The following is a 144,179-nucleotide window of genomic DNA, read 5'->3' on the forward strand; positions in this document are numbered from 1 at the left end:
ATCTAGGAAGTGCAGATTGTGCCATATATAAGGAGCGGCTACCAGGGGCCTAACTAGGATTCATTGGGACCCATAGCAAAAACTGTATGGGGCCCCCCAACATACTCACCTGGCCCAGATGCAGAGTTCCTGCTGGTGGGGATGACTCTGAGATACCTGCGGAGTGCTAGGTTTCAGGCCACTTTGTGACTGTGTGTCAATAGTGTCTCATATAGTAGTCAGCCCTCCCAATAGTGCCCCATATAGTCGCCAGCCCTCCCAATAGTGCCTCATATAGTAGTCAGCCCTCCCATAATAGTGCCTCATATAGTAGTCAGCCCTTCCAATAGTGCCCCATATAGTAGTCAGCCCTCCCAATAGTGCCTCATATAGTAGTCAGCCCTTCCAATAGTACCCCATATAGTAGTCAGCCCTTCTAATAGTGCCCCATATAGTAGTCAGCCCTCCCAATAGTGCCCCATATAGTAGTCAGCCCTCCCAATAGTGTCTCATATAGTAGTCAGCCCTCCCAATAGTGCCCCATATAGTAGTCAGCCCTCCCAATAGTGCCCCATATAGTCGCTAGCCCTCCCAATAGTGCCTCATATAGTAGTCAGCCCTCCCAATAGTGCCCCATATAGTAGTCAGGCCTCCCAATAGTGCCTCATATAGTAGTCAGGCCTCCCAATAGTGCCTCATATAGTAGTCAGGCCTCCCAATAGTGCCCCATATAGTGGCCAGCCCTCCCAATAGTGCCCCATATAGTAGTCAGGCCTCCCAATAGTGCCCCATATAGTCGCCAGCCCTCCCAATAGTGCCTCATATAGTAGTCAGCCCTCCCATAATAGTGCCTCATATAGTAGTCAGCCCTTCCAATAGTGCCCCATATAGTAGTCAGGCCTCCCAATAGTGCCCCATATAGTAGTCAGGCCTCCCAATAGTGCCCCATATAGTGGTCAGCCCTCCCAATAGTGCCTCATATAGTAGTCAGGCCTCCCAATAGTGCCTCATATAGTAGTCAGCCCTTCCAATAGTGCCCCATATAGTAGTCAGCCCTCCCAATAGTGCCCCATATAGTAGTCAGGCCTCCCAATAGTGCCCCATATAGTAGTCAGGCCTCCCAATAGTGCCCCATATAGTGGTCAGGCCTCCCAATAGTGCCCCATATAGTAGCCCCCTCCCAATAGTGCCCCATATAGTAGTCAGGCCTCCCAATAGTGCCTCATATAGTAGTCAGGCCTCCCAATAGTGCCCCATATAGTAGTCAGGCCTCCCAATAGTGCCTCATATAGTAGTCAGCCCTCCCAATAGTGCCTCATATAGTAGTCAGGCCTCCCAATAGTGCCCCATATAGTAGTCAGGCCTCCCAATAGTGCCTCATATAGTAGTCAGGCCTCCCAATAGTGCCCCATATAGTAGTCAGCCCTCCCAATAGTGCCTCATATAGTAGTCAGGCCTCCCAATAGTGCCCCATATAGTAGTCAGGCCTCCCAATAGTGCCTCATATAGTAGTCAGCCCTCCCAATAGTGCCTCATATAGTAGTCAGCCCTTCCAATAGTGCCCCATATAGTAGTCAGCCCTCCCAATAGTGCCCCTATAGTTTTTTTATCATCACAAATACACTTTAATTGAGCTAATGTACAATGTTCAGTACACAATTTTGACCAGTTGGTGTCAGTCACACCCATTATAATACTAGAAGTGCAAAGTACTGTATCTCACCTCCAGAAGGGAGCGCGCTCTCTGCTGCCACCTACTGGATATATAAGTTATGCATTTATCTGTGTAAGCAATCTAATGATGTATGGGGATTAAAATGATCAATCATCTCCCAAAAAATATGGAATACAAAGCCTTTGAAACATCCCATCTATGGAGTGACGCACCGCGACTACCTTCTAGTCTGATATATTATTATGACTAAAAATGTCATTCACATATGCGCCTTTTCCTATCTCTCCCGTGCATTCCTCTCTGACGTATGATGTGTTCCTTTCTGTCATAATGTAAGCCGCGCTGGTAGAGAATTACCGAATGGAGCCTACAATGGCACAAATACCGCTTACGGGCAACTGTGCCCACATCTAAGATGGCTGACACGGGCCGGGCGCTGGATGACGTCATGCCCGTTTTGCGAATTGTCAGCGTACTGGGCATGCGCGGGCGGCCATGTTGGTTCCTATGTGCAGTGACTGAGCGCTCTTGCCGGGTCCCTTGTGTTGTGATTCCCGGAAAACCCAGGCCGAGCGGTGAGTGCGGGGGAGCGGGGGAGCGGGGGGCTCAGCTACCCGAGGATAGAGAGAGGACGGAGGGGGAGAGGGGACCATGACAGTGCGGAATCCTCCATGCCTGACTCCCCGTGTCCACTACTACTGCGCCACTGCCCCGGGCTGTCTCCTGCCCCCGAGGATAAGCATTGCCCCCCATTCCCACAGGTGTCTGCTGCCACCCGAGACCCCTACATGTCCGCCAGCATCCCCGAGGTGCTTGGTAGCTCCATCCTCCCGAGGTATCTGGCAGTTTTCTATAGAGATGATTAGTAGCCATATACATGAATAGTAGCCCCATCTACCTGAGATGCCTGCTGAGCCACACCCCTTTGCCCATCTATAATATCTGGCAGCCTTCCCTGAGGTGTCCGGCGGCGCCCTCCCCTTACCCCTCGGAGGTGTCCGGCGGCGCCCTCCCCTTACCCCTCGGAGGTGTCCGGCGGCGCCCTCCCCTTACCCCTCGGAGGTGTCCGGCGGCGCCCTCCCCTTACCCCTCGTAGGTGTCCGGCACCGCCCTCCCCTTACCCCACGGAGGTGTCCGGCGGCGCCCTCCCCTTACCCCTCGTAGGTGTCCGGCACCGCCCTCCCCTTACCCCTCGGAGGTGTCCGGCGGCGCCCTCCCCTTACCCCTCGGAGGTGTCCGGCGGCGCCCTCCCCTTACCCCTCGGAGGTGTCCGGCGGCGCCCTCCCCTTACCCCTCGGAGGTGTCCGGCGGCGCCCTCCCCTTACCCCTCGGAGGTGTCCGGCGGCGCCCTCCCCTTACCCCTCGGAGGTGTCCGGCGGCGCCCTCCCCTTACCCCTCGGAGGTGTCCGGCGGCGCCCTCCCCTTACCCCTCGGAGGTGTCCGGCGGCGCCCTCCCCTTACCCCTCGGAGGTGTCCGGCGGCGCCCTCCCCTTACCCCTCGGAGGTGTCCGGCGGCCCCCTTTGAATGCTGGCACCCCATGCAGTGGACTGTGGTCGCCCCTGTTCACACTGTATGCTGTGATCTGACATAACTTTTTCCTGTCGCAGTGGGAGAAGCCTTCGCTGATCATCGTGACTGTACAGAGCGAGCTGCACAATGGTGAGATGTCAGGGATATAATGTGGGTGGGGGAGGGAGGACGTGTCATGGCGGACACCCTCTCGCTGTGTAATGCTCAGGCTCCTCTCTCTCCCGCCTCAATCTCTATTTTCTTGTCTTCCAGTCTCGGAGATATGACTCGAGGACGACCATCTTCTCCCCGGAGGGTGAGTCAGAATTCCCCGTCTTGCGTCTCTTTCACTTTCACTTTGCAGCCGTTCTCTGATCTCATTGTAGTCTCCTCTTCCTGATCTCTTCTGTATAGAATACTGTATGTATATACTGACAGTGTCCCTCACAGATATAGTAAATAAAGTAGCGCAAAATGCGCCAAATTTACACAGATTCCTAAACTTTGTGCCTGATTACTGGGATTGCCCTGTATAATATCAGGTCCCGTCTCAGTCAGTGACTTACTTTCTTGTGCAGGTCGTCTCTATCAGGTGGAGTATGCCATGGAAGCCATCGGACACGCTGGCACTTGCTTAGGAATTTTGGCCAATGATGGCGTCCTGCTGGCGGCCGAGCGACGGAACATCCACAAACTCCTGGACGAGGTTTTCTTTTCAGAGAAAATTTACAAATTGAACGAGTACGTTTTAAAGAGACTCAGATTCCAAGATGGTGGGTGACACCGTGGAGGCACTAACCCCCCTCCCCCTTTCTGTATTTCAGTGACATGGCGTGCAGCGTGGCCGGGATCACCTCTGATGCCAACGTCCTTACCAACGAACTCCGACTCATCGCACAGAGGTGAGAGAAATGGAAAAACACTCATCATTTATCCCCTGTCTCTTTGGATCAGGGATAAATAATATAAGACGGAACTGCTGGGAGGGTATTCCCACAGTGGGATGCTGATGTACCTATACACTATACACACAGACCTCATTGATTTCAGTCAAGCTGACCACATTCAGGCCATTGAAATCAATAAGACCAATGCATGTCTGTGCACGGATCATTATGCTGACTATGAACGATCGATTACAAGTCCTTCCCATCCATGTGCTGGGTGGTGATTGGATGGCAGATATATTCAGCCAATTGGCAGGAAGTTCTGACACAGAGTTTGACTTCTCCTGACCGCCATAGTGAGGAGTGATACTGGGAGGACTTTGGGGGGCTGAATGTTTCGGGTGGAGATTCATTTTACTGTTTTCACCCTGTGTCCAGGTATCTACTGCAGTACCAGGAGCCCATCCCATGTGAGCAGTTGGTGACTGCACTGTGCGACATCAAGCAGGCATACACACAGTTCGGAGGTGAGACATTGTGTTTTTGGGTGAACAGGTTGCAGCACCCTCTATTGAAGTCTATAGGAGTTACAGAATAGACTTTAGTAGAGAGAAGCCACCTTTTTATTTAGTATCTGTCTATGGGTGCAGAGTGCGTGAATAGAACCCTGTGTCACCCAATAGGAGTCCACTTTTGACATTGGTGGTGTTACTTCTACTCCAATGTATTCATGCATTATAGGACATGCATTAAAGGAGAAGTCCGTTGAAAATTTTTATTAAAGTATTGTATTGCCCCCCAAAAGTTATACAAATCCCCAATATACACTTATTACGGAAAATGCTTATAAAGTGCTTTTTTCCCTACACTTACTACTGCATCAAGGCTTCACTTCCTGGATAACATGGTGATGTCACTTCCTGGATAACATGGTGATGTCACTTTCTGGATAACATGGTGATGTCACTTTCTGGATAACATGGTGATGTCACGACCCGACTCCCAGAGCTGTGCGGGCTGTGGCTGCTGGAGAGCATGATGGCTGGGGGATGCTTAGTGTCCCTTCAGTGCCCTGTGTCCCTCAGTGTCCCCCTGCCATCATCCTCTCCAGTAGCCACAGCCCGCACAGCTCTGGGAGTCGGGTGGAAGTGACCACCATGTTATCCAGGAAGTGACATCACCATGTTCAGGAAGTGACCACCATGTTATCCAGAAATTGAAGCCTTGATGCAGTAGTAAGTGCAGGGAAAAAAACACTTTATGTGCATTTCCCATAAGAATTGTATATTGGTGATATGTATAACTTTTGGGGGGCAATACAATACTTTAATAAAAACTTTTGCCGGACTTCTCCTTTACTATTATTGGGCAGCTTGTATTCCTTTATTATACACTCAGCAGCTTTCAGGCCCTGTGATGTGGACATTGATGCATGTAGGAATTTAGATCTCTTCAAGTGTGGCCAGAGTTAGGACAGGAAGTGTTATCATGAGGGTACAAGAGGCCACAATTACCACATGGAGGTTATTACTGATTGGCAGAATCTGCTATAAACAGGAGAATGAGCAGAACTAGTCGGGCTGCGCGATGTTGAAGGTTTAGCGTCTCCGCCGTCTCGGCTCTGACTCTGTACTGTCCTGAATAGATTTTGATGAGTTTGCTTTTGTCCCTCAGGGAAACGGCCGTTTGGCGTCTCCCTCCTGTACATCGGCTGGGATAAGCATTACGGTTTTCAGCTGTATCAGAGCGACCCAAGCGGGAACTACGGGGGATGGAAAGCCACTTGTATTGGCAACAACAGCGCGGTAAGAGAAATTGCTGCTTTTATCATAGACTTCATGGTGGTCACGTCACCGTCTGGTTTAATTTCTGTGTCACTTAGGGCTAAAGCACACATCCGCAGAAACCACTCGTTCACAGACTGTGTCCTTTGGCGTTGACCTTGGAGCTCCCAGCATCATGATTAATTATGATGTCAGTAGCTCCGATACTGTTTGACAGTTCGCGCTGGTGTACTGACCAACAGTATCAGAGCTCCCGACATCATAATGAATCATGATGCTGAGAGCTCCAAGGTTCACGTCACAGAACACTGTCTGTGCACGGAGTGGTTTCTGTGGACGTGTGCTTTAGCCCTTAAGCTTCACTTTAAGGATTTTTTTGTTTGCTGTCAGTGAATGGAAATTTTCTTGGTTTTATCCAGAGTCTAAAAACCTGTCTGTTTGATGGGAGTTCTCTGACATACTACACATGATCAGGACTGAGTTGATCCTAGTCACTGACAGCAAGCAGTGGCCTAGTGTGGAATTGAAAAAGAAAGTATATCAGTGACTGAATGTTGTTGGTGACATGATGCTGATCTCCCCGCAGGCTGCAGTCTCCATGCTGAAACAAGACTACAAGGAAGGAGACATGACACTGAAGTCAGCTCTAGCACTTGCTGTGAAAGTCCTCAACAAAACGATGGATGTCAGTAAACTGTCCGCAGAGAAAGGTGAGAGCCGGGCTGCAAGTCTCTGCAGGATCATCATTGTTCATGTCCTCCTTAAAGGGAATGTAACGGCAGCTTAGGCTGTCCAAACCTGCTTATAGATTCTAATGGGACAGGAGACAGGAAAGCTTTATGCACATTTATTATGTCTCTTTCATTCGGTGTATTGGGGGCACTCCTTAAGTCCACTGGTTCCTGAAGATGGATGCCTGACCTGCTGTTAGATTCCCTTTAATATCACAATCCAGGAATGGCTTTTTACACAAGTGTCAAACTCTTGGTCCTCCAACTGTTGCAAAACTACAAATCCTATCCTATGCCCAGACAGCTAAAGCCTTGTACGACAGGAATTGTAGTTTTGCAACAGATGAAGGACCATGAGCTTGACACCCCTGATGTAGAATGATCATGTCATGGGATCAGTCAACAGCAGTCTACTGTCTAAATAGTTACACTTTAATTTATCATCAGAATTTACACAGTCGCTCCTCATATCAACCAAATGCTGGTAATGTTTGGGTGCTGACTCTCTTCATGGAAATTAATGAAAGTGTCGGAACAATTGATCGTTGTTCCTGTAGGAAGTGGCTGACCATGTGCTATCATTTCATTAAGTGGTAAAGGTGGAACAACCCTGAAGTGAAGACAGAACAGTCTACATCCTTTTAAGACCTGGCAGTGACTGCCATGCCTTCTTACCCCTTCCCCAGACCTTCCCTTTAAAGGCATATCCAGGAATAGGAAAAGCAGTTACTTTCTTGCAAAAACAGCGCCACATCTGTCCTTAAGGTTGTGTGTGGTATTACAATTCAGCTTCATTCACTTCAATGAAACGAAGCTGCCAAACTGGGGACGAGTGGCGAGGTTTCTGGAAAGTGGCCATGTTTTTTTTAACTCCAGATAACCCCTTTTAACTATTTGATATCTTTTTTTTCCAGTTGAAATCGCCACGTTAACCCGTGAGAACGGGAAGACGAAGATCCGGGTACTGAAACAGAAAGAGGTGGAGGAGCTGATTAAACTGCACGAGGAGGAAGAAGCAAAGATTGAGCGAGAGAAGAAAGAGAAAGAACAGAAAGAGAAGGACAAGTGATTGCGGAGGTGCCGGGTGGGCGATACTCACACCTCACCTCTTCTCCTCTGCGGATTTAGCGGCCTGTTCACTCAATTTCTCATTACTCTCAGATTTTCTGTTTTTCTTGAAATAAAACTGAAGCTAACTTTTGGTAAAAACTTTTCTACCATATTTATTCATAGATGATCTAAGTTACACTAATTTAGGTCTGTCTGACAGTCTGGTTTCTACGGCCACACTGCCTGGCAACCAGACTTTGTATGGAGTGCTAAGATTTTATATATAGGTAGAGAACGGCATTTATAAATCGATAGCGCCTGAACTGTCCATTGTCCTTTACCTTAGGTATTGATTTACATTCCTTATTGAACTGGCACAGCCCGTGTTATATGGAATACAGTACAGATTTCGATTGATATAAACATAGCACAGGTAGTACATGTCTCTTGCAATGCTTTGTGCCAATTTTATTCACAGTTCATCCCATAATTCTTTTAATATAATGCCCTTTTAGTGCTGCTCTTTCCAGCAGGGTCTGGTGTCCCATGAATCATTCAGCCTTCTTAGTCTTGTGTTGTAGGATCTGTCTTCGCAGTATCATGAGATCTAGAAAAAGGTTACGTCCTAAGATCTCAGAGGCGCTTATGACTGCTGCATGTAGAGCCCCGGCAAATCCACATACAACAAGATCTTGACCTAAGAAGGGTGAAAAAGAAAGATGGTCTAATTCAAAGAATTGTCATTGGGGACGTTAATGGTTATTTACCTCCCACAACAGATTTTTTTTAATTTTTTTTTTTTACTTTATTTAAAAACTTTAATCATTACCAAAACTACCCAAATGTTTTTGTTTTTTTAAATACCATTAGGCTGGGTCCACACCTGTGTTTGTCATCTTTACGAACGGATTCATCTATATTAAATTAACGGATAAGCGCAAACTGATTGAAAAATTATCTGTTTTCTCTTGATGGTCCGTTTGAATTTTAGCATAAAAACAGACTTTTCTACACCCGTTTGCATATCAGTTTATTTTTCCTTCGTGGTTACTCACTTCCGTGCATGCTCAGTGGAAAAAACTGATGATGACGGATAAGTTGCAAAGACATGAACGGAAATACTTTCTGTTTAGACTCCTCATCGTTGACTATAATGTAAAAAAAAACCGGACATGCACTTTTCGTCCACGTTCTGTTTATTTGGACGGAAAAAACAATAAAAACCCATTGAAATTACTCGGGTGTTTGACAGGTTCCATTTGTCTGTTATCGAAACAGAATTGTGGTGGAGGGTAAAATGCTTGCGTGAACCTAGCCTTAAAGTGGTATTTATATCTGAGTACTTATGCCCTATCCACAGTATGCACAGGATAGGGCATAACTAAGAGATTGCAGAGGTCAGACCACTGGGGCCCCTGCAATCTCCAAAGGGGAACCCCCAAAATCACCCACTGAATGGATCTGCAGCTCCTTCTTTCGATATGGTTACTCCGTAGATTATGAATAGAGCTTCCTGTTCTCGAGACTGAGGGGGGAAGTCTCAGCAGTCAGACCCCTGCGATCTCCTAGGGCCCTATTACACAGGACGATTATCATGTGAAAAAAACGTTATCGTTCAAATTTAAAGTGACTCTGTACCCACAATCTGACCCCCCACAAATTGCTTGTACCTTCGGATAGCTGCTTTTAATCCAAGATCTGTCCTGGGGTCCGTTCGGCAGGTGATGCAGTTATTGTCCTAAAAAACAACTTTTAAACTGGCAGCCCCATGCTCTACGGCCAGGGCTTAGATTGTCTATGCATTAGGCTGGCACAACCTCTCTGTCCCTCCTCCCCACCCTCCTCATCATTAGGAATGCTCCTGGCAGATTGTCTCCTATTCATCAGCTGTGTGAATACTGAACATGGGCTGGATCGTTAAGGCACCTGTGCAATGTTCAGACAGGAGAAAATGTTCCAGTGGCAATAATGATAAAGAGGGATGGGAGGAGGGGTGGTGCAAAGTTAGGGCACAGATACTCTCGTTGGGCACGGGGCTGCAAGTTTAAAAGTTGTTTTTTAGGACAATAACTGCATCACCTTCCGAACAGACCCCAGGACAGATCTTGGATTAAAAGCAGCTATCCGAAGGTACGAGTGGTTTGGGGGGGGGGGGGGGGGTGTCAGATTGTGGGTACAGAGTCGCTTTAAGTGATAATCTTTTCGTGTGTATGCAGGCAACGATCAAATGACCAACGGAAAGTCGTTCATGTGTCGTTGATCGCATCTTTTGTTTCTAATCTTATGCTGAACAAGTAAAGTAATCGACAGTATACTCAGATGAAAGAAGGTTTCAGATTACCTTCGCTTTATCTCACCTGTCAAGTAAAGGCCCTTGATAGGAGTTTCAGGTCTGATGGAGATTGCAGTTTCTGGGCTCAGCCTGGCAATATCATGCTCTGCTCCATAGAACTCTCCACGTGTGGCACCAATGTAATGTTCATTTGTGAGAGGGGATCCACTGATATAGCAGTCGATCTGCAGAAGAATTGGACGAAAGCTTCATTCATCTGTCTGTTTTATAGGGAACAACAGTGACTAAACTCATGCCCAGCAGAGATTCTGGTCAACCCAGAATTTCATGATGATAGTTCCCAAAAACTATAGAAGCTGTATCTGTATGGTTAAAACCTAGTGCCAATACTATATCCTCAGACACTAAACCACAGTCTTTCTACCTTACCTGCTGCCATCCTATGTGGTTGACACCCTATGGTGCGCCCAAAAAGAAAGTTAGAATGTTATAACGTTTGGGTTTCAAATTTGCCGACATGAAGGACAAAGACCTTTCTTGATAGGGAAAAAAATTAACATTATAATTTTTGCTTATTAAGACCCATTGGCATCACAACGATATGGGTATTATTGCCCCTGCGAGCCCCTGGGACGAAGGAATATTTAATGAATATTAAGTAACTTTTAATAATTTTCAAATTAGGTCCCTCCTCCCCACAATCATTAATCAATAACAAGAATAACACAAGGGTAGGGAGACTTGTGATGCCAATGGGTCTTAGGGAAAACAAATTAACATTATAATTTTTGATTCCCTTGCGTTCCATTGGCATCACAACGATAGGGGAACTAGCAGGTATCATCCCCTAAGGGCGGGACATCCAGAACAGCTGCATTAAGCACAGATCTGGCAAAGGCTGTTCTGGTAGAGAAGTTAGCATCCAATCTGTAATGCTTCACAAATGTAGGGGCAGAAGACCAAGAAGCAGCTTGACAGATGTTTTCTAAAGAAACCAATGATCTTTCTGCCCAACTAGCGACAGCCCTGGTAGAGTGGGCTCTGGTAAAAGATGGTGGTGATTTACCAGCCGTGGAGTAGCATAACTCAATAGCTTCACAAATCCATCTTGAAATGGACGGTTTAGAGGCCTTTTTCCCCGAAAACAAAATCAGAAGGCTTTCTTCCTTTCTTAAAGGACCCATTCTGTCCAAGTAGATCTTTAAGGTTCTAGGTACGTCCAATAGGGAAAGATCTATCTCATGTTGGGATGGATCTGAAGGTGAAAATACCGGAAGGACGATAGGCTCATTGATATTGCTAAATGAGGCCACCTTAGGGATAAATCCCGGCAAAAATCTAAGGGTGACCTGATCTTCTGCGAACATAATATATGGAGAAGAGCTTGAAGTTCTCCTACACGTTTTGCAGACGTCACCGCCAGAAGAAGAGTACACTTCAAGGTAAGAAATTTCAAGTCCACTAACTTCAGTGGTTCAAATGGGGGAAGACATAACTGCTGCAAAACAAATGACAGATCCCAGGAATCAATATGTCTGGTCAATTTTGGTCTCAGTCTTGTGATTGCTTTAATGAAACTGTTTACTTCAGAGATTTGAAGAAGTCTACTCGATAGGGCCGCAACCTGAACCTTGATAAATCCTGGTGTTAAACCCTTGTCAAATCCTTCCTGGAAGAATTCCAAAAGCTGAGGAGTAGAAGGTTTAGTTGTATTCACACCCTTAGACTCACACCAAGAGTGGAAAATTCACCATATACGAGCATAAGATAGATTGGTTGAGTGACTACGAGCATGAGATAAAGTTTGAAGGACCTTCTCAGAAAATTCTTCTGGTCCTAATAAGGACCCCTCAACCTCCAAGCCGTGAGGTTGAGACTGGGAAGGTCCTGGCAAAGATGATGACCCTGGGATATCAAGTCTGGCAGGAGTGGAAGCTTCCAGAATTCGCCTCTGCTCATCATCATGAGCAGGGCAAACCACGATCTTTTCGGCCAAAACGGTGTGATCATGACGACTGACGCTTGATCTTGCCTGATCTTCATCAGAACCCTGGGAATCATAGAGATCGGCAGAAAGATGTAGGCCAACTGGAACTTCCACTGGATTGTCATTGCATCCACCACCGTCGGTTTGTCCGCCGAGTAGAGGGAACAAAAATTTCTCAGTTTGGCATTGTTTCTCGTTGCCATAAGATCTATCTGAGGATGTCCCCACCTTTGGGTTAACTGGACAAACACTTTCCTTGAAAGCGACCATTCCCCTGGAATCGTAAGACCTCGGCTCAGACGGTCTGCTAACGTGTTGTGGATGCCTCTTATGTGAATAGCGGTCAGTCTCGTTTATCTGGGTTCTGCCCAATTGAAGATATGTTCTACTTCCCTGAGAAGTAGGGGAGATTTGCTACCTCCCTGCTTGTTGATATACGCAACACAAGCAATGTTGTCCGTTCAGATTCTGACAGCCATCTGTAGTAATTTCTGAGAAAAATGAAGAAGGGCTAGATAGATGGCTCTTAGTTCCCGTACGTTCGATGGAAGAGCTGCTTCCTGGCTGTTCCAAGTGCCTGCTACAGTTATCTCTTCCATATGTGCTCCCCAACCTGAGCCTGACGCATCCGTGGTGATAGTTATCCATTGTGGTTCCATTATGTCGGCCCCATGTCTGACCTGTCTCCACCAGGTTAGAGATTGACGGGTTCTTGTGGACAGCACATGGAGAGTCTCTAGATCTTCTATCTCTCGATTCCTAACTGTCAGAACTTCCCTCTGAAGGTATCGCATGTGCCACAATGCCCACGGGACTGTGTCTGCGGCCGATGAGAGAAGACCTAGATATTTCATCAGAGTCCGAATCGAAACTTGGCGCGGAGGAATCGAAGAAAAAAAGACTGATGATTGTGGGGAGGAGGGACTATTTATACTTCCTGTGGGAGGGGCCTAATTTGAAAATGATTAAAAGTTACTTATTATTCATTAAATATTCCTTTGTCGCAGGGGCGATAATACCCCTATCGTTGTGATGCCATTGGGACGCAAGGGAAGCATCATTCAGTGTAGAGGTCCCAGCATGTGTATGCATTGTACAGACAAACTATTGAGTTCAGTAAGCACCAAGTATGGTTTTACGTTCCCCATGGTGGCACTCACCTAGCCTAAACCTGAAATCAGTCAGCTGCAAGGTAATGCATTGCTAGGTCTCCTAAGCTTATGTAACGCCTGGACTAGTGGATCCACTGGACCGTCACCAGCGATGGCACTAACCTCCCCAGGGAGCGGAGTCTAAGGGGCCGCTGGTTTTCACCAGAGCCCGCCGCAAGGCGGGATGGACTTGCTGCGGCAGGCGACCCCCAGGTCGCTACCCCTGGCTTGGTTGCTGGTGACGGCAGGCGAGGCGTGGCAGGAGCAGTAGGCAGGAGATGGTGCTGCAGAGGCCAGTGGACGTAACCGCAGGTGACAGGCTATACACAGGAGCAATGGTGATGCAGGGGAACAGGAACCAGGAACAAGGACTAGGGACAAGGTGGCGGATAGGAATCAGGAACAGGGACTAGGAACCAGGTAACGGACGGGAATCAGGAACAACAGGGAGCTGGGCCAAACGCTATGGGAAGCATGTAGAGGCTCCAACACCTGTAGTGGGGCAGGGCTGGAATAAATAGGGAGTGATTGGTGCAACTGGCCAATTAGGTGCGGACTGGCCCTTTAAATCCGAGACAGCCGGCGCGCGCGCGCCCTAGGAGGCGGGGACGCGCGCGCCGGCCGGCACAGACGGAGGCAGGAGCGGGGCCAGGTAAGGCGCCCCCCGGGGCCGAACATGTAGCAGCGCCGGGTCCCTGCACCGGGTCCCTGCAGCTGCATGAGATGGAGGGAGGTCGCGGCGGCGGCCCGGAGCACGGGACGCCGCCGCGGCCGTGACAGTACCCCCCCCCTTTGGCCTCCCCCTCTTTCTAACCTGCAGGAACCTCTTGATGAGATCTAGGTCCAGGATGTTAGCCTCGGGTTCCCAGGACCTCTCCTCAGGACCAAATCCTTTCCAGTCCACCAGGAAGAACCTTCTCCCTCTGACAGTCTTCATGGCCAGAATGTCCTTAACAACGTAGACGTCTCAGAGACGGCTTGAGGAGCAGAGAACGAAGACCTATCGGAGAACCGGTTCAGGACCACTGGTTTTAAGAGGGAAACATGGAAGGAGTTCGGAATCTGCATAGTGGGGGGTAGGCGGAGTTTGTAGGTGACAGGGTTGATGCGTCTTAGCACCGAGAAAGGACCGAGGAATCGAGGGCCCAACTTGTAGCTGGGGATCTTGAGTCGGACATATTTGGCCGAGAGCCAGACTTTGTCACCTGGGAGAAAATTCGTGGCAGGTCTCCTCTTCTTATCAGCCTGGTCCTTCATGCGTTCAGAGGCTTTGAGTAAGGACTGTCGAGTTTGTTCCCAGATCGATTGCAGGTCAGATAACAACTCCTCCACGGCTGGGACTTCAGAGGATGGAGAGAGAGGCAGAGGAGGACGAGGATGATGCCCGTAGACCACATAGAAAGGGGACTTGCCTGTGGAAGTTGAGTCCAAATGGTTATATGAGAATTCTGCCCATGGGAGTAGATCGGACCAGTTGTCTTGGCGGCTGGAAACAAAATGGCGTAGGTAGTTACCCAGAATCTGATTGACTCTCTCCACTTGCCCGTTAGTTTGAGGATGATAGGCCGATGAGAAGTCCAGCTTCACTTGGAGTTGCGAGCATAGGGCACGCCAAAATTTAGAGACAAATTGAGAGCCTCGGTCGGACACAATGTGAAGAGGAAGTCCATGCAGGCGAAAGATGTGTCGGAAGAACAACTGAGCCAGACGAGGAGCAGAGGGCAGACCAGGAAGGGCCACGAAGTGAGCCATTTTAGAAAAGCGGTCCGTCACCACCCAAATAACTGTATTGCCCGCAGATGGAGGTAGGTCTGTGATGAAATCCATCCCAATGTGGTGCCAGGGATGATCCGGGACTGGCAAGGGCAATAGTAGGCCGGCAGGTCTTAGACGGGGAGATTTATTCCTGGCACAGACTGCACAGGAAGCCACAAAATCCTTGACATCCTGGAGGAGATTGGGCCACCAGTAGTGACGGGAGATCAATTGCCCGGTCTTTTGGGCTCCTGGATGCCCGGCTACCAAAGAGGAATGCCCCCACTTCAAGATGCGTTTACGGAGTGCGGGGCGCACATAAGTCTTCCCGGGAGGCAGTCTCTGCAGAGCAGAAGTGGCAACTGGTACTAGGCGGTCGGGAGGTATTATGTGACGAGGAGATTCCTCTTGCCCCATGACATCGGATGCTCGGGATAATGCATCGGCCTTTAGATTCTTCTCGGCTGGACGGAAGTGGATGGTATAGTTGAACCGAGAGAAGACGAGGGACCACCGAGCCTGCCTGGGATTGAGGCGTTGAGCCGATTGGAGGTAGAGGAGGTTCTTGTGGTCCGTGTAGATGTTAACAGGGTGTTTAGCCCCCTCTAATAGATGACGCCACTCCTCCAGTGCCAACTTAATGGCCAGGAGTTCACGGTCCCCAATGGTATAGTTCCTCTCGGCAGGGGAGAAAGTCTTAGAGAAGAACCCACAGGTTCTGGTCTTGCCTGATGTGTCCCTTTGCGAGAGAACGGCTCCTGCGCCCACAGAAGAAGCATCGACCTCGAGAGAAAACGGCCTGGAGACGTCCGGGCGGACCAGAGCAGGAGCAGAGGCAAAGGCAGACTTGAGGCTATTGAAGGCTTGTTCGGCCTCTGGAGGCCAACGTCTGGGGTCCGCCTTCTTTTTAGTGAGAGCCACTATGGGTGCGACCAGGGTAGAGAAGTGAGGGATGAATTGCCGATAATAGTTGGCGAAGCCAAGGAAACGTTGGATGGCTCTAATTCCCACAGGGCGTGGCCATTGAAGGACAGCTGCGAGCTTGGCTGGATCCATTTGTAGACCCTGGTCGGAAACGATATAGCCAAGAAATGGAAGACTGCGCTGATGAAAAACACACTTCTCTAGCTTGGCGTATAGATGGTTGGCCCGTAGTCTTCGTAGGACCTGACGCACTTGTGCCACATGAGTCTGCTGGTCCGGGGAGAAGACCAAAATATCGTCCAAATAGACAATGACGCAGACATAGAGGAGGTCTCGGAAGATATCGTTCACGAATTCCTGGAAGACCGCTGGGGCATTGCATAGGCCGAATGGCATGACCAGATATTCGTAGTGCCCATCTCTGGTGTTGAAAGCGGTCTTCCATTCGTCTCCTTTACGAATACGGACCAAGTTATACGCTCCCCTGAGATCCAGCTTGGAGAAGATCTTAGCTCCACGAAGACGGTCGAATAGTTCAGGAATAAGCGGAAGAGGATAGCGGTTCTTAACGGTCACCTTATTCAAGCCCCGATAGTCTATACATGGGCGGAGGGAACCGTCCTTCTTCTGAACAAAGAAAAATCCAGCGCCAGCTGGGGACGTGGATTTACGGATGAAGCCCTTTTGTAAGTTCTCCTGGATGTAGGAGGACATGGCTTCAGTCTCGGGCACAGAGAGAGGGTATACTCGACCACGTGGAGGAGAAGCCCCTGGAAGAAGGTCTATAGGGCAATCATAGGCTCGATGAGGTGGTAGTGAGTCCGCCTCCTTGGCCGAGAAAACATCGACAAAGTCTTGGTAGTCCTCTGGTAGCCCGGATAGAGGCTTGACATTAGCAGGTGACCTTGTAGAGCACTTGGATTGAGGAGATCTCAGACACCGGTTATGACAGTCCTGGCCCCAGCTGAGAACCTCCCCAGTTCTCCAGTCCAGCCTAGGGGTATGGAATTGCAGCCAAGGAAGACCCAGCAGGAGGTTGGAAGAGGAATGGCGCAAGACATAGAAGGAGATCCTCTCCTGATGTAAGGCTCCCACCTGGAGGACTAGGGGTGCCGTCTGGCTGTACACCGCTTCGGTAAGAACCTCCCCCGTAACCGAAGAGATAGACCGGGGTTGGGCTAGCTGGATCACGGGTAGCCGCCATCTTTGGACCAACGAAGCAGAGATGAAACTGCCAGCAGAGCCAGAGTCGATGAGGGCAGTAGTCTGGAAAACTTGCCCAGAGGGTGTCTGGATGGAGACGGGCATAGTCAACCTTGGAGAGGTGGCATTCACACCTAGGGAGGCCTCTCCCACCGGACCTAGGTGCGAGCGTTTCCCGGACGCTGAGGGCGTTGGGGACATCTCTGCCGATAGTGATCCGCGCCACCGCAATAGAGGCAGAGATTCTGGTCCAGTCGACGGTTCCTCTCATCAGTCGTCAGGCGAACACGTTCCACCTGCATAGGAACCTCTGGAAGCGACTGGGACATAGGAGCAACGGGATTCTGGAACACCGGTGCCAGCCGAGGATGGCGACGGGGAAGACTCAGACGCCATCCTTGCCGGACCTCCTCCTCTCTCTCGGAAAACCTGGTGTAGACTCTGGTAGCCAGTAGAATAAGTTCGTTCAAGGAGGTAGGCAGATCCCGGGCAGCGAGCACATCCTTCACTTGGCTGGACAGGCCCTTCTTAAAGGTGGCAATCAGAGCGGCCTCATTCCAGTCTAGTTCCGCAGCCAGGGTGCGGAACTGGATGGCGTAATCACCAACGGAGGAAGTACCTTGGGATAGATTAAGAAGAGCAGTCTCAGCCGAAGACGCACGGGCAAGTTCCTCAAAGACAGAGCGGAACTCGTCCAGGAAGATTCGAAAATTGGCAGCAACCGGATCATTACGGTCCCATAGTGGCGTGGCCCAGGCCAGAGCTCTTCCCTCCAATAGGCTGATAATGAAAGCCACTTTAGAGCGCTCGGTGGCAAACTGACTGCTTAAAAGTTCGATATACATAGTGCATTGGGTCAGGAATCCTCTGCACAACTTGGGGTCACCTCCATATTTACTTGGGAGAGCCAGTCGTAGTTTTGAAGAGGCTGCCGGAGGTGATGACTGCTGAGCTGTGGTATGCTGCTGAACGGCTGCAGTCAGTTGTTGAATCAGCTGTGACTGTTGCTGAATCTGTTGAGCCTGTAGGGCGACCACTCGGGCTACCTCGCGGATATCAGGCACCTCGCCGGGATCCATGGTTGGAGCCTACTGTAACGCCTGGAGTAGTGGATCCACTGGACCGTCACCAGCGATGGCACTAACCTCCCCAGGGAGCGGAGCCTAAGGGGCCGCTGGTTTTCACCAGAGCCCGCCGCAAGGCGGGATGGACTTGCTGCGGCAGGCGACCCCCAGGTCGCTACCCCTGGCTTGGTTGCTGGTGACGGCAGGCGAGGCGTGGCAGGAGCAGTAGGCAGGAGATGGTGCTGCAGAGGCCAGTGGACGTAACCGCAGGTGACAGGCTATACACAGGAGCAATGGTGATGCAGGGGAACAGGAACCAGGAACAAGGACTAGGGACAAGGTGGCGGATAGTGTCACGGCCGCGGCGGCGTCCCGTGCTCCGGGCCGCCGCCGCGACCTCCCTCCATCTCATGCAGCTGCCGGGGTCCCTGTGCAGGGACCCGGCGCTGCTACACGTTCGGCCCCGGGGGGCGCCTCACCTCTCCACGCTCCTGTCTCTCGCTGTGCCGGCCGGCGCGCGTCCCCACCTCCTAGGGCGCGCGCGCGCCGGCTGTCTCAGATTTAAAGGGGCAGTGCGCTCCTAATTGGTAGTTGCACCCAATCACTCCCCTATAAATCCCAGCATGCCCTGTCCCCTGTGTTGGAGCCTCTACATGCTTCCCATAGCGTTTGGCCCAGCTCCCTGTTGTTCCTGATTCCTGTCCGCTACCTGGTCCCCAGTCCTTGTTCCTGATTCCTGCCCGCTACCTGGTCCCTAGTCCTTGTCCCTGGTTCCTGCTTCCCCGTTACTCTATTGCTCCTGTCTTCAGCCTGTCTCCTGCGGTCACGACTACAGACCTCTGCCACTATCATCTCCTGCCTACTGCTCCTGCCACGCCTCGCCTGCCATCACCAGCAACCAAGCCAGGGGTAGCGACCTGGGGGTCGCCTGCCGCAGCAAGTCCATCCCGCCTTGCGGCGGGCTCTGGTGAAAACCAGCGGCCCCTTAGACTCCGCTCCCTGGTGAGGTTAGTGCCATCGCTGGTGACGGTCCAGTGGATCCACTACTCCAGGCGTTACAGTAGGCTCCAACCATGGATCCCGGCGAGGTGCCTGATATCCGTGAGGTAGCCCGAGTGGTCGCCCTACAGGCTCAACAGATCCAGCAACAGTCACAGCTGATCCAACAACTGACTGCAGCCGTACAGCAGCATACCACAGCTCAGCAGTCATCACCCCCGGCAACCTCTTCAAAACTACGACTGGCTCTCCCAAGTAAATATGGAGGTGACCCCAAGTTGTGCAGAGGATTCCTGACCCAGTGCACTATGTATATCGAACTTTTAAGCAGTCAGTTTGCCACCGAGCGCTCTAAAGTGGCTTTCATTATCAGCCTATTGGAAGGTCGAGCTCTGGCCTGGGCCACACCACTATGGGACCGTAATGATCCGGTTGCTGCCAATTTCCGAATCTTCTTGGACGAGTTCCGCTCTGTCTTTGAGGAACCTGCCCGTGCGTCTTCAGCTGAGACTGCTCTTCTCAATCTATCCCAAGGTACTTCCTCCGTTGGTGACTACGCCATCCAGTTCCGCACCCTGGCTGCGGAGCTAGACTGGAATGAGGCCGCTCTGATTGCCACCTTTAAAAAGGGCCTGTCCAGTCAAGTGAAGGATGTGCTCGCTGCCCGGGACCTGCCTACCTCCCTGAACGAACTTATCCTACTGGCTACCAGAGTCTACACCAGGTTCGCCGAGAGAGAGGAGGAGGTCCGGCAGGGACAGCGTCTGACTCTGCCCCGTCGCCATCCCCGGCTGGCACCGGTGTTCCAGAATCCCGTGGCTCCCATGTCCCAGTCGCCTCCAGAGGTTCCTATGCAGGTGGAACGTGCTCGCCTGACGACTGATGAGAGGAACCGTCGACTGGCCCAAAATCTCTGCCTCTATTGTGGTGGCGCGGATCACTATCGGCAGAGATGTCCCCAACGCCCTCAGCGTCCGGGAAACGCTCGCACCTAGGTCCGGTGGGAGAGGCCTCCCTAGGTGTGAATGCCACCTCTCCAAGGTTGACTATGCCCGTCTCCATCCAGACACCCTCAGGGCAAGTTTTTCAGTCTACTGCCCTCATCGACTCTGGCTCTGCTGGCAGTTTCATCTCTGCTTCGTTGGTCCAAAGATGGCGGCTACCCGTTATCCAGCTTGCCCAACCCCGGTCTATCTCTTCGGTTACGGGGGAGATTCTTTCCGAAGCTGTGTACAGCCAGACGGCACCCCTAGTCCTCCAGGTGGGCGCCTTACATCAGGAGAAGATCTCCTTCTATGTCTTGCGCCATTCCTCTTCCAACCTCCTGCTGGGTCTTCCTTGGCTGCAATTCCATACCCCTAAGCTGGACTGGAGAACTGGGGAGGTTCTCAGCTGGGGTCAGGACTGTCATAACCGGTGTCTGAGATCTCCTCAACCCAAGTGCTCTACAAGGTCACCTGCTTATGTCAAGCCTCTATCCGGGCTACCGGAGGACTACCAAGACTTTGTCGATGTTTTCTCGGCCAAGGAGGCGGACTCACTACCACCCCATCGGGCCTATGATTGCCCTATAGACCTCCTTCCAGGGGCTTCTCCTCCACGTGGTCGCGTATACCCTCTCTCTGTGCCCGAGACTGAAGCCATGTCCTCCTACATCCAGGAGAACTTACAAAAGGGCTTCATCCGTAAATCCACGTCTCCAGCTGGCGCCGGATTTTTCTTTGTTCAGAAGAAGGACGGTTCCCTCCGCCCATGCATAGACTATCGGGGCTTAAATAAGGTGACTGTTAAGAACCGCTATCCCCTTCCGCTTATTCCGGAACTATTCGACCGTCTTCGTGGAGCTAAGATCTTCTCCAAGCTGGATCTCAGGGGAGCGTATAACTTGGTCCGAATTCGTAAAGGAGATGAATGGAAGACCGCTTTCAACACCAGGGATGGGCACTACGAATATCTGGTCATGCCATTCGGCCTATGCAATGCCCCAGCGGTCTTCCAGGAATTCGTGAACGATATCTTCCGAGACCTCCTCTATGTCTGCGTCATTGTCTATTTGGGTGACATTTTGGTCTTCTCCCCGGACCAGCAGACTCATGTGGCACAAGTGCGTCAGGTTCTACGAAGACTACGGGCCAATCATCTATACGCCAAGCTTGAGAAGTGTGTTTTCCATCAGCGCAGTCTTCCATTTCTTGGCTATATCGTCTCCGATCAGGGCCTACAAATGGATCCAGCCAAGCTCGCAGCTGTCCTTCAATGGCCACGCCCTGTGGGACTTAGAGTTATCCAACGTTTCCTGGGCTTCGCCAACTATTACCGGCAATTCATCCCTCACTTCTCTACCCTGGTCGCACCCATTGTGGCTCTCACTAAAAAGAAGGCGGACCCCAGACGTTGGCCTCCAGAGGCCGAACAAGCCTTCAATAGCCTCAAGTCTGCCTTTGCCTCTGCTCCTGCTCTAGTCCGCCCGGATGTCTCCAGGCCGTTTTCTCTCGAGGTCGATGCTTCTTCTGTGGGCGCAGGAGCCATTCTCTCGCAAAGGGACACATCAGGCAAGACCAGAACCTGCGGGTTCTTTTCCAAGACTTTCTCTCCTGCCGAGAGGAACTATACCATTGGGGACCGCGAACTCCTGGCCATTAAGTTGGCACTGGAGGAGTGGCGTCATCTACTAGAGGGGGCTAAACACCCTGTTAACATTTACACGGACCACAAGAACCTCCTCTACCTCCAATCGGCTCAACGCCTCAATCCCAGGCAGGCTCGGTGGTCCCTCTTCTTTTCTCGGTTCAACTATACCATCCACTTTCGTCCAGCCGAGAAGAACCTAAAGGCCGATGCATTATCCCGAGCATCCGATGTCATGGGGCAAGAGGAATCTCCTCGTCACATAATACCTCCCGACCGCCTAGTACCAGTTGCCACTTCTGCTCTGCAGAGACTGCCTCCCGGGAAGACTTATGTGCGCCCCGCACTCCGTAAACGCATCTTGAGGTGGGGGCATTCCTCCTTGGTAGCCGGGCATCCAGGAACCCAAAAGACCGGGCAATTGATCTCCCGTCACTACTGGTGGCCCAATCTCCTCCAGGATGTCAAGGATTTTGTGGCTTCCTGTGCAGTTTGTGCCAGGAATAAGTCTCCCCGTCAAAGACCTGCCGGCCTACTTTTGCCCTTGCCAGTCCCGGACCATCCCTGGCACCACATTGGGATGGATTTTATCACAGACCTACCTCCATCTGCGGGCAATACAGTCATTTGGGTGGTGACGGACCGCTTCTCCAAAATGGCTCACTTCGTGGCCCTTCCTGGTCTGCCCTCTGCTCCTCGTCTGGCTCAGTTGTTCTTCCGACACATCTTCCGCCTGCATGGACTTCCTCTTCACATTGTGTCCGACCGAGGCTCTCAATTTGTCTCTAAGTTTTGGCGTGCCCTCTGCTCGCAACTCCAAGTGAAGCTGGACTTCTCATCGGCCTATCATCCTCAGACTAACGGGCAAGTGGAGAGAGTCAATCAGATTCTGGGTAACTACCTACGCCATTTTGTTTCCAGCCGCCAAGACAACTGGGCCGATCTACTCCCATGGGCAGAATTCTCATATAACCATCTGGACTCGACTTCCACAGGCAAGTCTCCTTTCTATGTGGTCTACGGGCATCATCCTCGTCCTCCTCTGCCTCTCTCTCCATCCTCCGAAGTCCCAGCCGTGGAGGAGTTGTTATCTGACCTGCAATCGATCTGGGAACAAACTCGACAGTCATTACTCAAAGCCTCTAAACGCATGAAGGATCAGGCTGATAAGAGGAGGAGACCTGCCACAAATTTTCTCCCAGGTGACAAAGTCTGGCTCTCGGCCAAATATGTCCGACTCAAGATTCCCAGCTACAAGTTGGGTCCTCGATTCCTCGGTCCTTTCTCGGTGCTAAGACGCATCAACCCTGTCACCTACAAGCTCCGCCTACCCCCCACTATGCGGATTCCGAACTCCTTCCATGTTTCCCTCTTAAAACCAGTGGTTCTGAACCGGTTCTCAGATAAGTCTTCGTTCTCTGCTCCTCAAGCCGTCTCTGACGACGTCTACGCTGTTAAAGACATTCTGGCCATGAAGACTGTCAGAGGGAGAAGGTTCTTCCTGGTGGATTGGAAAGGATTTGGTCCTGAGGAGAGGTCCTGGGAACCCGAGGCTAACATCCTGGACCAAGATCTCATCAAGAGGTTCCTGCAGGTTAGAAAGAGGGGGAGGCCAAAGGGGGGGGTACTGTCACGGCCGCGGCGGCGTCCCGTGCTCCGGGCCGCCGCCGCGACCTCCCTCCATCTCATGCAGCTGCCGGGGTCCCTGTGCAGGGACCCGGCGCTGCTACACGTTCGGCCCCGGGGGGCGCCTCACCTCTCCACGCTCCTGTCTCTCGCTGTGCCGGCCGGCGCGCGCGTCCCCGCCTCCTAGGGCGCGCGCGCGCCGGCTGTCTCAGATTTAAAGGGGCAGTGCGCTCCTAATTGGTAGTTGCACCCAATCACTCCCCTATAAATCCCAGCATGCCCTGTCCCCTGTGTTGGAGCCTCTACATGCTTCCCATAGCGTTTGGCCCAGCTCCCTGTTGTTCCTGATTCCTGTCCGCTACCTGGTCCCCAGTCCTTGTTCCTGATTCCTGCCCGCTACCTGGTCCCTAGTCCTTGTCCCTGGTTCCTGCTTCCCCGTTACTCTATTGCTCCTGTCTTCAGCCTGTCTCCTGCGGTCACGACTACAGACCTCTGCCACTATCATCTCCTGCCTACTGCTCCTGCCACGCCTCGCCTGCCATCACCAGCAACCAAGCCAGGGGTAGCGACCTGGGGGTCGCCTGCCGCAGCAAGTCCATCCCGCCTTGCGGCGGGCTCTGGTGAAAACCAGCGGCCCCTTAGACTCCGCTCCCTGGTGAGGTTAGTGCCATCGCTGGTGACGGTCCAGTGGATCCACTACTCCAGGCGTTACAGATAGGAATCAGGAACAGGGACTAGGAACCAGGTAACGGACGGGAATCAGGAACAACAGGGAGCTGGGCCAAACGCTATGGGAAGCATGTAGAGGCTCCAACACCTGTAGTGGGGCAGGGCTGGAATAAATAGGGAGTGATTGGTGCAACTGGCCAATTAGGTGCGGACTGGCCCTTTAAATCTGAGACAGCCGGCGCGCGCGCGCCCTAGGAGGCGGGGACGCGCGCGCCGGCCGGCACAGACGGAGGCAGGAGCGGGGCCAGGTAAGGCGCCCCCCGGGGCCGAACATGTAGCTGCGCCGGGTCCCTGCACCGGGACCCCGGCAGCTGCATGAGATGGAGGGAGGTCGCGGCGGCGGCCCGGAGCACGGGACGCCGCCGCGGCCGTGACAGCTTACTCCTTTGAAAAGCATGTTTGATTCTTGCCTTGTACTTTTTTTGGTCCAAAACACTTTTTCTATGGGTCTTTATTAAACATTTTGTATACTTTCTCCTCTGATGCCATTACAATTTGCTGTATGAGCTCTACTTTCTCTTCACTTGCACAAAGTCTATGTAAATCTTCCCTGTATCCAATGCGAGCTGCCCTCCAAGGATTCTTTACTCATCATCTACACTTTAAGGTGTAACAACCTCCCTCTCTTTGGTCTATCCTATCATATATCCCCAGTTCTGCTTTTTTCCCCCCTTTGGCTGTTATTCTACTCACCTTGTCTTTAATTTGAGGGAAGAGCTGAATGGTGGTTTCCAGCATGGCCTCAGCAAATGCATTCTTCACACTCTCATAGTCTTGTCCTCGTTTCTGGACCTTCTTATTCTTCCACTCCTCAAACCACTCATAGGGGGTGAAGGTCAGAGCGGTGAGGGTAGATTTGCCTGGAAGATGTTTTTCAAAGCATTATAACATATATACATCATCTAAATATACATATATATATATATATATATATATATATATATATATATGATCTGACATGGAGAGAGAGGAGCGGCTGCACATCACACCTATGGCTGATACTAATGCTGCTAAGCCTATTTAAAAAAAACAACTTCAGGGTGTTGGAATATGAATTGATCAAGCCATATCGCCCCGTGTACCAATGTGCAGGTCTGCTGGTTCACACGGGTCCCTACGCTAACTCCATACCGTGTAGGTCAGTGACCGCCACCCCCGCCAAGCGTGCACATGCATGCCATGGAATGGCCCTGCAACCCCCATGTCAAAGGACCAGACCCAAAGTGCCCCCCCAAAAAGTCCCAGCCAGCACCACCGGCGAGGAAGGCTGCCCCCAAACAGCACAAGTATGGATATGGTATTACACTCACCAAAAACTGCTGCAGACAGAATGGGAAAAACATGAGCGCAATACCTCATCCAGACTTGTGCTGTTTGGGGGTGACCTTCTCCGCCGGCGGTGCTGGCCGGGTTCTGGCGTGGCATTTTTGGGTCTGGTCCTGTGATATGGGGGTCGCAGGGCCGTTCCATGGCCTCCCTTCCCTGACTGTGCACGCCTGCGGGGGTGGTGGTCACTGACCGGCACAGTGTGGACGTAGTGTAGGGACCCATATGTATCAGATACCTGCACGCGGTACATGGGGCACTGTGGCTTGATCAACTCATACACAAAATTCTGATGTTTTTTATGCAGCCGAGAGGCACTAGTGTCAGCCATAGGTGTGAGGTGCAGCGCTCTTTTCTCTCCTGTATTGCATATATATATGGTTGATGTTATGGTTGATATATATATATGGTTAATGTTAAAGCGACTCAGTACCCACAATCTGTCCTCCCCAAGCAGCTTGTACCTTCAGATAGCTGCTTTTAATCCAAGATCTGTCCTGGGGTCTGTTCGGCAGGTGATGCAGTTATTGTCCTAAAAAACAACTTTTAAACTTGCAGCCCTGTGTCAAACTGCCGTGGCCTAGAGTATCTGTGCCCTAACCTTGCACCACCTCTCCGTCCCTCCTCCCCACCCTCTTCCTCATTACGAATGCAACGAACATTTTCTCATGTCTGAACATTGCACAGGTGCCTTAACGATCCAGCCCATGTGCCATGCTCACACAAAGCGGTGATGAAGGAGGCGGGGAGGAGGGACGAGGGGTTGTGCCAGCCTAATGCACAGACACTCTAGGCCACGCCAGTTTGACACAGGGCTGCAAGTTTAAAAGTTGGTTTTTAGGACAATAACTGCATCCCCTGCCGAACGGAGCCCAGCACAGATCTTGGATTAAAAGCAGCTATCTGAAGGTACAAGCAGTTTGGGGGGGGACGGACAGATTGTGGGTACAGAGTCACTTTAAGGTGTAATGGATTATGCCTCCTCGACATGATTATTTCCAAGTTAGAGATTAAGGAATGGCGGACATTTGAAGTCATTGCTGGGTTGTATAAAAGATGTAAAGTTTGGTGGCTTGCCAACTGGAGCCATGAATAGGAAATTGAGAGAGCTATCACGCCAAATTGGTAATACTGCAATGAACGTAGGAAATAACTCCATACAAAATTGTCAGTCAGCCGAACCCATTGCTACCTTTAATGCATGGGTCACAGACCCTGCAAATTCATAAGTTTAAATCCTTATCCCTCCTCTGTAGGCCGAATAAAGACTGGAAGGGGGCCCCTCCTTTGCATTGGGCGTTTCTAGGAAGTTGCATCAGCCATAGGGGAAACAAGCTCCCTGCCAATCATCATAGATGCTAGTCTTAAAGTATGACGTTCCCCAAGGTAACATTTTTTAAAATTGCCTTCCCAGTATAGATTTTACCATGCACATCCTGGTTGACAGGACGTCAATCATTTAGCAGAAGAAGGTGTGGCACCTGCTTGGCATCCATGTAAAGGGACACCACAGGCATCCTCAGCTAGACAGGATGTTCCATACTATTCCATACACAACCTTCTGTAGGGACCTACCTGGACAGCGCTCCTCATGGGTTGGATCTTTAGCAGAAGGGGAGGAGATATATAACATTGGGAGGAGCTGTGGAGCATCTTCAGCTGAAGCAGTAAGAAAGTTCTTCTCCCTGTACAGAGAATAAGATGATTTAATATAAAAGATGTAGACAGAAATACTGCAATACAACTCTGCAGTATATTGGCTGGTTGAGAGGAGTGGTAACTAAAACTAGGCTGAGACTTCCTGTTCTGTACTGATTATTTTGCAGCAGTATCCTCCTTATCATTAAAGACAATAATACAGGAAAAGATAATATCAGTATATAGATAAGAGAGGTATACACACAATAGCTTTTGCTCAAAGTTCAGTGTCCTGCTCCCTGTAAAGGTCACTGATAACACCTTGAAGCTATTCTTATTCATCTGAATGGGACAGGTCCTGTCTATTGTCGTCTTTGGCCCACAGGGCTTGCTGTAAAGCATATTTCTAAATGCCTTTAAAGGGGTATTGTCATCTGGGAGAATTATGCCCCATCTACAGTATGCACAAGAGATTGCTTGGAATCCCAATTCTAGAGATCCACAAATTTTCACAAACTCCATTCCTTTCCACATGTGCCCTAGCCTTGCCCCAAAGTGTAGAGAGGTAAGCGGCGCTCCTACTCACAGTTTCTGTAGGTCTGTGTCTGCAATGTAAATGTAGTTTGAGGCAGGAAGCCTGAGTTCTTCTTTTGTGCCTTTTATCCCAATAAAGAGACTGAACCCCCCTGTTCCATGACGCATTAATCCCAGCTGAGACTGGATCTCTGGGGGGGGGGGGAGAATACAAAGTTAAAGGGATTATCCCATGGATCATTTTCATACTAAATGTTCCCATCAGCTATATCACCTAATTTTCAAAAAACTTCTAAAGCCTATGTTTTGGAGTGACGGATTGAAACGAGCTATATCTCCTGACTCCAGCGTAACCTTATTGTAGACTGCTTTTACCTTAATCAGCAGGTTTTTTTTAATTCTTTCAAATCAACTGATTTCATAAGTTATATAGATTTGCAATTGCCTATGATTTAAAAATCTCAAGTCTTCAAGTACTTATTAGCTGCTGAATGTCCTGCAGAAAGTGGTGTATTCTTTCCAGTATGACACAGTGCTCTCTGCTCTGTCCTGTTAGGAACTGTCCAGAGCAGTAGCAAATTCCCATTGAAAACCTCTCCTGTTCTGGACAGTTCCTGACATGGGCGTAGGTGGCAGCAGAGAGAACTATGTCAGACTGTAAATAATACTGAAGTAAATTAAATTCTATATAACTTTCTGACACCAGTTGATTTGAATGACATTTTCTTTAGCTGGAGTACCCCTTTAAGCTTTTAAGGTAAAACTAACAGCAGGTTGGAAGCATTTAACCTGCTCTTATGTCCCCGATAGTAAATGGCACATTGAGGTAGAACATGATTTCCTTACCTCAACGCAGGTTTGGTGCCCTGGGGGCGGAACTACTGCCTTCAGTGCACCAATCCACCCTGCACATCCCCTCTAATGAATATTGGGGTGGTGCTCTGCCGTGACGTCATTCCGGTGCTCATTACTGCAGAGTGCTAGGTGAGTATGCACTAGAAGGGGAAGGCCGTCCGGGCAGATTGGTGGGCTGAGGGTGGTAGCCCCCCTCCTACTGCATCAGACAAACAATGAAAACAGTGATTACCTTTATTCTCATCTGGACTTAAAGGGGTTATCCAGCGCTACAAAAACATGGCCACTTTTCCTCCTCTCTTGTCTCCAGATTGGGTGGGGATTTCAAACTCAGTTCCATTGAAGTAAATGGAGCTTAATTGCAAACCACACCTGGACTGGAGACAAGAGAGGGGGAAAAGTGGCCATGTTTTTGTAGCGCTGGAAAACCCCTTTAACAGCAGAATAGATGCATCTTACCTGCTGTTAGTTTTCCTTTAAGAAATAAATGATCAGGTTGCACTTACCAGGCATTGACTTAACCTCAGGAGGTAGAAGCTTCTCATAGGTGTTAAAGATCCCAGCATCAGTAATTATAATAGGGGCAAAAATATTTCCAGGGTCCATACCCTTCCCTCTGACCACAACACCTGTAGGGGGGGTAAAAAAGGTCATGACGTAACTTGATCTGTGATCTGCCACAGATTCTAAAATGGTTACAGTAGGTGATCAGGTTTTAAAGAGATCAGAATGAGATGGGAAACTTATACAAGTAAGAGACTAAAGAGGGCATTTGCACAAGAAATACCTACATTTTTAGACATGATTCTAAAAGATATCTCTGAGGCAAAGTATATAATTTTTTGGTCCATACTTACCACAAGCCCTTTTGTCGCTGTTCACCAGGATCTGCTCCACAGTTGCTCTGGATAGAACGGCTCCTCCAGCCTTTACAATGGTGGGTACCAGGTGGTAAGTGATTTCACTGGCACCGCCGGTTGGATACCAGGCTCCCTGTAGGAAATGATCGATCAGAACGGCATGTAGAGCAAAGCTGGCCTTGTCTGGGAATACACCTGAGGAGACAGAAGAGCCAGATTTGAAGTGGACAAATCTACAGTAAGATTAGCCAAATCTTATGGCAGTCTTTAGAATCATGCCCCTATTCCACGAGTCGTTTGGAGGAGCAAAACGAGCGCTATTAGCGCTCGTTTGCTCCTCGTTCCCCGCTCGCTGCCGCCGCTATTCAACGCGGCTGCAGCGAGCGGGTGAGTGCGGGAGGGGCTGCTCGGAGGATCGCTGATCGTCCGGGCAGCCCATAGGATATAGCAGCATCTGCTGCCGATGCTCCTATTCAACGGAGCGACGGCAGCAGATCGCTGCTATATCAGTCGCTTGTTTTTCAACATGTTGAAAAACAAGCGACTGCAACGATCAGCCGACATGAACGATGTCGGCTGATCGTTGCACTCTATTCCACGGGATGAATATCGTTCGTAGCGGCCGATATCGGCCGAATACGAACAATATTGCTCCTTTAAACGACCCGTGGAATAGGGGCTTTAGTCAGTACAGTATGGGACATGATGGACAAGGCAGGAGATGTGCGGCTGTGTAGAGTAGTAGTAGTAGTAGTAGTAGTACAGTATATCACATGATGGACAAGGCAGGAGATGTGCGGCTGTGTAGTGTAGTAGTAGTAGTAGTAGTAGTAGTAGTACAGTATAGGACATGATGGACAAGGCAGGAGATGTGCGGCTGTGTAGTGTAGTAGTAGTAGTACAGTATGGTACATGATGGACAAGGCAGGAGATGTGCAGCTGTGTAGTGTAGTAGTAGTAGTAGTAGTACAGTATGGGACATGATGGACAAGGCAGGAGATGTGCCGCTGTGTAGGGTAGTAGTAGTAGTAGTACAGTATGGGACATGATGGACAAGGCAGGAGATGTGCAGCTGTGTAGTGTAGTAGTAGTAGTAGTAGTAGTACAGTATGGGACATGATGGACAAGGCAGGAGATGTGCGGCTGAGTAGGATAGTAGTAGTAGTAGTAGTAGTACAGTATGGGACATGATGGACAAGGCAGGAGATGTGCTCCTGTGTAGGGTAGTAGTACAGTATGGGACATGATGGACAAGGCAGGAGATGTGCGGCTGTGTAGGGTAGTAGTAGTAGTAGTACAGTATGGGACATGATGGACAAGGCAGGAGATGTGCGGCTGTGTAGGGTAGTAGTAGTAGTAGTAGTACAGTATGGGACATGATGGACAAGGCAGGAGATGTGCAGCTGTGTAGGGTAGTAGTAGTACAGTATGGGACATGATGGACAAGGCAGGAGATGTGCGGCTGTGTAGGGTAGTAGTAGTAGTAGTAGCACAGTATAGGACATGATGGACAAGGCAGGAGATGTGCCGCTGTGTAGGGTAGTAGTAGCACAGTATGGGATATGATGGACGAGGCAGGAGATGTGTAGCTGTGTAGGGTAGTAGTAGTAGTAGTCATGACCACCCAAAAAGACTTATACTTTCAGTGGAGTACTGTCTCCTGGCTACACTTCCGCCATGATTTGCAAAAATCACAGTTTTTTTATGGCAATTTTGCACAAATCAGGACATCATGACATTATCTGTCCTGTACTATGAAGCCAGGCTAGTGCCGCCATAGTTACAGCGGGGTGGGGGGGCCGAGGCTTGGTGAACAGCCCGGGGCCTATGGTAAAGTTAATCTGCCCCTGGTAGTAGTATAGTATGGGACATGATGGACAAGGCAGGAGTAGGGTAGTAGTAGTAGTAGTAGTAGTAGTAGTACAGTATGGGACATGATGGATAAGGCAGGAGATGTGCGGCTGTGTAGGGTAGTAGTAGTAGTACAGTATGGTACATGATGGACAAGGCAGGAGATGTGCGGCTGTGTAGGGAAGTAGTAGTAGTACAGTATGGCACATGATGGACAAGGCAGGAGATGTGTGGCTGTGTAGGGTAGTAGTAGTAGTAGTAGTAGTAGTACAGTATGGGACATAATGGACAAGGCAGAAGATGTGCGGCTGTGTAGTAGTAGTAGTAGTAGTACAGTATGGGACATGATGGACAAGGCAGAAGATGTGCTGCTGTGTAGGGTAGTAGTAGTAGTAGTACAGTATGGGACATGATGGATAAGGCAGGAGATGTGCGGCTGTGTAGGGTAGTAGTAGTAGTACAGTATGGGACATGATGGACAAGGCAGGAGATGTGCCGCTGTGTAGGGTAGTAGTAGTAGTACAGTATGGGACATGACAAGACAGGAGATGTGCGGCTGTGTAGGGTAGTAGTAGTAGTAGTAGTAGTAGCACAGTTTAGGACATGATGGACAAGGCAGGAGATGTGCGGCTATGTAGGGTAGTAGTAGTAGTACAGTATGGGATATGATGGACGAGGCAGGAGATGTGCGGCTGTGTAGGGTGGTAGTAGTAGTAGTAGTAGTACAGTATGGGATATGATGGACGAGGCAGGAGATGTACAGCTGTGTAGGGAATTGTAGTAGTAGTAGTCATGACCACCCAAAAAGACTTTTACTTTCAGTGGAGTACTGTCTCCTGGCTACACTTCCGCCATGATTTGCAAAAATCACAGTTTTTTTATGGCAATTTTGCACAAATCAGGACATCATGACATTATCTGTCCTGTACTATGAACGCCAGGCTAGTGCCGCCATAGTTACAGCGGGGTGGGGGGGCCCAGGCTTGGTGAACAGCCCGGGGCCTATGGTAAAGTTAATCCGCCCCTGGTAGTAGTACAGTATGGGACATGATGGACAAGGCAGGAGTAGGGTAGTAGTAGTAGTAGTAGTAGTATAGTATGGGACATGATGAATAAGGCAGGAGATGTGCGGCTGTGTAGGATAGTAGTAGTAGTAGTAGTAGTAGTACAGTATGGGACATGATGGACAAGGCAGGAGATGTGCCGCTGTGTAGGGTAGTAGTAGTAGTAGTAGTAGTAGTAGTACAGTATGGGACATGATGGATAAGGCAGGAGATGTGCGGCTGTGTAGTAGTAGTAGTAGTAGTAGTAGTACAGTATGGGACATGATGGATAAGGAAGGAGATGTGCGGCTGTGTAGGGTAGTAGTAGTAGTACAGTATGGGACATGATGGATAAGGAAGGAGATGTGCGGCTGTGTAGGGTAGTAGTAGTAGTAGTAGTACAGTATGGTACATGATGGACAAGGCAGATAATGTGCGGCTGTGTAGGGTAGTAGTAGTAGTACAGTATGGTACATGATGGATAAGGAAGGAGATGTGCGGCTGTGTAGGGTAGTAGTAGTAGTAGTACAAGTAGTAGTAGTACAGTATGGTACATGATGGACAAGGTAGGAGATGTGCGGCTGTGTAGGGTAGTAGTAGCAGTACAGTATGGAACATGATGGACAAGGCAGGAGATGTGTGGCTGTGTAGGGTAGTAGTAGTAGTACAGTATGGGACATGATGGACAAGGCAGGAGATGTGCGGCTGTGTAGGGTAGTAGTAGTAGTAGTACAGTATGGGACATGATGGATAAGGAAGGAGATGTGCGGCTGTGTAGGGTAGTAGTAGTAGTAGTAGTAGTAGTAGTAGTAGTACAGTATAGGACATGATGGACAAGGCAGAAGATGTGCGGCTGTGTAGGGTAGTAGTCGTAGTTGTTGTAGCAGCAGTATGGGGCTATGTGTGGTGTCCCAAAGTTAAATGCTTTAGGCACCAGTTGCAAAGTTGTCTCTTCAGTGGTAATGAAGGTGCATTCTATGGTTTTACCATGAGGTGTCAGTATTGTTTTATGTTGCACAGCTGTAGTCATGTAAGGGTTGCTGTTTTTGCACCACCTGGTCTGTACCAGCCTATGAGAGATGCTGTTCTTGACCTACCTATTTCTGCTCTCCTCTCTTCTAAGCACTCTTTACACAACACAACCCCAAAGGAACAGTCTAGTCTAGTGTGGTAGTGTACAGACACATATGGAGAACACAGAGACTTTCTTTTTTGAAGCAACACTTGCACTAACGATGCAGTGCTAAACAGTAAAGAGAGGACAAGTCATGAATTACCCCAAACCATGCCATGAACATCTCAATGCAGTGCAGGCCAGTATCCTAGATAGAGGAACTGACCTGGATGGAGCAAAGCAGCCAAGAGCCTACGTACTCTATCTCGTAGCTTAGGTGACACCGGGACACACTTGGACACTTTGTTCAACTCAGGTAACCAAAACTGGGGCTTGTGCCACCCTGGCAGGACGGGTAACTCGACACTACAGGGCAAAAGGTGATATAGCAATAAAGGTTGAAACACGGGCACAAGTATTCTTCTTCTTTCAAGTATTCTTCTCAAGTATTCTTCTTCTTCTAAAGTTCTAGCAGACCACAGTACTACATTGGGTTGGGTCCTCTGCATTTCTCTGAACTCTCTACTCTTCTCAGTACGTAACCAAGTCAGCACTGTTATTCCACTCTCTACCTCAGTATCTCACAGCACAGATTCAGTAAACACAGGTCTGTACTTCCACATACACTATTTATCCTGTATTACCAGAGACTTGCTAGTAGAGGAAAGTTTATTTATTCTACTGGGACTTAGTGATCATTGCACCAGCACCTACACACAAGCCACATTGTCCTTGGGTCATTTCCCCTTTCTGTGGGTGGTGTTACCGAAAGTCTGGGTGGGTCACATCTTCACTCCAGACCACCGTGATAAGCGTCCAAGGGACCCATCACAACCCAGCAGGTCACCGACCGTTGAGGAAGGGTATAGCCAGCCACAAAAAAAAAAAACTAAAAGCAGGAATACCATCACACCTGTTGGCTGAGTTAGCACTGGCTCCACAACAACCTACTAACCGGCTAAGCTATACTCCACCGACCATCTGCCATAGAAGTGGCGTCACACTTAACCACCTAGCAAGTGACCGTTCGCAGCAGAGTACACATGCCGCTCACATATGCAGTAGGAGAATTAGTGCAACTTTAAAAAGTTGGAAGGAGGGGGGCGGGGCCTGGCTATGGAGGAGTGAGGACGTGTTTGCTTTGAGCTCCTGCCCGGTCTCCTCATACACCCGCTATTTCCAGCCCGACTGAACGACCACCCGGCTCCTACAGTGATGAGGGGAAAGCAGAACACCAAGAGGAATCCCTCCTCGGGCCCTGCGACTGCTAACAGGGACATTAGCAGCTTCTTCCCTCACCAGCCTACGCAGCTGCCTTCCACAGCATTGGCGCCGCTGCCCACCCGTACTGACCAGCCGGCCGTCACCGCAACGACACGTACCGACTCCCGGAGCTCGCAGACCCTCTCCGGGACCCCCGGTCCACCCGAAACAAGGCTTGTCACGGCGCAGAAGACGAGACCCGTTCCGGTAGGAGATGCTGCCCTCTCTGCCCCCTCTCCACGTGGCGCGGCCGCCATCTTGCCCGCGCACTCCCCTGAGGACCCGGTTCTTCCTGCCGCACAGTCAGCGGCTGCGACATCCATCTCCTCTTCCCGGACCCGGCAGGCGGCTACTTCGGGAGAGGAAGTGCGCTGGGCCTCAGATGACGATGAGGGCCCTCCATCCAGGCCTGCATCGCTGACGGCCGCCGCCATGTCATATGACGGCGTGGTGAAGGCCCAGGTACATGCTGTCGAGAGTGAGGGCGCTCTGCTTCACAGCCAGGACTCTATGACCTCCGCTGATGGCCGCATGGAGGAAGGTAACGGGGCCTTGAGTGTCATCCTCCCTGTAGTAATGGGGACCTCTGTACCTCCTGATGGGCTCCTTAACCCCTTCACCTCCCATGTCCCAGCTGGGCTGTCCTCCCCTAGGCCACCGGCCTTGGACTCCCCTGCCCCATTGCTTGCCTCATCATCAGAGGAAAGTATCCTGTCACCCCCCCCCCTGAGTGCAGCCAGGTGCTCTTCTGTGACCGGGATGACCAGGTCCTGTTAATGGACGTGCAAATGGGTGACGGAGGCCGTCTCTACCTGCCTCACCCTTAATCCCACTTCCTTCACCTGTTCAGGCGACTATGATGGGAGATAGACGAGCCTGCTCCTCTCAGATGGAGATCTCTTTCCTGGATGTTCTAAAGGTATTAAAGGACCTCCGTGCTCACCTACATACCATACCAACCAAAAGTGACATGGAGGCGTTTGTCACTCGCCTTGAGACGTCTTGCAGGGCCGATATCACTACTCTGCGGACAGAGGTCCAACATCTCGAGCAACAAGTGGCATCCAATACTAATGTGACTGACACTTTATCCAATAGAGTCACTGACCATGATCACCTTCTCTCCGAACATTCTTATCAATTACAATACCTTTCTGATGCGCTAGACGATATTGAGAATAGAGGTCGTCGGAACAATTTAAGAATCCGGGGACTGCCTGAGTCGGTGGAGACACGGGAGCTGGACTCTACCTTACAATCTCTCTTTAACTTTGTTCTGAGTGCCCCACCAGATGCAAGACTGGAACTAGACAGAGCTCATAGATCCCTGGGGCCACGCTCCTCTGACCCGGATAACCCTAGGGATGTCATTTGTAGGGTGCACCGTTACCAGCAGAAAGAGGCTATTCTGTCTAAGCTGCGAGATGCTGGTCCTATCCGGTATGAAGGCCGGGATATACAAATTCTTCCTGACCTATCCCGCCTGACCCTACAAAAGCGCAGAGCGCTTCGTCCCCTGTTGGAAATACTTCGCAGCCGCAATATTGCATACTCTTGGGGATTTCGGTTTCGTCTCCAGGTGCGAAGGAACGGTCGTGTCCTGTCACTGAGTCACCCCAGAGACTTGTTCCTGTTTCGAGAGGCACTTGACCTACCAGAAGTCACACTGGATGATTGGCCAGAGCTTCCTTCAGGCCCTACGGTTGTTCCACCACCGCGGTCGTAGCGGTCCTCGAGGAGAAGGCGAGGAGGCAACAGACGGGCCAATCGCCCGCAACAGCAGCGGGATCCTGCCACCCCGTTGAGGAATAGTCCGCCCTCAGCCTAGGAGTCTTCTTATGAACCTTTGGCTATCCTGATAACACCCCTCATATGCTATACCCCTGGCTAGTTCTTCAGTTGGACTTTGTTGCATTTATGTTGTGAGTTATTTTCTGCTGGGGTGGCGTTCCTTTGTCCATCCGCCGATCCTCCCAGCGCTCTGCCTTAGGGATACGCCTTCTGGTGCACCTCTGGTCGGAATGGCTTGAATACTGTAACAGTATAATAATAGTGCGCTTGGTGGGGGGGGGCGCGGTGCTTGGACACGGGTGACGCCACCACTCCAATTTAATCATACTGTTTCTTTTATATGCCGGGGGGTATGCCTGCCTTTCTCTGCTGCCCGGGGGTGGGAACTCTTGTACTAAGTTTGTGCTATGTTGGTCGTTCTCCCATGATGTTACATTGGGCTCCGGGGGACCGGGGGGAGCACTCCTACCTGGTTAGTCTCGCCCTCACCGGGATCCGTGCCCTTAGGGTACACGAGTAGTTTGGTCCCACTCTACCTTCCCCCTCTGTGGAGCCTACCCTTTTCTTTACTTGGGTTTTTCCACTTGTTCTCTTCTATCTCTTTTACTGCTCTTTTGTCTACTCTTTCTACTCCCCTTTCCCCTCTCAGCCTCCCTTCCCTATCGTTCCCTCCTTCCCCGCCTGTACCGTCCTCTTGCCCTGACCAAGGATGTCGACCCTAAGCATCTGTTCACTGAATGTCCGGGGATTTAATGTGCCCCAGAAACGGTCGCAAATTCTGTATCACATGCATAAGAAGAAAATACAGGTAGTGTTGTTGCAGGAAACACATTTTAAATGCCACCACGTCCCTAACATTAGAGATAAATATTATACTCAATGGTACCATAGCCCAACCCGGACGCTAGGGCCCGGGGGGTCTCTGTTGCGCTACATAAGTCTCTACCAGGTACTGTCTTAGACTCCTGCATAGATGAAAAAGGAAGATTTTTGATCCTAAAATTGAAGATAGGCTCCATTACATATACCATTGCTAACTGGTACTCTCCTAATCAGAATCAGACTGTAGCATGTCGATCTTTTCTGACTACTCTTTCTCAATTCACAGAAGGGATTCTGCTCATTGGAGGAGACTTCAACCTTCCTCTGGATCCGATTATGGACACATCTGCGGGTAGGAGCGCTGTCCCCCCACGACGGCTACGCGCTCTTAAGCGCGATATGCATGGGCTCCAGCTGGTGGATGTCTGGCGCGCATTGCATCCTCAAGGTAGAGATTACACATACTATTCCCCCTCCCACACGACCTATAGTCGCATTGATTATTTCCTGATCAGCCAATACGCCCTTACTTGGCAACCATCTGCCTCTGTAGGCGACATATTATTTTCAGATCATGCCCCCATCTATCTTTCTATTTCTCTTCCCAACTACCTTAACCCCTCCTGGTCATGGAAGCTTAATGAACATCTGCTGAAAGACGTGGCGTGTGTGGCCAATATTGAGAAGTCTATTACTTCCTTTATCCATACCCACGCCTCAGACCCCACTCCACTACCCACGCAATGGGAAGCCATGAAATGCGTCCTTCGTGGCACTTTCATAAAGCACGGCACGCGCTTAAAGTGTGAAAAGGCCTCTAAAATTACTTCTCTCCTGAACCGCATTCACACGTTGGAAACCGCGCACAAACGTACACTCTCCTCCGTTACTTATGCGGAATTGGTCAAATTGAAAGATGACTTGAGAGCGCTTCTTGATCAGACATATACCTACCAACGCTTGCAATATCGTCGCTTCCTTTATGACCATTCTGATAAGTGCGGACGTCCCTTAGCCCGTCTCATCCACCCTCGGCAGGGGCGTGCTTACATCCCGCACATAATACAGCCCGATGGTACAGACTCACAGAACCCCGCTGATATTCTGAATGCTTTTCACACCTATTACTCCCAGCTTTATAACATTCACCCCAATAACACGTCTAACACCACGGCCCCCTCTGACGCCCAGGAATACATTACTGACACGGCCCTGCCCACACTGAACACGGAGGATGTAGAGATGTTGGAGGATGATATTTCTGAACAGGAAATTAGGTTCACCATCAAAAACACCCCGGCCGGTAAATGCCCGGGCCCTGATGGGTTCACCCCTTCCTTCTACAAATGCTTTAGTAACCTTCTCTCCCCCTTTATGGTGAAGGTGTCTAACTCTGTCTCGGATGGCTCTTGCTGGGTGCCTCAGTCTTTGGAAGCACATATTAGTGTTCTACCTAAACCAGGCAAGGATCACACTCAGGTTACCAACTACAGGCCCATTTCGCTTATCAATATGGATATTAAATTGTTCTCCAAAGTATTTGCCAACCGTCTGACACCGCTCCTGCCTGGGATCACACACTTAGACCAAGTTGGGTTTGTACAGGGGCGGGAGGCGAGGGACAACACCAACAAGACTCTGGCTCTCATATCTAGGGCCAAGGCTCGCGCACTACCGTTTTGCCTTCTTTCGGTTGATGCGGAGAAGGCCTTCGATCAAGTCGACTGGGGCTTTCTCCAGGCCGCTTTGCGGCAGGTTGGTGTTGGTCCTCGCTTCCTCAGCAGAATCATGTCGTTATACACAGGTCCCACGGCGAGAGTGCGAGTCAACGGGGCGCTGTCAGGCCCCATTTCCATTTCCAATGGCACACGACAGGGGTGCCCCCTTTCTCCCCTTCTATACGTCCTGGTGATGGAGCACCTAGCGACAGCCATACGAGACAACCCTAATATCCATGGTCTTTCACTACAAGGGACTGAATATAAAGCCGCTCTTTACGCGGATGATCTCCTCCTGTACGTTACTCGACCCCACATCTCTTTCCCGTTGATTATATCTGAGTTTCAGCGCTTTGGTCGGGTATCTAACTTTAAGGTAAATTACACAAAATCTGAAGTACTCAACATCTCTCTTCCCACTGACGATGCCGCCTCCATTGCCCATAATTTCCCTTTTAGATGGCAACGGGATCACCTCACATATCTTGGAGTAAATGTCTCTGCCGACCTCACCCGTCTATACTCCCTTAACTACCAACCCCTCTTGGATCGCACACTGAAAGACCTCCAGGCATATAATAAGAAACCCCTGTCCTGGTTTGGCCGCATCAATGTTATAAAAATGGACATTCTCCCCCGGTTCCTGTATATCTTTCAAACTACCCCTATCATGCCCCCCCTCATCTTTTTCCGCAGATTACGTACAGCATTCCTAAAGTTCATTTGGAATAGTTCCCGCCCTAGGATCAAATACTCCACACTTTCCCGACACAAGTTAGATGGGGGCACGGGTTTACCCGATCTGCGTCTGTACCATCGGGCCTCCATTCTCATGCGCCTATTAGACTGGCGGTACAGTGCTGACTCAAAACAATGGGTCAGGCTTGAACAAATGGAGATACAGCACCCTATATCTAATGTTCCATGGCTCCCCCTGACTGTCGCTCCGCCTTTCTCACCGGACTTCCCCTTACCCAGAGTTGCATTGCAATTATGGCGTCGCCTAGTGCGGGGTAACATACTTTCCAGACCCTTTAGCCCGCTCACCCCACTCTTCTATAACCCTGACTTCCCCCCAGCATACGGGAAAGACACGCTTTTGCTTTGGAAGGCCCAGGATAATCCCTGCTTCCAGACTGTGTTGGGCGCCAAACCCCTTCCCCCCCTTGAGGATCTGCAGATGCGCGCTGGCTCCACCGGGCTCTCCTGGCTCGAATACTCGCAGCTCAGCTCCTACCTTAGCCCTCGTGGGGGCCGCAGCTCCCTGATGTCTACCCCTTCCTCCTTTGAAACCCTATTTCTCTTGGACTCTCCCCCTGAGCACTGTATCTCTGTGATATATCGCCTTTTTCAGCAGGATGGGGTGGACGACCCTCCTGGGTTCTGGTCTGCTTGGGAGAGAGACCTAGCAGCTACAATCTCACCTAAGGATAGACAGAAAGCACATATTTTCACCCACAAATTGTCCACGGCCTGCTCTGCACAGGAACGGAACTATAAGGTACTATCCCGATGGTATCGGGTCCCGACGAAGGTGCACTCTATGTTCCCGTTGGTATCTGACCTCTGCTGGCGGTGTAACAGTGAAAGGGGCACCATGCTCCACGTGTGGTGGGGGTGCGACAAGCTGACTCCGTTCTGGTCAGGTGTTTTCGATGCTTATCGGTTGATATCAGGGCGGACAGCGCCCAAGACTCCCCAGGTGGCGCTTCTATCTATTCTCCCTGTCGCTATAGGCCGACAGAAGAAAAGTATTTTACGTTTCTGTCTGTCTGCAGCTCGGACGGTCATCCCCCGTCACTGGCGCTCTACGCAGATCCCCACCATGGTGGAGTGGCAGGCCGAAATGTCGCACCTACACCGCATGGAGGAGCTATCGGCTGAGGCTATGGGGTCCAATAAGCAATATAAGATGCTTTGGATGCCTTGGTTGCTCTTTCGAGAAACTCCTGCCTTCCAAACATTGTTTGCTGAGGGGGTGACCCGATGAGTTTCTCGGATTCACGATTTCCTTTCTTATCCCTGTAGGGGGTTGGTCCTCTGGGTCGGGGCAGCTACCCCCTCCTCCCCCCCCCCTTCTTTTTCCTCCCCCGTCCCCTGTCTGTCTGTTCTTCTGCTTCCTTTGCTTTTCTTTTTCTTCTTATCTCTTCTAACCTCCAACCGAGGTTTCTCGTCTATAGAATGTTTTGGTACTGGTTGTCCCGCTGCAGTTTTCTTGTATTGATAGTGGCCCACTGGGCCCGGTGTGGCTTATGATTATCGAACCATTAATGGTCCTGGGGGGGTTCTTGGACATCATTGTGCCAGTCGTTGGGAACACTTAGGGGTCTCTGACCCATGGGCTACCTGTTGGGTCAGCATGTTGCGCCCACACCCAGGCATAATGTTTTATCCTATCACCGAGTGCCCCTATAGGTTCCCTCTTCATTTCACTTCCTGCTCACAGCGGACTTTTGCTTATGATGAGTTCTGCGTCCTCTTTTATTCTATTCTTCTGGTCCTGTATTTGTTATGATGGACCCTCTTTGTATACTGTTTTATGTTTTTTTTGTCTTCCTTTGAAACTAATAAAAATTGATTACACATAAAAAGTTGGAAGGAAAAAAATGCACTGTATTTTTTATAGCTGCCATTCTCTATAATGATTTACAGTGCTTGCTGACTGCTTATCTCCCCTACCAATATCAGAAAATCCTTATTATGTCACATGTTATTATTCTTGTGTTGTGAACACAAAGTTCATATATTATATGTACTTTTGCCCATGGGCTGATTGTAAAACGGCCACTCAGCATCCTATGGTTTCTGGTGGAAAGAACCTCACTAATCTGTTTGTTATTATCCCCCTTTAAAAACATAACTCAGGCCATGTATGCATGGTATACTATTCTATGAAATCCTGTTTCTTGTATGCTGTTGTATAGCTATAATCCTACAATATACATGTACTCTGTCCTGCTAGATTGTTATGTTCTGAAAATTTTAATAGGATGTAAGAAGTAATGAGAAAAGAAACAAAGCAGTGATCAGTGACCTTTGGCCTCCAGTACATGTATAAAGACCATCTGTATACGTCTATTATCTTTAATATTTATGTCCAACACCCAATCACGTTTCCCATATAGACTTGACATTTACCATATGTCCCGAATATGTAGCTGAGTACAGTCTGTAATTCTTTGTTCTTGGTAAATTCGCTGACAACCTCGGCCACGCTGCGTGATGCATAGCGGAAAAATGGGGAGAACCAGTTCACCAAACCAGTGCGACACAAGAAACGGGAGATCGGCAAAGGGAGCATCTTCAGGATCCCCAGGTCAGGAATCCGGCGAGATACTTTCTAGAAGATGAAGATGCTTGTAGTTTAGCTCACACTGAAATACACTTTTTTTCTATTCCCAAGAAATCCAAAATATTTTATGTTGGATCCCATAGTTAAGCTGTCTACATTATGCTAGCATATACAGGTATATGGTATACAGTCAGTATATCCGCTTTATACTATACATATAGGGGGACATGTATCAAGCAGTGTACCTTGTGCTCCTTAGTATTTTTTGGCGTATGTGTGATGTGCACAGCCCTTCGTCAGATTTACTAAACAGTGTAGCTCGGTGTATGTGTGAATATGACAGCTTACTCCAGTTTTTTGCCTTCTTGACATTTGTGGGCGTGGTTATCCGTAAGAATATTCTCAGCCGGGATTTATCATGTGAGAATTTTGAAATTTTCGCATTTTCGTTCGCATCTGTACTCCAGTCCCAGGGTAGCGGAACTTTTTTAACCAGGGTCAATTCATGAATACCTGCAGTAAAATGCACAGCGCCAGGGAAGCTATAGCAGGTGATTTATGAACCAACATGTGAATGTTCATAAATACCTTACTAGGCTGCAAACATATAAGCCAGTGCACAGTGCTAAAAATATTCGCAAAAAAAGGTGCAAATGATAAATGTCCCCCATAGTGTTCAATGAAAAAGCTTTGTGCAGCTTACCCATTGCAAGGACTGGATTACACCACTAACCTTAACCAGCCTTATAAAATTTTCTATAGCCTTCTCCTCTCCCGGAAACGATTTCTTTAGTTCATCGATATAGGCTTTGGTCCCACTTTTCATGTTATACCGCCGGCCATGTTTGGGGTCCCCCAGCACCACCACATCAAATGGATTGTCCATTAGGGACCACTGCAGCTGTCCATCTGTCAGCTGGTCTATCAAAATCCGAAACGGAGACTCTTCATTCAGCTGACCAATGTAATGAATTCCTGGGAGTGAAAGATGATGGAAATGTTTGTTAAAGGGGTAGTGACAAATATAGCTGCCCTTATCTAGTAACAGTGCCACCCCTGGAATGGACCGTATCTGGAACTGCGGTACAGTCCCATATAAATGTAAGTAGCAGAGCTGCATGGACAAGAGTGGTGCTTCCCCTGGAAGATGACAGCCATGTTCGATTTTTTGCATACACCTTATGCTTCATGGATTTGTTACATTCAACTCTAGCATTGTCATACTTACCCACATCAAACTCATAGCCCTTCTCATTAAAGGTGTGGCAGCAGCCGCCTAGTTTCCCCAGTTGCTCTAGGACCAGCACTCGTTTCCCAGCCCTGGCGAGGAGCGCAGCTACTGCCTGTCCTCCGATTCCACTGCCGATAACTATGGCGTCCAACTTCTCCGGAACTTTCTCAGGAGAGAAAACTTTAAAAAAAAGATACAGTAATTATTTTCTATGCTTATATTCTATGCCATCAGGTACATTCGCTTTAACATGACCCATGGATAGATTGGCTGCGGCGCAGGAAAGCCAGTGCCGCGGTCCATTTATTGAACCGCGGCCCAGTTCCCGTGTACTATCCACGGGTATCGGGCCGGGGCTGAAGCACTGGAGGCAGGGCCAGGCCGTCCCCAGTGGGCGGAGTCCTTCACCCCTCTATGACACGGCAATCAATGGAGTTGCGTCATAGAGTGGCAGGGGATTCCTCCCACTGGGGGCGGCCCAGCCCACTGGATGGTACATTCGCTAAAAGTGAGACATAGCCTTGGTTTCCATGATAAGATCACATATTACATTTACAGATCAGATGTTGCCTCAAGCTTTAAGGACTTTATTAGTTGCAGTGCAGTAGAGGAGCTTGGGATAAAATTCAACAAATACCTGGACTGGCTAGGACTGTGACATTTGATGACATGTTGAAAATTGTCCGGTCTGTATTATGGATACAAGTCAAGGCCTGGCTTGATTATAAAATAAGTTCAAGGGAGGCCTGGATGTTTTTCTTGAAACATATAATATTACAAGTTATGGGCACTAGATTACATGTGATAGCACACTGATCCAGGGATTATTCTGATTGCCATAGTGTAGTTGGGAAGAAATTTTCTCCCTGTAATGGGGCAGTTGGCATCTGCCTCATAAGGGTTTTTGCTTACTTCTGGATCAACTATTATTAACTATGTTACTATGTTATTTGATTCAATCAAATTTTAGGAAATCTTAGAAAAAACGTCATGTCTTCTGTAGAGAAGCCGAAGCATGGTCGTCAATAGACAATAGTCCTAAGCATTCTATGTTGTGCAAATCATGGAATAAACTACTAGACTTATAAGCAGTTTATTAAAAGTTCTTGAGCACTAGCTAGAGCTCAGCAGAGCCAATCATAAACTTAAAGGGGTTATCCAGCGCTACAAAAACATGGCCACTTTCCCCCTACTGTTGTCTCCAGATTGGGTGGGGTTTCGAAACTCAGTTCCATTGAAGTAAATGGAGCTTAATTGCAAACCGCACCTGAACTGGAGACAACAGAAGGGGGAAAAGTGGCCATGTTTTTGTAGTGCTGGATAACCCCTTTAAAGGTTAAGGTCCTTTGCATGAGATTTACAAAAGGGTTAGGTAACAGGGAGTCTGTAAGGAAACTTTGCTTAAGGCAGAGAGGGTAACAAAGACAAGTTGAGGGTGCTGAGAAGGGGTCTAAAAAAAGAGGGCTACACACAGTAGTCTATATAAGAGAGCGGGAACCATGAGCAGGAATTTATGGACCTTGGAGTCTAATCAGTCAAAAGTCTACATTCTAAGTCTACATTCTATGTCAACATTTTAATCCTTTATTCTATGTCAACATTCTAAACTTGTTAATTGCTAACTGCTATTCAACCGAACGATTATCGCTTACATTCGAACGATTTAACGATAATCTGAACAATAATCGTCCCGTGGAATAGGGCCCTAAGTACCGCAGCAGTAAGTACTGCAGTACCGGCTGGATAAACTTAATTTCTGTTGAATTGGGATGCAGGCGCATTTGGGTGTGCATGCATCCCAATTCACACAATAGAAAGTGCGTCCGGAACTGCACTTTCCATTGTGTGAACTGACAGTTCTGTGCGGCCGCTATTTAATGAATAGCAGACGCAGAAAACTGGGGCCGCTAAGAATCCCGGCCAGAGTTGCGCATGCACTCCGGACAGATTTCATTGACTTTTATTACAATGTATATTTTGAATTAATCACAGCCGGTGTTGCAATTTGCAACAACAGCCGTGATTAATTCAAAATAAAGGTTGTGTGAACATAGCTTAAGCCTACATTCTATGTCAACATTCTAAGCCAACATTCTATGTCAACATTCTAAACCTAAATTCTGTCAACTTTCTAAGCCTACATTCTCTGTCAACATTCTAAGCCTACATTATATGACAACATTCTCAGCCTACATTCTCTGTCAACATTTTAAGCCTACATTCTCTGTCAACATTTTAAGACTACATTCTCTGTCAACATTCTAGGCCTACATTCTATGTCAACATTCTAAGCCTACAATCTATGTCAACATTCTAAGCCAACATTCTATGTCAACATTCTAAGCCTACACTCTATGTCAACATCCTAAGCCTACATTCTATGTTCAACATTCTAAGCCTACATTCTATGTCAATATTCTAAACCTACATTCTATGTCAACATTCTAAGCCTACATTCTATGTCAACATCCTAAGCCTACATTCTATGCCAACATTCTAAGCCAACATTATAAACCTAAATTCTGTCAACTTTCTAAGCCTACATTCTCTGTCAACATTCTAAGCTTACATTCTCTGTCAACATTCTAAGCCTACATTCTATGACAACATTCTAAGCCTACATTCTCTGTCAACATTTTAAGCCTACATTCTCTGTCAACATTCTAGGCCTACATTCTATGTCAACATTCTAAGCCTACATTCTATGTCAACATTCTAAGCCTACATTCTATGTCAACATCCTAAGCCTACATTCTATGTTCAACATTCTAAGCCTACATTCTATGTTAACATTCTAAACCTACATTCTATGTCAACATTCTAAGCCTACATTCTATGTCAACATTCTAATCCTACATTCTATGTCAACATCCTAAGCCAACATTCTATTTTAACATTCTAAACCTACATTCTATGTCAACATTCTAAGCCTTCATTCTATGTCCAACATTCTAAGCCTACATTCTATGTCAACATTCTAAGCCATGGGTCTCCAAACTGCAGCCATCCAGCTTTTGCGAAACTACAACTCCCATCATGCCTGGACAGCTAAAGCTTTGGATTTGGCTGTCCAGGCATGATGGGAAATGTAGTTTTGCAACAGCGGGAGGGCCGCATTTTGGGGACCTATGTTCAAAGCCTACATTCTATGTCAACATTCTAAGCCTACATTCTATGTACAACATTCTAAGCCAATATTCTATGTCAACATTCTAAACCTACATTCTATGTCAACATTCTAAGCCTACATTCTGTGTCAACATCCTAAGCCAACATTCGATGTCAACATTCTAAACCTACATTCTATGTCAACATTTTAAGCCTACATTCTATGTCCAACATTCTAAGCCTACATTCTATGTCAACATTCTAAGCCTACATTCTATGTCAACATTTTAAGCCTACATTCTATGTCCAACATTCTAAGCCAACATTCTATGTCAACATTCTAAACCTACATTCTATGTCAACATTCTAAGCCTACATCTATGTCCAACATTCTAAGCCTACATTCTATGTCCAACATTCTAAGCCTACATTCTATGTCAACATTCTAAGCCTTCATTCTATGTCAACATTCTAAGCCTACATCTATTCCAACATTCTAAGCCTACATTCTATGTCCAACATTCTAAGCCTACATTCTATGTCAACATTCTAAGCCTACATTCTATGTCAACATTCTAAGCCTACATATATGTCAACATTCTAAGCCTACATTCTATGTCAACATTCTAAGCCTACATCTACATCAACATTCTAAGCCTACATTCTATGTCCAACATTCTAAGACAACATTCTATGTCAACATTCTAAACCTAATTGTAAGTCAACATTCTAAGCCTACATTCTATGTCAACATTCTAAGCCTACATTCTATGTCAACATTCTAAGCCTACATTCTATGTCAACATTCTAAGCCTACATTCTATGTCAACATTCTAAGCCTACATTCTATGTCAACATTCTAAGCCTACATTCTATGTCAACATTCCAAGCCTACATTCTATTTCCAGCATTCTAAGCCAACATTCTATGTCAACATTCTAAACCTAATTGTAAGTCAACATTCTATGACAGCATTCTATGTCAAAATGTTGACATAAGATGTAGGTTAAGAATGTTATGTTAACATTCTATGACTGAATGTTGGTATACTATATTGTTATAGAAGCTCGACATAATATTCAAAACCTACATTCTATGTCATTTTGTGTTAAATTTGGAGATACCACTTGTTATATTAGTATTGAGTAATTATATTGTTGTTGTTCTTTTTATACAAATTGGTGAAATATGTCAATTTTGCAAATAAACCCAAATTGCAATAGAGGGCAATAGAGTAATTTTGACTGCAACAGTATAACCTGGTTATTGAAAGAAGACAGTCCCTCTAAGCTGCATATGGATGATACCACCTTTGGCAGCCCCTTAGAGTCTGCTACATCTGTATGGCAGTCATTACACAAGTAACACAGTGTTACATGGCATTACCATTCTTAATCACTTTCCTCTTCATTTCCTTATCAAACACCACAGGTCCTGGGGGTCTCCTGGTGTCCACAGCGAATGGATTCGGACCTCGGCTTCCCAGCCATGACTTCAAGATGATGAAGATGAGGGTAAACCCGGCTATAATGTAGAGCCACATGTCTGCGGCTGCCCCTGTGCAGATGAAGCTAGGAGAAGCTGCCTGTCAGTATACTCCTACACAGAGAATGGGCTGATCTGACCCTGCAGCTCCACCTATTCCACAGTGCTCACTATGATCCTTCCAGTGCACATAGAGGGGGGGAGAAATATACAACGCCAACCAGGGCAGGGACACCCAGGGATTGAGTGACAACTACGGCTCAGGCAGAAAAACATGAGATTACAAATTACACAACACAACAATGCTATAAATAAAAGAAAACACAAGTGAACAGTTAGGTGGAACAATCAGGCCACGGCCATCTTTATTACAACTTTTAAAAATAACAAGAGTTTATTGGCTGTGAAAGATTTGGCTGTCCGGGCATGATGGGAATTGTAGTTTTGCAACAGCTGAAGGGGCCTGAGTTTGACACCTGTGATCTATGTGCAATTTTATTCTTCATGATTGTAATTATGTTTGATATAATAAAGGATTGTGTTACATATTAAACTCTGTGGCTTATAAATCAGGATTCAGCCAATGATATAATGGCCCCCCAGATGTTGCAAAACTACAATTCCCATCATGCCTTTGCTTTGGCTGTCCAGGCATGATGGGAATTGTAGTTTTCCAACAGCTGGAGGGGTGGAGGTTCCCATCCCTATTATATATGGATGTAATTTACAGATCTTTGGTGTAACTTTGTGGCACCAGTTGATTTCTCTGGATTACCCCTTTAAGGTTGCAACCATTTTTAGTTTTTTGATCCTGCTAGGAGACATTACTCTTTTAGTTTCTCGTTGATAGAGACAAATGGCGGCTTGTCCACTCTAGCTAAGGGGTCTGCCCAGCTTTCTACTGACTGCTGCCCCAGTGCAGGGGACTCTGGACTCCATGTGGTAATGTCCCATTGACAACCCTGAATAGCCAGCATGGTACACTTGTCTCCTTTGTCTAAACAACAACATGCATTAACATTGGTGCACGCAAAAAGTAGTGCAGTTACCCATAGCAACCAGCAGCTTTTCATTTTGCACTGGTTCTATACATGAATATGTGGGGGAGATTTATCAAACATGGTGTAAAGTGAAACTGGCTCAGTTGCCCTTAGCAACCAATCAGATTCCACCTTTCATTTTCCAAACAATCTGTGAGAAATAAAAAGTGGAATCTGATTGGTTGCTAGGGGCAACTGCGGCAGTTTGACTTTACACCATGTTTGATAAATCTCCCCATAATGTACACAATGCAGTACACAAGTTTGACCGCTAGATGGCAGACACGCACCTCATTACACTATAGAAAAAGATCACATGTCCGGGGCGTGACACGGTAACCATGAGAATTAGGTCTGCCCTTTTCCAAAATGGAGTCCGCCTTTTTAGCGTGTGGCTGTCGCCTGCCTCAGGCCATGTGACGAGAAAGGCAGTGAGGTGTATTCACAGGTCATGTGACCCGGAAGAATGCTGGCGGCGGCGGCAGCTGAGCGGCGCTGAGAGTGAGTGACACCGGGTGACAAGGGCGACACTGAGGGCAGAATACAGCAGGATGGCGGTATAGGAGGGCGGCGGTGGGCTGGGGGTGTAGGGAGGACAGGCCTGTGGCATGGTGTGTAGACGGGGCAGGGTTTCATGGTAAGCAGCCATGAGGACATCTGGGTTATATATATATATATATATATATATATATATATATATATATATATATATATATGGGGAGTCTATGGAGGAATAGCCCGAGATACAATGGAGGAACTGTTGCCACTAGCAACAAATCAGATCCTTTCTTTCATGTCCCGAGCTGCTCTGTGTAGATGAGAGACGGGATCTGATTGGCTGACAAGGAGCAGGGATTTGATTGGCTGATATTATTTCACAGCTATTTTATAATTGTTGCTAGGTAACCTGCACATTTTTGGTTTCTTATTGCCCCTTATTGTATCCGGGCAGCGTGAGGCACAGATGTATCACCATATGGTGTATTTTACCAGATGACTAAATATATTACAATGAATGGGATCTTGGGACGCCATTCACACTGTGCAGCCAAACTTTATTGCATCTTACTATTATATCTCATTTATATGATTAGGATATCTGCAACCTCCGTCCAGATCCATTAAAAATATGAGATGTCTGCCATGGATTCTTGGCGCTGCTGCAGGAATAATGGTGCTTTTACACAGACAGATTATCTGACAGATTTTAGCAGCTAAAGCCAGGAACAGACTATAAACAGAGAACAGGTCATAAAGGAAAGCCTGAGATTTCTCCTCTTTCTAAATCCATTCCTGGCTTTGGCTTCAAAAATCTGTCAGATAAATCTGTCTGTGTTGCTTATTTTGGGTGGAAACAATAAGGATTAGCACTATTGAGTAACAATGGGGTTGAACCTGGGGTGGATCTGCCGCACACCCAGAACACATCCACAGCACATCCTGAGCCTCAGATTTCTGACCCAACTAAACACGTTTCAGATTTTAATCCTTTGTGTCACCGTAACTTTAAGCCCCTATTTCACAGGCAATGTGGAGAGCAAGCGAGTGGCGACCCATCAGATCAGTGCTCGCTTTCTCCTTGTTCCCCCGCCGGCTGCTGTCACTATTAAGAGCACTGACCGCAAGCGAGGAGAAGTGGGTAAAAGCTGGGGGGGGGGCACAGAGAGCTGCCCGGGTGATCGTCATATAGTCTGGGCAGCCCATAGGAGACAGCAGCGGTCTGCTGCCATTGATGCCAAAGCCAGATATTCCATTATCTGCATTCAAAAAGACTTTTCCCAGGTCCCCCTCCTCTCCTTTCTGTCATCCACTGCTCAGAATCAGGAAATCTAGACAGTTTTTTTCCATCAGTCGGATCCTGTCTGAGCTATGGAGAGGGGAAGGGGGAGGAGGAAGGCGCAGATTGTCTCTGTCTGGCCGTGGCACTCTGTCTCCCTTCTCCCTCACTGACAGAAGCGGCCCCCCTCCTCTCCTTCCACTTGTGCGACGCTGCTGTCAGTGAGGGAGAAGGGAGACAGAGTGAAAGGGGTAGAGGAGGGGGACCGCTGCTGTCACAGAGATGGTGCAGCACATGTGGAGAAAGGAGGGGGCCACAGTAATTGTAGGAGCTTCACTGAATGAATGATGTTAACCCCGCAGTAGCCAGCAGCACAGGATTAACAGCGCTTTGGTTTGTGCTGCTGGCTGTATTAGGGTTAGAATCATTGATTCAGGGACGAGCTGCCTGTATGAGAGGCCAATGCTAGATCACACAGCACAGCGAGAGCCGCTGTATCTCAGTTACACAGTCCCAGCCCCGCCCCCTTTGATGATGCAGTGACAGGGGCTGTAAATGATGCCCATAGAGGCGTGATTACAGCCAAACCCCGCCCCCCGAGGCCGTGACTACTTGGACTGAACGAACACCCACATGACTACCTTACTGGAATTAGCATACGGGGGGACAAGATAGTATGATTTGGGGGTTTATGGGGCAGACGTTACAGATATATGTGTGGAAAGTGTGTTAGGGGGGTGTATTAGCACAGATTATTGCCTTTATATCGATTTTTTTTTTTTAAGTGATTGGTTCCCTTTAAATGGGTATTCCGCTCAAACATAACTTTTCATATGCTGCTGCCCATGGTGAGACTAATTCCTTCCATAATTCTTGGTACAAAGTTGCAGATAGGGACTTGTTTACATCAGCCGTTTTAGAAGGGAGGGGGAGACAGAGAGAAAAGCTCACACACAAAATCAGAAAAAAAGTTGTTGTTTTTTTTGTTTTGTTTTTTTGTAGCCAAAGATATTTTTCAAACAAAAATAAAAAAGTGCATTGGTTTATGGTTCATCCCAGTGTATTACATGGCAGCTCTGCAGTATAGGGTCAGGCAGATCCACCAGAGTCAGGGCAGCCTATAACTATGTTGCTCTCTGCTTTGGCTTATAGCTGATGTAATTTATGATGTAACTTATGATCAAGGGTCAACTTCCTGAGTCCTATATTTCTGTAGTATAGTCATCTGCCTTCCGACCAAAGCTCCCATATTAGATATAAGGATATTCAGGCATTGTATACAATGACACACACACTTGCTCTTTGTTCTGAATCGATCGGCAGCCTATGAATGGTTGCATTGTGGATCATGTGAAATTCCTGACACAAGATATTATCCCGAGGATGAACTATTTCCTGTTGTAACAAGCAGCGATGCGTTATATAAAGCAGAGATCTGCAGCGTCTTAGACCAGAGCATCATCGGTTCTGATAGATCGGGGAGGCCCAAGTGATAGTAATAAATAGAAGTGTCCAGGAGTCTCACTGCTCTTACAGTAAAGAATCTGTCTGTGCTGGTGGTGAAACATCCCCCCCCCTCCTTGCCACTGTCATGATTATAGGCCCATTTAAATAAAGATCACTAGAAAGATCTCTGTACTGTCCTTTTATGTATTTGCACATTGATATACATTATTATTGATCTGTAGTTGTGTATATATATGTATGGGTCAGCTCAGGGCTTTGGGCCGTTCTTTATGATCTTTCCTTTCACAGTGGCCCTCTTGGTCACCCATTGTACAGAACTGTAGCACATCTCCATACATGAGGGAGGATGACAGCAGTGAGGGCCCTAGCTCCTCATAATTTGTTATATTGCTCTATGCACAGGGATACGGATGTGTAATGTGTGTTGTTCTTCCTCGCAGGTATTTCTGTGACATAGCACCATGCCGGAGCACAACGATCCCAGTCTCCCACCAGAGGAGAGACTGCGAGCTCTGGTACTGAAGGGGACGTCTGTGGAAGTGAACGATGATATACCTCCTAAGCGCTATTATCGCTCCGGTGTGGAGATGATTCGTATGGCTAATGTATACGCAGGGGAGGGGAACACGGAAAATGCCTTCATCTTGTACAACAAGTTTATCACGTAAGTTATAGCCTTTTTATGTTTTTTATTTTTTTTAAGTGGAATGTTTGCGAACAGTTTTATAGTATTTACACAAACACAACATCACGGGGGGCACGGAGAGAGGCAAGTATACATTCTTTATACATTATATTCTGTTTCCCCTGCCTGCGCTGTTTTTTTAATTGTGGGCAAGTTCTCCTTTAAATGGCTCATTCTCTGCTCTGCATCCTTTGCAGCAAGTGATGTGATGCAGATGTGCCAGCATATTCTGTGCCTGGAGTTCCCAAGAGATTTTTGTCTCTTGAGCGCTTGTATTGTAATTTAATAAATGGTACACAGCTGCAATATAGGGAGTACAACGAGCACAGCTGCTACAGAAGGCAAAACATGGAAACCAGTGAGAACAATGAATTGGCTTCAGTTGTTACCTAAACATCAATGGTGTGCAGAGACTTCGACCCCCACCAATCCAGTATTATGGCCTGTTGTGAGGTTAGGCCATCAACTTTTAAGGACTAAATAAACCCTTCAAGAAGTTGGATACGAGATTGCATTTCACGCAGAAGACAATCCAAATGCAGTTTTTGTAAATTGTCAGAAGAGCGGCTCTATAGGTAGCACCGATGCCTTTTTAGCACTGGAGTCCTGGGTTTGAATCAGAACAAGACATTTGACAGAGCGGCCATTGCATGGTGCCATCGGGTTTACCCCTTTAAATTCAATAAAAACTAATTAAAAAAAACCTTACTCTGGGGAAGACAGATAAAGAAAAGATTTTAAAAAGTACAGTGTGTTTTTATTATTACAGTTCATAGAAAGAAACAGGGATTGGCACTACTGAACACTGGGGGATATATATTTGGGGGTCAGCATATATTATATTATACAGGGTGCTCACTCTGATTTCTAGTACTTTGTGATGCACTCACCTTTTTCAACGCTTTATATCTCGTCAAACAGGCATGTTTGAGGGCGCCAGGGTTTCTCTGTGATAAGTGACAGCTGTTTCGCACGGACTGGTGCTTCTACAGACTCGAGTCAGGTAGAGTCTGTAGAAGCACAAGTCTGTGTGAAACAACTGTGGCTCATAACAGAGAAACCCTGGCGCCCTCACCTTTTGCTCTCATTCACATGCCTTATTGAAGTGAAATACAGCATTAAAATAGGTGAGTGCACTTTGTCTTTTTTGCTTGATGTTTTTATTATTATTTAAAGTAAAACCAAAAAATATATCTTTACAACCATTATGACCCAAGGGAACCCATTATTTAGGCAACATGCATAAAAAACAGTAGAAGAAACGCCATACAGCTGCGTCAACAGAGAAAGAAGTTATTGGACTGGATATTAATGATAAAGTGGTCGTGCAGCTGTTTCCTTGTCATCAAAGAGATCTAATAACCAGTCTTATAGGCTGTCAAGCTGTGACTTATAATATTACGCCACACCTTAGATAAATAAACCGGTCTGTTCTAAGAGGTGAGCTAATCCAGTACAACACCTTACACATTCTGCAGGGCCGTATTGGTGATAGTAAGTATCAATGAGAGCGTGGCTGGGTGTCGCCACACCTGAAATGAAGCTGGCTTTTACTGGCAAAACATATCTAGATTTTTTTTTTTGCATGACTGTGTTCATACTCCTATCCAAGCTTATAAAAACATGGCCGCTTTCCTCCAGAAACCGCACCACTCCTGTCCTCACTTTGGGTGTGGCGTTTTGCAGCTCAGTTTCATTGAAGTGAATAGAGCTGAATTGTAATACCACTCACAACCTGAAAACAGGGGTGGTGCTGTTTTTGCAAGTAAGTAGCTGTGCTTTTCTAACTTTGGATAACCCCATTAATTTGTTTGTTCCAGTTTTTCATGAAGTATTTCTGTTGTATTAACATGACACATTTAAAGTGAATCTCCCATGTATTTCTTGTTTTTAGGCTTTTTATTGAAAAGCTTCCCAAACATCGAGATTATAAAACCGCTAATGCTCCAGAGAAAAAGGACACAATGAAGGTAAGATGAGGGGATTACAAGCTCTGATATTATAGCAAATCTTGTAGAAGGGATCACATTTTTTCCTTTTTTTTTTTTTTTTTTTTTTTGGTAGAAACTGAAGGAAGTGGCCTTCCCAAAAGCTGAAGAGTTAAAGAAAGAACTGCACAAGCGATACAGTAAAGAGTATGCAGAGTACCTGGACAGAAGGGTAAGTCTGCAGTGAAGAAGTCATGTGTGAGGCCTGGGGTTATATGATTGGCTGGTGACATTATTTGCTCCTGTTCATGTAGCAATCCGAGGAAGAAGAGTGCGCTCGCCGTCTGGCCGTCCTGCAGCAGCTCGAAGCGGAGAAGCAGCGGGTAGCTCGCATGAAGCAGCAGCAAGAGCAGCAGGAGCAGTTCCAGGCCTTCGAAGAGATGATCCGTAGGAAAGAACTGGAGAATGAGCGGCTACGGATCCTCCATCAGTTCTCTACTGACAAATCTAACACTCCTGAGGGACCTCTCATCCCAGGGGTCAATGAGCCCCCGATACCACAGCTACCAGTCAATGACACCGTCCTACCACAACCGCCTGTTGTTGATAGGACGCTGAAGCCAAGCATCAGTATTCATGAAGGCTGTGAGTAGACGCCACTGATTGTTTCAGTGATTTGTGCAGGTTGCATGTTCTTCTTTGCAGGGCACTGGGCTGTAATAAAATGCATTTAGTGTATGCGCAGGTACAAGAGATTCTGCCATCTGCACATGTGCTGCTAATATTCAGGACCTGTGTACGTGACTGCTGCCATCTTGCATCGTACGATCATAGAACATGCCACACTGCAGATTCTACATAACCAATGTTTTTACAGTCAGAGGCTTTCTGCTGGGATACAGTATGATGACAAACAATGATTCTTGGTTAAAAAATTTTTTATACCCTTCTAGAAAATAAAGAATTTTTTATAGGGATATTCCAATCTTGTACTCTTGGTTTCACATCTCCCTCTGGCCTTTTTGTGCCTACTGGAGGAGGTTGGGAAACCGAAACAGCTAAAGTGGGAAAGTTACGCCCTTAGCATCGCTCCCTTCTACTTAATGGGAGTTGTGGAAATGGCATAGCCCCACGTGCTATGTTCCTAACTAGAAATGAGCGAACCTAGAGCATGCTTGAGTCCATCCAAACCCGAACTTTCGGCATTTGATTAGTGGTGGCTGCTGAAGTTGGATAAAGCCCTAAGGCTATGTGGAAAACATGGATATAGTCATTGGCTGTATCCATGTTTTCCAGACAACCTTAGAGCTTTATCCAAGTTCAGCAGCCCCAGCTAATCAAATGCCGAACGATCGGGTTCGGATAGACTCGAACTCATCTCTATTCCTAACCTAACCTTTGGAGTTATGTGAACAACATGACTCAATGGGTTACGCTTTTTGTGTAACTTCCACTGAATCAATAGAATATGTGAATTTCACATCATTAGAATGGGATTCCTGTTGTTGTCTCTTTATTCTATTGTAGAGACCTAGATAAGTGGGCATAGCTGACCACCACTACCTTCAGCATGAAATCCTATGATAGCTGTGGACTGTGTACATTTTTGGGTTGTTGAGGTTTACCCCTCTGTTGATTCTAGTTGTGTCCACGGATGGACTTCGCCACGTCAGGATTCCGCATGAAGTGTGTGTGAAGTTTCTTAGACTTGCAGAGGCTAATACACAGAGAGGAGTAGAGACCTGCGGCATCTTATGTGGGAAGCTGGTAAGAGTGACAGTCTATGCTGTTCAGTGAATTTTCTGTAAGATGTGGAGTCCATATGCTAACGTAAAGATGCAAATCATCCTTTTGATGATTTTGATGTTTGTGATATAAGTTTCAACGTAATTTGTGACATGGTTTTTATCTGATTCTTCTGTCATTTCCTTTTTATAGATGCAGAATGAGTTTACCATCACTCACGTCATTGTGCCCAAACAGTGCGGTGGACCGGATTACTGTAACACAGAGAATGAGGAGGACCTGTTTGTCATCCAGGACCAGCATGGGCTTATAACACTGGGCTGGATACATGTATGTATCAACAACACAGTTATATTGTCTCTCACTGTTTCTGTTGCTCATAAATTTATTAGAGTGTTTTACTAGCAAGAAAGAAAACTACTCGCTGTTCTCTAAAACTAACCATGAACCTTAGTTAAGAGTTTATCCCAAATTTATAACATCAACTATCCATGGAATGGGTCTTAAAGCGAATGTACCATCAGGTACATTCGCTTTAAGTGTTGCACATGAATAGAACGGCGCTGGCATGGGGAATCTGGTGCCCTGGTCCATTTTTTGAACTCTGGTCCATTTCCTGCAGAAGGTGCAGGTCTATTACTGAGCACCGTCCCAAACTAAAGCACTGCAGGTGGGCTGGCCTAATAATATATACCACAGTCTAAGTACGTTCAGATAGGAGTCCTTTCCAGTATCTTTTATACACGTTTATTTAAATACCTATACCGATCCTTACTTTTATTATATTGTATAATAAAAGTAAAAGAAATATATAGATATAATTGTGTGTATGTGTGTATAAATATATATATATATATATATATATATATATATATATATATATATATATATATATATATATATATAATATTACTATTATCTGGACTTCACTCATAAATACAGATCTTTGATCCACTGCATATAGTTGTGTACATAGTGTAATGCAGCCAGGGACGACTTGGTTTTCTAGCCCTGGTGATTGCTTGGTATCATGGGTTTGTGGGTATTTTTGTTTTTACAGACACATCCCACTCAGACCGCCTTTCTCTCTAGCGTTGACCTACACACTCATTGCTCATACCAGATGATGCTCCCAGAATCTATTGCCATTGTCTGCTCCCCAAAGTTCCAGGAGTAAGTACCTCTTTATTCTAGTACATTTCCTCTCACTTTTGAATGGGTGCATGTAGGTAACAGAAAAGTTAGTTCTAAATAGTGTGACCTATAGCTCAAGTTTGGAGGCACTTTGGCGACCGTGTAATAAAAACATTGTTACTTCTTTTTATATTGTGCTCAGGGTCGTTTTAAATAGAAAAAAACTCATACATAACTTCCTCACACCCGTACTATCACTGTTCTCACAAAGTCACAGTCCTGCTACGTACACTTCCCGGATCCATGTCTAGAACTGGCCGCTTAGTCAGTTGCTGCGGCTGCTGATTGGCTGAATGGGCAAGTCCACTTGCCAACCCAAACTCTGGAGGTGCTGCATAGCCTGCTCAGGGCTCTGAAAAACCTCAGGGGAGTGAGGAAGTTTTTTGTTTTTTTTTCCTCCTTGAAACTTTGCAATAAAAAAAACATGCTTGTTCCTAAATGCACAAAATTGACTGGCTTCTAAGGTGTTAACATAAATCCTGCTGTAGTACTTCTGTGTTATATACAGCCAGGGCCAGATTAAAGGGAGGGCACCAGGGGCACGTGCCTCGGGGCCTCCACCACTTAGGGGCCCCCACCAGCACGAACCCTAGTAGATCGGTGCTGCTTACCCAGGATATCAGGCCATGTAATAGGACCCTAAAACAGTGGGCAACAGCGCACAGAAAGTGCTGTGTTCTCGCATTGCCTTATTAACACAAACACAATGTGGGAATACACTCTGATACTTAGCCCTCCCTGCTCCTGTCTCTAGGGTCTGTCATCTTCCTCTGCACTGCAGCCTCTAGTGACCATCCCTTGCGCAACAGAGGAGGATGCTAAGCAATACAGCCAGGAGTGAGGAGGGGCCTGTGCTAAGTCTCCTACAGTAAGCAGCCATCTGTATAGATCGTGTCATAGTTTATTTATTTGGGGGGGGGGGGGGGTTGTTGCCCGGGGCCTCCACCAACCTTAATCCCGCCCTGTATACAGCCAAGCCCTATGCTGAATATAGGAGCCATAGAGTGTCGCTATGCAACTATGTCTGCATTACATGCAATTACTGTGAAATAATCTAATGGTCATATAACTAAGTCCATAATGGAAGAAAACTATGGATATCATTGTGGTGTTTTGACTTGTCGGGTCCCTCTTTTCCAGAACAGGAATTTTTAGATTGACTGACTACGGCATGAAAGAAATCGGTGACTGTCGAGAGAAGGGTTTTCACCCACACTGCAGAGACCCTCCCCTATTCTGTGTAAGTGTGATAATTTGAATACTACAGACAATTCTCATCCAATTAGGGTCGCGTGCATTACCGTCACAGCGTGTTTGGATCCATGGATACCTCAAGTTTTGGCTGCAGAGAGGAATTCACCTCCAGTCGGGTCAGTGGAGTTTGTGACCACTGGGTGGCACTGCTGTAGCAGCCAACATGACTTCTCAACCGTGATTGAGTCCATGAAAAGTTGTCACCCAGTTTTGAGGTGGTTCCCTGCATACACTCGATCCTGCTGTCAGTTCTGACCACTAAAGCCCACAGTTATGTAGTGTACTTCAGAATCAGCCTACATGTAGCTTTCAGGGGTACCATACTCGGGGTACTGCGACATGGAGAGAAAGGAGCTGCTGCACATCACACTTATGGCTGATACTAATGCCGCTAGGCTATGTTTAAAAACCAACGCCAGGATGTTGGTATATAATTTGATCAAACCATATTGCCCCATGTGCCACGTGACGGTCTCCTGGTTCACACGGGTCCTTACACTAACTCCACACTGTGTCGGTCAGCGACGGCCAACCCCACAAAACATGCACATGCAGGGAAGGGAGGCCATGGAATGGCCCTGCAACCCCAATGTCACAGGACCAAGCCCAAAATGCCCCCCCAAAACCCAGCCGGCACCACCGGCGGAGAAGGCTGCCCCCAAACAACACAATTATGAATATGGTATTACACTCACCATTACTGCTACAGATAGAATGGGAAAGATAGGCAGCTCCTTTCTCTCCATGTCGCATTTTGTGTTTCTCCCTTTTCTGAGCAGTTGGCACTCCCCTTCATGACCCACATGACCCAAATTAGCAGGATACACCTGTGCTCACATGTCAGTACCTCCTATCTTTCCCATTCTGTCTGCAGCAGTGGTGGTGGTGAGTGCAATACAATATTCATACTTGTGTTGTTTGGGGGCAGCCTTCTCCGCCGGTGGTGCCGGCTGGGTTTGGGGGGGCATTTTGGGTTTGGTCCTGTGACATTGGGGTTGCAGGGCCATTCCATGGCCTCCCTTCCCTGCATGTGCACGCCATGCGGGGTTGGCGGTCGCTGACCGACACAGTGTTGACTTAGTGTAGGGACCCATGTGAACCAGGAGACTGACACATTGTACATGGGGCAATATAGTTTGATCAAATATATGCCAACATCCTGGTATTGCTTTTTAAACATAGCCTAGCGGCATTAGTATCAGCCATAGGTGTGATGTGCGGCAGCTCCTTTCTCTCCATGTCGCATTTCACACTCGGGGTATCATTACACGGGCCGATGAAGGATTATAATGTAAACGAACGCCGATCTGCTAGATCCGGGCTTGTTTACTAGGCCTATTACACCGCCCGATAATCGTTTAACAAGGGATACAGGGACTTTATTACCAATGTCCTCGGAGCCCTTGTTTAAACTGTATACATTACCTATCCAGGCTGCAGGGCTCCTCTTGTTCTGTGCTTCTCCCCTGGTCCACGCTCTCCAGCTTCAGAGCGGCCTGTCTCAGCTAACAGGCCGCTCAGCCAATCACTGGCCGCGGCGGTCCCGACCTGTGATTGGCTGAGCAGCCTGTCAGCTGAGCGTGCGGAACCCGGGGAGAAGCACAGAACAAGAGGAACCCTGCAGCTTTGAAAGGTAATGTATTATTCTCTGCATATCGTCAGCACCGGCCGCGCACCGCTATTACACGTAGCGGTGCGCGGTCGGTGCCCGACAATTATAGGTCAGAACCTATATCAACTATCAGCCAATGACAACGATCATCAGCTGATCGTTGTCTTTATTACACAGAACGATAATCGTCCGATACCCTACGATAGGAGTAGACAGTCGACTGCATGAACACTTGCCCACACACTTTGATAACAGAAACACCTAAATGGTTATTTCTTTACCATTCAATACCTCCCATATAAATAACTCTGTATTATGAAAAAAAAATCTTGAATTTAAGAAGTAGGATTATAATTAAAAACTTGATAATTTACACATTCTATAATCTTGTACCATATGTTTGTGTCTTCCTTTTTATATGATCTTTGTTATTTAGTGTACTTTGCTAGTTTTATTTCTTTGTTTCTGTCCTTCCCTGTATTTGCTTTACCCATGGCCCTGTCAGTCTGTCTCTACATGTTATGACACCTTTCTCCTTTTCTCTTCTTATAGGCCAGCAACCACACTACAATATGTCAGCAGGACGTCACGGTCATGGACCTGCGATAATCTCTACAAAGTTTCTGCCAACAACCTGACTGAACCCCTTGATGTGCCATTAAACGCCCTGTAAAGGGCTCTTTGTAAACATGAACTGTACAGTGACCTGTCAAGGTTGTGGCTGTTATGTATTGGCTCCTCCTGTCTGCGGTGTGAGCTAGAGAATAGCACTGACCAGGGTCTCCCGTCCTACAAGACCATTCAGCACCATTAAGCACTAATGCATTTCTTTCTGCAAAATTAACAGCTTTAACACATTCGGTGCTAAAGTTTGCAAAAGTTTCCTTTGGGACTGTAAATTTACTAAAAAGACCGGGTTTTTTTTTGTTTTTTTTTATAGCGGTGCTGTAGGTAACCCTTTTTATCAACGTTTCTGCAGTAACGCAAGCCTTCTTCATTCAGATGTTATTTTAGTAATAGAAAATTTGTATATAATTTAATTTATTTGATCCTTTTTTTTTTTTCCTAAAATACAAATGTCAGAAAAAATATATATCTCACTGTTTGATAAAAAGGATAATACTGTTTATTTTCTAGTAGCATTAAATATTTTCAATGCTTCCTGAAGGAGATCAGTGGTGTGGGCTTATTATTCTGTATTATTTTTTTTATGTATGGGAACATTTTGAGAGATGCTGAATGACATTCAGAGCTGCCTCCCGGACACTTCTGCTCGTCTGTTCTTCAAGAGAATCTGTCAGTAGGTTTATGTTGTTCTTTCTAAGGGTAGCATAAACTAGTGACAGAGAAGCTGGACAGAATGATGTATCTTTTACGGTGCAGCCGATTTGGAGATATCCTCCTGAATAACATGGACATAAGTAGTCCTCTCCATTATGTGCGTGAGCCCAGTAGTCCTAATTATTCATGAGAAGCAAAAACTCCGCCCACCAGCTGCTGATTGGCAGTTATCTCTCCATGCTGTGTATAGGCAGTCAACTGTCAATCAGCAGCTGGAGGGCGGGGTAAGGGTGTGGCAAGAATCCTATTCTCCTGCATATTAGGAGAACGGCTGAACAAAATGATGTAAGTAATACACCGATCTGTTCAGCATTTATATCACTAGTTTATTGCTGCCCTAATTTAAGGGAGAATAAACCTAGTGACAGATTTTCTTTAACCCTTTCCTGGCCCATGACATACAGTTATGGCATTGGTCAGGTCATGGGCCTCTGCATTCTAAACAGTATTGACAGTTATCATTGGTGTTGCAGTGGCCTGACTGGCACCTTTGCAGTATAATCGTGGCATGCTGACTGGTTGTAAAAAGTATTTAAAATATATTTTAAAAATTCAAATTGACCCCCCCCCCCCCCCGCCTTTCTCATTCACCAAAGAAAAAATTATAAACAATTGCTATTGCTGTGTGTGGAATTGCCTGAAATATAAAACTACTAATTCCTGATCCCAAAATGTCTGCCATAAATGCAAAAAAGAAATAAAATATGCAATGTGGTACCACTAAAAGCTACAAAGCAAGGCACAAAGAATAAACCCTCGATCGTAGGTGAAAAAAATTAACTTACAGGGGTCAGAACATCTTTTTTTTTTTTTTTTTAATCAGAATAATTTTTATTGAAAAAACTTTTTCACAAAACAGATTTTACCCCCGTACAATCGCAAGAACCCTGGAGGGAATACCCTCCGAATCACCCCCTCCCAACCCCCATACCTCCCTCCCACCCCTTAAACCGTCCAACTCCACACACTATGTAAACATAAATCAAGTGCAACTTTCCGAGAACCATATGTGCACATGCGCACCGTAAATATTCTTGAGCTACAGTTCAAAAGAAAATAGTTAGAAAGTTCTCTGAACTCAAATGTATAGGATGCCCACTGACAGGAGAACATCTTATTTTTATTGTTTAAATCTATTTTTTTTGTTTTAAAACTACATCTGTAGTATCATCCTTATATTTTTTGCAGATCCGTAAAGGGGTAAAGGAGAACTGGTGAAAATGATGGAAAAATTAAAAATGGCTAGGATTGCAGTTATAGAGGTAAAAATACGGACATGGGATCTCCTCTCTGGGGGCTGGGTTAGCTGTCTATTGACCCAACCCCCAGGAGACATTATCTGCATCATCTCCATGCACCTGTGCTGCTTTTATAGACTTACATGTAGCCCTGAGCCTAGGTTTCTGCCATATGAAAAGTTATAGTTCTATCTCTGCTTGCTGTCAGTGAATGCAGGTATATGTAGCTGTCTTTGTGTTACAGCTCTGCATATTGTAAGTGTTAAAGGGGTTATCCAGCGCTACAAAAACATGGCCACTTTCCCCCTACTGTTGTCTCCAGATTGGGTGGGGTTTTGAAACTCCGTTCCATTGAAGTAAATGGAGCTTAATTGCAAACCGCACCTGAACTGGAGACAACGGTAGGGGGAAAAGTGGCCATGTTTTTGTAGCGCTGGATAACTCCTTTAAGGATGTTCTTAGAGTCTGGATGGAACTAGAATGTTTTCATTCACAGTCGGCAAGCAGAGATCTAAACCTACACTACACCCCCTACCCCCTGGTAAACAGATGCCCGTTATGCACCACATAGCTACACCATGCGTGCGTCAGCTCTGCTACATCAGCTAGTATGGGATACATATTGGGGTAATGTGATGCAAATTAAGTGGGAAAAAAACAACATTAAAAAAAAAGAAAGCTAAGGGGACCAGTACACAAATGGACCAATCAGGAAGATGCATGATGGGAAATGTAGTTTTCTGGTCAGCACCATGTTAGATGTAGACCGGCTTTAAAAAAAAAAAACTTGTAACTCAGGAATTACAACAGCTAGAAAGAGAGGAGACGGCTCAAAATACTCAGGGGGGCTTGGTGAGTTAGAGCAGGTAGCATTTAATTTTTTCGCTCTTAGGTCCTGTAGTGTCTTAAAGGGGTTCTGCCTATAAGTGGCACTAGAGAGCAAGTGTTTTTCTTTCTGGAGGAGAGCTACTTTCCATATTTTTTTTCCCCGCCAGCGAGCATTACATGACATTACAGTTCAGCAAGCACTCTACGTAAATTATTTTATTAGGCTTCACACATGTAATTCAGATATCATACCCTACAGGAGCAGCTTATAGTAGTTGTTTTTTTATAGTAAACAATTAATATTTTTAGACATTCACTTGTTTGTCTCAATGTGATGTGTGATATAACGTGTATGAGGTTGAAAGGTCTATTTAGCCTTTGTTCACGTTTACTATTAACACTATATCTCGCAGCCATTCCAAGCAGTGTTTGCTCACAACTTAAAGCATTAGATAAGGCTTTGGTCTGTTTTTTAGTGCACAAGAGCCGGGAGTCTCCAGCTTGTTTAAAGGTCACTTGTTATTCAGGAATAATTGGTTATGTAAAGAACAGCTCCTAAAATAAAGAGAATTGCTGGTAGAAATGAGGAGGGCCATAGATTAGAAGCAGCGATTTCTAATGCCTCCCCATCTAGTAGGGCATTAGCTCTCCTTTGGTCTTCATGACCTTAAAGGGGAACTCAATTAAAAATGCTTTTTTTTTTTAAAAATCAACTGATGTCCAAAAGTTATATAGATTTGTAATTTACTTCTTTTTAGAAAAAAAAATCCAGTACTTAGTGGTGTTTTCTTTCCAGTCTGACACAGATATCTCTGCTGCCACCTCTGTCCATGTCAGGAACTATCCAGAGCTGTAGCAAATCCTTTATAAAAAAAAAAATAATAATAATAATAATCCTCTCCTGCTCTGGACAGATAGAGTTCCAGTTTAATATTTCCACTTGGCGTTGAAGTCGTTCTGCAGGAATGTTGGGCTATGTGAAGAAGATTGTGGTTTTTTTTTTTTTCTTCTTCTTGTTGCTGCAGGTTTTGGTGGTACTGACCAGCGTTGAATAGCTTGATCCCCCTTGTCCCAGAGATGCTCTACGTCTCCAGGGACAGTGAAGGCTATGGAAGCAAGGAAGCTGTCCGTTATGTTCCTGGCACCAATCCATGACTATACACCCTTGAGCGTGGTGCATTGTCCTGCTGAAATGTTCTGCAATGGTGTATACAGCTATGAATGGATGAACACGGCCGGCTGTAAGCCTTAGGGTAGGTTCACACTACGGAACCCCAGCGCAGAATTTTTGGCGGATTCTGTAGCTCGTACCCGTTCACGACCGCGCGCTTCATGTCAATTCTTTCGTCGGAATCCGCCCGTGCATAGAATGCTGTCTATGGCACAGGCGGAAAGGTGCGCGGCCGTGAGCGGGTACAAGCTCCGGAATCCTTTGGAAATTCTCCGCTCGGGTTCCGTAGTGTGAACCCAGCCCTACTATACAAACATATCTCCAGTTATCAGAGCATCCGGGGTATGCCAAGAAAACTTTCTTACCTAACACATTGCATCACCTCCGCCAGTCTGTACTGCTTTACACATAAAGTCAAAAACATGTAAAAAGCCTTTTCCCAGGTCCCCCCCTTCTCTCCTTTCTGTCATCCACTGCTCAGAATCAGGAAATCTCGACTTTTTTCATCAGTCGGATTTGTCTGGTCTATGGAGGGGGGAGGGGGAAGGAGCGAGATTAGGGGGAGCTGAGAGCCCAGAACAAAGGATTGCACAGTGGGAGAGCTATTCACAGTGCTAGTCAGAGGTCAGAGAGGTCAGTGGTGACTGTCAGAGGAGAGAGCCCTTGATGTGAATGTAAATTAACTCTTTGTTGTCCTGTTTTGTTGCCTTTACTTTCTCTTTCCATAGAAAAACTATAAAGACAGGGGGAGAGCTTCAAACTGCTTTTTCATGATAAAAATTCATTTTTCGGCTAATAAACCCAATTACAAAGTTTCTTAAAATTGCCTGTACTATTGATTTCTGCAATACAAATTTTAACGACAGTGACACTTTAACCCTTTAAGGATGGGGCCAATTTTAGTTTTTGCGTTTTCGGTTTTTCCTCCTTGTGTTTAAAAGGTCATAGCACTTGCGTTTTTCCACCTAGAAACCCACATGAGCCCTTATATTTTGAGTCACTAATTGTACTTTGCAATGACAGGCTGAATTTTTGCATAAAGTCCACTGCAAAACCAGAAAAAAATTCAAAGTGTGGTGAAATTGAACTAAAAAAACGCATTTCTTTTATTTGGGGGGATTGTGTTTTTACGCCATTCGCCCTGGGGTAAAATTGACTTGTTATATATGTTCCTCAAGTTGTTAGGATTACAACGATATATAACATGTATAACTTATATTGTATCTGATGGCCTGTAAAAAATTCAAACCATTGTTAACAAATATATGTTCCTTACAATCGCTCCATTCCCCGGCTTATAGCGCTTTTATCCTTTGGTCTATGGGGCTGTGCGAGGAGTCAGTTTTTGCGCCATGATGTGTTCTTTCTATCGGTACCTTGATTGCGCATATACGACTTTTTGATCGCTTTCTATAAAATTTTTTCTGGATTTGATGCGACCAAAAATGCGCAATTTTGCACTTTGTAATTTTTTTGTGTTTACGCTGTTTACCGTGCGAGATCAGGAATGTGATTAATTAATAGTTTGGGCGATTACGCACTTTTATTTAAAACCTGGGAAAAGGGGTGTGATTCAGACTTTTATTAGGGGAGGGGGCTTTTTACTTATAACAATACTTTTTTTTTTTTTTTACACATATACTAGAAGCCCCCCTGGGGGACTTCTAGTATATACACTTTGATCTCTCATTGAGATCTTTGCTGTATACTTATACAGCAAAGATCAATGAGATCGGCACTCGTTTGCGTTTGCTCAATAGACACCAGGGATAAGCTGCGTCCGGTAATCGGATGCAGCTGTCATGTTTGACAGCTGCATCTGATTACTGTATTAGCGGGCACGGCGATCGGACCGTGCCCACTAATACCCGCGGTCCCGGGCTACAAGGGGCACCCGGAACCGCGGTGGTTCATAGCGGGGTCCCTGCGTAGCCACGCTCTGAACACCTCTTACCGGCGCATGACGGGTACGTCATGCGTCCTTAAGAGGTTAAAGGAGAAGTCCGGCGAAAATTTTTATTAAAATATTGTATTGCCCCCCAAAAGTGATGTCATGCCCCGACTCCCAGAGCTGTGCGGGCTGTGGCTGCTGGAGAGGATGATGGCAAGGGGACACTGAGGGACACCGGGCACTGGAGGGACACTGGGCATCCCCCTGCCATCATCCTCTCCTGCAGCCACAGCCGCTCCAAGATGGCGCCGTCACTGGCTCGGCACTCGTTTGTTTTCGGCTGCAGCAGCCGAAAACAAACGAGTGCCTATCTCATTGATCTTTGCTGTATAACTAAACAGCAAAGATCTCAATAAGAGATCAGAGTGCATATACTAGAAGCACCCCAGGGGGGCTTTTAGTATATGTGTAAAAAAAAAAGTATTGTTATAAGTAAAAAGCCCCCTCCCCTAATAAAAGTCTGAATCACCCCCCTTTTCCCAGGTTTTAAATAAAAGTAAATAAATAAACATGTTTGCTATCGCCGCGTCCGTAATCGCCCAAACTATTAATTAATCACATTCCTGATCTCGCACGGTAAACTGCGTCAGCGCAAAAAAATCCCAAAGTGCTAAGTTGCACATTTTTGGTCGCATCAAATCAAGAAAAAATGTAATAAAAAACTATCAAAAAGTCGTATATGCGCAATCAAGGTACCGATAGAAAGTAAACATCATGGCACAAAAAATGACACCTCGCACAGCCCCATAGACCAAAGGATAAAAGCGCTATAAGCCTGGGAATGGAGCGATTTTAAGGAACATATATTTGTTAACAATGGTTTGAATTTTTTACAGGCCATCAGATACAATAAAAGTTATACATGTTATATATCGTTTTAATCGTAACGACTTGAGGAACATATATAACAAGTCAGTTTTACTCCAGGGCGAATGGCGTAAAAACACATTCCCCCCAAATAAAAAAAAAAGGCGTTTTTTTTTTTCAATTTCACCACACTTTGATTTTTTTTCTGGTTTCGCAGTGTACTTTATGCAAAAATTCAGCCTGTCATTGCAAAGTACAATTAGTGACGCAAAAAATAAGGGCTCATGTGGGTTTCTAGGTGGAAAAATGCAAGTGCTATGGCCTTTTAAGCACAAGGAGGAAAAACTGAAAACGCAAAAACGAAAATTGGCCCCGTCCTTAAAGGGTTAAGCAGAGCCCACGCCACGGATGCCGATTGAAATTCCGAAACCGCTTGAAATGCAGCCTGTCACATTAATTCCTTGCAATGCCTCGCGTGCCTCCGCTCTGCGTCCTAAGAATTGACATGTCAGTTGTTTGGGCAGAGGCGCGCAAGGCATCACATGAAATTAATATGACAGGGTGAATTTCAAGTGGCATCCGCAGCGCGGGCTTCGCTTTAGATTCCGCCACTGAGTGTGAACGGGCCTTAAACTTTACAAACCTCCCTAATATTCAGAGACAAACCATTTTAAAACCTAGGTGTCAGGGAATTGAGCTGATAACCCCGATGTCTTGTTCCTTGCACTTTGGGCAAACACGTAAGCTACAGTCATCCAAGCAATTCCCCTACGGCAGCAGAAGTATGACTGTATTACTATGCTTTGTATCTTGTCTCTTTGCAAGGACACTGACAGCCCCTGTACATCTGGCAGCTTATCTGCAAGAGACAATTTCCCAACGGCTATAAAACATGTAGATTGCCACATTCTGGCTCTGAGGATCAGTTCTGATGTCAAGTTGTATCATCCTAAATTCACTGTAGATGGAAAATCACCACTATGGCAATGTACACCACACCTTGGGCATATCACTTAGGGTGCCTTTACACACAGAGAGATTTATCTGACCAATTTTTGAAGCCAAAGCCAGGAACACACTATAAACAGAGAACAGGTCATAAAGGAAAGACTGAGATTTCTCCTCTTTTCAAATCCATTCCTGGCTTTGGCTTCAAAAATCGGTCAGATAAATCTCTCTCTGTGTAAAAGAACCCTACGGATAGCTGAATGGCCCTAATATAATTTAGAAAGTTAAAATTACCCTGTGGGGCAACTGTGCCCAGCCTGTAGCTCACCAGCTGTGGGGTAAGTACTACTCCAAGCATGCCATCTAGTGGGAGTTGGTGAAGCATTGGGAGGCTGTCATACATTTTATACGGGTTTAGTATAAGGTGTTTGGGCACTTTTACTGTCTGAATTTGCCGAATTCAGACAATCATTAGTGACTTTAATTTTTTTTTCTCTTAAAGGGGTGCACCAGTGGAAAAAGGAAGGTATATTCTTTTCAGCCTGACACAGCACTCTCTGCTGCCACCTCTGTCCATGACAGGAACTGTCCACAGCAATAACAAATCCACATAGAAAACCCCTTCTGCTCTCCAGACTTGAAAGAATACACCACTTCCTGCAGGACATACGGCAGCTGATAAGTATGGGAAGACTGAAGATTTTTTTAAATAGAAGTAAATTACAAATCTCTTCCACTTTCTGGCACCAGTTTGTGGTGAGCCCCCGGATGATGCTGCAGCGGTGGGACTGCAGGTCACTTGCTAGGTGGAAGTGTGACCTTAAGGGTTTTGTCACGTGACGCCAGTGCCTGGTGGGCACACAGGTGTGATGGCACGCCTACTTTTAGAGAGTAAGGCCGGTTGTACCCTTCTCTCCTGTGGTCGGTGTCCTGTCGGGTTGCTGCAGGGTCCCTTGGGATAGTGTAGTCACAGATGGCCAAAGCGGTGTAGTAACCCTCCCGAAGAGTGGTTGCCACCCACAGAAAGGGGAAATGTCCCAAGGTTGCGGTGTATATGCTGTGCAGGTGGTAGCGAGTAATCACAGATGATAGCGTTGACTTGGTTTCCTTCTTGTAAATGTGCAGCAGGTAATACAACAAATCTTGAAATACACTTGATACAGTTCCAAAAAATACACAAACACAGAACCACCAGATCTATGTGATAAGTGCTGAGTAGGATGTAGTAGAGTTGATAAGGTTGTACTGAGGTAGTAGAGATGAGAGTGCCACGAGAGTCTCAACCCAAGTAGTAATGTGCTCTGCCGGGAGGATGGAGTGCATAGAGGAATATTGGTAGAAGAAGAAGAAACAACAACAACCTGTGCCTGTGTTTTCACATTTCCTATAGTCTTCACACCACCTGATGCCCACTAACTTTGGCAGAACCGTACTGGGTGACAAAGGCACCAGACCCTGTTACCTGGGATGAGTGGAATGGTTAGGATTTCCTAAGTACACCCGTGCTGCGAGATGGAGTTCATAGACCTTTAGTAACTTTGCTCTACCCGGATCAGTTCCTAGCTCTTTGGCTCTTTTGTCCTGCACTGTAGTTACTTCTAGTCCTCGGCGTGGGTTGAGGTGATCTGTAGGCTAGTCCTCTCTTGAAGGGTTTAGCAGTGCATCACACAGCTTGTGTGGTGCTTCAAGAAAGAAGTTTGTAAGGGAGCTCTGTCCTGCGTCCTACCCATGCGGGGTACTGACTAAGAACTAACTTGTAGAGGGGACCTGGCAGAGGCCAGGGCCCAGGTAGAACCACGGTGGAGAGCTATCTGAGCTGTGTCCTTTCTTCACCAAAGCTTGGCTAAGACTCCTCCTTCACCCAAGGGACTAACTTCCTAACCAGCGTGTAAGATGCGCTGTGGTTTGAGTGCAATAGAGAAGGGGAAAAGAAAGGTCATAGGACAGAAGAAAGGAGTAATCCTACTGGTTAACAGAATCTGGGACTTAAACAATAAACCTTTAAGAGCTGTGCAGCTTCTAGACCTTAGCTATACAATACAGCGACATTTAGTGGTCATCTTTGGTAATACTGTAGCTGCAACAAGACCACAAACAAGTACAGACTTTTACGAGGGGTGTGAAGAATAGCAACACCCACAGTGGGTTACCACAAGTTGATTTGAAATACAAAAAAAATTCGCTAGAGTTTCCTTTAATCTACAGTGATCGGCCGGTTTAGTGTGGCATCCTTGGTATGTGTGATTCCACGGCCAATTGAGGTCCATAAAAGTCCTATGTGTATGGTCATAGCAGAAATGTAGGGTAGAGCAAAGCTGGTGAGGACTTGAAAGGACCTGAAAGAAGAGATGAGCTGACCAACCCCCCTCATTATATATGGGAGGTAAAAGGTACTATGCCAAACAGAAGGAGATAACATATATAGAAGAAACCATAATAAGCTCATTGAGAAGTTTCTCTTGTCTTTCATGTTTCGTAAACCTTTGTTGTCCTTGTCATTTGCCTGAATTAATATTGACTCAACTAGAGATGTCCGTCAGTGTCCGAGTCTTTTTCAGTTCAGGTGGGTGATTCCTTTTTTAGACTCTGCCCTACAGAGTCATCAATGCACATATCTCTGTTAAATAGACGGGTGGGGGGGCAAAGATCACAAATCCACGGGAGCATTAAAGGTGTAAAGGTGTCCAGTAGACAAGAAGTGAAAATGGAGAAGGTAAAGCTGGAAGACTGTTATGTCTCTGAGGAATATGGATTCATACTCCGAGATCCCCTGGTGAGATTATTATACTCCTATTAATAATTCATTTATTGTATCCGACTATAGATAGATAGATCCTACTGCACACACATTACCACTCTTTGGCTGTTGTGTGTTTGGCTTTATGCACTGTATGGGTATATTCACACTTACAAAATCCAGTGCAGAATCCACAGCTATCCGTTGACTTCTATGGGATCACAGCGAATCAGCAATTACAGATTTGTTGCAGACCCATTGACGTCTATGGGTAGCAAAAGCTGCTGTATATTTTGTGGACATACTCTAACACTAGGGTTGTTACACATTTTCACTAGATGTCATCTAGCTTAGTTGACCGTGCTTCTCTATACACTAAATGAAGACAGATAGAGTGAGTATTGGACCTAATTCCTGGATAATTTAGTAGATTTGTGGTTGGTGAAGTATAGGAGAAGGTTTGGTAGATAAGTTTTGTCGGTTTGCTGATGACACAAAGTGTGCACCAGGGTTGATATTCCTGGAGGTGTCAGTAATATGGAAAATTATTTAGCTTTATTAGATAAATGGTCCAAACATTGGAAACTGCTGTTTAATGTTTCCAAATGTACAATAATGCACTTGGGGAGGAGGAGGAATCATATCAGCATTTCTGTGTTGGCAAAGACCTCAGAAGAGAAGGATTTAGGGGCAGAGATTTCTGACAGCCTTAAGATGAGTCACCAGTGCAACCAGGTTGTAAGGAAAGCAAATCGTATGCCAGGCTGTATATATAATGGTATGCTGGGCTGTGTATATATATAATGGTATGCTGGGCTGTATATATATATATAATGGTATGCTGGGCTTTATAGCTAGAGGTATAACCAGTAAGAAGAGGGAGATTGTAACTCCGCTGTATAGTGATATAGTGGCATCACATCAGAAATACTGTGTCCAGTTCTGGAGACCTCGCCTACATAAGGATATTGATTAAATACAACAGGCCCAAAGGCTACAAAGGCTAATGGTGGAGGGTGTCAGGTCATAAAACATATCAGGAAAGACTTAAGGATCTAAATCTGTATAGTATTGAAGAAAGAAGAGAAAGGGGGACATGATCAAAACCTTTACATATGTTATAGGACTAAATAAGGTTCAGGAGGGAAGTGTTGTGTCCTACCACAGGTGTTGCTACTTTGAACACCCCTCGCAAAAGCCTGTACTCAAGTGGTAATGAAGTCATGTCTCAGTTTTGCCACCAGGTGTCACTAGTATGTATATCTGTATTTGTATATTGCACAGCTGTAGTGAAAAAGGGGTTATTGTTTGTTTGTGATCTGCGCACCAATGGGAGCTATTCTTTCCTTTCACCGATCTCTGTCCTCTTCTCTCTTTGCACTCTCTTCTCCACCACTCACAGGAGCTGTTACACACCCTGTAGGAAGTTGTCACATGGGGAGAGGAAGTGTAGACTCACACTTAGGGAGTTCATGTCTGATTTTCGTAGAGGCAAGACACACAGACCAGAGTCTCCTGCAGAGTTTAGTCAGGAGCCTGGCTCTTCCAGGTTCCCCCTCCGGGACAGACCAGTGGTAGTGTACAGACGCTCATGGAAAACACAGAGACTCTTTTCTTTAAAGCAACACTTACTCTTACCATGCAGTGCTAAACCGCTATAGAGAGGACAAGTCAGGGATCACCCCAACCCACATAGTGAACATCTCTAAGGCTGGGTTCACACTACGTATATTTCAGTCAGTATTGTGGTCCTCATATTGCAACCAAAACCAGGAGTGGATTAAAAACACAGAAAGGATCTGTTCACACAATGTTGAAATTGAGTGGATGGCCCCCATATAACAGTAAATAACGGCCATTATTTCAATACATCAGCCGTTGTTTTAAAATACCAGCAAATATTTGCCATTATATGGCGGCCATCCACTCAATTTCATCATTGTGTGAACAGAGCCTTTCTGTGTATTCAATCCACTCCTGGTTTTGGTTGCAATATGAGGACCACAATACTGACTGAAATATACGTAGTGTGAACCCAGCCTAAGGGTACAAACCCACACACCGTATACGCAGCAAATACGCAGCAGATCTGCAGCAGATTTGATGGTGCAGATTTGATGCTGTGTTTAGTTATTTAGATCTAATCTGCTGCGTATCTGCTGCGTATTTGCTGCGTATCGCAGCAGTAAATACGCTGTGTATACGGTGTGTGTGTTTGTACCCTAAAGGTGCAGGACAGTATCCTACCAGCTAGAGGAATTGATCCGGATAGAGCAAATTTGCTACAAGCCTACGTACTCTATCTCGCAACACAGGTGACACCGGGACACCCTCGGACACTTCTCTCAACTCAGGTAACAAGGACTGGGGCTTGTGTCACCTTGTTAGCACAGGTCACCTGACACTGCAGGGCAAAAGTTATAGTAACAAGGGTTGAAACACGGGCACAAGTATTCTTCTATCAAGTATTTTCAAGTATTCTTCTACTTCTAAAGTTCCAGCAGAGCACAGTACTACTTTGGGTTGGGACTCTCAGGACAAACTTCTCTCCACTATTCTCAGCACGCAACCAAGTCAGCACCGCTATTTTACCTCTACAGTTCTCTACAGTTACCTCTACAGAGAGAGAGAGAGAATATATAGAGAGATTATTTTGTAATTATTTATTCTTTTCTAATATAGGTGAAACTTCCTGAATACTACAAGCCCTGGATGGACATAGCAGAACATTTAGCTGAACTGATTGAAACAAAAAAGCTTCGGGATGAGGTTGGAAAGGTTAGTGTGACAAGATATGTCCCCACTACATTTTAGGCTATTTTGTGAAGTAAAATGAAATTTCCAGAATGCATTGCTGTCCTCATTTCTTCATTACAGTCCTCCCACCCTGCCTACTCCCCTCCCACAGCACTCCTGGCTGTTGTAGAACATCTCATCTCATCAGTGAGGTGGCCTGTTGATTCTGTTCCCTGGATTCCAGGATAGTGCAAATCTTTAAAACTTTATTAGTACTTGCATATTTAATGAAGATTTGCACATTGTCATATCCTGGATGCTTTTGGACCTTCTTTCTTTATGTTAGATGGAAAAGTGAATGGTTGTAAGTAAACCCACTATTCCCTTTCCCTTTACTACAGGTTTGGTGTATAGTAATATATTACTACTAAGAAAAACAGAGGAACTGCCCATCATAAGAAACATAGCTCCAAAATTCTCCTTGTCTAACCATATGTATTGTGCATTACAAGGGCAGCCATTCATCCCAGTGATCATTGGGTTTTTTGATTGTTTACAGATCAATTCTGCAACCTCCTTCTTGCAGTCACTTGGCCACATAACCTTTTATCCCTATTATTGTCCTTAATTCTAGAACCTGATGTAGCGTCTAAAGATAGGGTCTCAATAAGACTGCGAAATTTAGGAGACTGTGTAGCACTATAACATTATTGTATAAGGTTTCTGCAGTCGTATGGATAATATCCCAAATGTAAAGGTGCAGTACTAACTTTTACCAGCAGAGAGCAGAAGGACATTACAAATTCTCCCTACTACCACTGCTTCCATCATTGTAATAGAAATGCTCAGTAAGTAGTAGTAATTTACATATCTGTTTAATGAATATTACGCACCATGTTCTATCATGTAGTTACTACGGCATTTTATAGTACCAACTGGGATTTTGTCTTTTTCTTTTTAACCTTTAGATGCCAGAACTGGGCATACAGCACCTCAAGGGGCACAGACAACTCCGCTTGGCCCGTGTGGTCCTCAGCCATATAACAATGGGATATGTGTGGCAGAACGGAGAGACTGGGGGAGTTAAGGTGAGATTGGTAACACGACGGAGAGGATCTCATCTCTTAACTAAAATGCTTTTTTCTTTTTTTTGTGGATTGGGCCAAACTTAGTCTAGGGTGTATGAGTGTATCAAATTTACCCCAAATACATAAGTATTTGTAATTTGAAAACCTCTCCTGCGCTGGACAGAGAACAATGTTTCAGACAGAAAAGAAAACAACATTTCCCGCAGGGCATACAGCAGCTGATAAGTATAGGAAGACATGAGATTTGATATAGAAGTAAATTACAATCTATATAACTTCCTGAAACCAGTTGATGTGAAAGAAAAAGATTTTCGCTGTGCAACACCTTTAAAAAAAAAACAGGCTGTTTTTTAGAGCAGTTTCTGCCCGTTTCGGCCACTAGATGGCGATCCTATTGTAGAAATGAATACAGAATTTAGTTTTATTACTAGCAATGGGATCCTATAAAACCTGCTGTAAATTATAAGAGTTTTAGACGTCACCAAGGATTTCTATCACCATATAAAATGATGAAGCTGCAGGCAGGAACTCTGAGTACACAATATCCTTAAAATTCATAGCTCAGCTGCTGCGGCAACTCTTTTTTTTATTAGGATGAGACAGGTTCATGGTAGACAGTCATTGAATAATATGAATCACACTTAGTACAAAATGAGGGTCTACAAATGACATGCGTTTAGCGTCTCAGCCACAATGTATTCCCAGTACAGGCATATTGAACGGTGACAAATCAGTGGGATTAGTCACTGCCATACATTAGATATTGGTCATGGCCCCTGGACAGTTTTGTTGGGATTCACAAAAAAGAAACGTATAAAACTGGGTACAAGAAGGACCAGGTAGGTACATTTTAGCTAGTCGGATCCTTTTTTCCATGAAGTAGAGCAGCAGAAGGCATATCTGGCAGCTGCTTAAAGGGGCACTCTGGCGGGTTTTATTTTTGTCTTTTAAATCAACTGATGTCAGAAAGTTATACAGATTTGTAAATGACTTCTATTTTCCAGTGTATTCTTTCCAGTCTGACCCAGTGCTCTCTGCTGCCACCTCTGTCCATTTCAGGAACTGTCCAAAGCAGCAGCAGCAAATCCCCATAGAAAACCTCTCCTGCTCTGGACAGTTCCTGACATGGACAGAGATGTCAGCAGAGAGCACTGTGTCAGACTGGAAAGAATACACCACTTCCTGCAGGACATACAGCAGCTGATAAGTATGGGAAGACTTGAGATTTTTAAAAAGAAGTAATTTTTAAATCTATATAACTTTCTGACACCAGTTGATTTGAAAGACTTTTTTTTTCTCTGGAGTACCCCTTTAACTAGAGACATAGTCAGGCTTTGCTTTACCCAGGGTGAAGATTTAGCTTACTGCCTTGCCCTTATGTCATTATTCTGGGCAAGATGCAGTTGCACTCAGTCAGCTCCTGGGGCACATGCCATGCCAGACCCCCTAGCTACACTCTATTGCAAGGATAGGGAACATTCCAGTTGTTGCAAAACTACAATTCCCATCATGCCTGGACAGCCGAAGCCAATACCTTAGCTGTGCAGACATGATGGGAATTGTAGTTTTGCAACAGCTGGAGCGCTGAAGGTTCCACCATCCCTGATCTATTGGAACAAGGTGCAAACTTGTCAAAGCCAAATGTTCATGGTTTTGGGGGAGTAATGGGCAGCATAAAGGAGTGTATGGGAGAGGCCGTAGAGATACAAAGGAGAACCCTTCACACCTGCAGGTATACAGGAGGCGTCAGTCTTATCAGTAATAGAAGTGTCGTTTACCATTGATATAGACATTCCTAAGGGGATTGCTCACCGCCACTTCACCTCTATGATGAGAGGGAGCACCTTCACCTACCTGCTGCAGGGAGAGGCCTGGAGACATAGGCAGTCTCTATATATCCCCACGCAGCAGGAATACCTAGTGAACTTTAACCCTGTATGATATTCAATGACTTCATTGTGCAGCCTATCTATATTACAGGTGTAGACAAGTTCTAACCGTAGGCAGATTGCTGGTGGTTATTGTTACATTTATGGCTGTGATAGGAAACCAGGTTTCCTCCTATTGCAAAACTGCAACTCCTATCCTGTATTCATGCAGCCACTGGAGATGGGGATTAATGGAGATTAAAGGGGTTATCCAGGATTAGAAAAACATGGCCGCTTTCTTCTAGAAAAAGCACCACTCTTGTCTTTAGTTCAGGTGCGGGTTGCAATTAAGCTCCATTCACTTCAATGGAGCCGAGTTGCAAAACCTGAACCCAAACTGGAGACAAGGAAGGTGCTGTTTCTGGAAGAAAGCGGCCATGTTTTACTAATCCTGGATAACCGCTTAAAGTGCATTTATTTCTTCAACGTTACCATGCAATGTGTCATCTCTGTCTTTGTCAGGAATTGAAATATTGTTTGGTCACATCGAGGAAATAAAAATGCATGTATTTCTAGTGTTGCTTTCTTCATCTGTATAGCAAAATGTGAACATGTCTTAGAGGCCATTCACGCATCTGCAATATACGGTCTGTGCACCAAAGTTGTTCACCAATTTTTTTTTTCTTTCAAAGCAATTGGTGCCAGAGATTTGTAATTTACTTCTATTAAAAAATTTCCAGTCTTCCAGTACTTATCATCTGCTGTATGCCCTGCAGGAAGTGGTGTATTCTTTCCAGTCTGGAGAGCAGGAGAGTTTTTTACTATAGGGATTTACTACTGCTCTGGATAGTTCCTGACATGGACAGAGGTGGAGCACTGTGTCAGACTGGAAAGAATACATCACTTCCTGCAGGACATACAGCAGCTGATAAGTACCGGAAGACTCAAGATTTTTTAGTCGAAGTAAATTGCAAATTTCTGGCACTTTCTGGCACCAGTTAATTTGAATGATGACGCTGTAAGGTTCCAGTCCACAGTATACAGGCTGTGCGCAGACAGTATATTGTGGATGTGTGAATGGCCCCTTACAGTTTGCAATTTACTGAACCCCCCTTTATATCTTACAGGTGCTGCCTCGTAACCTGGCTGTGCCGTATCACCAAGTGTCCCAGATCCTAGGGCTGCCACTGATCATGGTCCACGCAGATTTTGTTCTGGCTAACTGGAAACGTAAGGATCCCACAGGGTAAGTGACGCTCCTATTACAGGGTCTGTATGGATCAGGTTCCAGCACAGGGATGTAGCTAGAATTCATAGGGCCCCATCACGCAATGACAGGGCGCTGAAACAACAGCATCAGGAGCAATATTTAAAGGGGTCATCCAGGATTAGAAAAAAAAACTACTTTCTTGGAAAAATGACACCACCCTCTTTCCGTTCCGTACCACACCCAAACTGAGGACCAGAGTGGTACTGTTTCTGAAAGAAAGCGGCCATGTTTTTATACTCCTGGATAACCCCTTTAAATTGATACTGTCACTTTAAAATAATTTTTGACATATTGTAGCCTTTCATTTAGTTTTCATCGGATGGGGCTTGGGCGATCGCTAGAATAAACTTGGAGAAGAGCACACTGAGCGCATTCATATCCAGCTCTATACCACATGACCAAGAGAGACTTACATGTTAGTCCACGGGACGGCCTCGGTAGCGCACAGAGATCGTGGAGAGAAGGTCTCAGCTGCTCGCCTCTCTCCCCGCTCATTCCAGCAATCTGTGGAGCTATGGATAACAGCACCATGTATCCAAAAACCCACATAGTTATACTCCGTGTCGGACTGGGGTACAATGGTCTACAATGGTCCGACATTTATGATAGGGGTTAAATACAATAAAAATAGTTATACAGAAATGTTCTCCTTTGTTCTACAAATAGAGCGCATATATCCTATTGTTAAGTCCCGGACAATACATTGTGGGCAGATGGAAAGCGCTCATTGGGCCGGGATAGCCTTTGGCAGCCTTCTCTCCATACTAATTGTTTGTTTCCTTCCTTTCTCTGCTCCCGGGGATTCTTGCCCAGGCCTCTGACAATACAGTAAGTGAAACTCCATTACTTTCTGGATTCTCTTTGATGTTAATGAGGGGGCGCTGGGTTTCTGACTCGGGTAATGTGTTTTCTTAGTAAGACAGAATTGCCAATAAAAACTAATAGTTATAAGATATGTGGAAGGAATGCTTATAAATAGGGCGTTGTGGGAGGAGTGATGCTCTGCAGGACGCTGCCATTGTATGGGTTGAGTAGTTTAAGATGCAAAAGGCACATGGCGTTCTTCTACCTGATAATATGTAGTGGATAACATATTATCTATATGGCGCTTATTCACATACAGTAAAGAAAATAAGTATTTCAGACACTAACGATTTTGCAACTTTTCCCACTAAAGAATGGAGAGGTCGGCGTAGTGTGTTACTAACAGTAATCTTCAAGACCGTGGTCCCAATTCTCTTCAGGTCATTGACCAGATCCTCCCGTGTAGTTCTGGCCTGATTCCTGACCTTTTTCATAATCATTTTCATCCTTACCTCAGAGGTGAGCTCTTGCATGGAGCCCCAGAGTGAGGAAGATTGACAGTCATTGTGTGTTTCTTTCATTTCTAATAATTGCTCCAACAGTTGTTGCCTTCTCACCTTGTTGCCTGTAGCCCATCCCAGCCTTGTGAAGGTCTACAATTTTCTCTCTTCAGCTGTTCAGTCTTGGCCATGGTGGGGAGGTTGGGGTGTGATTGAGTGTTGGGACAGGTGTTTATTTATACAGGTAACAAGATCAAACAGGTGCAATTATTACTGGTAATGAGTGCAGAGTAGGAGGAGCTTCTCAAAGAAAAACTAACAGGTCTGTTAGAGCCAGAATTCCTGCTGGTTGCTAGGTGATCAAATACTTATTTCATGCAATAACTAATTATTAAAAAACATACAATGTGTTTTATTTTATTTTTTTTACAAATTCTGTCTCTCACAGGTGAAGTGTATCTATAGTAAAAAATTATATATCTCTACATTCTTTGTAGGAGGAAAAATTCAGCAGTGTATCAAATACTTATTTTGCCCATTGTAACAGCCTCATCTTCTACATGATCAGGCACTGTGTATTTTACCAATAGAGGCCACAGCCTACATTAGGTGTTGGCTGAATCTGCTGACGTGTGTGGCAGGAATACCTGGCCACCTACTAGGCTAGGCTGACATCTGGGTCGGTGGCTTTGTTCGCGGTCTTTAGTGTAGATTCCATTCATCAGCGGCGATCAGAGCCAGCCATTCTGCTCCTTCATGAACACCAATGGAGCCTGACAGACCCCATTGACTTCATTACAGCCTATCGGGTTCTGTTGTTCTGCTGGATTTTAGCCAGACAAAATATGCTGCATATGGGTCCTCTAGACTAGACTATGCTTTCATCCACCTGAAAAGGACATGATATAGCACTAACCGCTCTGATCCCATTCTATGATATTGCCCAAATGTCTCATCTTTTCAGGTTAAGGCTTGGTTCACACTACGTTTTTGAAATCTTTTTTTTTTCATCTGTTTTTACAAAAAAAAAAAAACAGGTGGATGCATTTGTGTGCATTTGTCCGTTTTTCCATTGACTTCCTTCTATTATAAAAAATGAATCAAAACGCATGCGTTTTTCTAACGCACGCATAAATGTGGTCAACCACGTTAAAAATTTATGTGTTTTGTTCCGTTTTTTTTTTATATAATGGAAGTCAGTGGAAACACGGATTAAAATGGATGCACACAAATTTTTCCATCTGTTTTGTACATTGTATGTACAATACTAGGTGGGTTGGAGGTGTCTGGGCTCTTGGGGAAAGAAGCCGGCAGAAGGGGATACTGTTGTCACTCTGCTGACCTGCTCTCTCCTGTCTATAGGAACCTGTCCACCATTGTGTCTATCCCGGGAGGTGACAGCCTGCAGGGATTTGTATTAGTCACGCTGCTTGTGGAGGTGGCGGCCATTCCTGCAGTTAATGTAAGTACAGATGTCAGTGAGGAGACTCAGTCACTGGATTCTGCAATATGTCCCCTAAACAGATCTTGGGAAAATCTTGAGATGACGTTCCTGAAGTGTGTAGGCTGCCTGGATAGGAATTATCAGTGCTGTGTATGTTTTCCTGAGTGTACGGGGAGATAATCTGCGTCTGTCATCTCTTACAATGGACACAGCGCTAAACAGAGCGACATGAGAAAACCACAGTTTGTATAACACACGTCTGCACTATGTGTCACTGGGTTACTAATGCTTACAGGACCTTTAGTGGTTCTCTGCCTTATTCTGTCAGTACACTGATAAACCTAAGATATTGTTGGGTAGGTAATATTTGTACTGATATCTCACCTTTCCCCTACATGATATGCCTATTATGCGGACAATCCTACTGCTTTTAACATACATAAGAACACATAATGGGCCCGAGAGAGTCCCCTATGACCCATATATTAATATGCCCATGTGTACTCACTGACCAAGAAAATTCGCACCGAGGAGTGGTTGCCGTTGTATAAAACTTAAGATGTGTGATGTAATGATGGTGGTGCATGGAAGTAATTTCAATATTAAGGCATTATGATTTGTTGGTAAAGACGATAAGGGTCCAGCCCAGGTTTCTTATTCGTGGTACCACTGCAAATAAAGGTCAGTGGCAGGACATGTATTGGTGTCCTGATGCCCCTAGGACCCCAGGATCATCTTAAGGCCCTATTACACAAAGCCATATTAGTCTGTATTTGGCCGATTAATGCTTTGTGTAGTAGAGGGCAACAATCAGCCGACACAAACGATGTAGGCTGATTGTTGTTGTCTTTAGACAAATGACTAAGATAGCAACGATCTGCTGCCGTCGCTCTGTGTAATAGGAGCGAAGCAGCAGACCGCCACTATCTCCTATGGGCCCCTACTGCTCCTGGCGACCCCCCCTGCACTTAGCTGCTCATTGTCGGCACATGTAATAGCACCGGCAGCGAGCAGGGAGTGAGGAGCAAGCCAGCGCTGACCTGACAGGTTGGTGCTCGCTTGCTCCCCCTGTGTAATAGGGGCTTAAGACAGCCTGGAAAAGAATGTCTGTATCCAAATAGTCACATCTCTAGGCTATGTTCACACAACGTCAAAAAAAGAGAAAAGGCATCCACCTTTTCTATTTAAAAAAGACGTCCGTTATTGCCGCAATGTAATTGACTTCAATGCAATGCACTGAAGTCAATGGGATGACGGCGTCCAATGCACACAATGTATAAAATGAAGGACGTTGACTGAGCGGACGTCAAAATAATGATCATGACAATTATTTTCAGACGTCTATTGCAAACAGCGGCTCTTATTTTTTAGTTGTTCACACAGTTTTTCTTTTTTCTACATCCTTTCACCGTTTTTACTATTAAATTGAATGGCTTTTCAATTAAAGACTCATCCAAAGGCCAATTAGTAATCCCAAACTAGAATAATGTACCAGCAGCCATCATTCCAAGGGGAGGCCAGTTGGCTAAATGACAGACGTCATTTTAAACAGAGAGGAAAAAACGTTGTGTGAACATAGCCCTACAGTACAGTAATTATAGATGAATGCAGAATAAGGAAAGTAATTATGCTTTGACACATTATATATATATATATATATAGAGAGAGAGAGAGAGAGAGAGAGAGAGAGAGAGAGAGAGAGAGAGAGAGAGAGACACAGAGAGAGAGAGAGAGTAAGGGATTAGGTAGCAGGAAAGGGTCTCCTGGGGTAGACAGGAACTCTGGCAGGCACACATGCAGTAGTCAGTCCACACCAAGGTTTGGTTTAACTGACCGCAGCCAGTTTTATTTCTCAGGTTGTAGCAAAACAAAATAAAAACCTATGCCTGTCCGGCTCTAACTAAACATTAATGCTCCTAGCTAATGCTGCGTTTACACGGAACGATTATCGTTTGAATTTTCGCAATAACGATCGCATTTGAGCGATAATTGTTCCGTGTAAACACAGCAAACGATCAAGCGACGAGCAAAAAATCGTTCATTTTGATCTTTCAACATGTTCTCAAACCATCATTCGTCGTTCGCTAAAAATTCACAGATCGCTTTGTGTAAACAGTCTTTCACAGATTCACCCGATGTAAAAGATGGGCTTAAGCGATCTTAAAAACGATCGCAGTAACGATTTTTCTTACGAATTTTCTTACGATTTTTCTAACGATTTATTCGTCTAAACGCTGATAGTTATAAAAAACAAATCGTTGCTTCAAAATCGGTAAACGATCGATTGGACGAATTATCGCTTCGTGTAAACGCAGCATTACTCAGTGCAGGCCTAGTACCTGGCACCAACGAAACACTTAATAGCAAAGTCCATACAACCTGATTTAGATTTTAGAGCAGGGCTCCCTCAGACACTTGGCCTTAGCTCTTTTTCCCAGGGAGAGAGAGAGACATCTGAGCACCTATATACTATATGAGCATCTGAGCACCTATATATATATATATATATATATATATATATATATATATATTGCAGTGATCTGTATTTCCCCCCTATGTGCAGGCTATCATTAGGACGGTAAGAGTCGTGCAAGAAGACGACAGACGGGCCCTTCTAACAACACTACAAGACTTGGAGCAATCCATAACCAAGATGAGTGCAGCTCTGCAGCTCATGTATGGTCAGTGAGTAGGTGTACATATATTTCTCCTCTTCTTACTTATATCCTCGGTCTCTATGATTATCCTCTGTGTATACCAGTAATACCTATCCATGCCCATTCTCTGATCTGCTTTCCTTTAGATTACGTGGACTCTGATGTGTATTATAACACAATACGGACATTTCTCTCTGGGTAAGTCTAATATATGTTATACATAAAGTAATGTCAAGTCATTAACATGGCACCTACATTGGACTAGTTGGCTTTGAACAAATTCTCAAACAAAATGTGATCATAAAACTTGGCGGTGGTCCTAAATTACGCTGAAAATTATAGAACTAAGGAGCCCAACTATAGGGTCCAGTCACAAAGAACTCCCTCCAGATTACCTATGTAAGGCCCAAGTTCTACACCAATGGACCCTGTTAGGTTAGGGCAACACCCATCTTGTGTGGTCCTACTCACAAAAATCAACACCGCACTTTTGTCCATGGAAATATTCGGATATACAGTGCCAAGGTTGATTGAGGCTTTTGGGGACACTTCCATCCTTCTGATATAATACAGTGGTAGCTCCTTCATGCTGATCTCCAAATTCATCCGATGCCATCTGCTCAAATCTATGAAAACCTCTCACGTCTAGTTTATAGAAGTATCTAGAAGTATATGGAACCAATGGAGGCTGTCAATCCATGGGCAATCACCCATAGTGCCTAAGCTTTGTAAATCTAAGAAATGTGAAAATTTTACTGATTTTTGTTAAGTTTTTTTTAAACAATAGATTTCATATGTGAAAATACTCCAGCATTCCATTCATAGTCTTTTAGAATCTGAGAATTTTGACCATTCACCGCCCTGTAATCATCTCTATCGCGTCTTCAGCCTCATTCTATAAAAAGAAATTCTCTATTTCCTGGTAAAATGTGGGATGTTCTCCACTACTGTTACTCATAGACAAATAATCCATGGTACAACCAGACAATCTAGTTCAGCATCACATATGTCTTATTTTAATATTGGGAATACAGTTACTCATCCATCACTATCACTTACTAAAGCCTAAAATGAGATGTGAATGCAGTGTACAGTACACATCAGGATTTATTACTCATTTGGTTAGTTTTTTGGCATACCATTAAGGGCCCTTTTACACAGAAAGATTATCTGACAGCTTATCTGCCAAAGATTTGAAGCCAAAGCCAGGACTGGATTTGAAACGAGGAGAAATCTCAGGCTTTCCTTTATGACCTGATCTCTGTTTATAGTCTGTTTCTGGTTTTGGCTTCAAATCTTTGGCAGATAATCTTTCTGTGTAAAAGGGCCCTTAGTCAGGACTGCTATATTGATCATAGTTGACTGTAAAACCCACCTATATTACAATATAGAGTTTAGTTTAAGGGGTTGTGGTATAGAGAACCCATTTACAACAATGCTGGTGAAGGAATAGACTAGAGGACCAGAGGAGAGATTGCCTACAAAGGGCTCCCCTGGCATCGGAGGACCTTATGGATCTATACATTACACTAACACTTGATTTCAGTTAGTAGTGTGTGTAATTCTCTATTTGTCTTGTGGTGACACTGTTCTTTCCTCTAGAGGCTGCTGTGGACATGGTGCTATTGACCGAGCCTAATCCACTGTATTGAGTATTCTAATGCCCAACTAAAATGCACTGGGATATAAAATACACTGGGAATGTTCTCTGTCACTATTAATATTTGGCTGCAGAGCGATGGGGCAGTTACCAGGGTGTTGTGTGCACTGCAGAGCAAGCGGGCAGTTACCAGGGCTTGGGCAGCCCTGCAGTCACTGACACAAATGTTGAGGCAGCATATGTTGAGGCAGCATAGAACTCCTTGTCTAAAAGTATATAACATATATAGAAGAAGATAAAATAGTAAATTAAAGTAATATTACGAAATTATATAACTTTATTAAAACAAGAAATTATTTTTTTCTTTCTGGGATATCCTTTGAAGAAGGAAATAAAGGGAATCCAGTGAGATGGGTTGAAGCATAATAGTTGTAACCATTGACTGTATCATGAACCAATATTGTCTAATCAAAGGGCATGGCCAAAAGATATGAAAGACCATGTTTCCGTCATCCCCAGCAAGTACCAAGTATAGAAGGATTCAATTTATTCAATAGTTCCAGTGTAGAAAACCAGTATCATATATCGTTATCTTATACTGGGCTTCTTTGTATAAAGTGCAGAAGGATGACCTGGAATTATTTGCCGTCTTAGTATATATCTACATCCAGGAGAGAATAATAGTGGAGCCAGAACATATGTCACCCCCCCCCCCATCCTATTTTTATAGAAGGAGAAGTCATGATTAGCAGACAAAATACAGGACTGGCGGTAGAGATGAGCGAGACTCGGACATCCTCAAGTCTGTCCGAACTGAGTGTGCGGCACTAGATTACCGGTGCCTGGAAAACATGAATACAGCCATAGGCTATGTTCACACAACGTATCTTTTCGTAAAAGTATGGCCGCTGTTGCAATCGGCAACAATGGCCGTATTTTTTACGAAAAGATACATTGCCTAGTCTTCTATGGAATCCCATCACATAGTGTATGCTCCGGCTGGGATCTCTCGCGGCGCTGTAGAAAACTTACATGTCCCTGAAAACCCTGTCAGTGCACACTATTGAGCGAGCGGCTCCTGCCACATGCTCCATAGTGTGCTGTGGGGAGTTCTGATGTGGGCATGCATGAATGCGCCCGCATCAGGACTCTGTGGCTCCAAAGATCATCCGGCCAGTACTGCAGTACCGGCCGGGTTGATCTTTTCAGAGACCGGCCATTCCATGATACGGCCGGTCTCTTACTGTGTGTGAACATAGCCATAGGCTGTATCCATGTTTTCCATGACTCCTTAGAGCTGCATCTAACTTCTTCAGCCACCGTAAATGCCGAGTGTTCAGGTTTGGATGGACTCGAGTGTGCTCAAGGTTCGCTCATCTCTACTGATCAGTCTTGTAGGGTGCTCGTGCTTCGCTCATCTCTACTGATCAGTCTTGTAGGGTGCTCGGGCTTCGCTCATCTCTACTGATCAGTCTTGTAGGGTGCTCAGGCTTCGCTCATCTCTACTAGTCAGCCATTTCCCACCATAAAGATCAGCCCATGGAGTCTGCTAGTTCCTGGGCACATTACACTCTTGGAAGAGCACATATAGAAGTATGACATACAGAAAAAGAAACTCTCATGTGATCACTTGACATGTTTAGAAATCTCAAAGACATCCCAGCATCCATTGAAGTGGTTTCCTCATTCTTACTGCGCATTCTTTCAACGCAAATGAACAGGAATTGGCCAATTCCACAGATCAGAGGGATTGTCCATACACGGCTGAGGATAGTGGATCCCAGGGCAGTCATGTACTGAATGGTAATTAGAAGTTACAGGGCTGTGGTTATGTTTTATATTAAGCCTTTGAGTTCCCAGGGATTGTATTCACTGCAGTTTGTGAATGATGTCTTTGTTTCATTCAGTCCTGTTCCTAAAGCAATTACATTTTACTGGATGTTTCAAGCGGCCTCAAATTTTAAGAATCTGCATTCCGGATTCAGTTTTCTTTGATTTATTGGGTGCTGATGGTAAAATCTTTCATGTGATCCAATTCTTTCTGACCACATGTAATGAACCAAAAGAATTGTGGCAATACTTTACATTGTAAACAAGGAACATCTCAGAAGACACTGACGGTGGCCAGGCCATCAAGCAACCTATGGTCAATGGGTCTGCAAAAAAGTGGGTGACCTAAAAAACCTATTTCCACACTTGTCCCATCTCAGCTCCTGCTTTGACTCCTTAGTTCCCAAGACGATCATCTTGGTTTCTTCTTCGAGGGGTGTAACTACACTTCAGTTGGAGCCATCCCTATACTGAGTATGTGGCTAACACAGTTACACCCTGGCACCCTCTACATGGTCTTGTATAATCCCTATTGTGCAGGATAATTTTTCCATTCTAATTCGACCACAAATAGATAAACATGTGGTTGAGTTTTTAAGGGTTATGTATTCTGAAAGGTTAGGACTGTCATTCCGTGGTAATTAGACATTACAGAGGTTGTGGTTACGCTTTATTATATACACTTTGGTTCCCAGGAATTAGCTTTATGGACTACAACTGGAGGCCAAAGTCTGGTTTTGTTCAGCCCTTTATCCAATTAGATGATGATAAATGCTTTAAGAGGTGGCTCTATATTACATAGTAGAGGTCTTGACTTCAGCTTTTCATACAGTACTCGGTCTTCCACTCCTCCATTAAACCAGTCGTATTCTGTCTCTACCAAATTATTATAATTTTAAGAAACTGAGATTTATTCCTCAGGGTGGACATTCCTTTACAGATCTATCTGTATTCTCAATTTCCATATTGGTTTATTAAGCAACATTTTTTATGGTACTTTTTTTTTTCAGTAAAAGCATTCAGTTTTAATCTTAGGGTCATCGTGTCAAGAACACGGGACTGGCCGAGGAAACTATTTAGTGCTTCAGAAAATCCTATACGTTCTTTGGTTTTATCAAGGAGGTTGAATGAACTGCTTTTATTTTACATTAGAATGGAGAGAAAATGTAATGTTACCCTGGAAAAATACAGAGAGTGCATTATATAACTACAGTTTCCCAGAGCAGAAGCCACATTACTCATCTCAAGCTTACTGGTTCACATCTGCTCAATATCATATACAATCTTCAGGTTTGTGTCAGGTTTGGGAATGCAAAACCTCAACAAAGATGGAACATCCCCATTATAAGTCATTAGCAACCTCAACAAAGATGGAACTTCCCTGTTATAAGTCATTAGCTTCCCTAAAATGACATTTGGATCCATCCAGAATCATAGCACAGATGTGTTCAAAGCCAAAAAGAAGTATGGTGACCAAGAAGCCACTAACATTAAAATCAAACAGGAAAATGAACTAGCCTGCTGTGGGTCGAAGGAAAATTAGAAGACTGGTCTGTCTATTCTTATTGTCCAGCAAGGTCTTGAGATTTTCTGCCATTGTAGGTAAGCAGACACATTAAGGGTGGGTAGTAACAACTGTCTATTTTAGACACCTTCAATAGCTGTTGATGTTCTTCAGTCAACTTCTGTCTCTCCTGATCTCCCCATAAACATGAACAAAAGGGTCATTCAAGTAAAACCCAACATGGTGATGCCAGGATTCGGTGGCCAGCATACACTTTAGACAGTAGGTTGGTCATGCTATGTCATCTGGTTTTGTCAATGTTTGGCTAAAATGTATGGGTACCTTCAGTGTTAGGATGGCCTGGATTTATCACAGTGGCTTAGGCTGTTTAAAAATCTAGCACATTTGCAGACTTTCATGTTTACGTTTCGACCATGTATTTGTTGGCATAATACCAGGGGGTGGCATCTGCTTCTTTGTCATACATTGTGATTGCTGCTCTATTTTCATCCCGACTTATCCCCACCACCATGCACACTCAACCTTCCCCCCCCCCCCCCAAAATTAGCTAGTTACCCCTATCCTGTAGGTATGGGAAAACGTATTGGGATAATCTCTTTATAAACCACCGAACTGAAGGTAGGGATGGTGTGAAGAGATTTTGCAGAGATGTACAGTACAAACAGTAACTGAGCTTCATGACCTGCTTATTACCTGTTCACGATGGCTCTGAACCTCATTGTAAAATGTCTGTATCCCTTTATAATCCCAGCCTATCCGCTCTCTATTACTTCTTCTAGCCTTCATGCCCTTGGCTTTAATCTTAAGATTTTGTTTGTCAGGATAATTTTAGCAACCTACAATTCTCAAGCTCCCCGGAAAATTAGTTTATTTTTGGAAACTTCCTAAATTTTCACAGGGGACCTAAAAAAATGTAACCTCAAAAGAATGGTATGTAGAAGGCCGGAGATGAACACAGGGCCCCATCAGAGCCAACCCTGCGACTTCCACAGTAGCTGCCGACAAGATTCCTCTATTTCCCAGAATAGTTGTTTATTACTTTAGATGTTTTTCCTCGAAGGCAGACCCTACATACCCCTCGGATTAGCAGATAGTAAGACAATGTGTTTACAGATTGTGGCAGACACTTACACAGGTCACTTAGTAGCATATAACATGTATAAGGAATCTACTATGAATTGCTATATTTATTCTTACAAAAATCACATTATTAGTGCAGAGATGGACACTGCCAGGCCAAATTACTTTCCCCTTCTAAACACAGCGCAAACCAGTAACTTGTTTTATGTCTTGTTTAAATTGGTTTTCCTGGAAGGCCTAAAATAAAATAAAAATTCTTTCCAATATATTTATTGATTCCATTCCTATTCTGCCTATGTCCATCCCGATTGTGTCCATCCAAACATGGTGATCTGCTATCTATAGTGGCTCCAGTAGAGGCTTTAGAGTAGTCTATCTCCCAGCTATTGACTGCTAGGTCACCTGACATATTGTTACTGTGAACAACAAGTGACTATGCAGAGACCACACTGGGCGATGAAGGACACTGGTAGTGGGTGGCTAGAGACGAATCATTAAGGAAAGTATACTGAAAATTTTATATTTTTATTTTGGTCTCCCCGAATTAATTTCTACTGCTTGAAAATACCTGTCATTGTCAAATATTACTGTCATTTCAAACAGCTTGCCTCCATGAGAGAGTCAAAGTTTGCAAAACACTTCCTTTACCAAAAAATGACTCCTTACCACAGAAAAACAATCTTGGCCATTAGAAGCCTCACTTTTTTGCAGTTTGCTGCTCACTGCCGGTTGTCAGGCTCAGTATGTCTCTAGTAACAGACCAGGACAGAAAATAGGAAGTGGGGGTGTGGCTTAGCTATTACTGTGTGCAGGAGAGGGGAAAAAAGCCTGAACTCAGAACCTGCAATCTGTGAACTTGTCTCCATCGTACATAAAGTCCATACTGTGCCTAAAAGGTAAATCAAGGCTTTCATTTTCATATCAGCAGCAGTAGTTAAGTGCATCATTTTACCCTTTCCTTGCAGTGTTGCTATTGGCTCTTTCATTTCTGCTCAGGTAGCACATTGAAAAGCCAGTGCAATGATATATGATTGAGAAAGGGGATTGTAAATTCCAGGGGATGGCACTGAAAGGTGTAATTTTTTACTTTAACTTGTAGTTGGAAGGATAACCCAAACATGCCAGAAGGTCTGCTTTATGAAGGTGTATCAGAAGAACCCCTCCATTTCTCAGGGGGTAGTGCAGCCCAGAGCTCGGTGTACCATGCCCTTGATGGACTGTTTGGAATTCAGCACCAACCTGAAAGTAGTAAGTCAGACATACCATGATAGACTCCAGGATAGGCCTCCAGGAACTGCATTGTTTGCTTCCATATATTTTGTGTATTAGAATATAATCTCAATTTTATTTTTGCTTTTTATTGTTTGTTTCAGAGAAAGCATTGTACTGATTAATAATGTCCTTTGGTCTTGTGTTCTTCTACAGCTGATTTCCTCCTGAAGATGCGCAATTACATGCCTCCAGCTCACAATCAGTTTATTAACTGGGTCCGAGAGGCCCCCAGCCTGTCTGACTACGTAGTCAGGTCTCAGGATCCAGCTCTGCTGTCAATTTTCAACCAGTGCATCTCTGCACTCTCAGATAACCGCTCCCTCCATATCCGCATTGTCTCTAAATATGTCACTGCAGCCGGTGCCAGGGCCCGAATGAAGAACCAGATGGGAAATCAAAGACCAGACCAGCAGGAGAGGGGTACAGGTGGATCACAAGCTATGACCTTCTTAAAGAGTGTCCGTGACACCTGCAAGGAGGGAATGCTTAAGCACAGTACTCCAGGGGACCACTGATGTCATTCTCCTCCATGATTATCTTTCTTCAAAGAAGCTTCCAAACCATGGTGGACCTGCTATCCAGATAGGTAGTCAAATGTAAAGATTAATTCCACACAAACCTAGAAACCTGGTCTCCATTTTTACTGCCAGAAGACCAGAGCTTTAGAGATTCATTGGTGCTCTTAGGCTCAAGTCTTCTGCATGTTCCTTGAAAAGGAAGAAGGACTTTTTCTTGCCTCCATATTAGTTATCCAATGAAAAACCACCATATACTGTAACCACTAAATTATCAATCTCTTAGATAAATCCATGTAATATATTAAATTTATAATTCTTAGTGTGCCTCATGGCATAATTTGTTACATTTGCATTTCTTGTGTATAGACACATACAACAAAAAACATTATGGGCCAACTCCAAGGTTTCCATGCAGGATGGTGACTGATGAACCTAAGGACCCCGAAGACCTTTTATAATGTGATCTGAGACATCTTGTTACGGCAGATAGACTTGTTATTTACCAAAATGTTTGACATGTCAAAGGTCTCTTGACTGATGGGTGCTAAAAACCCATTGATCTCTAGATATTGCCAGGAGAGGCGCACAGCTAAGCGTTTCACTCCTCGGCTTGCAGCTTGATTGATAGAATTTAAGTGAAGCCCATGTCCTGCAATAAGACAAAGCACCTAGGCAGCGAGAGAAATATGCTACTGCGTCCTTCTGCTGGCTATATCTAAAGATTGATGGGGGTCTCCGCACTGAGATCCCGACGATCAAAAGTTTTGCATGTCTAGTATTCAGAATTCGGTGGAGTAAATTCAGGCACCATACACAGTGGCAACGTTTCGACCCCTGGAGGTCTATCTCAGGCTTGAGAAAGACCCCCAGGGGTCAAAACGGTGCCACTGTGCATGGTGCTGAGTAAACTCCACCATTTTCTAAATACTGGATGCTGCCGGATTACCTCTTTTCTGGGTATCACATCTCCTATTGGGATTGGAGACTCTCTGGTGTATGTCCCACATGTACCTCTGTAAAGGCATCTCTCACACACTTGGTGCTTTTGGACTTTTCTATTGAACGTAATCATGTCTGTCAAAAGTATTTTTGATGCTTTTAGTATGGCGGCATTGCATATTGTTAGCACTGGCTACCAGCATGCTGTGGCCCTTTAGACCTTGATTTAGGAGTTGAGCGGCAATGCACACAATACTGTATGCATCACTGCTCAGTATATCCTCTGTGTGTATTGTGTACATCGTCTCTTAATAGCCAGAAGTGCTGCTGGATCAGTGGCTCTGTGCTAGGCCAATATCATAGCACACCACACTAACAGCATGGTACGCCACCACTTAAAGGGGTAGTGCGGCGGTAAAGAATTATTGACAGAATAACATACATTACAAAGTTATACAACTTTGTAATGTATGTTATGTCTGTGAATGGCCCCCTTCCCAGTGTCCCACCACCCCCACCCATGTAACCGGAAGTGTGTTGCGCTATACATACCTGTCACGTGCCGACTCGTCTCCGATCTTCAGTCTGCGATGTCGTCTTCGGATGGCCAGGCCGAATCCCTCGAGTCCTGAGTGCCGTCCGCCCTCTTCAGCGTCATCAGATGCTCAGCCGCAATTGGCTGAGCACAGTTTGGCTCAGCCAATCGCGGCTGAGCAGCTGATGACGCGGCCCGCGTCATCGGCTGCTCAGCCGCGATTGGCTGAGCACAATTATGCTCAGCCAATCGGGGCTGAGCAGCCGATGACGCTGAAGAGGGCGGCCGGCACTCAGGACGCTCGGAGGGATTCGGCCCGGCTGTCCGAAGACGACATCGCAGGCTGAAGATCGGAGACGAGTCGGCACGTGACAGGTATGTATAGCGCACCACACTTCCGGTTACATGGGTGGGGGTGGTGGGACACGGGGAAGGGGGCCATTCACAGACATAACATACATTACAAAGTTGTATAACTTTGTAATGTGTGTTATTCTGTCAATAATTCTTTACTGCCGCACTACCCCTTTAAGTTTTCAACTTCTACCCTGTAGGTTAAAAATTACCATTGAAGCAAAATGACTGATTGTTCTTTGCTGTGATCTGTGGCTTTGTCTAGGCTTCCATTGTTGTTCAGCATGAAATTCTTATCAACTACCGCACACTGCAATGACCAAAATATATCTAACCCAGCACATCAACTTTTCAACAGATATACGTTATGGATCGCCATCAGTCATGAAAAAATGACAATGATCAGCACAATATGGTGGAAATGAATCTAGTCATCCATTCAAAATCTCTAGTCAGGCTGTAAAAAAGCCTTACAACTATCTACCTGATTGGGTAGAGTCTAGAGATGAGCCCAACTGGAGCATGCTCATGTCCGATCATTTGGCATTTGAAGTAGTTTGATGCAGCCCTAAGTAGTCCGGGAAAACATGGATATAGCCTATGGCGAGCATGCTTATCTCTAGTAGAGACCATTTAGGTTTCCTCAGGCTCAGGCCTGGTTGTCATAGCAATCTCTACACCCCTTATAGTTAGGCCCTTGACTGATACCACATAGACGCAGGGATGATAGAGTCATTGTAGAAGATGATAAGGAGATTGTTGACAAGTTTCTGCCGAGTTTCTCAAGTAGGAGCATTTGGACTGTAGCCTGAGGCGGGCGCACACAATGTTCCCGGCCTGCTCCCACAGCGTCTCAGCGGTGCAATTACTCTATAACAAAGGATAAACTCAGCTCTGGGAGACCAACTTTTTCATATTCTAATAAAAAGCTGAACATGTTGTTTCATTGCAATAACTACAAGTATGATGACATCTAATATCATTTAATCCAATAAAAATATAAAATCATAGTGGGTGTGATATAAAAGAGAATTAACGCTGCTTAGGTTGAACAGTAGGTATCATAACGCTGGCATGGAGAAAAGCTATAGACGTGTAGTATTGCCTGCAGGCTAATGTACAGGTATAAGGACTTAGCGGATACAGGCAGAATATGTGGCCCAGGTTAGGATTCCCCTATTATAAAGGGTAGTGAGATTTTCTCTACAGATTCCACAAACAGACAGGGGTATGGGGGAATTAACCAAAGGATCATGAAAAGGAGATGGAGCAATGAGACCAATGGGACAAGAAAACATTGGGAGAATTCCAATGGCCAGTAGATACCTTAGGAGAAGTCTTGAGGAAGAGAAAAATCACCCCAATGTTTGGTAAGAAAAACATGGATACAGCCTAGGGTGGCATCCAACTTCTCCGGACGCTGGGAGTCAAATGCTGAACATTCGGGTTCAGGGAAGTTGCCACACTAGGAAAATTTCCTCAAGTCTGCCTAACACTACTTAGGAGCTAAGACTAGTGATATATAGGTATTTGGTACAAAGTGCAGTATATGAAAATCTTTATAGTGTTCATACCCTGGCCAATTGCTAGAACAAGCAGGGAGAAAAGCATGCAGCTGAGCGCTTCTCTCTGTGTGTGACCAAGATGTCCACATAGTCTCAGGGTCCTATTACACAGAGCGATTTTTAACGATTAACGACTAACGATAAACGATCGCAAACGAGATTGTTTATTGTTAAGCTGACATCGTTCACCATATTACACAGAACGATGGTCGTTAGATACGTTACCATGATCCTAGCAAAACAATGAACAATGTGCAATTACACTCAACGATTAGTGAAAATATGCGGAACTTGAGTGAACGAACGTTGAATTACAGCGAACGATTAACGATCATTTTAGGTTCAGATCTAAATCAACGACATACGAACGATTTTTCAATCGTTGCCTGCAATTGCACAGAGCAATTATCATTTAAATTCGAACGATATAGCGATTTTTCGCACAATAATCGTCCCGTGTAATAGGGCCCTTACACTTGAAGTCAGTCATGTGGCATGCTTAATACACTCTTTTCTCAGTCCGTTTTAGCAACTGGCCAGGGTCAACACCCAAACCCTCTCTGATTAAAAATTTTGACCTGTGTCTAGAGCATGGGTCTCCAAACTGCGGCCCCCCCAGGCTGTTGCAAAACCACAATTCCCATCATGCCCGAACAGCTAAAGCTTTGGAGTTGACTGTCCAGGCATGATGGGAAATATAATATTGCAACAACTGGAGGGCCGCAGTTTGGTAACCCATGCTCTAGAACATGCTAAACGTTTCCTTTTAAAGTAACAGTGCCCATTTAAGGACAAAATAGCATACTCTCTGTCCCCATTCAAATTCCATAAAAATTAAAGTCAACTCTGTATCTCATTTACAGCAATTATATCTCTTATTACTAATAGTCATAAGATAAACATCATCATCTCTGTCCTCAAAACGACCCTGTTAAAGCCAAAGCTGAGGACGACTAAATATATACCTGGACTGTCCATACTGTAACAAAGCTAGCTGCTCACTAAGTGGCAGATCTGGACCTTACCTACAGCAGTCAGTGTTTTTGAGTCCTTAATGCGACTCCTAGGACTTACAGTAGGGCTGAATAGTATAAAAGCAAAAAGAAAACTACACAAAATACTCATAGGTGACAAAAATAGCGACTCACCAATAGGCAACAGGAACCAGAGATGATGGAAATGATGGTGGTAATAAATTAAGAAGATAACAAACAAAGATGAAACCTAGCTAGGTGCTCCTCATGATTCTAGGTATTTGCCTGAACTCTACCCCAACCATACTAAACTTCACTGACCCTGCAACTATGCCTTATAGAAACCCAGGAATAGCTTTCCTTATGGTGCTTTAAACAAAGAGATTTATCTGACAGATCTTTGAAGCCAAAGCCAGGAACACACTATAAACAGAGAACAGGTCATAAAGGAAAGACTGAGATTTCTCCTCTTCTCAAATCCATTCCTGACTTTGGCTCATTAAATCTGTCCGTGTAAACGCATCGTTAGAAGAAGAAATTTCTTGCAATAGATCAGCTATAAGGTAGTTGTATAGCAACTGCCCCAAATAGACTAAGGGTGTGTTCACACTGAGGAAAAGAGGCGGAAATTCCAAGCGGAATTTTTTCAGTGGAGAGCCAAGGAGAGTGGAGATGCCCTATACTTAACATTGAGATGCTGGTTCAGGCAGAATGGCAAGTGGAGTCTGTGGTGAGGATTCTGCTTGGAATTTCCGCCTCTTTTCCTCAGTAACAGCGACAGACATGTCAATTCTTTGAGCGGAGAGTGGAGGCATGCTCGGCATTCCATTGACACACTGAGGCAGGCTGAAATTCCGCCACTTTTACTCAGTGTTAACATACCCTTATAGGAGAAAACTGATTACGTGGAAGACGTAACTCACACAATATCCATTTATATAAATTGCTGCCATGTAATACCACACTTCTCCTGTAGTGGCCACTGTGGGTGAACTGTATGGCTGCAACAGATTCAAAATCCAGATCCCGAACGATCAACTGATTACCGACCTGGCTGTAGTTAAAAATTGGGTTTTCTTCACAAGATTTTTCACGCTCATATTAGATCCCACGTTTTATACTGTCACTTAGATTGGCTGTTCACTCTTCTACACTATCGTAGAACATGCAACGTGATATTTCACAGACAGAACAGTGTTCTATGGTTTGGATTGTCTTGGATTGTGACTAGAGCTTCATCTCCTGTCATGACATGTTGTATATACATAGATTTTACACCTCCGTCTATTAATTTCTCAGGGTCATAGTTTGTATGCTTCGTGTAACCTGTGGCTATTTCCGTCCCATGTGGTTATGATGGATATTTTGTCTCTATATTACAATCCCGGATACTGGTTAAGTTTAAGGTGTTTGCTCTAAGAATAGTTGAGTGATGGAATGTCTTATTCCCATAACCGGGGGGTGTTTTAGAGGAAATGGCTGCAATCGGCGTGCCTCATAACGGGTCCCCATAGTCTATAGCAAATGTTGCCATGTGGAAGTGATCATGAAATGCGCTGATGTTTGTTTGCGTCTTTCCAGAAAGTATGAATGGCATGTCTTATTGGTATAGGGATGTCTTGTAGCTTTAGGCTATGTTTGGCTTCCCCGGACTGGATGTTGCGCAGTATAAGTCATCATGAACCTGTCAAGGTTACAAGATTCTCAGGGAGAAAAAAACACTACAACAAAAACAGACCTACTATCAGATCGCCCAGTAGTACTTCTAGCTAAATACGTACGGCATTTAACCAAACGTCATCCTTATGATTCACTTGTGTGGCTTTAGTAAACTTTATAGGTGCCTGGCAGCAGAGCATTCCCCTTATTTGAAGCACATTCACACTCAGCTGAGTTGAGCATGCATTTGTATAGGACCATTGGAAGAAATCACTGGGATAATCCTAAAGGGTTAATAAATATGTTTTATTGCAGTATTGTTGAGGTACCGAACCCTCGGTAATGATTCCCGCTGTCTGCCCGCTCCGTGCAGCGGGCGGATCCAGCGGGAGGACCGCCTGGAAAACTGGGATACAGCCATAGCCATAGGCTGTATACCAGTTTTCCAGGCGGTCCTCCCGCTGTATCCACCCACTCCACGGAGCGTGCAGACAGCGGGAATCTGATGCCGAGCGTTCGGGTTCAAACCTCAGAGGGTTCGGACCATCCCTAACAGTAATCATGAACTATAAGGTTAAGACCTGGGGGAGGCATACAGGGCGGGGCTTGGAAGGACGAGAATGATTGGTTGTTAACGGAGTGGGGCAGCAGAAAGGGTTAAAGCCAATTTACCATCAGGTACATCGCTTTAAGTTTTTTATATGAATAGACTGGCGCAGGGAGGCCGGTGCCACGGTCCATTTTTTGGGGGCCTCAACATATTTACTAATCCTGTCTATTCATATAAAAAACTCAAATCAATGTACCTGATGATACATTTGCTTTAAGAAACTTAATGTGGTGTGTTAGAAGGGGTGGTGTAAGGGGCGGTGGTGGATAGTATTGGTAGTTGGTAAGGTGGTTTATATAAGGCCGGGGTTACAGATACCTGGCTGCCATTTTAGAGATAAAACTTTGAGGGTGAGAATTTTAGGGATGACTTGGTGGTTTTAGGGGGGAGGGTTAAGGTTGTCAGATGTGTTAGGTAAGGTCATAACATTATGTCACTGCAGCTGAAGGGGTCCTTGAAGTTAATGATAATTTATTGGGCATGGAGGTAAAGGGAGGAAACCAAGGAGGTTCTGAACTCTCTAGGTAATCGGCATGGTTTTTGGGCTGGCTGTTTGTGAAAATGAAGGTGTTATATGTTTTAATAAAACAGCCAATTTATCCAACCTGGTCTTTAGACGCTTAATTAATTGGGGGATACAAGGTGTGGATGGGAGGGAGGGGGGGGGGTTAATCCAGTAAGAATTCAACAATGCCCGCATCATGCTGCGTCTTTACAGAAATAATGCAGTACCACAATGAAAGCAATGTGTGAGTCTAAAGGTTTTACCTTCTGAGTTTTGTAAGTGCCCGACCCATTTGTGAAGGTTATGTAATTTACAGCTTGCAGAAAGTGGGAGGATAATATGACCATAATGGACTTACATGTAATCGGGTTTGAAGAACTAGTTTTTTTTTTTTTTTTTTTGTGTTTTTTTTTTCTATTTCTTATTGGTTTTCTTTCTTAGGCACTATTCAATATGTTCTGGGAACTGTCTGAGCCTTCAGATCTTTATAATAAGAATAAATAGTTTGATATTGTGTCTGACAGGGATTCTTTAAGGATATTGTTCTGAAGGTCCACCCTCCGTTTGCACAGATGATATACATATGGTCCTTTCCATGCATTGTAATCTTTTTTATGGCTGTGCGTGCAGGTGTTATTTCAGAGGGTCAGTCGGGACTTCCTGGTAATTCCTCACCACACAATAGCTAGAGGGAGACCACTGGTACTGGGGCACTTTCCCAGCAAACACAGAAGTGGTAATAGGGGGCTGCACAAGTCTTGTAGTAATGGCAGTCCCTTGTTTCTCCCCCAGGGAACATCCATAAACAGTGCTTATCCAATGGTACCATGGTTTTTCCTTTATGTTGCGTGCAGGTGCAGGTATAGCAGGGATACGGGGAGGAGGAAGAACAAGAAAAGAGAGTACAATGCAATATGTAACTACTTTATTAAACAATATTCGTCTATATATATGGAGACATGTTCCTCTAATAGCATACAGGTTCAATGTGAACAGTAGCAGAAGTACAGATCGTCGAGAGTCAGTGAGTGGTCTGAGTAGTCCCTGAGGTGACGGATATCACACCAGTTGGCTCCTAGGAGTAGAAGAGGTCGGAACAAGACTCGACTGTTAAGAGGTCCTTGGCAACTGTTACCCTCGGTAACCATTTGATGCTGATCTTCTTAAAGGCCAAAAAGGGAAATGTTCCTGAGTCCAGGGTAAAGCTGATAGACTGGGTAGAAGATTCCGGCATCAATCCTCCTTGATCCCAAATGACCATGAGTAGGCATTGCCAACTAACTCCACACAGACTCCATCCTGCTTCGCTTCTACTCAGCTTACCAACAGCTTAACAAGGTTTAAATTAGAGATGAGCATGAGATGAGCATGCTCGAGTCGATCCGAACCCGAACTTTCGGCATTTGATTAGCGGTGGCTGCTGAGGTTGGATAAAGCCCTAAGGCTATGTGGAAAACATGGATATAGTCATTGGCTGTATCCATGTTTTCCAGACAACCTTAGAGCTTTATCCAAGTTCAGCAGCCCCAGCTAATCAAATGCCGATCGGGTTCGGATGGACTCGATCCCAAACCCGGTTCGCTCATCTCTAGTTTAAATGTTTTATTGGACAGTTATTGAATGTGTATGGTCACCTTAAGATCATATAGTTTTTTTGTGAATCAGCCCATAAGAAAAATAGTGCCAAGTGATAGACTCAAAAGTCACCCAAATAGGGTCATCTACTGCCGGGCCTTCAGTACCACTATTGCGTCAGTCTAGATCCACCAGTGGTCTATACACAATAAAATGTGCATAAAGGCATCCCAAATAACCAAAGTAAGTCCACACATTGGGGGGCTTGGAGAATATAGGAGAAGTACCCCTGTCCAATATTGGACTTCTTCTCTCTCCTTAGCCCAACCACAGTGACGGTCCCTACCTTACAACTAAGTGAGATGATGGTATTCCAAAAGGCAAGGAGAGATAACGGGTTCAAAATTTGATAGGGGGCACTTCTCCTATACCATTTCCCCCCCAATGATTGTCCCTATAACTTAATAACTTATTTTAAAAGTTTTATTGTGTATAGAACACAGGTATACCCCCGCTGATGTGTTTTGATGAAGGTACACCTGTGGATACAGTAGTGTTCAGTGGTGGGACACCCTATTCAGACGCACCCACCTTAATTAAGAAATGGTTTTTTTCTTCCATATATAGAATTTCTCACAATCTCGATGGAACTCAAGGAGCACCTAGGTCTAGTAACAACGAAAAGCTACAAAACATATCCTGTCTTTGTTCCGATAACCCGCAGAAGTCAGACTTCAGACCTGCAAGCCTTGGTTTTCAGGAAGGGTAACAGTCAGGCATTTAGACATTGCCACATTTTTGTCTGCGACCAAGAAAGAAAAGAATTTTAGGAGAATGTCATTTCTGTGGTATTAGGAAACATTGGGTATTTGCTCATTTATGTTGTCCCTTGGGCTATGCTAGAAAGTCTGTATATCTGTTGGATCTTTACAGTAAAGCAGGATATGAAGGCCACATCCCACAAACACCAGGTGTTCATAGTTAGATATTCATAAAAGATCCTTTTACATGGACAACTGATTGATAGAACAAAGTGGCAGGAAATCTCCATACCGTATGATCTCTTTGACCCCATTACAGTCAATGGTAGCAATGAACAAACTTACTTTATTTTCGTCTGGACCCGAACACTTGGCATTTGACTCCTGGTGGCTGGAGAAGTTGGATGCACCTATAGGTCTATGAATACAGTCTATGGCTGTGGCCAGGACTCCCTAGGGCTGCATTCAACTTTTCCAGCCCCAGGGAGTCGAATTATGAGCACTCAGGTTCGGACAAACTCAAACGTTCGGTAGGTTCGCTCATCACTAGTCAATGGATGATCTTGCATCTGGCAGGGAACAAAATAAGTGGCAACCAAGTTGCAGAACACTTTAGGATGCTAACCTTTTAATATACCATTGGGCATTGGTGGCAAGTTCTAGCAGTATGTCAACAACCATATGGTACTACAGATCCAAAATACAGCGCCCATAAAGAAAAAAGTAGCATCCTCTCCCATAACATGCTATTCTGTACATGCTGTACTATACAGGTAGCATTGCTTCTAGGGAAGAACACAGGTATGAGTATTAACCATATTAATTTATATTACCGACTGCAGAAGGGGCATCCCAGTGCATTTCCTTTCAACCAGTGTTATATTACGGGAACCATTGGTTGAAAATTTGTCCTCCGGCCAACACAGTATTATTATGTCTACTAGACTGTGTACAAGCAACTCACGTAATAGATATTGTGTTCTGCTGGCAGTGCCTGTGATTGCCAGGGCTGCTGAAACCAGTCTTGTTGTGTTAGATATACCCCCCACTCCCAGCCGAGTCTTTCATTACCATCTTCAGATTGTTATTTCCCTCCAAGTCAGCCCAGGGCAGTGGAATCCAATAATAGTCAGCAAAAACATGAACTACGTGACAGAAACATACAGGGGGGGGGGGGGGATTCTAAGAAGAATAGCGCAGCAAATGGTTTGTGAGGATGGGACGTAGGAGCCATGACTTTTCCATTAACATTGCTAGAGAGGGTACGTGCTACATGGGGCCTTATATGCTGGTAAAGTCTGTTTATTGTAAATGTGGTGACAGGAATATACAAACTCATCATTTATTCTATTCCCTGGTGTGCAATCCATAATTCGCCAGAAAGAGAAAGTAAAAAAAAAAAAGGCACAGAAGCCTCGCTGCTCATTGTTTGCTTGGAATCAAATTTATAATAGTTAATACTGTAGTATTTGCTTTTACCACTTGTGGAAGATACCAGGAGAAGGAGGATATATAAAGAGCAGCTTGCAGGAAGTGAGGCAGTGCGTAGCTGAAGGTATTGCCTCCTCCTACATCTCTCACTTCAGCTGAGATCACATAACTTAATCAACAGATCAATAACTTGAGAAAAAGGTTCAACCTACTGTTCTTTCTACCTCTCTATTACTTAGTGTTCTTCTCCTACATCCTGCTTCTCCACCATTACTGATGAAAAGCTCTCCACCCTACCCTACAAATCTTACCTCGATGTGCATTTGACCCAATCTCATCCACCTCATCTCTGACCTAGCTACTGCATTTATCTCAGCCATAACCCTATCTTCTGTATTCGGCACAGTTGACCTCTCCCTCCTGGCACAAACTCGCTCATCCCATGGCACGATTGGCTTTCTCTTGGATTTCCTCATACCCCAACAAGCTTCTCTCTGTCCTAGCTCCCCTACTCATTTCCATCTACAATGCATTTGAGAAGTTTTGAGACCCTTTCACTTTTTCATTCTATGTGCTGCCTTGTGCTAAAAGAAATCTGTGCCTAATACTCCATAATAAGAATGTAAAACATCTCCTCTCTGATGTACATCTCTCATCTTTACGCCTTGATTGGAGTCACCTGTCCTACATTCAGATGGTCAGACAGGATTTGGAAAGACACAACCCTGTCTATATAAGGTCTCACAGCTGGCAACGCATATCAGAGCAAAAACTATGCAATGAGGAGGAAAGAACTGCCTGTAGAGCTCAGAGACAGGATTGTGTGGAGGCACAGATCTGGAGAAGGGGACAAACAATTTCTACTACACTCAGACTTCCTAAGAACACAGTGGTCTCCATAGTTCTTAAACGGATGAAGTTTGGAACTATCAATTACAGTTAATGGCTCCAGACTTTCCCCAGCCCCACAAGTTTGCTGCCTTGGGATAACCTTTCATTTTGAAAAAACATATCTCCTATTTGCTATTTTCTTCAACCTTAAATCAGCAAAGATTCTACTAAATGCCCTCATCATCTCCAACCTCTTGCTTCCCTCCAATCCACCCTCAACTCAACTGCCTAGTTAATTCAGCTCTCCTTTTCTTTCTCTTTTGCCAATCCCTTCTCCAGTTTCCCATTGCCCAGCAGATTCAGCTCAGGTTCAGAACATTACCAATAACATACAAGGCTGTCCATAACCTTTCCCCTCCGTATATTCCTGAACCTCCGTCATGTGATCTTTAATACTTACCAGACCTCCCATTGCTCTCTTCTTCCCCCGTTCATCCTCCATACTCTAGAACTTTGCATCCCAACCACTTACAACCTTATTAAGGGTACAAACCCACACACCGTATACACAGCAGATACGCAACAAATACACAGCAGATTTGTTGGTACAGATTTGATGCTGTGTTCAGTTATTTAGATCTAATCTGCTGCGTATTTGCTGCGTATTTGCTGCGTGTTTGTTGCGTATTTGCTGCGTATCGCAGCAGTAAATACGCTGCTTATACGGTGTGTGGGTTTATACCCTAAAAGGAACTTGTTTTTGCTGTCATTCTGCCTGAATGATGAGTCAGTAAGGTGGCCCCAATGGTTTCTTCCCACCCCTTCAGTCTTGATAGATAGCCTCTATACCAGGTATGGTATACAATTCCCATCATGCCTAGACAGCTGAAGCTTACAACATCCAATAACCCTGCTACCACCACACTGCTATATAAGCATCTTCTATGCTTCTTATGTAGATATTAAACCATAGTCAATTTTACACATGAAATGTTGTACAGTGCATTAGGCTGGATTAGAGTGATCTTTATGTGTGTGAAGAGTTCCCATAGAGCCCCAGCCTTAAAGTGACAGATACCTATGTCCCGGAGAACTCTGGTTGGCAATCATACATAATTGAGTAAAGAAACTCTTTCCTGAGGATACCAGTATTCTTGTAATAAGTGACCTTCTCTCCATCAGGGCATCCTGCCTCCCTGGGCTTCTCATATTCGTATTCTAGAAATGTCTCCATACAGATGTATAACAATGAGGCGGCTGCCCCCTCTGACCTCCCATTCACTGCACTGTTACAAGGCCCTGTGTATTTTGGAACACACAGTACTTAAGGCGATAAATGCAGAAGTATCTCTGTTTATAGTCTGCACCCCCCACCTCCTCCTTTTAAGCCTGGTGCCTCCGACTACAATACAGGAAGCTTCATCTGTCCAAGGTCTGTCTGCCGGAGCCCCGGTCTGCCCTTCCTGAGCACGCAGCTGCCAGTATACGCCCGTCACTCAACACTGCCCAGTGTAACCCGCTCAGCACTGGGTAATGCATGGATACTGTATATATGCACGTACACATCGGCAAGTAATGCTCAGTGGGGCTATATAATATATAAAGCTGGTTTATAGTGACGCAGAGGGACAGAATGTTCTGAGGACAAGACTCCCTGTTTGTGAATATACCCTTGTTCTGGTCACGCGACACGAAGGAGCACTGTAGTGTGAATGGGGCCTAATAGAGCAAGCAAGGTGTGCCATATTATATAGATAGATAGATAGATAGATAGATAGATAGATAGATAGATAGATAGATAGATATGTTATGCCATGTTCTTCATTTTGATAACTTCGGTGCCAATTTTGCTGCATACCCATTCTTAAAAGGAATTTATCAGCCACATAGCATGCTTAGAGCTGCAGACATGATGAGCAAATAGCTGAATGATTCCTGTCTCTAAGCCCATGGCTGTTTTCAAAGTTATAAAATCACATTTTATTTCCAAGCTCAAGTGTCATAGAGGCCGGGCTGAGCTGCAGCATGCATGCCTTTCCCACTCTTTAGCTTCCAGCACCGAGTTGTGTACGTTAATCATGCAGAGAAGGTAGAAGTAGAGAAGGGAGGAGGTGTGCATGCTGCAGCTCAGCCCAGCCTTTATGGCTCTTGTGCTTAGAAGTAAAACATGATTGTTTAATTTTGCAAACAGACAGGTATCATTTATTTTATCTTCCTATCAGCATTCAGCGCAGTTCTGCAATTCTGGGCATGATATACAGCTGACAGGTTCACTTTAATAGGGGGAATGTATCATCTGCACAATTTTTTGTAGCAGGTGGTTGCATAAAATTTTAAGGTGCGATAGCCATGATAATTCTTGCACTTTTTTTTGTTTTGCTCAGTTTTTGCCTAAAACAATTGCAAAAATGTAAAAATCAGTAATGAGTGGAGCAAGTACAAGGAGGTGGATCCCCTGCATCACCAAAGAATGCTGATGAACCTTCTACAAAGGCCCTATTCCACGGAACGATTATCGTTCATAAACTCACTCCAACAACCGCTCGTTAACGATCACTAAACGATCTTTTTTAGCGAACGATAACACACGTGAGAACGTGAACGATATATGTAGTGTAACGATTATTTTGCGGTCGTTTAAAACATTCGCCGGGGTGATCATGACCATACGACACACCTACTTTTTTTAAACCTTTTTACGAACGACTGAAAGATTTTTAATTTTACGAACCGATTAGCGAATTATCTTTCAAAGACCAACAATTTTTTTTCGACATGCTGAAAAACTATTTTGAACGAATCACCAACAATTTTGCAGTTGTCATTCGCTCGTTTACAGCTATTCCACAGAATGATTATCGTTAACGAGCAGTCGTTGGAGCGAGTTTATGAACAATAATCGTTCCGTGGAATAGGGCCTTAAGGAGCCCACAGTCTTAACCAGAGCCCGCTGCAAGGTGGGATGGGCTTCGCTGCGGGAAGATCCCAGAATGCTACCTTCAGAGAAGGTCCCGGTGACCACTGACTGATGGTAATGAAGAAGTACAGTTCAGACTGGAGCTGAGCTGAGAATTAGAAATGGAGCAAGATCCAAATGGCTTAAAGGATGCTAGGAAGCGAGGAAGTGGCAAGTAGTCAGGGAGGACAGATGTGGTTTGCTGACTTGAACACAACAACAACTGAGCATAGAGGTGTAGAGATTGTGCCTATATATACCTTCAGGTGAACAGCCTGGAATTCTCCAGAACCTGTGGATGAGCTATAAATAAAGGTAAACAGGTCCAAGCTTGCCACTAGAGGGAGCCCAAACCTCCAGGAGGCTAGATCAGGTGGCTAGATCAGATTAGGATAACAGACACAACCGCGTGCCGTTACAAAATTGCACATGATATATTGCCTGAAAAAGGTAGCTAATCTAGCCCTTCTGGTGCAAAAACGAGAAATGGGGAATGTGGTGCAAACTATAAAATCTGGAAATGGATGGAGTTGTATGCCATCCTTTAGAATCCATTTTCCATTGACTTACATAATAATAATAATAATAATAATAATAATAATAATAATAATAATAATAATAATAAAAAAGAGCACAAACATATTCATACATTTGCCCATAAGTCTCTAAATACTAATAGCAACACTGAAAGTTGTGCTGTGGAAATGTTCCAGACAGACGTCACCACAGGATTTTCCGGACCTACCTCATATAGTCAAATATGCAAAGAATATCTAGTAATAACCTGTGTTCTGTTACATAACATACAAACCTGCATTCAAATCCTGGTTCCGGGTAAGTAGAAGTTTCCAGCCCAGCTCGCCCCTATAACGGCACAATGTTCTGAGCAAGGCTTTCATTACCGGTGCCTCTCACCGAAACATAATTCCTGTTATTGAGAGGACGGCTCCATGGCCTCCATTTAACTTCTTTGAAATTCTTCTCATACCTTAAAACAATTATGTGCAGGGTCTGTACGGAAAGTCGTGTAGACTCGTACGCCCACTAACATCACCGGGACATGTGTAACAAGCTGTACTCATAAACATGCTATGGTGTATAACATGGAAACGTGGATTTCCTAGCTCTCCACCTGTGGGATCATACCATAGTATTAGGCTATAGAAGATGGGCTGCACCCAGAGGTGTTTTGAGAAGACCTTTAATCTGTAATGGGGCACCCACCTACCATGTGCCATCTGTAATACTGGTGTCTACTTATGTGGCAGAGGGGCCATTGTTCCCCCAGGGCCTGGATGCAGTTACTACATCTGGACCTTTAGCTACTGTATATTGCTGCAACATCATGGGAGCTTTGTTTCATACTGCTCTCTGACTACAGGGGGCAGTATTTTGACACTTCTCTAAACTTTTTTAACTTAAGTTTCCTATTTTATTTTCTTACTCAGCCACTCCAAGTAGGATAGAAGTAATGTTAGGCTTTCCTTTAGTTTGGTGTCGATCCCCCCTTCAAAGTAACTTAAAGTGGAACCATCAGCAGGTTAGTTGAATCTAACCTGGTGATAGCTCCTTAGTAGGCACAGGGCGAGGATGAAGGTATGTCTGTTACCTTAATCCTCAGCACCGTTCCTGTGCTGTTAGTTGTGCCCTGTAAGCGGCTAGGAGCACTGAGGGTCTGGCTACAGCCTTTCCGAGCACCAATCTGGCCTGCCCCCGTGCCAGCCCCCTTCTTTGATAATCATTAGAGGGGACGGGGCGGCCGGAGAGTTGTTGCGCTGCCCCCACATGACAATCCGTCCCCAGCCTGCCCGCTCCATTGATAATCATTAGAAGGGCGGCCCAGCCAGGGGAGTATCACCGTGCAGGGGTCGGTGCTACTTAAAAAAAAACAAACAACAAACACCCTGACCGATCACTAGACAAGAACGGAGAGAAGCCAGCAGCTAAGCACTTCTCACCTTGCCTCTGCCCGCCACAAGAGATGGTCCCATAGTCTTACCTTAGAAGGAATCTGTAAGAAAATACACTTAGAGCGCACTTCTAGTGATCAATCAGGGTCTAAAGAATCAGACTCCTACCGATCAAAACTCTACGATATGTTGAGGTTTTTTTTGTTATAGTGCCCATTTTAAAACAATGTAGATGCCTTTTTTTCTTTTTAGTGCATAGGCTATGGCAAGACAGAGCTGCAATACCACATTCGGCCTAAGTACAAAAGTGGCACTGTTTCCAGAAAGGAATATTTCTCTAATCTTAAATAGAGATGATCGAACAGGCTGAGGTTTAGGTTCGTACCATCGGTATTTGACTCCCGCTGCCTTCCCGTTCCGTGGGGAAGGTGGAGACAGCCCGAGTACTGCCTGGAAAACAGGAATACAACCTAGGTAATAGGGATACAGCCTATTACCTAGGTTGTATTCCTGTTTTCCAGGCGGTAGTCGGGCTGTCTCCTCTTTCCCCACGGAATGGGAAGGCAGCGGGAGTCAAATACCGATGGTACGAACCTGAACCTCGGCCTGTTCGATCATCTCTAATCTTAAACCCTCCTTCCTCCTTTGCTCAGCATAGAACCAGATAATACCATGCTGATGTGGAGCTTTAATGTTTTCCATATGTTCATGGTGGTTTCTTCATACTCTATAAAAGACGTATGTAAATAGGCGTGTGATGAAATTTCTCTTACTATCTAAGACAGGGAAATTGTTATCTTCACTGGAGATTCGTGATCACGCTGTACCTGTATGGGCCTGTCAGATATGCTGCCATTATAGAACTATTACGTTATGCATAATGGAGATTACTGTGCCATACTGGGGCAAGACAAAGAGGAGGAAAAGCTAACAAATTGCCTCATGTGCTTCAGGTTATCAGATGTTCTGTATTTAGACATGTCGTCTTAAAGGGGTATTCCCATCTCAGCTATTATAGTAGGATCCGTCAAGTTATATATTTTTGCAAACACATTCATAAACCAAACTTGTCTCTTTTTCCTGATATGCTCCTCTTTCCCTCCCATTATTGACAGCTCATTGTCTAGGTTACTGACCACCATTCTGCTCTAAAAGCAGTGGTCTGGCTGGTGTATAACTATAGTATTTATATTTATATATTATACACTATGGGGGAGATTTATCAAACATGGTGTAAAGTAGAACTGGCTCAGTTGCCCCTAGCAACCAATTAGATTCCGATTAGATTCTGATTGGTTGCTAGGGGCAACTGAGCCAATTCTACTTTAAACCAGTTTGATAAATCTACCCCTATATACACACACTTTTGGGGAGATTTATCAAGCATGGTGTAAAGTGAAAGTGGCTCAGTCGCCCCTAGCAACCAATCAGATTCCACCTTTCATTTTCCAAAGAATCTGTGAGGAATGAAAAGTGGAATCTGATTGGTTGCCAGGGGCAACCGAGCCAGTGCGCTTGAAACGCGTCCTGCGCTTGAAACGCGTCCTGTTGGGTCACTGCACTTAGGTGCTGCTTGTATATTTGGCATTGGAAAAATAAAAGAATCTCTCTGCTTCAAGTGCTGGATTACTGACTTTTTTTTTTTATAAATCTCCCACCTTATCCCTATACACCTATTATATGTAGTCATACAAGTATAACTATGTTAGCTCAGATTGGAATACCCCTTTAAGAATGAGGCCCAGCTGCAATACCAGACACAGCTCTTAGACAAGAGTTGTGCCCCACAATAGAGGCTTAGGGTGAACATAGCCTATTATGATAGTAACACACGCTTGTCACTTATATATGGTAGATCTCTAGCCTGGCATTCTAAGGGTTACTGTAGGGGCTGGTACGTGACCCTCGCTGATGGCGGTGTTATTGTTACCGCTCTTATAAAGAAGCCTCTTGGTAAACACATCTTCCCATCTTCCCTGTGCTCAGTAAACATTATATATAGGCCGCTTCCTGTTATAAGTCTTTGTTCTATATTTAGTGCATCCACTTAAAATAAATGTTCTCCCCCAAGTTACATTGATGATGTCCTGTTGGAGACCAGCGTCCCCCGGGGGCCGCACACAGGGACCCCTTGTGGGGAGCAGCACACGCAGCACACAGGTGGCAGTGTTTTCCTATGGACAGAATGTGCAGGCCTGGGAGTCTGCTGAACAGGACAGAACTACAGTCGTATCCATATATACAGCGTGTGACCAAATATATAGTGTAACAAATAGGGAAACTGGTCTACAATCACAAGGAAAGGTTTTATTTAGTGGGATTCTAACCCAGGACCCCAGTGCTGCAAGGGCATAATGCTAACCACTGCTGCCACATAGGTAACATAAAGGGGAACTCCAGAGAACTTTTTTTTCTTTCAGATCAACTGGTTTCAGAAAGTTATATAGATTTGTATAGATTTACTTCTATATGGAAATCTCAAGGCTTCCCATACTTATCAGTTGCTGTATGCCCTGTGGGAAATGGTGTTTATCTTTCATTCTGACACTGTGCTCTTTACTGCCACCTCTGTCCTAGACAGGAACTATCCATAGCAGCAGCAAATCTCCATAGAAAACCTCTCCTGCTCTGGACAGTTCCTGACATGGACAGAGGTGACAGCAGAGAGCACTGTTTCAGACTGGAAAGAAAATGTTACTTCCTGCAGGACATACAGCAGCTGATAAGTACTGGAAGAATTTAATTTTTTTTTTTAAGTAGAAGTAAATTACAAATCTATTTTTAATTTTCTGAAATCATTTGATTTGAAAGAAAAAGATTTCCCTGTACAGATTTTAAACCTGCACAGGTTCCTACAATACAAAGAGGCCTGGACCCACCAAAACCTCACTCTCCAACTGAATCAGTTCCATGGAAGTGAATGGAGCTGAATTGTTATACCACACACAAGCTTAGGATAGGGGTGGAGCTGTTTTTGCAAGACAGTAGCTGTGTTTTTTATAATCCTGTAAACCCCTTTAAGGGAAAGTGGATGATCCATTACTGTTTACCTGCAGCTGATTGCATATTTGATACCACAGTGCTTGCTGTATGGATAATCTTACCCATAGCTCCAGCCCATTGTCTACTACTCCCCCATATATTTTAATATTATAAGATATAAAACAATATTGTCTTAAGTTTTTTTTTTTTTTTTTTTTTTTTTTGCAATATTCTCCATGTATCTTCAATGAAATCATCTTCCCAGGAACTTGTATTACTTATGTTGTCCCACTAGAGGGCGCTCTAATAACTACTAAGAGCATTAGCACTATTGCTGCATACACTTCCACAACTCTAAATTCACACTTTTTTGTAACAATTCAAAGCTAATTAATTTGTACTTTATTGTACTGCATAATTTATAGTGTTTTTTTTTTCTTTTGTCGTGAGAGAGATGTAGCAGAGTTGATACAACAGAAACCAGAGGCGGGCGGCACTACAAACAATTGGATAGGAGACGGCGTGCAGGGGGTAAACCAAACAGGGATGAATAGCTGCTGTAAGATTCCAAGAGGGTGGTGCAAAGAAACTCCAAAAAACAGCAGACAGTCTAGTGATATAAACGTATGTAGAAGGAATAATGGAGTGCACTCACCGGAATCATCTTCATGGCTTTTATTTTCTCAAACGGGAAAACATATAGGACTTAGTGCAAACATGGACGAAGTGGACGCTAGGAGACAGACAGGGCGGTGACAAGCTGTTTCGCGCGTGACCGCGCTTCTACGGACCTCCTACGGATGTAGCAGAGTTGAGTTTGACAAATTGGCATTGAACAATTTAGAGGGCTGACTAGTTAGGCCACAGCGATAATGGCTGAATTGATCTATTCTAGTACATGTCCTTTACAAGGACTGTGCCAAATGACAAACACAGCTTTACTACATCTGACAAGCGCCTACTGAAACTTCAGTCTGCAACAGGGAGGCTTTCTGGAACTTTCTGGAAAGTTTAATAGATAGTAAACACAGGGATAAAGCGTAAACTATTGTAATCTGATATAATCCAGCAATATAGTGAAGGTATAAACAGACGGATGACTCCAATCATAGATTTACACCAAAAATAAACGGAATTAGAGCGAAAATAGCTCAGGGAAATGATGAGCTGGATGGGCTCCGATTTTAGTAGAAACAAACATGTATTACTCAGGGCGGGGGTGATGACCTGTATACACTGTGCGGGGTCAATTCCCATGGGTGGAGAGTAGCACTACTATAGCTAACCTATAGGAGAGTGCTTCCCAAACTAGGACTCTCCGGCTTATGCAAAACTACCACTCCCATTATGCACTGACAGCTCATGACATGATAGGAGTTGTAGTTTGAAGAGTCACACTGCTATAGGAGATTTAGAAAAAAAGTGCACATGTCTATACCGATTCATGCATCCAGTATAATGGCTGCAAGTAGTCAGACAATTCTTTTGCAATCACAAAGGAACAGATCAAATTATAGGGGTACTCTGGCACATGACAACACACACACACACACACACACACACACACTCTCTCTATCCGGGCATGATGGAAAATGTAGTTTTACAACTGGGGGGCTACAAGTTTTGTACCTGTGATTTAGGGAAAGGGAAAGGAAGGACTCAAACATCCTCTGGCTAGGTTCACACTATGTAAAAACAAAAGCCGTATTTAATAACAACGGCCATTCTTGTGAATTAAAGGGGTACTCCAGCAGGGGGCACTTTTTTGCTGGGAGTGGGGAGGAGGTGGCTAAGGGAAAAGGCGTCCACTCACCTCCCCGGTTCCAGCGGCGGGTCCCGCATCGCGGTGCTCCAGTGCCCGGCCGCTTCCTGGTGTCTGACGCATGACGTCTCAGGTCCGCTCAGCCACTCAGTGAAGGAGGTGGGATCCGTTTCATGTCCGCTCAGATCCCGCCTCTGTCACTGACTGGCTGAGCGGACCTGAGACGTATCTTCTCGGGCCCGCGTCAGACACCAGGAAGTGGCCGGGACTGAGCGCCGCGATGCGGGACCTGCCGCAAAAAAGTGCCCCCCTGCTGGAGTACCCCTTTAACTGCCGTTGTTATGAAATACGGCCATTGTTATTACATATTGTGAACCTAGCATCTTGCTGGATCCACTTTTAGCTTTGACCCAATAATGTGCAGTTGTACCTATGGCTGTTGGCAGAATGCATTATCCCTTGCAGGACATACTGAAAAACTACAATGCCCAGCATGCCCAGGCAGTCTGCATGAGAGTAGATTACAATAGTTTGCATCACAAGAAGAGAGAAACAACCCCCCTTGCAGCAGGCATTGCATTGTCAGGACCTTAATCCATTTAACGCTTGCAGCTATTGTACAGATCACCATCCAATCTCCTAATATCCTAATCCTGTTCAGCCTACAACACACTAGCACATGCAGGGGTTATGCCAGGTGTGCCCAGGTCACACACAGGAGGCACTGCCCGCCATTTAAAGGGGTTGTTCACCTTTTTTTTTTCTTTCAAATCAACTGGTGCCAGAAAATGGCAGAGATTTGTAGTTTTCTTCTATTAAAAAATCTCAAGTCTTCCAGTACTTATCAGCTGCTGTATGTCCTACAGGAAGTGGTGTATTTTTTCCAGTCTGACACAGTTCTCTCTGCTGCCACCTTTGTCCATGTCAGGAACTGTCCAGAGTTGTAGCAAATCCATATAGAAAACCTCTCCTATCCAGACTGGAAAGAATACACCATTCCCTGCAGGACATGCAGCTGCTGATAAGTACTGGAAAACTTGAGATATTTTAATAGAAGTAAATTTTAAATCTCTTGCACTTTCTGGCCCTTTAAGGCATCTTCACGCTTTGTTGCCTAAACATCATATGTCATATGGGGCTTGTAAAAATCCATGTGCGGAAATACTATCCCCATTCAACGTACGTTTCTGCAACAAAATCTGCCACGTGTGAACCCGCCCTTATAATGCAGGTGTAATCCCATAACTTTCTGGAGTTTCCTCCACCATAATCCGCCCCATGTAAATGCGCTCTTACTTTTAATGAAATAGTAAACTTTCCCAGGTGGACACCCAACTAAATGCAATAGTAAAAGCCAGGTTATGTAATATGTAGCAGAGCTGAGTATGTCATTATACTGCATTATAACTATAATGAGTTTACCTGCCAGAAAAAAAAAAAAGAGAAAGCTGCAAATGACAAATTCCGCTCTGCTAGATCTGTATATTATTTATATAGGGAATTTATTTGATGAAGCTAAAGATTTTAGGTGGAATTGCTGCAGACTATGTTCACGCCAGAGGATCTGATCCTAGAGGAAGGGGTTAAGTGCTAATTTCCGGGCTCTCCCTGTGGGCGGATGATGTCACCCGAGCTGAGGATAAAAGGCGGCTCAGCCAGCTCATACAGCACCAGTTGTGGCAATCACAGCTAAGAGCAATAAGCTACAGTGATCCCACTGCCTAAGCACTACAACCACCAGCATCATCACCATGTCCACCTCACTGAGAGTCAGCCCCTCCGTCTACGGCTACCGGTTTGACACTGCTTCTCGCAAGAAAGCCTCAGCCAACATCTTTGAGGGAGTAGACCAGGAGTCGCTGCAGAAGCTCTTTAAAAAGACTGGCGATAAGAAAGCGGAGGACCGAGCCAGGATCATCTTCTGCATCGACCAGGACAATGAGGAGAAAGCCAGAGCTCTGCTGGCACTAAAGCAGAGGACCAGGGACAAAATCCTGCAGTTCCTCAAGCTCCGCAAACTTCCCATCAAGGTGATCTGAGCTCCTCGGCTGCAGAGCTTACAATCCAAGCCTGAAAAGAAGTCTAATCTGGAGGAAGGTGATGGTCCTGCAAGCTTGAAGTCATTCACTGCTGAAACCTATCTCAAAGTGGAGAACTGAGAGACTGTTGTCTGCAGAGCTTGCCATCTAATCTCCGTCCTGCTGAGTCGGAAGCATGGACACCGAAAGAGACTGTTCTTAAAGGACTAAATGTTCCCTCCAGAGAAAGGAGACTGCTCATGTCTCCAGGGTGACTATAGAGATGCTGAGAAATATGGACTATGCCGGGCCACCTGGCCGAGCCAAGGAAGCCATCCATCCTCCTAGCAGGACTATGGGGGGGCCCGGGGTGTCCTGAACAAGTGGCGAGAGACGACGTGACTTTAATTGGTGCTGTAATAATTCATGAAGCTATTCCTCATTTTATATAGTTTAATAAATTATTTTTTATAATTTAAATTTTCCTTATCTATTGTTTTATTTCTAATGGGTTATTCCGTATCCTCCACCTGATGTGGCGGAACTACTTGTCCTAAGGTGTCCTAAGACATGCTGGGGGTTGTAGTTACAATATGCTCCTATATATATTATATACTCCTCTATGTGTGTGTATTAGAGATAAGCGAACCGGGTTCGAGTCGATCCAAACCCGAACATTCGGCATTTGATTAGCTGGGGCTGCTGAACTTGGATAAAGCTCTAAGGTTGTCTGGAAAACATGAATACAGCCAATGACTATATCCATGTTTTCCACATAGCCTTAGGGCTTTATCCAACTTCAGCAGCCACCGCAAATCAAATGCCAAAAGTTCAGATGGACTCGAGTATGCTCGAGGTTCGCTCATCTCTAGTGTGTGTGTGTGTGTGTGTATATATATATATATATATATATATATATATATATATATATATATATATATATATATATATATAATTATGATCCAGATACATTTCTTCCTTGGTAGACCCTGAAAATTTGTACAAAAAAAAAATAAATTAAAGGTGAATTCACACAAAGCAGATCTGGTGCAGAAATTTGTAGCTGCATAAATTTGTGCAGGTGTGAATAACTGGACCTGAGGTTGTGTGACTTTTCTGTTCAATGGTACATGGTGTGAATAGTGGAAATAAATGACAACTGGTCTTTCAGGGGTTAAAATAAACCTACTTCTAAACCTGGGTATATATGGTTGTGCGTATAAAGATAAGCAACTACAGTAGGAACGAAGCAATTTGCATTGTTCTTACCGTAATTTCTTACCGTAATCTCTAGTTGTGAGCAATCCCTGCAAGGTTCATTTATTCATTATTATAGGTGTATAAGGAAGCGATGGGGGTGGTGCTTGAATATGTGCAGATGTAGCAGAGCTGAATTTGTTGTTTAACCCAGGAAAGATAATGCGGGAGGATTACCTGAGGGCTCCTCAGAAAACAACAGATTAGCCTATCGTAAGTCGTACCGAATTACAAACTCTGCTCTGCTACATCTGTATTGAGGTATCAGAAGGATCACACTCCTATTTGGGGGAGACCAGAATAGGTGACCTGTTGCAAAACTACTATTCTCATCATCACGTCTGGGCAACCGAAGCTGTCCGAGCATGATGGGAATTGTAGTCTTGAAACAACTGGAGGGCCACAGGTTTCCTGGATTAAATACTCTTAGAGGGAGATTTATCAAACATGGTGTAAAGTGAAACAGGCTCAGTTGCCCCTAGCAACCAACCAGATTCCACCTTTCATTCCTCACAAACTCTTTGGTAAATGAAAGTTGGAATCTGATTGGTTGCTAGGGGCAACTGAGCCAGTTTCACTTTACACTATGTTTGATAAATCTCCCCCATATACTATGTATGTGTCATATATATATATATATACTAGCGCTTTGAATCAGTGACAGCACAAATACTTTACATTCCAGTAAAAGTGAAATAGTGATGATGTGTAGTGACTACAGACGTGTCATGGGCGTGCCTGTATGCTGCCAGATATAAGCCTGAAGCTAAAGGCTGACAGCTGGTAGCATATCTACATCAGAACACATGCTTATGGTGATGTCATGATATCTCATCATCCGCTGTCATAGGATGGATGTAGCAGAGCTGAAATGGTTAATCATCAAGAAGATAACACAATGACTGGGATCACCTGTGGCTCTGGGTAACTCCAGCTCTCCCTATAAGCTTTGCTACATGGGCAGGAGGTTATATGGATGCTATAATACAATAAGGCAATGGGGGATACGCTTAGTGTAACTTTATGTAGTCCGCAAGGTGGTAGTGTAATAGTTAAAATCAATCAAGTAGTGCAACAAAAAATTGCAGTGTAGCCCAGGTTTAAGAGGTATCAAGATCAATGACAGGACATAGTCACCCACACCATATGGCGTATGTTCCAAGCAGATACATTAGATGGGATATGTAGTTTCACCGCATACGTCTGGCAGTATTCTAACTGCTGGTGTCAGGTACTCACTCAGGTATACAGGAAACTACAGGGGGGCAAATCCAGGATTTAGTTCCATTAGGGGTTAAACACTAAACAGTAGTAGTAGTATAGAACAGAAGAAGTACTAGAGGAGATAATAATGGTATAGGGCTGTAATAGTACAGCAAAGTAATAATGGTACAGAGCAGTAATAATGGTATAGGACAGTAGTGATGGGATAGGGCAGTAGTATAGGACAGTAGTGATGGTATAGGGCAGTTGTTTAGGACAGTAGTAATGGTATAGGGCAGTAGTATAAAACAGTAGTGATGGTATAGGGCAGTAGTATAGGACAGTAGTATAGGACAGCAGTAATGGTATAGGGCAGTAGTAGTACAGGACAGTAGTGATGGTATAGGGCAGTAGTACAGGACAGTAGTGATGGTATAGGGCAGTAGTATAGGACAGCAGTAATGGTATAGGGCAGTAGTATAGGACAGTAGTGATGGTATAGGGCAGTAGTAGTACAGGACAGTAGTGATGGTATAGGGCAGTAGTATAGGACAGCAGTAATGGTATAGGGCAGTAGTATAAGACAGTAGTGATGTATAGGTCAGTAGTATAGAACAGTAGTGATGGTATAGGGCAGTAGTAGGACAGGAGTGATGTATAGGGCAGTAGTATAAGACAGTAGTGATAGTATAGGGCTGTAGACATTACAGGATAGTAATAATGCTATAGGCCAGTATGAATAGTAGTGACACAGAGCAGTAGTAATACAGTACCCCAGTAGAATAGGACAGTAGTATCCGTGGTACACTCCCTCCCCCACCGAGGGCTGGAGAATGTAGTTTGGTAATTCTCATGCCATGTTTGGTCTGCAAATTTTTCAGCTCTGTGTAAAACTAACTTCTGATGCCAAGCACTCGGCCTATTTCACATTGCTGTGTCCAAGTGTCCTGCAGCTGGAAGCTGGCTGATCTTATATGTGCATTTGTCTTTTTGTCTGTGTTCCAGATGGGGGGAGTGCACTCCACCCATCCCACCCAGGTGGTTATTATTTTTTCTAGTATTGAACGCATCCTGCATGCCCAGAGCATAGGCTTATTATATGCCATGGATAGGCCATAGTACAGTGTAGGGTCCATCCCGGCTTGAGGCCACCTTATCGTGGTGGGATGGTTTACACTATTTGCAGACAGTGTTGGACTGGGGTATCTGGGGCCCACCAGAGAAAATGATCCTGGGGGCCACCAATGAAGAACTAATGAGGAGCAACATGCCAGTCAGTGGTTCTAAAGCTGTGGGTCCTCCAGTCCAGTCCTCTGGTGGGCCAGTCTGACACTGTTTGCAGATGGTAAGCATTTGGGGGAGGGGGGGGGGGGGCTGCTTTTAGCAATTTCATATCTGTATTGGGTGAGCATCTTGCCATTAGGGGTAAGCTGTTGCACTTATTTTCTTATTTTGTTTTTGTGTTTTTACAAGTAAGATGGTCACATCCTGGGATGGCCTGGGAATCAGCTGGACTGGCAAGGATCTATTGTGCCACTTTCCAGGGATGGGGGTCTACATTATTAAGAGAGTCAAAGTGTTAGTAAGAAAGCAACCTGACTGGTGTAAGCAGCTGTGGCATGGGTTTCACCATCACTCCCATCAGGCCTGTGTCTCACCTAATCAGGTTCTGTTGGGTCCAGAGAACGCAACGGACAGGAAATGTCAGGAAATGATGTCATAATAAGACATTGCAATCTTCATGTTGCCCGCCAGAGTCGCCATGTAGCCCAAGCACCTGGGTTATCCCTCATCCATCACTGCCTGTCCAGCCTTGCTGTGAACAATACAGTATTTGGGGTCCTTACACCATGAAGTCATTTTTTTGAAGAGGACAAAGGGATCAGGAAGAATACATAACATAACTCACATTCTTGTCAGGGTATTTATAAGTCTGTTTGTTTTTCCTTTTTTGCTGTTTATGGAGCGCTCAGAATAGCCGGGTCCAGCTGTGTGGGGCTGCAGGCCATTCCGTTCACCCCTTCACTGCCAAACCAGAGGAACCCAAATCAGTTATAGTAAATGCAAGCTCCTCCAGGGATGCATCATAAAGGTTAAGAGAAATCAGTAGAGGTATGTGAGCATGGAAGCCTATTATACCATGAAATATCAAATGCTACAGGACAATGGAGTACATGTTGTGTAATGCAATTTTATAAGGTCTATTAGCGCAAACAACAAAGGTGAAATCCGTTGTGAAATCCGTTCCGCCCTCTGTCATGTGTAGGTGTCTATGGCTTTTAGTAAGGAACGTCATATAAATTCCTGACTATTATAAAAGTGCAAGCAGTGAGATTACCAGTCCTGGTTATAACAGGACAATTATGGTATTGGCAGGAATGGCAAAACTATTGGATCATAGGGTCATCACTATAAGATAAGCAACTGCTAAAATATTCAGTTTCCTGGCCGGGACACATGGCCATCAACACCAATCTGTCCCCTCAACCATCTGCTCACCTGGTAGAGTAGGTGAGTAGTTGGTGGAGTATTGCCATACACACTGGTAAACTGTGGGAGGGAGGCTTAGACTAAAGGTGGCCCTAAACCTTAAATAACTGTTGGGCAATAGTTATGTCTCCCATCCTCCCCATACACATGAACATTTGTCATGGCCCAACATTTCTGTGTTCTCCTAGGGTAGTGAAGGATAAGCAGCTGGCAGACAGTTCTTGCGGCCGCTTATCTCTCTGTGAACAAAAGGGTCAGGAAGTGAAATTTCATCACACCCACAGACATCATCGTTGGTGGAGTATCGGGAGACCCCTATACATTTTACATTGACAATTGAACCCGCCATAAGTGGCAGTTTGGAATTACATAAGGTTAAAGTGTATGGGAAACTTTAGAAGTGAAGTCTGGATTCTGAAGGAAGAATAAAGAATAAGAGCCCTTTCACATAGGCCAAAGCATACCCAAAACAGTACCAGTCTAGTGGATCAGTGATCAATTATGGAGCCTTTTACATGGCCCAATCACCACGCAGGCAGAGCTGCACAAGGACCCCTGGATTGTTTGTGCAGACCATCACTTCCATCATTATCAGCTGCACATCCCCCGAGGTGATGCACGGTCAACTAACAATGATTTTTAGGTTAAAGGGATTGTCCAGGATTACAATAATATTTTTTGCATCTCAGTTCCATTAAAGTCTTGTAATACCACACACAACCTGAGATAAGGGATGGCGGGGTTATCGCAATAAAGTAGTTGTGCTTTTTCTAATCCCGGATAACCCCTTTAAATAATCAGAATAGGCAAGCATTTTCTCATCCATCAGTTCATCCCATGCACTTTTATACTGGTCAATGTTCATAGAAAACAATGTTTGGCCATAGCCAATAATTGTCCAGTGTAAGAGGCCCATTAGAGAAATTATTCTTAGAGAATAGAGATGCTGCTGAGTTTGGTTGACTGTTTGTAAGGGATCATAAGAAAGCTTGTTTGGCCAACATATTACTCTGATGGCAGCTTATATTTTCTTAACAGTAGACCAGGAGCATCATTGCAGCCACTTTTATATGATTACAAATGATAAAATATTGATTTGTTCGCTTCCTGATGTTATAAACCACTTAATGACATCGGCCACACCAATGACTGTATCTGTCTATAAATGTGTCATGTAAGGCTGGGTTTCCACTCGCATTGGAGGCTGCATTGCAGGTTCTGTCCAAAATACAAGATAAAATAGCTATTTTGTTTAGTGGATGGGACTGTGATGGGAAGTTAGTATATAGGTGGGGGAACTGTGATGGGAAAGTAATGAGCCTTAGATAGTTTGTCAGGCAGATTTTACAGAAATGAGTCACAGCTTGAAGAAGTCATCATGGCAGTTTTGAATGGGTAGAAAAGAAAATGGAAAATGACCAACACTAATCAAAGAAGTCACCCGTGAGTCACTGGATGTAACTGCACTGTAATCACTTTTACAGTCTGAAGAACATGTGTAGAGCTGGTATCTACCTTTATATGCTCACTGTATAGGGGAATTATTAGTCTGTTTATAGAGTATGGTAGTAATGGTCATTTGAAAATTGTATTACACCTGTGTTGCCTGTGTAATATATATTTATATTCTTTGTGTGTGTGGTGTAAAACATTTATTCATATACCCTAGCAATGCTGTCACAAGGGGCAGAGCTTAAAGGTAGGTCCAAAGCATAAAGTAATAGAGCAATTTTAAGAACATTTAGCTTTTTTTAAAAAACGGTTTAACTTTTTTTAAAGCCATTAAATAAAATAAAAGCTATACAAGTTGTATATCATTGTAATCGTACTGAATACAGCCTGAATGGAAAGTGTATCTTGTTGTGTATGGGTGGGGGGGGGGGGGGGTATCACTATATAGCTAAGCAAACAACACAATGTGAAAACTGGAAAGGGCGGGCTGCGTATACCAGCATATTGCAAAGGGCACCATGAAGCCTTTCCATGGTCCAAGAACAAATTCCTCTGGTGGGCCAAAGGCACTCTGACATGGTACTTAGGTATGGTTTCCTTTATGAGGGTCTGACAATATGCTTCTCTATTCCAGAGCCTCCCAGACTGATCCCTTTTGACGTATATTGGTGTTTGCTATAATTGTGACGGTGGGGAAGAGGGTTTTACTGCATGAACCTAGGACATAATGGGATATGGCATGCAGGGTCCGTCTTCTTCTGAAGGTCACCTCAGATGAGCAGACCCTGACTGTATCATATTTATTAGCCTGCGGCCTCATTCCTTATGCTAAGTTCCGGGACGCTTGTATCCTGCGGTTACTCAGTTGTCGTGGGAAGTGATGCTGAGAAATGTCTGTCTATTAGCACAAAGCTAAGCACAAGAGCCGCCTTGTTAACAACAGCATGACGAAAGCATTAGGAAATACTCCGGTGTCTGAGGTTACGCTGGGTAGTAGTCAGCTGTGTAAGCTACACGAGTCTCCACTGTACAGCTGTTCCTGCCTCATAGGCATACAGTATAGCCATGATTTATTAATGTCCACTTTACACCATTAAACATCCCTCAAAATGTCCAGTGTCAATAACAAGAGTATGTTGTTCTATGAAGGTACCAGGACCATGCAGCTACCTCTCATCATTGATCCCTATTATTTGAAAGTAATATTGTATAAAAATGTCGGCCATATAACTTTAACGGAGTACAAATTCCGAAATATGTGACTCACAAGATGATGGATGAAGACGTTAACTCTGCACTAGAACAAAGAGCAGGTCACTGTGATGAGTAATTCCAGGGATTTTTTAAATTCTTTTTATTAACGTTGGATTGAAAATTTCACCTCTGCAGTGGACCTGTAACCAAGCTGCATTAAAGTGAATGTCACTAGCTGTAGTACCCTATAGAGCCAGGTGGCTGGGGGTGGCGCTGTGCAGGGGAAAACAGAGAAGGGGCAATATTACTGAATCTGTGTAATAGGAGCTTAAACATTGAGGAGTCATTATTAATATTATACACTTTCTACCCAACTGTTATCTTCTGAGTGACACTAGTAAATAGGCTGAATAGCTGAGAAATGTGATTTTACTATACCCAGTGGAAACCTTAAAGGAGAAGTCCGGTGAAAATTTTTATTTAAGTATTTTATTGCCCCACAAAAGTTATACAAATCACCAATATACACTTATTACTGGAAATGAACATAAAGTGTTTTTTTTCCCTGCACTTACTACTGCATCAAGGCTTCACTTCCTGGATAACATGGTGATGTCACTTCCTGGATAACATGGTGATGTCACTTCCTGGATAACATGATGATGTCACTTCCTTGATAACATGGTGATGTCACTTTCTGGATAACATGGAGATGTCACGACCCGACTCCCAGAGCTGTGCGGGCTGTGGCTGCTGAAGAGGATGATGGCAGAGGGATGCTCAGTGTCCCCCTGCCATCATCCTCTCCAGCAGCCACAGCCCGCACAGCTCTGGGAGTCGGTCATGACATCACCATTTTATCTAGGAAGTGACATCACCATGTTATCTAGGAAGTGACATCACCATGTTATCCAGGAAGTGACATCACCATGTTATCTAGGAAATGACATCACCATGTTATCCAGGAAGTGAAGCCTTGATGCAGTAGTAAGTGCAGGGAAAAAAACACTTTATAAGCATTTCTCATAAGTGTATATTGGTGATTTGTTTAACTTTTGGGGGCAATACAATACTTAAATTTCTTTTGCCAGACTTCTCCTTTAAGGGATTATCCACCTAAGAGCTAAAAAATTAAATGCTCCCAAACCTAGCTGGTATTACTCACCCCTGAGTCCCCCTGTATCCTGTCTTTCTACCTGCTGCCATTTCTGAGAGTTACAAGTTTTTCTAAAAGCCGGTCTATATCCAAGATGGCGCTGGCCAGAAAACTACATTCCCCATCATGCATTTCTCTGATTGGTCCATTTGCGTACACACCCCCTTAGCTTTCTTTTATGCCCATTGTAGTCATTACTATTGCACAGTAAACAGTTTTTTTTTTACTGATTTTGCATCACATCAACCCAGTATGTATTCCATACTAGCTGATGATGTAGCAGAGCTGACACTCACATTGTGTACCTATTTACTGCATAACAGGCATCTGTTTACCAGGAGGTGGGGGGTGTAGTGTAGGTTTAGATCTCTTCTTGATGACTGTGAATGAAAACATTCTAGTTCCATCCAGACCCTAAGAACATCCGTAACACTTACATTATGCAGAGCTGAGACACAGACAGGTACACATCCCTGCATTCACTGACAGAAAGCAGAGATAGAACTATAAAGTTTCACATTACAGAAACCTAGGCTCAGTGACACATGTAAGTCTATGGAAGAAGCACTTTCACTTTAACTAGCAGTAAACAAATGCATGGAGATGATCCTGGGAGCAGAGGTACCAAGTCAATAGGCAGCTAACCAGGCCCCCAGAGAGGAGATTACATGTGTCTACAAAGGGAGGGGGTAAGAGTGAGCAGCGTTGTCAGAGAGCACACAGAGAAGATGTTTTAGACATCCAGAGCGGAAACACCTTCCTGCTCAAATTTAAATTCTTAACCTGAGAGTAAAGGTTTTACCTGACCAAATATCTTCCTTAGAATTTATGGATGATGTAAATGAAGAAGAATCTTGTAGCTTGCAGAATGGTACAGACGCCTATAATACTGCACTATCCCCAGAAGAGTCAATGAGCCTTAGAATACATTACTAGAAGAAATTCATTGAAAAGACCCAGCACTCTGGCTGGATGTCCTCAAAGGAGAAGATTGCCCTTTCAGGACTTTTTAATGAAGACCAGTTAAAGAAAATGGCACAATCATTACCTAAAGATGTTAACAAGAACTCTTTCAGTGATTTTCTCATATATGCCAAGTCATTAAATGTATCAACTGGAAATGAGAAGATAAGGGATGCAGGGAGATGGAACTCCCGAAACGCATAATTTGCTTATTTTATGTATATTTTTACAGATTTTATCCAATAAATCAGCCATTTTATGTTTTGTACTCCACTCTTTGTGAAGGAAGTTTTGGCAGTACCAGGATACCTACCCAGGTACTCTTTTCTTCTCTCCACGGCATGAAACCATGGGCCCCGACACTGGGAGAGTAGCGTTTCCTGAATCCTTCGGCCGACAGTCATCCGACTCTAAGAGCTACCTCAAAGCAGGGTTATACGCATAAAACCCAAGGGGCTCAAAGGTGAGCGTCCACCTATACTTTTATTATTATAGACATTTGCATGTAACAGGATTACACAAGGCGCCATCCTCCCGGCTCCTTTTTTGATCGTCTAATTTCAAGATAAGGGATTGGCTGAGATGGAGTCAAAACAGGCAAACCTGCATGACTTGTGTGACTTGCTTGGCATTATCAATAGACAATATAAGACAGGAAGCATTCTCTATCGGAAGGATGGGTTTGACCCATCAAGATACAAACGCCTATTAAACTGGCAGCGCATGAACTCTCCGCACAACACAGAAAGCACTACTGGAGTAGGAGAACACTTCAGAAGTCCCTAGGTGGCGATGGAGTTGACTTTGAGATCCAAAAGAATTTGATCAAGAAAGCTAATAAGTTGATATCTCTTCTAGAAAAACTCTTGGATTTCACATTGCATTTAGCTTCTTGCAACATGGGGTTCACAGGAACTTCACAAAGAATTGGTCATTTTCTTGGAACCTTGGAAATCTTGACAAGAAATTATCATGTACTGCGAGAGCTTTTAGAAAAGGTAAAAGTCACTCAAGAAAAGGGAAAGAAACTTCTAGGTCACTATCTTTCCTGAGCCACACCAAATAAATTCAGAAATATTGTGTTCTGGATGCAATACTATCAGCCAGGAAAGCAGCACATTACTTTTTCTGAAATTTGTGATGAGTCTACAAGAAAGAAACCCAAGAAAGAAAATGGCATGTTCAGGAAAGATTCTTAAAATTTTTAGATATTTTTTAGAAGACTGGGAAAAAAATAGCTGAAATGATCATGTCAAGACTGAGTAAAAATCGATATCAAAGATTGTAGAGAACAGGGATATGACAATGGGGCTAACATGTCTGGTAGGATTAAAGGTGTGAGAGACAGAATCCGGAAGAGATACCCAACAGCTATGTTTTGTCCCTGTTTTGTCTTTAAACCTTGTGGGAATGCACGCTCCAATCTTCACTTCAATCAAGATCTATTTCCATGGAAGTTGGAGCAGCCAGCATTAGGGCTCCCCTTTGGGGAAAGTGGCCTACTCTGCTCTCCGAAGCTAGAAGTGAAGCAGATTGCATGGGAATTCCAATGGAGCTACCGAACCTCAGCAACTTTACCAAAGGAAGTCAAAGCACCATGTTGCTTTAGATTCTGAAGATCATTTTAAAGATCCTATTTCAGCATATCCAGAAGATTTCACGTCATCTTTACTCTGAGAGCTGCCACATCTTCGTATAGAAGCTACATTCTCAGAAAACATGGCTCTCTTAGGGCCCTATTCCACCGGATGATTATCGTTTGCATAATCTTTAACGATTAACAATCTTAAACGACCGATTCGAACGATTTAACGATAATCTGAACGATAATCGTCCGGTGGAATAGGGCCCTTAGATATGCTAAACCCAATCTATGAACTAGAGCTTCAAGTAATATTTGGAGTTTGGATTTTCACCACCCTCCCACTATCAGTAGTGGAAGGAGAAAGAGCATTAAGTAAACTATTATTAATCAAGAACTATCTGCACTCTACAATGGGTGAACAATGTCTACACAGCCTGGCAATTCTCTCCATTGAACAAGAACTTGCTAGACGGCTCAATTAAAGAGCTGATTTAAAATGTGATCTGATCTAAATGTGGCCTTATTGCTGCTATGAGCCAAGTAGGACGCAATACAAACGCTCTCAGTAGCATGCTCAGAGTGAACTGCTGCATTGCTTCTCTGTTTAGGTGGATGTCCAGAGTGTCCAGAACATCCAGACCAATTAACATAGCAAAATCATGCAGGTCAGACTGGATTTACTAAGGGGCGTGTACCTTTTAAAGAATTTGCGGGGGAAATTAGGGGCAGGGCCTTGTTTAAGACTGGCGTATGAGTACACCGGACTTCCTAAATTGCTATTTCTAGCATGCAAAAGCATTTTCTTCAATTGGATGGATGATCACTTGCTTACATTGTAAGGGTATGTGCACACATAGAACTTCAAGAAAATTCCGCCACACGCCCCTGCTTGATGTTCCACCCATCCTATAGGCTCTATTTTATGCTCAGGCAGATTCTGCTTTCTGACCAAATAATTGACATGTCCTATGGGACTTGGAGCCTATGGGATAGGCGGAACTTCAAGTGGGGGTGTGCAGCGGAATCCACTTGAAGTTCTATGTGCGGATTCCGTAGTGTGCACATACCCTTAATGTGGAAAGAAATGGTTAATTCTATTATTTCTTATGGGCAAGTGGTATACCAAAACCAAATTTACCAAGATCTGAGATAATTGGAACACCTCTCCACTTACTATTGTTCCCTCTTCCCCACCCTGTAAGTGTTTTTTCTGATCGCTTTATAACAAGCGCCCACGTCTTCATACCTAGGAGAGATGTCTCTGCCTGGAAATGAATGCCATCTGAGGGGTGAATGTGAATCCCGATCACCAACGCTTTACCAGTTTTGATTCATTCTTATATGATTGTTAATTCCTGTGCCTTTTACGTCTCAGGGTGTTAATCCTTACAGTGTTACAATACCTGCACTTTATGTACAATAGGGTTTTTTTTATATTGAATGTACTTTTTTATAGTACAAAAGCAATAGTTTTCAATGAAACGAGTTTAAAAAAAAAGAAAGAATTCCTGGAAGGTGAGACAGAAATAGCCTTCTTTATTTATTATTGATGAGGCTTTATTTGCACCATAATAAAAGTATTTCATCAAAAGATTCATATTACTATTGAGTTTAATAGAGCTAAATATGGTAGTAAGAAATGTGTTCTTTTTTGGAACCATTTATGAACAGGACCTTAGGGCTGGTGGATACAGCTAAAAGTCCATTGTATGGACCAACAGGCCATTTGTGAGGCACCATATTCTCACATACAAGTGTAACGGACATGAAATGAAGAAAGACACACTTTAGTTTACTGTGTACAGTGTTTTTTTTGTATTTTGCACTAGTATCCATTACTAGTATATAAGAAGGTGAATTTGGACAAGTCTAGTTCAGGAGGGGCCTGGCCTCTGGCCAGTGCTCTTGTCTGTTAGCTCTGTCATTCCTGTCAGCCATGTGGATGTAGTCTTTCCTCTGCTTTCCCAAGTCTGCTGAGGCCTACTTTAAGATCATAATTCCTAGAAGTATCTGCAAATAAAGCACAGTACAAGCAGATTCCAATATAATGCCTCTGAAAACCACCAAGTCAACTCTAGTGACCTTTGTTCCAGGCAATGCTGCAAGGATCCATCTTCATTCTTCTTTTTCTTCCAGACCAGGGTTGGAGAAATTGTTATTGTTTCTGGGCCCAGTGGCATCGCTGTTCTCCACTATGCCCTCTGATCAGAGACGGCTATGATCGTCTGTTGAGTAAAACTTAAAGTTGTTTCAAGGTATCTTAGTGTCAGAAGTCAATTGCCTGCATTTTGTATGATTGGAACAACTCGGCAGAATGGGGGTGTAACAACACACTACTACAGCCACTGCTGAAAGCTCCAGCCGTTACCTCCGATATGGACTTGTCTTGGCATTGACAGCCTGCTCAGCCAATCAATGACTGAAGTAGGACAATTCAGCGGCCAGTAATTGGCTGAGCAGGCTGTCACTGCCCAGACAAGTCCATCTCGGAAGTAGCGGCTGGAGCGCTCAACGGGGGACCTGCAGACATGAAAGGAGGATCCCCAGGGAAGTGTGGTTAGGTAAGAACAGGATAAAATTTTTAAATGGTCAGAGTATCCCTTTAAAAGGGTAGTTCACCATTTTTTTTTCTTTCAAATCAACTGGTGCCAAAAAGTGCCAGGGATTTGTAATTTACTTCTATTTAAAAATCTCAAGTCTTCCAGTATTTATCATCTGCTGTATGTCCTGCAGAAAGTGGTGTATTCTTTCCACCCTAACACAGTGCTCTCTTTTGCCACCTCTGTCCATATCAGGAACTGTCCATAGCAGTAGCAAATCCCCCTGTTGTGCAGACTGGAAAGAATACCACTGCCTACAGGACATACAGCAGCTGATAAATACTGGAACATGAGATTTTTTAATAGAAGTAAATTACAAATCTCTGGCCCTATCTGTCACCAGTTGATTTGAAATAATTTTTTTTGGGTGTGCAACCCCTTTAACAATACCACTTTACCTTCAAGGACTGGTTCCTTCTTTCTTATAATCTGTTAATCTGTTGATCATGGTGATTACTATTACCGAACTGGAAGATAAAATTGGTTAACACATGTGCTAATAAAGGGTGTAAGCATCTCCTGGCACCTTAAAAAAAAAAGTACGGTACTTATAAACATTATCGCAATTAATATAATGGAGCTGAACATCTTCTCAGATCCTTATCCACTAGTGATTCATTCTACAATGCACCGTATTAAGTGTTATAGGGTGGAGAGCATGTAGATTACTTGCCCCAGGCCTGGAACATATTACTTATGACCTAAGACATGTGTCTATGGAAGTCTTACAAGGAAGCTGGAGGATTGCCACCTGATGCAATATTAAACAAGTAGTAAAGAAGATGAAGATGTGGGAATCTACATATTCAGGTTAGGTGTATCGTCTAATTTATATATAATATTTAGCAGTTTATTATTGGTATTTATATAGTATCATTATCCGTGCCGGACTGGCCCACCGGAGGACTGGAGAATCCTCCGGTGGGTCTCCAGCTTTACAACCTGCACTAACACTGACTGACATGTCGTTTCTCACTGTCTCTTCAGTGCTGGGCCCCCAGGATAATTTCCTCTGGTGGGTTCCAGATACCCCAGTCCGACACTGTTCATCATCTTACAGCATATGTAGATGGGATGACAATGGATTACACTGATGAGCTGCGGGACCATAGACAATAATGAATTACATGAAATATCGTGATGGAAAGAATAGGACATAGATACATCCAAAAGGTTGCGGCCTCTTCTTAACACCATTTACCGATTTATACATAGTTGTATTATATTAAAAAAAATAGTGCAGTGTCCCAGTACCCATATCCCAGCTACTCTATATCTAAAGTTGTCATGTGGCTGAGGAATGTGTTAAAGGGGTACTCCGTCAGAAAATTAGACGGAACTGTAAATTATTTCTATTTAAAAATCTCAAGTATTCCAGTACTTATCAGCTGCTGTGTGTCCTGAAGGGAGTGGTGTATTCTTTCTAGTTGGACACAGTGCTCTCTGCTGCCAGCTCTGTCCATGACAGGAACTGTCCAGAGCAGTAATGGTTTTCTATGGGGATTTGCTACTGCTCTGGACAGTTCCTGTCATGGACAGAGATGGCAGCAGAGAGCACTGTGTCAGACTGGAAAGGAAACATTACTTCCTGCAGAACATACAGCAGCTGATAAGTACTGGAGGACTTCAGATTTTTAAATAGTAGTAATTGCCAAGAAGCATACAATACCCCTCTGTATTGTATATGTACAACTTTCTGTATCTGTATAGGTATGGACAAAGGTACGCACCTCAATAGTTAATGAATCCAAATGGCTGCCTACCCCTCCTACTTCCCCCTCTAATATATAGACTGTGAGCTCTTCCGGGTAGCAGTCCAGCACTTATACTTTAGACCTTATCATAACCCCCCCCCCCGTTATGTCGTATGTTATACATATCGTCCTTTAGATATAAATGGACTTTTTGATGAAATCTCTGTTGTACAAGTTGTCCTAGTTGGAGAAATCCCAGAAAACTAGAAGAGAGCAGTGATAGTAGCCAGAAACTATTAGATAAACATAATAAACATTTCTAAGTGAAATAAACCATGAGGACGAGTTATAACTTATTTCATGCGGCAGAAATAAGTAAATCATACATGTTTAGGAAATGGAAGCCAAAAAGGGTCGGCTCCCAAATATTTCTCATTCTTGCTGGTTCAGTGATGTCATCAGTAGCTGGTGTTTGTACCTGCTGCCTGGGCGTGACTTTCTATCCATACATTCACTGGTATGGCAGCCTCTACAGCCTCTACTATATAAATACTATATGGTTATACTAGTTGTCACCCAGCTTTCTCAGAAGCAGATACAAGTGTCTGACAAGCAGGAGAAGGAATCCATTATACAAGTATCATATCGGCAGTTCTGTGTTGGCAAAGACTTCAGAAGAGAAGGATTTAGGGGCAGTGATTTCTGACAGCCTGAAAATCAGTCACCAGTGCAACCAGGTGATAGGGAAAGCAAATCGTATGCTGGGCTGTATATATAACGATATGCTGGGCTGTATATATATAATGGTATGCTGGGCTGTATATATAATGGTATGCTGGGCTGTATGTATATAATGGTATGCTGGGCTGTATATATAATGATATGCTGGGCTGTATATATAATGGTATGCTGGGCTGTATATATATATATAATGATATGCTGGGCTGTATATATATAATGGTATGCTCGGCTGTATATATAATGGTATGCTGGGCTGTATATATATAATGATATGCTGGGCTGTATATATATATATATATATATAATGGTATGCTGGGCTGTATATATATAATGGTATGCTCGGCTGTATATATATAATGGTATGCTGGGCTGTATATATAATGGTATGCTGGGCTGTATATATATAATCGTATGCTGGGCTGTATATATATATAATCGTATGCTGGGCTGTATATATAATGGTATGCTGGGCTGTATATATATATAATGGTATGCTGGGCTGTATATATATATAATGGTATGCTGGCCTGTATATATATATATAATGTTATGCTGGGCTGTATATATAATGGTATGCTGGGCTGTATATATAATGGTATGCTGGGCTGTATATATTTATAATGATATGCTGGGCTATATATATGATAGTATGCTGGGCTGTATATATGATAGTATGCTGGACTGTATATATATATATATATAATGGTATGCTGGGCTATATATATAATGGTATGCTGGGCTGTATGTATATAATGGTATGCTGGGCTGTATATATAATGGTATGCTGGGCTGTAGAGCTAGAGGTATAAAGAGTGTAGGAAGAGGGAGATTGTGATCCCGCTGTATAGAGCTCTGGTGACATCACATCTGGAATACTGTGTCCAGTTCTGGAGACCTCACCTACAAAAAGATATTGATAAAATAGAACGGATCCAAAGACGGCTACAAAAATGGAAAGACTTAAAGGGGTATTCCAGGGAAAATCAATAATTTAGCAAAGGAAAGGGTTAACCAAGGTTAACCCTTTCCTAATATACTTACCTGTTTTTTTTTGGCCCCCCAAGGAGATCTCCGGTCCGGTCACGTGATCTTGCAGCTTGTGGCTCGGATCCTCTTCTTCTTCCGGTTCGGTGACGTCACCCGGCCGGCGCCGCTCTCCGTCTCATTAGCAGCAGAGCACTGAACCCTGACTGGCTTGGTAGCGTGCAGCCAATCAGGGTTCAGTGCTCTGCATCCCCACACGCTTCAGAGTGGGGGTCCCCTGAGGCTGCAGTAAGTTATCAGGGGTCGTCGGGCTCAGTGCCGGTCACCAGTTACATGGGCCGGCACTGCACTACAGCAGGTGATCACTCCGCAACCGCCCCCCCCAACCCCCCACCTTGTCAGCGATGCCGACCGAGTCCCGGGAGGGGATGCGGCGGGCGGCATTACTTCATTCATAGCTACTAGACACTCGGCTGCCCGCCGCATCCCCTCCCCCCAGGGACTCAGGGTCGGCATCGGTGGGGAAGTAATGTGTATCGGCTGCTGATCCCCCCGGCCCCCCCTCCCTGTGTCCCTGTCAGATCACTCACCCCCACCCCCGGAGCGTGCTGCTGGCCCCGATCTCTGCACTGGTCTGAAGCACCTGTACTCAGCTGACAGGCGCTGTGTACAGAGCAAGAAATCTCTCCTGCCTCACCCACACAGCGCCTGTCAGCTGAGTACAGGTGTCTGAGACCAGTGCAGAGATCGGGGCCAGCAGCACGCTCCGGGGGGTGGGGGTGAGTGATCTGACAGGGACACAGGGAGGAGGGGGGAAGTCCTGCAAAGTAATATGTATTTGCTGCTGGTCCCCCCCGGCCCCCCCTCCCTGTGTCCCTGTCAGATCACTCACCCCCGGAGTGTGCTGCTGGCCCCGATCTCTGCACTGGTCTCAGACACCTGTACTCAGCTGACAGGCTCTGTGACTGAGGCAGGAGAGATTTCTTGCTCTGTACACAGCGCCTGTCAGCTGAGTACAGGGGCTTCAGACCAGTGCAGAGATCGGGGCCAGCAGCACGCTCCGGGGGTGAGTGATCTGACAGGGACACAGGGAGGGGGGGCCGGGGGGATCAGCAGCCGATACACATTACTTCCCCACCGATGCCGACCCTGAGTCCCTGGGGGGAAGGGATGCGGTGGGCAGCCGAGTGTCTAGTAGCTATGAATGAAGTAATGCCGCCCGCCGCATCCCCTCCCGGGACTCGGTCGGCATCGCTGACAAGGTGGGGGGTGGGGTTGCGGAGTGATCACCTGCTGTAGTGCAGTGCCGGCATATGTAACTGGTGACCGGCACTGAGCCCGACGACCCCTGATAATTTACTGCAGCCTCAGGAGACCCCCACTCTGAAGCGTGTGGGGATGCAGAGCACTGAGCCCTGATTGGCTGCACGCTACCAAGCCAGTCAGGGTTCAGTGCTCTGCTGCTAATGAGACGGAGAGCGGCGCCGGCCGGGTGGTGACGTCACCGAACCGGAAGAAGAAGAGGATCCGAGCCACAAGCTGCAAGATCACGTGACCGGACCGGAGATCTCCTTGGGGGGCCAAAAAACAACAGGTAAGTATATTAGGAAAGTGTTAACCTTGGTTAACCCTTTCCTTTGTTAAATTATTGATTTTTCCCTGGAATACCCCTTTAAGGATTTGAATCTGTATAGTCTGGAGGAAAGAAGGGAAAGTGGGGACATGATCGAAACCTTTTAATATCAGGTTCAGGAGGGAAGGATTTTTAGTAAGAAACTGAACACAAGAACAAGAGGACACAACGTGAGGTTGGTTGGGAGAAAGATCAGAAACAACAGAAAATATTATTTTACTGAAAGAGTAGTAGATACTTTTAACAAACTTCCAGCAGATGTGGTAGGTAAATCTACAATAACTGAATGTAAATGTGCCTGGGATAAAAATCTATCTATCCTAAGATAATAATAAAGGAAATGATAAAAGGGCGGACTAGATGGACCAGCGGGGCTTCTATGTTTCTATGAGCGTACTGGTTGTTCTATGTAGGGGAAATAGCTGTTCCCGGGCCCATGTAATTAGTATACACAGGAGAAGAAGCTGGATTATTATTGCTGGCTGGGCCACAAATAGTAAGCAGGCACAGAACACAGAATGGCACTTGTGCTAGACAAAAAGAGGGCTGAACAATGGCCGGCCTCCGGAACACAATGTTACAGCTTCTCAGACTTGTTCCCTACAGAGTCCAAGCCGCTTCATGGGAGCTGATATTTAGCACAGTGTCGCTTGTGCTTCCCACACATGAATGGATTTTATTCCTAATGCTTCTGCATAATTTTTCAGATACTGTGGATATTTGCAGAAACAATCCAATTAAAGGGATAGTACCAGATATGTGATACGTGTCTGCCTCAGAAATAGTGGCACTCAGTCAGTGGGCTCTGCTTGGTTTTAACTGCATAAGAATGAGCTGCAATTCCAGACCTAACCCATAGACAAAAACAGGCGCTGTTTCTGCAAGAAAGCAGATGTGATTTGCCTAACCTTCCGATCAGATGGTCATTTTTCATGTTTCTTCTATAAAATTTGCAGCTATAAGCTACCATGAGTACAGTAAGTTATGTCTGAATAACATCAGACTACCCTAGGGGAGGGTATGCTGCGAAAAAAGAAGAGTCAAAGTGACCATGTGGCAAACTCTGTAGCTGGAAGAATTCTTCATGACGGTCTGGGCCAGGAGGAGAAGAAAACAAAATTAAACAACTGTAATGAGTCATTACATTGAATTGTTATGTATTGTTTCTTACACTGTTTATGGGCAGTACTATATTCCTTTATCATGTCTGCATTATGCACTGCAGACTTCCTGTATAACCCAGTTAGTAGGTCTCTGGGTGATGGTATTACTGAATCATTATATGGTGATATTACTCAGTTAATGCAGTGTACTACTATTGCTTTATGGTGGTATTATTTAGTTACTGTATGGTGATATAATTCAGTTAATACATTGTGCTAGTATTCAGTTGCTGTATGGTGGTATTTACTTCTGTATGGTGGTATTCAGTTACTGTATGGTGGTATTATTTACTTCTGTATGGTGGTATTCAGTTACTGTATGGTAGTATTTACTTCTGTATGGTGGTATTCAGTTACTGTATAGTGGTATTATTTACTTTTGTATGGTTGTATTACAGTTTTTATTTAGAGGTATTATTTACTTCTGTATGGTTGTATTCAATTTTTATATGGTAATATTATTTACTTCTGTATGGTGGTATTCAGTTACTGTATGGTGGTATTATTTATTTCTGTATGGTGGTATTATTTATTTCTGTATGGTGGTAATTAGTTACTGTATGGTGGTATTATTTACTTCTGTATGGTGGTATTCAGTTACTGTATGGTAGTATTTACTTCTGTATGGTGGTATTCAGTTACTGTATGGTGCTATTATTTATTTCTGTATGGTGGTATTATTTATTTCTGTATGGTGGTAATTAGTTACTGTATGGTGGTATTATTTACTTCTGTATGGTGGTATTTAAATTACTGTATGGTGCTATTATTTATGCCTGTATGGTGGTATTTAAATTACTGTATGGTGCTATTATTTATGCCTGTATGGTGGTATTCAGTTACTGTAAGGTGCTATTATTTATGCCTGTATGGTGGTATTCAGTTACTGTAAGGTGCTATTGTTTATGCCTGTATGGTGGTATTCAGTTACTGTATATTGCTATTATCGAGCTGCTGTATCGTGGTACTTTTTAGTCACTGTATTATTCAGGCCCTGGGACAATATTGTTTTGTTGTTGTACATTGGTATGTATGGTGGGCAAAAAAAAAACACATGAGCCACAAAAGTAATTTTAGAAAAGTATGTCACAAAATGTATTAAAGACAGAAAAGGTTTTTTTACCATATATACTGTACAACATGATTTTGATTATAAACTATGAAGGCAAGACAAACAACACAGCATGGGAGGAGAGACTGCACGGTATGTATAAGTAAAAATCTATCCAACACACACTTCGACCAACGAAATTTATATATACCAAAGTGCAATATGCTTGGTCCTAAAGTAAAAAGTTTTAGAGGCAAAATGTGTGTACATTACGTCCAATATATTCCAACCCAAATAACAAAATAGAGGAGAAAATACAGATGTATGGATAGCAGTGTAGATAAAATAACCCAGTAAAGTGCAAGTGCAAAATACACAGGGAGAAACACTAGATGTAGCTAGGCATACAACATGTAAAAAGTTCTTTTTCAAAACCTAAAACCAGGAGTATAGAGCTGGAAAATGGACAAACCTGTATTAAAGTACAGAGAAACCGTGCAGCTCTCTCACCCAAGAAACACCCCAACACGCATTGGGGCGTGACCAAAATGTGCGTTGGGGTCTTTCTTGGGATTCTGGGTTATTTTATCTAGACTGCTATCCAGTGTCGGACTGGGGTATCTGGGGCCAATTGGAGGAAATGACCCCGGGGGCCCACCAATTAAGAACCAGTGAGAAACAATATGTAAGTCAGAGTTAGGGCCCTATTCCACCGGACGATTATTGTTCGCATAATTGTTAACGATAAACGATCCAAACGACCGCTATGACGAAAGACCTGAAATCGTTCGCCCATTTACATGGAAAGATAATCGTTACTTATGATCGTTCTTGCGGTCGTCTTGTCGTCGTTATTGCGTTCGTCACTACTGCGAACGACCGAACGACTTCTTATTCAATGCGAACGATTTGCGAACGAGCAACGATAAAAATAGGTCCAGGTCTTATTAAACGATCAACGATTTCTCGTTCGGTCGTTAGTCGTTAACTGCTATTCAAACAAATGATTATCGTTTAGATTTGAACAATTTAACGATAATCTGAACGATAATCGTCCCGTGGAATAGGGCCCTTAGTGCAAGTTCTAAAGCTGGGGGCTTACTGGAGGATCCTCGGATTCTCTGGTGGGCCAGTCCGACACTGCTGCTATCCATACATCTGTATTTTCTCCTCTGTTTTTTATCTGGGTTAGAATATATTGGACGTAATTCACACACATTTTGCCTCTAAAACTTTTCATTTCAGCACCAAGCATATTGCACTTTGGTATATATAAATTTTGTTGGTCAAAGTGTGTGTTGGATAGCTTTTTACTTATACATACCGTGCAGTCTCTCCTCCCATGCTGTGTTGTTTGTCTTGCCTTCATAGTTTACAATCACAATCATGTTGTACAGTATATGTGGTAAAAAAAAAACTTTTCTGTCTTTAACAAATTTTGTGACTTTTCTAAAATTACTTGTGTGGCTCATGTGTTGTTTTTTTGGGACTATTTAGTTTACTAACACATTTTTGAGCGTCTGGTTAGAAGACCCGGCGGGGTCGTTCAGCAAAGCTATTGATTTTTGTTATTGGTATGCATGGTGGTATTACTTGATCACAGTATTGTATTATTGTATTACTGTATGGTAGTATTATTCAATCACGGTATTGTGTTATTATTTACTAAATGGTGGTATTATTCAGTTCTTTATGATCTCACATTGTTCAGACACTGTAGGGTTGAATTATTTAGCTACTATGCAGTATTTTTTTAGCTGCTGTGTGGTGACATTTTCACTGTATGATATGTATGATATTATTTATTCTTTATATCATGATATTATTTTGCCAATGTATGGTGGTATATATTATTCAGCCTCTATACAGTAGTATTATATAGTCCCTGTATGATTATATTTTTCAGACACTGTATGGTGGTTTTATTCAGCCACTATATGGTAGTATTATATACTCCCTGTATGATTATATTTTGCATTGTGGTACATAGTCCCATCCATGTATAGTTGCTAGGTTATTGTGTATATTTGACCTCATCATAACACTTATTGTAGACGTTAAGAGGTTGTGAAATTCTGCACCAGTCAGCAGATGTTATCACCATCAGAGGTCTTCAAGTGCTTATATAGAGGATATGAAAAGACAAAAGACAGACAGGTATGAAGAGAACGATGGAGCCAATCTGTCACAATGTAAATGTATTAATAACGCAGGAAGTGGGAGATGATGCCCCCCACAAGGATCAGGGATGTGTAAAGCAGGGTGGGGAACTCCTTCCCAATCGCCTGCAGACAGAACAAAGAGAGGAAAGCCCTGCTCTCCCAATGCTTCCTGGACAGGCTCTGCTGTTCATTGTCCAAGGACAGATATTGTCCCTGACAGACGCCAGCTGACAGTCTGACCACAGGCCGCAATGTGCTGCCAAGTCCTTTTAAGGTTGGGTAACCCTTAATCCTCCACCTGGAGACCACTCGACTTTTCGAGATGCTGAAAATTTACCATATAGTCAATTGAAACAAAGAAGTTGGATGATTTAACAGCACCTAGGCTTCTTAATGTCAGGGTGCGGCTGGAAAGGATATTATTTTATTATCATTATTTTATAGGTTCATAATGTTACCGAAGAGACGTGTTTTAAATAGTTTATGAGGACATCAAAGTGCTAGGAACTAAAGTCTACTTCAGGTTTGGCCACAGTTAACCTCAGCTTTGCAATTTCCAAACTATACACTTAACCCCTTAAGGACCGGGCCTGAAATGGCCTTAAGGACCGGAGCAAATTTTATGAATTTGACCAGTGTCACTTTATTCATTAATTACTTTGGGATGCTTTTACCTATCCGGCTGATTCTGAGATTGTTTTCTCGTGACATATTGTACTTCACATTTCTTGTAAATTGGAGTCGATACTTATAACGAATCTTTATGAAAAAACCCAAAATAGCGTGAAAAATTGTGAAAAAATGCATTTTTCCAACTTTAAAACTTTTCTGCTTATACAGAAAATGGTTATACCACATAAATTATATATTAAATAGCATTAGCAACATGTCTACTTTATGTTGGCGGCATTTATTAAACTATATTTCATTATTTTTAGACAATAGGAAGCTTAAAACATTAGCAGCAAATTTCCAAATTTTCAGTAAAATTTCAAAATCAGATATTTTTAGGGAACTGTTCAGGTTTAAAGTGTATTTGAGGGGACTGTGTGTTAGAAAGCCTCACGAAGCACCCCATTTCAGAAACTGCACCCCCTAAACTCTGCAAAAGCACATCCAGAAAGTTTTTTAACCCTTTAGGGGAGTCACAGAAATAAAAGCTAAGTGTGTAAGAAATTTGAAAATTTTAATTTTCTGTGCAGAGATTTTATTGTAATCCAATATTTTTCATAATTATAAACCTATTACCAGAAAAATGCACCCCAATATTGATTGCCCCGTTTCTGCAGTTTATAGAAATACCCCATATGTGGCCCTATTGCGCTATTTGACGCAACCACAAGCCTCAGATATAAGGGAGCGCCTAGTGAATTTCAATGGCTCCGTTATTTTTGGTCATTTTTGACTGTACCACTTCAGGTTGGCAGAGGCTCTGGGGTGCCAAAACCTAAAAAACACCCCTAAAGGGACACCATTTAGAAAACTACACCCCTCAAGGAATGTAACAAGGGGTGCGGTGAGCATCTGGACCCCACAGGTGCTTCACAGATTTTCCAAACAATATGGCTTGAAAAAAGACTAAAGTATTTTTTACACTAAAATGTTGTTCTAGCCTTCAATTTTTCATTTTCACAAAGGGATAAAAGGAAAAAAAAAACACAAAACATGTAGCACAGTTTCTCCCGAGTACGGAAATACCCCACATGTGGACATAAAGTGCCAAGCGGGCGCAGGACGAGCCTCCAAAGGGAAGGAGCGCCAATTGGCTTTTGGAAGCTGGATTTCACTGGAATGGATTTCAAGGGCCATGTCGCATTTACAGAGCCCTCGTGCTGCCAAGACACTGGAAACCCCCCACAAGTGACCCCATTCTGGAAACTACACCCCTCAAGGAATCTAACAAGGGGTGCAGTGAGCATATGGACCCCACTGGTGACGGGCACAAATGTGGAAAAATGTGACGTGAAAGTGAAAATTTTCATTTTTTCACTTTCATGGCACAAATGTGCCCGTCATCCAGGGGTCCATATCCTCACTGCACCCCTTGTTAGATTCCTTGAGGGGTGTAGTTTCCAGAATGGGGTCACTTGTGGGGGGTTTCCAGTGTTTTGGCAGCACAAGGGCTCTGTAAATGCGACATGGCGTTCATCATCCATTCTAGCCAAATCCAACCTCTAAAATCCAAATGGCGCTCCTTCCCTTCGGAGGCTTGCCCTGCGCCCACATGGCGCTTTATGTCCAGATGTGGGGTATTTACGGACTCGGGGGAAATTGCTCTACACATTTTGTGTTTTTTTTTTCTCTTTTAACCCCTTGTGAAAATGATAAATTCAAGGCTAGACCAACATTATAGTGTAAAAAATTTAATATTTCATTTTCACGCCACATTGTTCCACATTTGTGCCCGTCACCAGTGGGGTCCATATGCTGACTACACCCCTTGTTACATTCCTTGAGGGGTGTAGTTTCCATAATAGGGTCACTTGTGGGGGGTTTAACTGTCTTGGCAACACAGGGGCCTTTTGAATGCAACATGGCCCCTCGAAATCCATTCCATCCAAATCCAGCCTTCAAATGGCGCACCTTCCCTTTGGAGGCTTACCCTGCACCCGCATGGCGCTTTATGTCCACATGTGGGGTATTTCCGTACTCAGGGGAAATTGCTCTACACATTGTGTTTTTTTTTATCTTTTAACCCCTTGTGAAAATGAAAAAATCAAGACAAGATCAATGATTTAGAGTAAAAATTAAAAAAAAATTACACTAAATGTTGGTCTAGCCTTGATTTTTTTCCATTTCCACAAGGGGTTAAAAAAGAAAATGAACACAAAACGTGTAGGGTAGTTTCCCCTGAGTACGAAAATACCCCACATGTGGACATAATTTGCCATATGGGCACAGGGCAAGTCACCAAAAGGACAGAGCGCCATTTAGAGGCTGGAATGGGGGATGGAGGCCATGTCGCAATTACAAAGCTCCTGTGCTGCCAGAACAGTAGAAACCCCCGACAAGTGACCCAATTCTGGAAACTACACCCCATAAGGAATCTAACAAGGGGTGCAGTGAGCATATGGACCCGACTAGTGATGGGCACATGTGTAGAACATGTGCCGTGAAAATAAAAAATACCATTTTTTTCATTTTCACGTCCCAAATGTGGCCGTCACCAGGGGGCCATATACCCGCTGCCCCACTTATTAGATTCCTTATGGGGTGTAGTTTCCAGAATGGGGTCACTTGTGGGGGGTTTCTACTGTCCTGGCCGCACAGAGGCTTTGTAATTGCATCATGGCATCCTCTAATGGGAATGGCGGCCATACCTATTTAGCTGGGGAAAAGGGACCATTCTAATTTATTTGGGGGTATTAGGCCAATTATTAGTTTATAAGGTTGAAAATGACAGGTGTCCATCAAATTCAACCTGTGTTGATCCAGAGGAAGGCAAAAACCCCTCGTGAGGCAGACAATAGTAGCCTTATCACTGGGAAAAAATTCCTTCCCGACTCCATAATGGCGATCAGAATAATCCCTGGATCAACGTGACCCCTGAAATAGGAATAAGGGACGGAATTTAGATAATGTAGAACCCCAGTGACGTGTGGTGCGCCTTGGAGCGATCCAGTACGCAGAGGCCGGGGGGATCAGGACAGGTGTCACACTGGTAAATGGTGTCCTTCCTGATCCCCCTGTTACACCACACTCTGCACTTCTTCTGGGGTCTCCCTTTCTCCAGTGTGGGGGACGTCACCTGGAAAATGTTGTCCTGGTGCGATCCGGGGTCCTTCATATCCAGAAGCGCTGGGTCCACTCCATGGCTGCTAAATATTAGGGCTCTATTACTGCTTCTGATATGTTCGGATTGTGCCGCAAGCTACAGTAGCTCGGGCAGCGAGGGACCAGAAGAGGGGGTGCTGGTATAAAAGTTATCCCCGTACAGGTGGTGACCTTTATCCAGCAGTGGGAAGATCAGTTCCCGGACGATGTCCCCACTAACTCCGAGGATGGGGGGGGAGGGGGCATCTGGGGGCTGGATTCGAGTGTCCCTTCCTTCATACACTCTAAGGGTACGTGCACACTGCGGAATCGCGAAGGATAACCCTTTGTGCATTCCGCAGTTGGCACCCGCCGGCGGACTGATGCAGGCGCACGTCTCCGTCCGTGTCGTAGACTCCATTCTATGCAGGGGCGGATTCCGCTCTGCGTCCAACGTGTTGATGGAATGACGGATGATGGAATCCGCCCATGCATAGGATAGAGTCTATGACACGGGCGGAGACGCGCCCCTGCATCAGTCCGCCGGCGGGTGCCAGCTGCGGAATGCACGAAGGGTTATCCTTCGCCATTCCGCAGTGTGCACGTACCCTAAATCTGTAAGTGTACCCTGAGGTACTCTCACAGAGTTTGTAGAATTTCACACCATGCCGTCATCTCTTATTGGGACGGTACTGGCGGAAAAGACGTGTCTGGGGGGCAGCGTACGCTACGCTACTCCCAGACACGTCACTGGATGATGAGGAGGATGAGGATGAATGGAGGAACGAAGGACCCCCCATTCATCCTCACTGGCTGTTTTGGTGTCGGAGGCAATAATAATGTATGCGTCCGACACCGAAAACACCCTGGGGGCCATCTTTATATGGGGATTGGTATATGGGGTATGTAGTGGTGTAGTGTAAAACTTTATTCAATGTAGTGTGGTGTAATGTAGTGTTTTTTTACGTGTTTTTTACAGTAAGTATACAAAAAAAACCTACGCCAAAAATGGTGTTGCTGATGAATGCCGCACTTATGTTCAGCACTTATCAGCAGACCGTGGCAGTAGGATATAAAAAAAAACACCCTACGCCAAAAAGGAGGAGTTGCTGATTAGCAGCGCACTTTCGTGCGATGCTGATCAACACTCAGCGGCGATAGGGTGCGGAAAATAGAAAAAAAAAAAATTGGGAAAAAAAATTTTTTTTTTTACTACATTCTGAACATCCCTGTAGTGGCTGATACGTGTATTACACTTATCAGCCGCTAGGGGGCAGCAGAGAGCAAGATCCGAAAATAGACGACGCTGGAGCCGGAAAAATACGAAAAAAGACGACGCTGGAGCCGGAAACAGACGATCGGGACTCACGGAAGAAGCCGAAGTCCCGACAAGATGAAGAGGACGCCGGGAACCCGGAAGACGCCGATCAGGACCCCGGGACAGGTGAGTAATGTACAAATACCTGCTCCGGACCCCTCAGCTACCTAGCTGAGGGGTCCGGAGCAGGTATTTATTACTTGTGGGGACTTTGATCGCCGTGAACGGCCGGCCGGCCGGCCGGCCGTTCGCGGCGATCGGGACGGTGGTACCGTGACCACCATTACTTTTTACAGTAATGGCGGTCGGTGCCTTCCTCGGACAGCACCGACCGCCATTTTTTTTCCGGGTCATCGGGCCACCGATGGCCCGGAAAGGTTCCGATCGCCGCTATGGGCTTATCAGCCAATAGCGGCGATCGTCGGCATGGGGGGGGTTAACAACCCTCCATGCCGACAGGGAGAGATGGCCTGCTATGTATTATAGCAGGCTATCTCCCCCGATCGGGACCCGGCCGGCCGCGGCGCCCGTTTAAAGGGCTGACGTACCGGTACGTCATGGGTCCTTAAGTGACAGTGATCCATGACGTGC

The 144,179-nt window shown here is 44.8% G+C and overlaps 5 protein-coding genes across 8 annotated transcripts; 4 read left to right on the forward strand and 1 right to left on the reverse strand.

The window, feature by feature from the left end:
* Window positions 1-2,158: 2,158 nt before the first annotated feature.
* On the forward strand, window positions 2,159-7,775 carry PSMA4 (proteasome 20S subunit alpha 4). The gene is made up of 9 exons (XM_069944280.1): window positions 2,159-2,229; window positions 3,263-3,314; window positions 3,438-3,480; window positions 3,743-3,905; window positions 3,989-4,066; window positions 4,490-4,578; window positions 5,726-5,856; window positions 6,422-6,545; window positions 7,481-7,775. The coding sequence occupies exons 2-9, from the start codon at window positions 3,312-3,314 to the stop codon at window positions 7,633-7,635; spliced, it is 786 nt and encodes a 261-aa protein (XP_069800381.1). The 5' UTR covers window positions 2,159-2,229; window positions 3,263-3,311; the 3' UTR covers window positions 7,636-7,775.
* A 284-nt stretch (window positions 7,776-8,059) lies between these two features.
* Window positions 8,060-48,016, reverse strand: LOC138766650 (all-trans-retinol 13,14-reductase-like). The gene is made up of 11 exons (XM_069944254.1): window positions 47,808-48,016; window positions 43,311-43,493; window positions 42,816-43,057; window positions 41,929-42,130; window positions 29,186-29,383; window positions 28,835-28,957; window positions 27,526-27,664; window positions 26,877-26,986; window positions 24,669-24,835; window positions 9,974-10,133; window positions 8,060-8,313 (listed from the first exon to the last, which is right to left on the reverse strand). Exons 1-11 carry the CDS (start codon window positions 47,962-47,964, stop codon window positions 8,168-8,170), a joined length of 1,827 nt encoding a protein of 608 aa, XP_069800355.1. The 5' UTR covers window positions 47,965-48,016; the 3' UTR covers window positions 8,060-8,167.
* Window positions 48,017-49,305: 1,289 nt separating this feature from the next.
* Window positions 49,306-61,726, forward strand: STAMBP (STAM binding protein). Of its 3 annotated transcripts, none has more exons than XR_011362105.1 (10): window positions 49,306-49,447; window positions 52,631-52,854; window positions 54,770-54,845; window positions 54,940-55,035; window positions 55,118-55,448; window positions 56,446-56,570; window positions 56,742-56,879; window positions 57,610-57,722; window positions 58,498-58,611; window positions 58,884-58,968. XR_011362105.1 is itself a non-coding variant. In XM_069961156.1 (10 exons), the coding sequence occupies exons 2-10, from the start codon at window positions 52,652-52,654 to the stop codon at window positions 61,216-61,218; spliced, it is 1,239 nt and encodes a 412-aa protein (XP_069817257.1). In that variant the 5' UTR covers window positions 49,309-49,447; window positions 52,631-52,651; the 3' UTR covers window positions 61,219-61,726. The 3 variants fall into 3 exon arrangements, 2 of the variants coding, with proteins under 2 accessions (XP_069817257.1, XP_069817351.1); XM_069961156.1 differs by lacking the exon at window positions 58,498-58,611 and adding an exon at window positions 61,162-61,726 and having other exon boundaries at window positions 49,309-49,447; window positions 58,884-58,983; XM_069961250.1 differs by lacking the exons at window positions 49,306-49,447; window positions 58,498-58,611 and adding exons at window positions 49,486-49,503; window positions 61,162-61,726 and having other exon boundaries at window positions 58,884-58,983.
* Window positions 61,727-65,041: 3,315 nt separating this feature from the next.
* Window positions 65,042-92,141, forward strand: LOC138766670 (indoleamine 2,3-dioxygenase 2-like). 2 transcript variants are annotated; one of them, XM_069944304.1, is made up of 11 exons: window positions 65,042-65,269; window positions 69,396-69,575; window positions 74,313-74,408; window positions 75,335-75,454; window positions 78,450-78,568; window positions 79,406-79,420; window positions 81,259-81,358; window positions 83,904-84,021; window positions 84,144-84,195; window positions 91,132-91,280; window positions 91,458-92,141. In XM_069944304.1, exons 3-11 carry the CDS (start codon window positions 74,343-74,345, stop codon window positions 91,817-91,819), a joined length of 1,101 nt encoding a protein of 366 aa, XP_069800405.1. In that variant the 5' UTR covers window positions 65,042-65,269; window positions 69,396-69,575; window positions 74,313-74,342; the 3' UTR covers window positions 91,820-92,141. The 2 variants fall into 2 exon arrangements, with proteins under 2 accessions (XP_069800405.1, XP_069800395.1); XM_069944294.1 differs by lacking the exons at window positions 65,042-65,269; window positions 69,396-69,575 and adding an exon at window positions 71,514-71,666.
* Window positions 92,142-114,830: 22,689 nt separating this feature from the next.
* On the forward strand, window positions 114,831-115,669 carry TCIM (transcriptional and immune response regulator). Its single transcript, XM_069961422.1, has one exon. It carries the CDS (start codon window positions 114,923-114,925, stop codon window positions 115,208-115,210), a length of 288 nt encoding a protein of 95 aa, XP_069817523.1. The 5' UTR covers window positions 114,831-114,922; the 3' UTR covers window positions 115,211-115,669.
* The last annotated feature ends 28,510 nt before the right edge of the window (window positions 115,670-144,179 follow it).

Source organism: Dendropsophus ebraccatus, chromosome 1, assembly GCF_027789765.1.
Source record: "Dendropsophus ebraccatus isolate aDenEbr1 chromosome 1, aDenEbr1.pat, whole genome shotgun sequence".
NCBI classification, from domain to species: domain Eukaryota; kingdom Metazoa; phylum Chordata; class Amphibia; order Anura; family Hylidae; genus Dendropsophus; species Dendropsophus ebraccatus.

Bases quoted from the DNA above. Each gene is read 5' to 3' on its own strand.
- PSMA4 (XM_069944280.1), top strand. The intron at 3,481-3,742 runs GTGAGTCAGAAT...TTTCTTGTGCAG, and splicing joins GACCATCTTCTCCCCGGAGG to GTCGTCTCTATCAGGTGGAG. The intron at 5,857-6,421 runs GTAAGAGAAATT...ATCTCCCCGCAG, and splicing joins GTATTGGCAACAACAGCGCG to GCTGCAGTCTCCATGCTGAA.
- LOC138766650 (XM_069944254.1), bottom strand. From the start codon at position 47,964: ATGTGGCTCTACATTATAGCCGGGTTTACCCTCATCTTCATCATCTTG. The intron at 43,494-47,807 runs GTAATGCCATGT...TTTTTTTTAAAG, and splicing joins GAGGAAAGTGATTAAGAATG to TTTTCTCTCCTGAGAAAGTT. The intron at 24,836-26,876 runs GTAGGTCCCTAC...AACATCTTCCAG, and splicing joins CCATGAGGAGCGCTGTCCAG to GCAAATCTACCCTCACCGCT.
- STAMBP (XM_069961156.1), top strand. From the start codon at position 52,652: ATGCCGGAGCACAACGATCCCAGTCTCCCACCAGAGGAGAGACTGCGA. The intron at 54,846-54,939 runs GTAAGATGAGGG...TTTTTTTGGTAG, and splicing joins AGAAAAAGGACACAATGAAG to AAACTGAAGGAAGTGGCCTT. The intron at 57,723-58,883 runs GTAAGTACCTCT...CCTCTTTTCCAG, and splicing joins TGCTCCCCAAAGTTCCAGGA to AACAGGAATTTTTAGATTGA.
- LOC138766670 (XM_069944294.1), top strand. From the start codon at position 71,598: ATGGAGAAGGTAAAGCTGGAAGACTGTTATGTCTCTGAGGAATATGGA. The intron at 75,455-78,449 runs GTGAGATTGGTA...TATATCTTACAG, and splicing joins GAGAGACTGGGGGAGTTAAG to GTGCTGCCTCGTAACCTGGC. The intron at 81,359-83,903 runs GTAAGTACAGAT...CCCTATGTGCAG, and splicing joins CGGCCATTCCTGCAGTTAAT to GCTATCATTAGGACGGTAAG.
- TCIM (XM_069961422.1), top strand. From the start codon at position 114,923: ATGTCCACCTCACTGAGAGTCAGCCCCTCCGTCTACGGCTACCGGTTT.